Below are 144,179 nucleotides of genomic sequence, written 5' to 3'. Positions count from 1 at the left end.
GGCGTTTATCATTCCCACATTAGTAAACTTACATATAGGAAATAAGGTTCTTCAACCTATTACTCCCATTTATCTTTTGCAATGTCTTTCAGACCTTAACACTCAGGCTCAAGCCTAGGACAACTCCGAAAAGGGATCTCAAACCCCTTGCTCCCTCTCGACCGGCATCAATGGCAAGTCCATTATTGTCAATTGTCAACTGCATGAGCGGTTCTAAAACCTCCGATGTTCATGCCCACACTATTACTGGTAGACTCTCCACTAGTCTTAAGCTTAAGAGTGGTTCTAAGACCACTCCCTCTTCTATCGCAACTGGGTCTTTTAAAGTCGTTGCTTCACCAGGTAACCTTAGAGTCACCCTAGCTCCACTCCACACAGGCACTGCTCATCTTGGTATGATGCCCCACACACTTCATACTGGCGGATCGATCACCAGACCATCTAACTCAAACGGCTCCAAAGTTGTTCAACACACCCTCACGCACATCACTACGAATGGCTTAGTCATTGTAGTGATAAATCAGGGCAAGCAAAAGCTACCGCCGACCACCTCTCTTGCTTCGGGTCTCTTGGGACTCGGATCCATTAGGATCCATTAAAAGTGGTTCTCAAGTCACTCGCACTGCATTGCATACTACTCAACTAGCTCGGGCAGCTCAAATGTGGCACCCCAAAGAGCACACAAACCGCAACTCAGTCATAGGTCCCAAACGAATATGCACATGCTTGCAAACTAAAGTGGTCTTAAGACCACTCCAACTGCAAAGGTCCGCTTTCCATAAGTCGGACCTCTCGCTTCACTAAGGGTTGGCTCCCGAGATGCCCCCAACACTTCTATGGATCACACACACACATGTAAGTCCAATACTGTCTCTGACTTCAAGGGGAAGGGCCAGCAATGCATGCCCTCTTCTACCCCAAAAGCCATGACATCATGGTACTAAAAAAATTTCCCTTCGAGTACACGCTTGTCTACCCCTTCTACATCCCATGTGCGAGCCAACCCTCGAAGTTGGACTCCCAGCAAAATCACGCCCTTGAGGCAGATGGAACAACCCCTCCCTTCTTCGAACAAAATTAAACTATCAAGGACGATCCCGAGCTCCTTACTCCCCGGGGCACCATGCCTTACCTGAATCAATTGACTTTGTTGTAGTTTCCTTGAGATAAGCCAATCAGGCAAGATGCCACACCCAATTCCAGTTCTAGGAGCAGCAAAAAGGCATTAAAGTGCCGCTCATAAGAAAGAAGTCAGAGACTTCAACCTCAGAATACTTATTGAAGAAAAATTTGTTTTACCCATTGCAAACTACAGTGGAACCTGAAATGAGAGGCACTATGCAATGCTCAGTTGTGAAAATTCGAGAAGATGAGCCCAGCCAGTCTGAATTACAGCCCCAAGGCCGTCTTGAGCCGCAACATAAGGAAATATGGCCCCAAGGCCGTCGCGATCCTATTCGAATCAAACCATGGCCCCAAGGTTGTCTAGCACCATATTTGCTTGGGCCAAAACCTGAAACCCATCAAGAGCTAGTGATCACCTAATCTTCAAGGGAATCCCAGATCCAATCGGGGCAATCTGAACCCCTATCGCTTGAGTTTCCAGATCGGGGCACAAAGTGAACCAGAACTACTCCTACCCTGAGTCACTCAACTCTGAAGAACAAGTTGATGTGATGGTAGTTAGTCAAGACGGTAATGGTCCTGAAGACCCGATGGCACGCTTTAATGAAACCCTGAACCATATTTTGGACATGCTTAAAGGGTTAGAAAGTGCTCGACCAATAGGGGCATCTTCGCATCATGGAGCAAATTCCCCCCCTTGAGCCTCAGTTTGAAGAAGAAGAGCGAAGACCTCCACCTCCTCCCATAGCTCAATCTTCACGCCCTCCGATCCACCCAGTCTTTCGTGACGGCCAACCCAATGTAGCCTCTCAAGCTATTTCCCCAGTGGTTACCCAGGAAGACATTCAAAACATGATCAATCAAAGCATTCAGGGCTTACAAGTCTCAAAGACTCATGAAAATGCCCATTACAAGAAGCCTTATCTGCCCTTCATTGATCAAGTCCCTTTTTCCCCCAGGCTACCAAAAAGGGAGATTGCCTATCTTTGACGGCACCGACTCACCTCAACAACATGTAGCACACTTTGTGTCAGCATTCCAAGAGTTCGCTTTTGATCCCAAACTGCTTCTTCGATAGTATATGGAGAAACTAACCAGACCTCCTTTCAAATGGTATGCACGTTTGACCCCGAATTCTGTCCACTCCTGGGAAGAGATGGAACAATTGTTCTATAAATGCTTTTATGAAGTCAAGCGAGAAGTTCAAGTCATAGAACTTCGCACTATAACTCAAGAGGTAAACAAACAAGTGAATGAATACATCCAGAGGTGGAGAGAGCTTGCAATATACCCAGAGCAACCGCATGCTCAAGATCGATGTCGTGCAAACATGCATTAGGAACATGAAGAAGGAAATCTCCCTTCATGTCGAAGCTTCTAATCCTACCAATTTTTTGGATATGATCTCAAAGGCAGTAAAGATTGAAAGCCTACTTAAACACCATGGTGGGACTCAGGCTCAGACCTCCGAGGGAGGTCAAGGTCAGACCTTCACTAATAACAGATCTACCCTTGCACTAACCAACTGTCACATTCCAAGAATTTACAATACTGTTATTCCTGAGATGTGACGGACAAAACATATATACATCTATTGATAGGACAAATTTACAGTGGCGAGGTCTTACAAAGTAAATAAAGAAAGCTAGTACAACAACAGTATCTTCCAAGGTTGATCTTGACTATCACTCAAAATGAATCCGCAGTTATCCTGAAAAAATGTTTACCATAGTTTGATGAGTTTGGCTACTCAGTAAGTGATCATCATAATCTTAAAAATAATCATGATTGAAAGATATCAATATTTTCCAAAATGAGATCTATTAACAGAAATGCATCAACAGTTTCACTTTCAATAAATGCATAATTAAGTCTAATCCGAGTAGTTGAAATGCTTATAACACTTTTAACGGCAGTACATAATTCAAAGGATTTCACAAAATACCCTACTGACGTCCCAAGTAGGTCACCTATATACCCCATCAGCGTCCTGATGGGTCCACTTAATCCCTATCGGCGTCCCAGATAGGTCCACTTAATCCCTGCAGGTCCACTTATACCTCACCGGCGTACCGGATGAGTCCACTTAAACCCTACCGGCGTCCCAGATAGGTCCACTTATACGTCACCGACGAACCGGATGAGTCCACTTGCATACTTAAATTATTTCTAAATCTCTTTAAACATTCGAAAGCAGCAATATCATGTACTCAACATATCACTGAAACCATTAATATGAATTTCACTTAAACCATTAATAACAGTCACTCTCTATAACATTTCAAAAATAACCAATCAAATATTTTGGGCTCAAATTTAGAAAGGTAGCAGTTTGTAAAGCATTCTAGCATAATTGTCAATTTAATATGTATAGAAAAACTCTTATAAAAATTCAAGAATACGGAATTATCACAATTTATGGAATATCAATTCACAAATAAACATTTCACAACAATACTATAATCAATTGCAAAAATGTAAATTTTTAAATAATAAGGCAGTCATTTGCACATGAATTTTACAATGTCTAAATATTCAAAACAGTAGAAAGAAATATCACAATTTTACTAAAAGCAGAATATCACATTTATTTCTAACAATAGACAAGAAAAAATAAATAAATTTATTTTTCTAATTTACAGCATTCAAAATTTCTAACATAGATAAAATATCACAATTTTTATTAAAAAGATTATTTTTCAGGATAATGAGGTCACGTGCGCATAAAATTTATCGCGCCTAAAATTCATGATAATAAGCAGAAATAATTATTTCATTTTATTTTTAAAAAGAATGGATTATTTTTCGAGACAATGAGGTCACCTACACATAAAACTGATAAAATAAAGATCCTAGACGGAAATATCACTATTTATTAAAAATAGACTATTTTTCGGAAAGACGATGTCACTTACCCACAATTATTTGAGAGGGAGCTTCCGATAAAAAATTCGGTTCGAGAGAGAAGTTCACTGTGTTTCGATCAGAGAGAGAGATCTCAAAATTTTGTTTTAGGGTGGGAGTGCTCACATCCCCTATTTAAATTCTTATAACGTATTATTATATTATTTTCTTACGCTCTACCTCATACCTGAGGTGTCGCGTTAAAAGCAGACTTTTATCGTACGAAAACCACGTCCGCTAAAGGACGTTGCCAGCTGCAAGCAGCAGGAGGCAAAAGCAGGCAAGCAAAACAGGCAAGCAAAAGTTAAACGAAGTAAAAGTTTTTGAAAATAGTGATGGTCCCCAAGGACCATCATATTCAAACAGACCATCACCTATTTAAAAGCATCTTTTCTCCTTTTTTTTTTTTTTTTTTTGAAATTTTAGGATTGTTACACCAACAAAGAGATAAAGTCAATGCAGCGGCTAGCACCACACTGATTCTTCTCAAACCTCCTACTGCCAATGCACCTCTCAAGACATTGGATACCTCATGGGGAAGAACACAATTCAAGGGCCAAGGGGAACCCCAACAACGGCAACAAAAACCTCAAGCATATAATAGGGTGCCTCCACCACCAAACCTTTACCAGCCCAATTGCTTGGAACAGAGGCTGAACAAACCGTACAACTTTAACAAGGCTTGAGTACCAATCCTTTTGAAAATTATGTTAGAACAAGGTATGATTGTTCTTCCTTAGCCAAAGAGACCAGAACAGGTAGGGCTTACCAATAACAAGAATTATTGGGCTTATCATTGAATGTTGAGTCATCATGGTCAAGACTATTTCCATTATAATGACCACATCGAAGCCTTGATTCATAAAGGACAGATTCACTTGGACTGTCTTAGAAAAGCTTTCGAGACTGTAGAAGTGTCGCATGTGGTCACAATTGAAGAAGAATGAGTGCAAACCTTGCAACCAAAAGAAGTACCATCTGACCTTCTTCTAGATCTCTTCGCGATGATGGCGCTACAAGGGTTGATTACCCCAATCTCATCAAGACAACCCAGGCATTTAATTTGGGGAACTAAAAATCTCTGTTGCCCATTCCACTAAGTATGGGGCCATGAGATATCTTAGTGATCGAGTTTCAGGACATTCATACAAGAGTCCATAGTTGAGGGACAAATCATCACCAATGTACCTGTCCAGACTCGTGAATCACCCAATCCAGTAACCCCTGGAAATGCCACCAAGCCACCTACTACTTCTCACAGTGAAAAGGAAAGAGAGAAAGTTCAATCATGTGGGTCCAAAAACAAAGGGGAAACAATTGAGGCTTCGCATATGATTACAATTCAAGGGGAACAACCTCTGGGTGTCCCTATGGATCAAGTGTTCCCTAACATGTTTCCTATCATCTTTGATATGCTTGTTAGTAGGAGATGATTCGGCCTTGCTTGCTTAAGAAGATAAAACACCTGAAGAAAGAGTAGGATTTGTGGTGCCAATATCATCAGGTGAAGGGACATGACCTGTTTCATTGTTGGGGATTTCGAGCCATCTTAGATAAATTATAAGAAATTGTGAAGTGTTCATAGATAGCACACCACCCCCACGTCAAAAGATCACTCAAGAATTTGAAACGTTATTACATAAGCTGGTTGAGCAAGTTCGTGCTCTTAGTCGTGAAACCCCTGAAGCTCATGTTCTCTAAGCCCCTATAAAACTACCCGAGTCATGATAGGTGGTAAAATGAAAAACCTTAGGAGAGAAGCGATTCGACAAGCGTACATGGTACCTATGTCATAAACTCACAAGACCATACTTGTCAACAAAAAGAAGAAGAGTAAACGGCGTTCGAAAGCTCAACGCCGAAAAGCAAAACTACCACAATTGTCAGTTGAAGCAGCATTCCTTCCTCCTATTCCCCTCTTACCACCTTGTATGACTTCGTCCCAAGGAAATTCCTTTTTGCTGAGGGTAATTAAATATATAACAATGAAAGCACTTCAAAACCTGTCCAATATGGGTGAGGACATTGAAAACACCCCAGAACAGTCTAACAACAGTGAAGACTCTAAAAGCATCCCTTAATGGTCCATGCAGGGTAAAAACCTTAAAGACCCCATGCAATCTTCTAACAAGAGTTATGACATTAAAAGATCCTCAATTATATCCAATGAGAGTGAAGACGTTAAAAGCCTCTTTGAGTCCAACTCAGGTGATGACCCCAAAAGCTACCTAGTTCGGTCCAATTTAAGTGATGACCCTAAAGTCTTTGTCCCTTATTCTATCCCTGATTCTTCAAACCCTTCTTCTATCTCAATGCCTCTCTCTGAACTCACTCTGAAATCCCCGGACTTTGAGGCTCTTAATGAAGAACTCTGCAATACCAGTAAACGATATAGCAAGCAGTTAAGGACGATGGTCTCTCCAAAGGCCGGAGTCTTGAATGTTGGAGATGTTATGGCATTTGCCGCTAAAAAGGACAAGACTTGTCTTACTCCAGAAGAAGTATTCAAATGACTTCTAAACCCGAAGCTTAAGAAGAAATCTCAATGGCCGACAAAACTTGACTTGGGGGAATTATGGAAGAACTCGAAGGGAGAAAGTTCTTCAAATTATGAAGCATGCCACATGTCAGTTTTTCATGAGGGAAGCACAGTGGCTGCAGTAGACCAAATGCGGTTAAGGTCAGGAAAAAGACTCAAAACAATTCAAAGACCAACTCTACCTAAACTCCTGAAATACCCTAGAAGATCAGTGGTTCCATGTCATGACCCCGGCCCCTAACCCCTACCATACCAGCCGGAGGGCAATAGAGTGCGAGATCGCGACCTGAGGTAGCGAACGCCACGCAGGTAAGAGTGTGCTCAACACTTTTTAGAAGCAGAATAAAAGCCAACCACGAAAGAAAGCAAAAACCAAACACAAGGTACAGAGAACTGGATAAAATAAAACCAATTTATATATATACAGATTCCAAAATTTTAATTATAGTCATGTCCAAGGCACTACAAGCACCCAACCACAAAATACAATACTTTGAACAAAACAACTACATGGCCAATGCCAACAAACACTTACTATCTGGATAAGGCCTTCACGACAAGCTCAGATCTTCAACCGTCAGCCACGATATACCCAGCCGCCTGCTTTCAAAACCACAGGCTATCGCTCTACACAGAGAAAGTCAGAGGAATGAGCTATAAAGCTTTGTAAGCAGATCAAATAGCATGTATCCCTACTATACAATGTTATTCATAAACATCCCCTAAGATTCATGTAGGTGTCATAACATGCAATCATGTATCTCAATTCTTTCGTAGTGGTGGAAGAAGTGTAAAGCAGATATCAGAAAATCAAACATTACATGAACTAATGGTCACCCCATCTTTTCATCGAAATAACATATAAGAAATTTAGGCGAAGCACGTAGTACATACAGGCAAACATGTAGTGCATACAGGCAACCCTAGTACACCTACTCCCGAAGTAAAAGTTCCATTTATCAGGGCAAGCCAATCTTTTTACTTGAGATTTCTACCCTAACTCAGGAGGGAAGACAATGACAAGTGGGTGACCCCCTTCGTAATACCTTCACACACACACACAGTCCCCAGCGTGCTTTGGGACCTTTGATAGGGTGTGGCCTTACAAGACACAACCCTTTGATTATGCCCTTTCAGCGAGAGAGTGTTACACTACCAATGGGTGACCCAATGCGTAGTGCTCATAAAGATTTGGGGGCCACGACCCTCCCAACCATTCATATTCACCTCCGAACTCCTTTCCTATCATTGGGAGTCGGGAAAGATCTTAATTGCATGCATGAGTTTCTTATTATATCATAACAGATTACACTACCAACGGATGACCCGTTGGTAGTGCCTTACTCAATAGTCTCAGAATATCACGTCATAATACCAATGGATGTCCCATTGCGTAGTGTTTCATATCACAGTCTTATCATATCAGATCCCTACTACCAATGGATGTCTTATTGCGTAGTGGTTCATAGCACAGTCTTATCATATCAGATCCCCACTACCAATGGATGTCCCATTACGTAGTAGTTCATATCACAGTTTTATCATATCTGATTACAACTATGCACATGCATATCTCATAAGCATTCACTCATGCCCAAGCATGTCTTATTACAATTATTCAAGAGTTCATGAGAATTCACAATATCATAAGTATGCATATTCAATAATTCATAGTAGAACAAGATTTTCAATATGAAGGCCTCTTAGCAAATTTGGCCTAACTTCCATTCCATGGGGGTTTCAGTCATGGTTCCAAAATTGAAAATAACGCATCCACTTTGTACTTAGTAGTTCTTTAGCCTTAAACAGAGACATATTGGTCAGTGAACAGTCTTTCATAAAACCTATAGCACTTCTGAAAATTCGTTGCAACTTATAGCAGTGACATATGCATACAAACAGGGCATATTTCTTAAAACATTAGGAATTTAAACATGGTTCTAAAACCAATTTTGAAGTAGACACACCCATATTTCATTTTAAATTTTTTTGAAGTCATTTGGAAACTATTTGGTCAGCGAACAGTTAAATTCAAATTAAGCAACAGTTCTAGAAATTCACTGGCAACCTATAACAATAACATATACATGCAAATATGGGCATATTTTTCAAACCATTTGGAATTTAAAAATGGTTCCATAACTAAATTTGAAGTAGACACACCTATATTTCATTTAAAACTAGTTTGAAGTCATTTGTATACCATTTTGTTAGTGAACAATTCAACACAAATTAAGCAACAGTTCTAGAAATTCACTGCCACCTATAACAGTGACATATGCATGCAAACAAGGGCATATTTCTCAAACGATTTGGAATTTAAACATGATCCCGTACCTAACTTTGAATTAGACAAGCCCATATTTCATTTAAAACTAGTTTGAAGTTATTTGGACACTATTTGGTCAGTGAACAATTCAATACAAATTAAGCAACAGTTCTGGAAATTCACTGCAACCTATAACAGTGACATATGCATGCAAACAGGGGCATAATTCTCAAACCATTTGGAATTTAAACATGGTTCCAAAACTAACTTTTAATTAGGCACACCATCTTTCATTGAAAACTAGTTTGAAGTTATTTGGACACTATTTGGTCAATCAAAGGTTCATTACAAAAACATGTAGGGTTCCTAGAAATTCACAGCAAAGTTTTGGCACACCTTATAGAATAATCAATAACTTCCAAACTAAAATGGTCATTAACACAAACTCCCAGGGTGTACAGCATAATGGGAGCGGTGAGCGTCTTCTAAAAGATCTCTCTTCACATCCTCATCATTCTGAACGTAGACCTGATCCTTGAATCTTAACAAGTCATCACCACTTACAAAGAAATCATCTTTTCCTCCCAGTTTTATCTCTTCCAGAATTTTCATGAGCTAGGGATCCTTAGTTCGGATCTATTGAAAGAGTCGGGGCTCCACCCTTATGCAAGCAGTCATACTTACCCCATCTCCAAGGGCCAGAGCTGAGTGTCATTCAACCGCATCCTCTAACAATCTCATCTCTCGAACCATTAGATGTACCACTGATACCATGAGCTTTCTGCTTAAAGCATCTACTACCACATTAGTTTTGCCTGGGTGGTAATTAATCATACAATCATAATCATTCAATAGATCTATCTATCTCTTTTGCCTCATGTTCAACTCCTTTTGGGAAACAGGTATTTGAGGCTCTTAAGGTCCGTAAATACCTTAAACTGTAGTGTCTCTAAATTTTCAAGGTGAATACTACAGCTCCAAGCTCCAAGTCATGAGTTGGGTAATTTTATTCATACGGCTTTAGCTGTCTTGAGGCATAAGCAATGATTTTCCCTCGCTGCATAAGCACATAGCCAAATCCTTTATGAGAGGTATCGGTGTATACCATGAAGTCCTCATTCACTTCGGGTAAGGCCAATATCGAGGCCGTAGTCAGTCTCTTCTTTAGTTCTTGAAAATTGATCTCACAATCATCTGACCACACAAATTTTACTTCCTTCTGGGTCAAATGAGTTAGGGAAAGTGCTATTTTTTATCCTTCTACAAAGTGTCTGTAGTAACCTGCTAATCCCAAAAAATTGTGGACCTCCATCATGCTTGTCGGTCTTCCCCACTTAAGTACGGCTTCAATCTGACAAGGGTCAACTGCGACCCCTTCCTTAGAAACAACGTGCCTAAGGAAAGCCACGCTAGGTAGCTAAAACTCACTCTTGCTCAACTTAGCATACAAATTTTATGACTTCAGAGTTTGAAGGACCATTCTTAGGTGCTACTCATGCTCTTCTAAGTTCTTCAAATACACCAAAATATCATTTATAAAGACTACCACAAAAGTATCTAGAAAGGGTCTGAAAATTCTATTCATTAGGTCCATGAAAACAACTGGGGCATTGGTCAACACAAACGGCATTACCAAAAACTCATAGTGACCATATCGGGTTCTGAATGCGATCTTGGGAACATCTCCCTCCTTGACCCGCAGTTGGTGATAACCCGACCGGAGATCAATCTTAGAGAATACTTGAGCCCCTTGAAGCTAGCCAAAGAGGTCGTCAATTCTAGACAAGGGTATTTGTTCTTTACTGTGACCCGAATCAACTGCCTATAGTCTATACAAAGTCTCATGGACTCATCTTTCTTCTTCACAAACAAAACAAGTGCACCCCAGGGGGATACGCTGGGTCGGATGAACCCCTTCTCCAACAATTCTTGCAATTGCTATTTCAGCTCCTTCAATTCTTCTAGGGGCCATCCTATAAGGGGCTTTGGATATGGGAGGAGTACCAGGGACCACATCTATTTCAAACTCTATCTCTGACTGGAGGCAAAGAGGTCAACTCCTCATGAAAAACTTATAGGTATTCTCTTACCACTGGTATCTCTTCTAACTTGGACTGGACATCCTAATTCTCTACCACATAGGCTAATACCCAATACATCTCTTAGCCAGAAGTCGGGAAGCCCGAAGGGCAAAGATAAGGTGTAGAGGGGGAGCATCTTTAATACCAACAAAGTGCAACTCAGGCTGGTTTGGGAGTCTAAATGTCACAGTTTTATCATAACAATTAACTGTAGAATGATGTGTGGGTAACTAGTCCATGCCCAAGATAACATCAAAATCCTGAATATCAAAAATTATCAAATCTATAGGTAGGACACAACCTACAAGCAAAACCCCACATCGTCTATATACTATATCGGTTTCTATATTATCCCCAATAGGTTACATGCTACCAATGTCCAGTCAAGAAGTGAAGGTCTAACATTTAATTGGCATGCAAAGTGTGGTGAAACAAAAGAATGAGAAGATCCAGGGTCAATCAAGATTTTAGCTTCCATACCACAGACAGAGAGAGTACCTCATATTACAGAGGTTGGTGCCTTGGCTTCCTACTCTGTGAGCGCAAACACCCGACCTTGAGTCCTTGGTCGGTTCTTTGGTCCCTTTACTGAATAGTCCTTGATCAGGTGGCTAGGCTTACCACATCGAAAACATGATTTCGCCTTCTTGTAGCACTCGGCCGCATAATGGTTTCTCAACCCACAGTAGGAGCCGGTCGGGCACTGATTATCCCTTACATCACTCGGAAAGGTCTTTTGGATCTTTATATTACCCTGATTGTTCCTTCCCTTGAAATCTCTCCTAGGATGTGGTTGAATCATCCTCTCAAGAGTCCCAAACAGTGCGGACCCCATCTCCCTTCTTTCCTTACCCAGGACTCTTCACAATCCCTTTTGATCTTCATGGCCAGGTCCACTAATGGGGAGAAGGTCTTGAGGTTGGCTGATATTACTCTCCCTCTTATATCTGACCTGAGGTCCCTCTCGAACTTGTTCGCCTTACGTGCTTCTATGTCGATGATGTGTGGCGTGTAACGGGAGATCTCTGCAAATTTTGTTGCATATTGTTCCACTGATAATTTCCCTTGCTATAGCTCAATGAACTCCACTTCTTTTCTCTCTCTGACTCAGTCAAGGAAGTATTTCTTGTTAAATGCCTCTAGAAAGTTTTCCCAGGTCGCCATGGTCCTTGACTCCTCCCAGGATTGCTTCATTGTACCCCACCAGTGCTCAGCATCCCCTTCTAGCATAAAAGTCCCCAGTCAAATCTTTTGTTCATCTGAACAGTGCAACACATCGAATATCTTCTCTACTTGTCTCCTCCACTGCTTAGATTTCTCCACTCCCCATGCCCCAAACACATCGACGGTGCTAGCCTCATAAACCTCTCAATTAGAATACTGTCAGCCTGGTCTTGAGCAGGGGTAGCTGCGGCCGGCATATGATCTTTCATCATCTGGGTCATGGCCCCTAAAGTCTTGAAGAACTCCCTGAGGGCCTCGATGTTTTCATTGCTAGAACTCGCATTGTTGACACGAGTCCTTGTCATCTTGACCTAAAACAGGAACACCCAGTTACTAGCCTATCCAAAAACCATTCTAAGACACTTATAAGACTCTCTAGGCCAAGAATCTTATCCTGGCTACTCTGATACCATAATTGTCACGACCCCGCCCCCTAACCCCTACCGTATCAGTCGGAAGGCAACAGAGTGCGGGACCGCAACCAAAGATAGCGAATGCCACTTAGGTGGGAGTGCGCTCAACGTTTTTTAGAAAGTGGAATCAAAGCAAACCACGAAAGAAAACAAAAACCAAACACAAGGTACAGATAACTTGATAAAATAAAACCAATTTATATATATATATATATATATATATATATATATATATATATATATATGTATATATTCCAAAATTTTAATTACAGTCATGTCCAAGGCACTACAGGCCCAATCACAAAATACAATACTTTGAACAAAACACCTCCTATCTGGATAAGGCCTTCAGAACATTCTCAAATCTTCAAATGTCAGCCATGATATACCCAGCTGCCCGCTTTCAAAACCACAGGTTATCGCTGTATATAGAGAAAGTCAGAGGAATGAGCTATAAAGCCCAGTAAACCAAGGAGGCGTCTTTCTTGAAGCCGACAAAGTCAAGTACGATGTGATTGGACTTTTGAGGAGACTCCCTACTCTCTTGAGTGTCTATGATGCTCTGATGTTATCAAATGACTTTCGTATGACGTTGATGCAAGCTCTCTCCCGGTCTGAAGTGTATGAGACTGAGATTGAGCGAATTGGGGTAGACCCTACAATCATTAATAGTTGCATGTTTATCAATTTCTCTGATGATGACCTTCAATTGGGTGAAAAGTTTCGCACCCAGCCTCTCTTTGTAACCAGTGAACTGCATGCTTGCCCAATCAAACGGATCATGTTGGATGGGGGATCCACAGTAAACCTAATGCCTAAGAGAATACTTACTCGGATCGAGATCGGTGTTGAGCAGCTTGAACCAACAAGCCTGATGGTTCAGGGATTCAATTAGTTGAGGGAGAAACCGACTGGTATCATCCGTCTCAAGCTCAAGATTGGGGAGTTGAATGATTCTGCTCTGTTTCATGTGATTGAGATAGATACCTCCTACAACATTCTTCTGGGTCATCCTTGGCTCCCAGCATGGGCAACCCACCATTGAAATACATGTCAAGGAGAGTGATTCCCCCTTCACCATGATCAAGGAGCCAGGTTTTGCTCTTAAAATACCAGGTCTGCAGGAGGGCCCTGTTGAGAAACTGTCATAGTGCCTGGTTGAGCACTGACAAGCTACAGCTAGAGCACATGATTCTAACTCCTTAGCATGCGATCGCAGAACGTCAAACGTCTACGTGCTGTATCCCCACATATATTGGTGCTCTCCTTCAAATCGAAGCCCATCAGATGCCCAATGAAGACCTTTTCTATCATTATTTTCCCTAAGATGGGAAGGTCTTCATTTGAATCGTAGTTCCTGTGAAGAGAATGATATATGGGTACACCATCGCCTTGTACCACAAGTTCACCATTTGCATCTTTATTAAGATAGAACCGAGCATCTTCACCTACATAGGTGACACTCAAGGGCCATTCCAATTTCTGAGTGATCTTAAGGACACCCAGAGATGTGGACCTTGTGAAGCAATAGCTTGTATAAGAATTAGTGCCCAATTTCCTAAGGTGCAGTAATTGATTCACCTCAAGAATTTTGACTTCAGAAGAAGCACAAAAGAAAGAGTGAGTAATGAGAAAACTTACAATTCAGTATGCCAGGGTTTTCAAGCGAAAGAAGAAGAGAAAGCATTAAGAATTTTTGCAAAATTTCAGCAGTATCTACCCTATATGCAGAAGGTTGACAAAAACGATGTTTGGCTAATTCAAAGCACACATGAGATTCTAAGAACTCACAAGTCCGTGGATCAAAAGCCCATCGCGAAAAGTGCCCTGAAGAGCACCCTTTTTTATTATAAAAATGCCTAAGAATGTATAAAGATGAATGACTACACATGGAAATGCATGACTATGCTAAAAAATGTATAACTATGCATGGAAGTTCTCAAAAGATACATTATTGTGCATAATTGTGCTTAACTATGCTCAACTACATTAGAAAATGCATGACAATGCGTGACAATTGTCACAACCCCGACCCCTGACCCCATAACGTACATATCGGAGGGCAGAAGAGTGTGGGACCGCGACAAGAGGTGGTGAACGCCACTCAGGTGGGAGTGGCTCAACGTATATAGAGATGGAATCAAGAGCAAACCACGAAATAAAACTAAAATCCATTCATCAAGGCAGTACTTAAATTCAAAGCAAAGTCATATCCATTTACACATTCATTTATCAAAATTCTTTACAATCGATTTAAGGCACTACTGGCCCACAAAAATTACAAAGTTACATGAAACATCATAGTGGCATAGCCACCAAATACATACTATGAAAAGCTTCTAAGAGCAACTCCACTGGACTTCAAGCTTCACCTGCCCAACACACAGATCAGTTGCTTGATCTTCAAGTCAAAGGCCATCACTCTATAATCATGGGAATGAAACGGAATGAGCTAACAGCCCCATAAACAGATCTACACCATTGCATTCCAAGTTTATAAATGGTAATAGCAGATAACAGTGCTCACTAATTTACAGAGATATCAAGAAAATTTCCTCTATTGTACCCTTCAGTTCTTTAACAGTATAAGAATAAATGCAGTTCAATTATCAGGAACATACAGTGCATAAGTAATAAATCATTTCATCTTAAACAGAATGGTAAAGCTGACATATCACAGTTTCACACAATAAAAGCTAGAGAAGCCTACTCCTGAAATAGAAGTTCCACCGATCAGGTTAAGCCAATCCTATAGCTTGGAACCTCTACCCTTGTTTAGGAGGGAGGACAATGACAAGTGGGTGTCCCACTTCGTAATGTCCTCACACACACACACGGCCACAGTGCGCTTTGGGGTTTTCGATAGGCAGTGGCCTTACAAGACACGACCATGTCCTTATGCCCTCCCGACGAAAGAGTATTACACTACCCTTGGGTGTCCCAACGCGTAGTTCCCATAATATTTTGGGGGGGAGCGACCCACCCTATTATCCAATTTCACCTCCTGACCCCAGTCCTATCATTGGGGTCAAGGTAAAGTCAATCAATTGTCGTCATCACAGTATCCAACTACCAATGGGTGCCTCATTGCGTAGTGGTCAGTGTCACAGTACAACACATTCTAAAGCAGTATCATAGTACCCACTACCAATGGGTGGCCCATTGGATAGTGGTCAGTATCAATATGGCATACAGTATTAGTATCACAGTGTAAAGCAGTATAACAGTACCCACTACTAATGGGTGGCCCATTGTATAGTGGTCAATGTCACAATTTAACAGTATCAAGATCATAGTATGACAGCATTAGTATCACAGTATGACAGTATCAGTATCACAATATGACAGTATCAGTATCACAGTATGACAATATCAGATCACAGTATGACAATATCAGTTTCACAATATGATAGTATCAATATCACAGTATGACGGTATCAGTATCACAATATGACAGTATCAGTACCACAATATGACAGTAGCAGTTTCACAGTATGGCATTTTTAGTTTCACAGTACCACATTTCAGTGTCACATTTCACATTTTCAGCAATTTCAGACAGTGATGTCCGATCATAAACGAGGTCATAACATTCAATCCAATGAGAATTCGGGGATGGTTCTAAAACCAATTTTACACTAGACACACATATCTATCAAATGGAGGTAGTTGGAAAGCGCTTGGACCCCCTTTGGTCCTTCAAATGCTCATTAGAAAGGAGACATTTCATCTAAAATCTGCTGCGCAGTTTAGACAGTGACATGTCCTACTTAGTATAGTCATAACTTTCAATTCATTAGGCATTTTAAAGTGATTTCAAAATAAAAATTCGAGTAAAAATATGTATCTTCCCAACAATGGTAGTTTGAAAGCATTTGGGCTCCATGTGGTCATTCAAATGACCGTGATAACAAAAGTGATGGTTCTGAATTTTAGTAAAATCTGTCCACAGTGACATGCCTTTATAAATAATTTCATAACTTTCAATTTAAGAGGAATTTCGAAATGATTCTATGTGCAACTTTAAGCCCAATCAGAGATCTTTCAAATGACGGTGGTTTGAAAAAAATTGGATTTCATTTGGTTAGTAAAAATCCATGGCAACAATAGTGACAATGATGAAACTCAGTGCAGTGTGTTAACAGTGGCATGTCTATACATATTAGGACATAAAGTTTCATTCATTAGGAATCTTAATTTGAGGTCATTCGGACCTCATTTGACTGCTCAAATGCTTGGTACAAAAACACGAATGTTTCTGGAAATTTCACAGTGGCACAAGACATGCTTCATAAACATACTTCATAGATTTCAATTCACAGTAGAAAATGTCACAAAATTTGTTCCATCTTGATTTAGACACACATAAATACTTTTCTAAAGATTTTTGTAAGCAATTGATTCATATTTAATACTAAGGTTCATCATGAAATGAGACATCAAAACTGTGAAAACAGTGTATATACAATCACTTCCCACTTTCAATTCATTCTTATCATTTTTTTTTAGTTTCATACTTCAGCAAAATTATGGAAGCAATAATGATTAGACGTACTTATCTGGTTCAACAGTGTCTTTTTCCAATAGAACTCCTTCTTACCGTCCTCTTTTTCCAACTCCTAGCAAAGGCTTCAAAGGTTCTAAGAGAGAGAGAGAGAGAGAGAGAGAGCTGAGTTGATATATGGGTAACGAGAAGGGGGGAGGTGAGGTGGCAACAAGCCACCTCCAAGTGACACAAGGAGAGGGGGTGAGGTGGCAACAAGCCACCTCCAAGTGGCACAAGGAGTACAAACATGTGTTTAAAGGGAAAAGACAAAACAAAAAAAGAAGAGGGAAAAAAAAAGGAAGTCCCTCATGGACTACCCTACTCCAATAGTCTTGGCGGTCTATTCTCACTCTATTTCTAACACTCGCGGTGGTAACACCATCTCATAGCTACGCGTACTCCTTCTCCATCAGACTTTTCCTGTCGCGCGCATCTTCCTGGCCAGGAAAAGCTCGGTCCTTAAATCATCCCCCCCTTAAAAGATTTTGTCCTCAAAATCATCAGTTAATCTAATAGATGGGGGTACTTATCCCGGATTTTATCCTCTCGTTCCCATGTTGATTCTTCTCACGAATGATACTGCCATAGAACCGGGACCAGGGGAATCTCTTTGTTGCGCAATACCTGAACCCTCCTGTTCAGTATCTCATTGGTTGTTCAATATAGGACAAATCTTCCCTGATAGGAATTGGTTCATACTTTAAGACATCGGACGCATCAGGCTGATACTTCCTCAATAGTGACACATGAAAAACATCATGAATATTGGCCAACTTGGACTGTAAGGCCAGTCGATATTCCATGGCTCCAACTCTAAGATTTCAAAGGGTCCAATAAATCGTGGACTCAGTTTTCTCTTTTTGCCAAATCTCAGAATGCCCTTAGTTGGCGACACTTCCAAAAAGACCCGATCACCCACTTCAAATTCGAGATATCTTCTCCAATCGTCGGCATAACTCTTATGCCGACTCTGAGCTGTTTTGAGCCTTTCCCAAACTAAAACAATATTTTCTAATATTATATGAACAATCTCTGACCCTAACAGTCTCCTTTCACCGACTTCATCCCAACATATGGGTGATCTACACCTCCTCCCATACAGTGCGTCGAAAGGTGTCATCTGGATACTGACTTGGAAACTATTATTATAAGTAAACTCTGTCATAGGCAGATGATTATCTCAGTTTCCTTTGAAATCTGCAATACAGGCCTTTAACATATCTTCCAAGGTCTGAATAGTCCTTTCCGACTATCTCAAAAAGTAGTACTAAAAGTGAGTTTGGTCCCCAAAGCCAACTACAGACTATTCCAAAACCTTGAAGTAAATCTAGAGTCCTTGCCGGACACAATGCTAATAGGTACTCCATGCAATCTCACTATCTCTTTGATATATAGTTGTGCCAGTTTATCCAGGGTATAAGTGGTGCGGATCGGTAAGAAATGAATAGCTTTAGTTAATCGGTCCACAATGACCCAAACACTGTCGTGCCCAATGCCTGATCTAGGCAGGCCAGATACAAAGTCCATGGTGATGTGTTCTCACTTCCACTCTGGCATGGGTAAAAGCTATAATAGACCGGCAGGTTTCTGATGTTCAGCCTTCATTTGCTGACATGTCAAACACTTAGAGACAAACTGTGCCACTTATTTCTTCATATTATTCCACCAGAAGACCTTTTTCAAGTCCTGATACAACTTTGTGCTTCCTGGGTGCACCTTATAACGGGAGTTGTGTGCTTCTTCCAGAATAGCCCTATTTATATTTATTCATTCATAACACATATCTGACCTTTAAATCTCAACAATTCATCCTGGCCCACAGTGAAATCCTCTTTTCTTTCCAGTTTCATTTCCTCGAGAATCTTCATGAGTCGAGGATCTCCTTTTTGTGCCACTTGGATCTACTAAAAGAGCTGGGGCTCTACCCTTATACATGAAATCATTCCTACCCCATCACTAAGGGGTAGAGTCGGGTGCTATTCTATTGCATTTTCCAATAATTTCATCTCTCGAACCATCATGTGAGCCAATGATACTACAGGCTTCCTACTCAAGGCATCTGCTACAACGTTTGTCTTTCCCTCGGGGGTAGTTGATGGTACAATCATAGTCATTTAACAAGTCCATCTATCTTTTTTACCGCATGTTCAACTCTTTCTGAGAAAACAAATACTTAAGGCTCTTATAGTCAGTGAACACTTTAAATTGGGTCCCATATAGATAATGCCTCCAAATTTTCAAGACAAAAACTACTGCCCCAAGCCCCAAATCATGAATGGGATAATTTTACTCATATGGCTGTAATTATCTGAAGGCATAGGCTATGACCTTGTCTCGCTGCATCAACACACATCCAAGCCCTTTGTGTGAGGCATCAGTATATACTACAAAATCTTCATTTCCTTTAGGGAAAGTCAGTATCAGGGTCGTGGTCAGTCTCTTCTTCAGCTCTTGAAAACTTTGCTCACAGGCATCTGACCACACAAACTTTACTTCTTTCTGGGGTAGGCAGGTCAGGGGAAGTGCTATTTTTGAGAAACCTTCCACAAATCATCTATAATAATACGCTAATCCCAAAAAGTTGCAGACTTCTAACACATTTGTTGGTCTTCCCCATTTAAGCACAGCCTCGATTTTGCAAGGGTCAACTGCAACCCCATCCTTGGAAATAATTTGCTAGAGGAAAGCCAAGCTCGGGAGCTTGAATTGACTCTTACTTAACTTGGCATATAACTTCTCAAACTTTAAGATCTAGAGGACCATTATTAGATGTTGTTCATGCTCAATCATATTCTTGAGTTCTATCCTTCTTCTTTTTTTGTTTTTTTTTTTTGGTGTTGGGGTGCATAGTTCTATCCCTATTATGGGTAAAAGACCCCTTCCCCATTGAACTATAAAAAAATATTTTTAAAAAAAGTGATTTATTAAAATTCCTATAAGATGTCAAGTCACTGTCTCTCAGATAATTTGACAAAGTATACAAAGAGAGCATTTATTTTTAGTTTAAGAAGGTCATAATCACTCATGTCCATCAAATTTCAAATTGGTTGGTTGTAAGTGTGTTTTGACTAGACTTCAAGTTCAATAAAAAAAAATTTGAATTTCATGACACTCCCCAAATTGTTTAATTTGAAATTTAATGGTTTGGAATAATTGTGACCTCTTATAACAAAGATAAATAGTCTAATAGTATTAATTCCTTATTTTTTATAGTACATAGAGGGTGTTTAATTGTAATTTGTTTTAAGGACTCAGTTTCTAGCCTGCATATGTAGAAATACGGGGCCTCTTAATAAATCTATTTTTGAGATGGATTTTACAATTTAATTTTTAAAGACATATAATATATAACATGGAGATCATGAATATGAATAAATAAATAATTTTTTAAAATTAAAAATAATAATTATAGTAAGAAGACATTTGGAGAGTTAGTTTCTATTGTTTTTAGATGAAAAATTTACTTAAAAGATGGATGCTTTACACCTTTTGGAGCGCATATCCCCTGTGAAATAATTTTCCGAACGAAGAAGTTCCATCCTAAATGTTTTGCTCCCGGGAGTACATGGACAAGGTAGTCCTACGGGACTATAGAATCTTTTCACTATATAAAGAAAAAACGTTACAGTGTATTTGTGTGTATTCATTTCAATTGGCTTCCTACGGGAGTATAGAATCCTTTCACTCAATGGTTTAAAAAACGGATCGGTGATCCGGATCTGGCTTCCAAAAAACCGATCCGGATCGGCGAATCGGCGATCCGGATCGGGAATCGGGTGAATCGGTCAGAATAAAGTTTAAAAAAAATTCGAAAAAATTATTAAAATTCATTATAAATATTGTTTTTTAGGAATTCAATAAAAAATGAGGGTACTCCATTAAGAATTTTCATGCTTTTGAATGAATATGCGAATATTGATATGTTCTTTCCCTGCATGAACTGCCATTCAGTATTTAATTTACAGTATTTCGTGCTCATCCCTACACTGTTGCTGTTGGGACTCGATATGTGAATAATATGGCTGGGATAGGGTGGCCTCAGAATCATCATCTCTCTCGTTTTCTCTTTGAATAATATGGATTAAAAAAAAAAAAAAAACAAATTTTCAAAAAAATCGATCATGGATTAAAAAAAAATCACAAATTTTCAAAAAATTCTATCATAGATTACAAAAAAAAATTCGATCATGGATTAAACAAAAAAAATCACAAATTTTCAAAAAATTCAATCATGGATTACATAAAATTCGATCATGGATTACATAAAATTCGATCATGGATTACATAAAATTCGATCATGGATTACAAAAAATAACAAACAAAAAAAACAGACAAAAAAAAACAAAAAATTCAATCGTGGATTACAAAAAAAGAAAAAAATAGTTCGATCATGGATTACAAAAAATTCAATCATGAATTACAAAAAACTCTATCATGGGTTACAAAAAAAGCAAAAAACAAAAAATTCAATCATGGATTACAAAAAAAAAAACAAACATTTCGATCATGAATTACAAAAAAAAAACAAACATTTCGATCATGTATTACAAAACATTCGATCATGGATTACAAAAAATTCTATCATGGGTTACAAAAAAAAAAAAAAAAACAAAAAAATCGATCATGGATTACAAGAAAAGAAAACAAACATTTCGATCATGGATTACAAAAAATTCTATTATGGGTTACAAAAAACCAAAAAATTCGATCATGGATTACAAAAAAACAAAAACAATTCGATCATGGATTACAAAAAAATCGATCAAGTATTACAAAAAAATCTATCATGGATTACAATACAAAAAAAAAAAAAAAAAAAAAAAAAAAAAAAATTCCGTACGGAACGGAATCGCCGATTCACTGTTTGGACTCGCCGATTCCGTACAGTGAATCGGCGATTTACTGTACAGAATCGTCCGATTCTCTCTAAAACCGGACGATTTTCGATTCTTTGGACGATTCGGTCCCTTTTCAAGATTTCCGAATCGAACAGGGCGAGTTTCACTGTATAATGAAAAACGTTACAGTGTATTTGTGTCTATTCATTTCAGTTGAGCCGTAGTTTTTTTGCCTTCCATTGTGCAGCCCCCTTCACAGTAATGGAAGAGAACCAAGGAGATGGAATTCAGAGGGAAAGGGAAATCCCATGAAAGCAAGAGAGATGATAAGAAAGATTGCAAGGATACAACTTACTGCAAGACCTAAAAAAAAACTTCTGAGCTTTGTGGAATTGAAGTAAATAAGCTATTGATATCTCATTACAGGTATTCTCCATTTCTGCAACTAAAGTGATCTTCTAATTTATTTAGAAACATGGGCTTAACAAAGTCCTTCTCTCTCTACAAAACCCATAACTTAATTTCCCTTCTCATCCCCCTTCCTCTGGCTTCTTCCCTTCAACAAATCTCGACAAAGACCCCTCCTCTTCCTCTCTCTAACCCATCTTCTCTCGCAAGTGATTCCGCAGCCTTAAACACTTCTTCCACCATAAATTATCTCATTGAATCGCTTGGTCTCTCTAAAGAAGCAGCTATTGCAACTTTTTCCATCTACCCCACCCTGAAAACATCTGGAAACCCTATCTCTGTAATAAAATTTCTCAGAAACTCTGGTTTCCTTGATACCCATATCGATGAAATTGTTAGTAGAGAACCCCAAATCCTTGCATCCGATGTCCAGAAAACACTCAAACCCAAATTGAGGTTATTCCAAGAGTTGGATCTTTCTGGCACTGAACTTAAGGACTTCATCACTGCAAACCCATCTCTTTTTCGTTATAGCGTTAATAAACGTCTTTACCCATCTGTCCTGTTTCTGAGAAACTATTTGACCAATGAAGAAATTTTAATGGCAATCAAGCGTTGTGGTTGGATCCTTTTCTTTGATCCTGATAAGATACTTCTACCCAACATAAATACTGTGCAAAAATTTGGAATTGTGGGTTCAGAGTTGGCAAAATTCTTGTCTAAATATCCTAGAATTTTTACGCAAGATCCCAAGAGGACTGAAGAAATTGCGGAGCGAGTTAAAGAACTTGGTTTCACTTCTCATTCAAATATGTTTTGCTATGCCATGATCGCATTGAGCTCCATTAGCAAAGAGACATTGCAGAGTAAAGTCACATTTTTCAAGAGTTGTGGGTGGTCGGAAGATGATATTTCTGCAGCTTTTAGGAGGATGCCTTACCTGTTATCTCTCTCTACAAAGAAGTTGAGGAAAGGTATGGAATATTTCACTAATGAAATGAAGTTTGATCAGTCTTTTTTGGTTGCTCATCCACAGCTTTTCTCTTATAGTTTAGAGGGAAGGGTGATTCCTAGGCATAAAGTGGTGGAAGCTTTGAGATTGAAGAATTTGTTGAAGAAGGATGTGTATTTTCTTGGAGTTTGTGGGAAGTTGGAGAAGGAATTTTTGGAGAAATATGTTTATTATTACGAGGATGAGGCAGTGTATTTGCTTAGAATCTATAAAGAGAGCAAAGAAAACACACTAAATGGTGCATAAGATTATGGTTTCTCAAAATTCACAATGAGAAATCCTGTGGCCTTTGTGGGAAGTTGGAGAAGGAATTTTTGCAGAAATATGTTTATTATTATGAGGATGAGGCGGAGTATTTGCTTAGAATCTATAAAGAAAGCAAAGAAAACCCACAAACTGGTGTTTAAGATTATGGTTTCTCAAAAGCCCCAATGAGAAATCAATAACTTTTTTGTTTTTCCCCTCTTTCTTTTGAACGGTAGAATTCTGTAACTTTTACATAAATTTTGTCAATTTCTGCAAAGGTGAATGATTTATAGTTTTCCTTATGAGATATTTATTTGGGGTTGGTGCTTAATTTTGATCTTTGGTCTCTTTTGATTCTTTAAACGTTAGCGCAGCTTAAGACACAGAAAGGCAGCTAACGTTTAAAATCTTAGATCCTATTTGGGAATTTGAGTTTCATGTATAAAGATTGTTTTGAATCTCTTTATTATCTGTGGCAATATATGTTTCAAACTTCTGTTTTTCTCATCGTCTAAAGTGGACTTGTTTAATTCATTTATTCCCCCTTATTACTGATAGAATTTGTTCACCTTTTTGGCCCAAGGAATCGGTGAGTGAGCAAGCTTTTTAATTTTGATAGTCAAACTTTTTCGGACATGTGGTTTTATGAATTACAATGTGATGCAGTAGTATTCAATATTCACTTATGTTGTGCACTGGTATGGTGTGATCTTGTGCTAGTTAAGAATACATTCTATTTTGACTTTTCGATTGATTTGTGGGGCTACGTTGGAATTTGAAATTTAACACTGTTCTTAACTCAAAAACATGCATATGGTTACCTCAATGTAGCTTGTAGTGTGCAATGCTAGTTGAACATATGGAAAAGTGAATCTAGAAATAATAAATTATAAAGATATGCTGAAGATGTCAGTTGAATGAAACGTATAATAACAAAAACAAAGAACATTGTTGTCGAGTAATCACAATAAATTACATGATAAGCTGTGGTCATCGTGAATGAATTTATGGAATTGAGGGTGTGTTAGTCTATCATGACAAAGTCAATTATAATTTACTATTTGGACATAAAGTGGTTATCACTTATTTTTATCGAAGCATGCATGAGCATTGTTGAGGAGCCTGCCTATATGTTCAAGATTTATGAAGGAAGAATGGAAGCCCTGGAATGGGTACTTATTGGACTTGAGCAATTAGAAATATTGCAACTGATGGCATCAACTTATGTAAATATTCACATAAACCTTCCTTGCTCTAGATTGAGGAAGTTGCTTAAGGATTTGTTTCTATTAGTGGCTTGTAGGGTCTCAGAAACTTTTTTCTGGCAGAGGTGTCTTGGGTTATTGGGGATGAGTCAGAAAATTGGTTCAAGATTTATCAAATAAGCAAAACCATAGGCATGGATTTGATCCTTAGCTTATGGGTCTATCACAGGCTTCTTAGTCAGCTTAGTCTAAAACCAAAAATTCAATTTTTGTTTGTGTTATGCTCCAATCCGTCTATGATATTGCTATTGCTCTTCTGTTCGTCCTCACTCTATCCATGATATTACACATTTGAAAATTTAAGAAAAGTGGTAACTTTCATATTGGATCTTGTTTGTCATGCTGTGTTAAATAGACTCGAATAATGTGTATATTGTGTAGATTCTAGGCATTGGTTCTATGTTGGTAACTTCCGATGGCATAAAACAATAGGGAAAATAAGATTTTGTTTCTAGTTGAAAATCCTGGACAACTGAACATCAACTTTTATTTTGATTCTTGAGCTGCTGCCTATTATAGGTCCTCTTAGTATCTCGTTGAAATTCAAGAATGATTGAATGTTTACTTCCATCTGGAGCCACCTACTTCGTTGATTCTCTCTATGTTATGACTTTTAGTGACGTGGGTATCGGTTTCGATTCGCTTGGTATATGGCACAAGAGATCAACAGACTCCAAATTTATATATTGCTTGGATTGGACCATGATTCCAAGCATAATCTGTTCATTGTAATGTATGGCCAGTGTGAACTTGGTATTTCTTGATTAATCTATACTGAACTTGCTTGCTTATTGGTCGGGCCTGATTTCTCGTCGTCCCGGTATGAGTGACCCGGTCAAAGGAATCCCGCGTGTGTGTGTGCATGTACGTGTAGTGCAGATAATAACCAATAAAGAGAGATTTTAATCGACAAAGAATGACTCGAGTACCTACCACGTCATTTGGGTTCAGGGGACGTGTCCGGACGATTCATCCTCTTAGATCATTTCGAAAACCCTCCAGCTGTTCTTGCAGCGCGGTTTGAATTCAGTTCCCTCGTTTTACTATACAATACTCAGATCTACACACTAAAAATGGCTTTCAAGGTATACCTTTTTGGGATATTCTCCTATTGGTAATTATATGGTAGATTGGGAAGTCTAGCCTACGCGTTAGAGTAATAAAGAAGAAGAAATAAAGATAGAGAAGAAAGATAAGAATAAGAGTGAATTGATGGGGAGTTTATTGTAGAGAGAAGAAGGAGAAGAAGAGAAAGAGGATGACCCGAGAATTGGGCCGCCTCTCGGCGTAACCTTTCTTAAGAAGCGTTACTGGAGACAAGGGAAAGTACAAGGCTCAAAGCCTTGGTACCCGGAGGTTTTGAAAAGTAGAGTTACATGACTAAGCCTATAACTATGCCACTAACCCAAAGAGCCCCTTAAAAGTGATCCAGTGAGAGAAGAGAAGAGAGCGAGAGCAAAAGAGATGAAAATCTCTCACAGCTCGAACACTGTATGACCTGGTGGTTAGAGTAGTATAAGGGTTAGAACTCTAAGAAAAGCTAGCTCAAGATGACCCCAACTCGAGTGATCAAGTGCAAGATAATCAATATCTCTTACGACTTAACTACACTGTACGAGCTGATGGTTAGAGTAGCAGTCCAAGAGTTAAAACCCTATGGCACTAACTCGAGAAGACCCCAAATTGAGTCTTCAAGGGTGAAAGAAGTGGTGAATAAGAGAGAGAATGAAGAATCAATGAAACAAAAACAAAGTAATATGAGTGAAAAGTCAAAATATGATTTAAAGAGAGGGGAAGTGTTTAAAATGAGAGAGAAATGAAATAAAGGGTGTAAAAGAAGATGGACCCGCCTATGGTGTGGGTCCAAGTATCTCAAGGTGTGTCAAGAAGGTAAGAAGGTAGAATGTAGAGGGGAAAGTGATGGACCCACTTTAGGTACGGGTCCGAGCTCAATAGGACAGGACGGGGTGAGGGAGGAGCGGGTCCAAGTATCTCAAGGTGTGTCAAGAAGGTAGAATGTAGAGGGGAAAGCGATGGACCCACTTTAGGTACGGGTTCGAGCTCAGTAGGACAGGACGGGGTGAGGGAGGATGAGAATATAAAAGATGGAGGGTTGGACCCGACTGTGGTGCGGGTCTGGGCCTCGGGTGAGATATAAGAGTGAGAGATAATAGAAGAGAATGGGGGAGAGAGAACTGGACCCGCCTATGGTGCGGGTCCAAGCTTCGGGGTGAGATGAGAAAGTGATAGAGGAAGAGGGAGAAGAGAGGGAAGGCTGGACCCGCACCTACTTTTAGATGAGGTGGGGGAATGAGAGAAGGACAAGAGAGAGGAAAGAAAGAATTGGATCCACCTATGGTGCGGGTCTGGGCTTTGGACTAGGTAATAGAGTGAGAGAGAATGGAAATGAAGGGAAAGAGAGCTGGATCCACTCTATGGTGCGGGTCTTGGACTTTGGACAAGAGAGAGAGGGTGATAGAAGAAGGGAAAAGAAAGGAAAGAGAGCTAGACTCACTCTATGGTGCGGGTCCGAGACTTTGGACGGATAGGGAAGGTGCAAGAATAGGGGCGGATAAGGAAGGTACAGGAATACAGGCGGATAATGAAGGCACAAGAATAGGTGCGGATATGGAAGGTACATAAATAGGGGGCGGATAGGGAAGGTGTAGGAATAGGGGTGGATGGGGAAGGTGCAGGAATATGGGCGAATAAGGAAGGTGTAAGAATAGGGGCGGATAGAGAAGGTGCAGGGAGAGGGGCGGATAGGGAAGGTGCAGGAATAAGGGCGGATAGGGAAGGTGCAGGAAGAGGGGCGGATAGGAAAAATGCAGGAAGAGTGGCGAGTAGGGAAGGTGTAAGAAGAGGGGGAGAGAGATGAGAGAAAGAAAGAGGGAGGGAAGCCTGGTCCGCCCTAGGTGTGGATCCGGACTTGAGCGAGAGAGAGAGGCCGAGAGAGAGAGAGGAAGAAAGAGAGAAGAGAGAAAAAGGAGAGAAGGAAGAGAGATAAATAGAGAGAAGAGAAAAGAACAAAGAGAAAGAGAGAGAAGAGAGAAAGAAAGGGAGGGAGAAAAGAGAGAGTGGACCTAGAATGGGCTTGAATCTAGGTGCACCTTCTGTCCCTTTGCATGCACATGAGAGAGAAGTCTTGGTCTTTATTGGTCTAGGCTAGGGTTTAAAGTCTAGGTGTATGGCTTAGGTGGGTTGGGTTGAGGTATGGTATATAAAACTAGGGAAGGTGTAACAAGAGGGGTGGATAGGGAAGCTGCAGGAAGAGGGGCAGATAGGGAAGGTGCATGAAGAGGGTTAAATAGGGAAGGCTCATGAATAGTGGCGGATAGGGAATGCGCAGGAAGAGGGCCGGATAGGGAAGGCGCAAGAAGGGGGGCGGATAGGGAAGGTGCAAGAAGAGGGATGGATAGGGAAAGGGCAGGAAGAGGGACATTTGGGAATGTGCAGGAAGAGTGGGGAGAGAGATGAGAGAAACAGAGAGGGAGGGAAGCAGGGTCTGCCCTAGGTGCGGGTCCGGACTCGAGCGAGAGAGAGAGAGGGGGAGAGAGAGAGAGAGAGAGAGATAAAAAAGAGAGAAAAAGAGATAAGAGAAAAGAAGAGAGAAGAAAGAAGAGAAAGAAAGATAGAGGAGAGAGAGTGGACTTAGAATGGGCTTGAACCTAGGTGCACATTCATTCAGTCCCTTTGCATGCACATGAGAGAGAAGTCTTGGTCTTTATGGGTCCAGGCTAGGGTTTAAAGTCTAGGTGTATAGCTTAGGTGGGTTGGGTTGATGTATGGTATATAAAACTAGGGGTTAGGGTAAGGTATAAAATAACTAAAGGTTATGGAGTACTATAGTGTATGAGGTACTATGGTATATGGAGTAGGGTAAGGTGTAGGCTAGCTAACGTAGGGAGTATGGTGTATGGGAAGGTGAGGTATATGGGAAGGTAGGGTGTATAGAATAGGGTATGGAGTAGGAAAGCTAAGGTAGGGTGTATGGGAAGGTAGGGTGTAGGGTTCCTAGGGGTATTTTCTCTCTAGAAAAGGTTTCACTCTCTTCCCATCTTGAGTCTTGAATTTGGAAGCCAAGCAAAAGAAAGATTATAATTCTCAAGCTTTTCTCATTAATTTCCAAAAGATCAAGAGAGTGTATTACAAATAACTTGAGTTACTTATAGAAAGCAACCATAAAACAAGGGTAGATTGTTCAAAAACTACCAAAATTGTCAAAAAATACACATTTTATGAATTAAAATATTAATCCCCTCTTTGGATCAAATGACCCAATTACCCTTCGGCACTTTTCAACAAATGACAACACCATCCTTCCATGAGGGACTTCTTGTCATTGCTAGGCCTTGAGAGTTTTTCGGACACTTATGGTGGTAATTCAGGCAATCAATCATCATAGAATCGATGCTTGAACTATTACATATGTTTTGATACCCTTTGAACGTCTTGAAACGGTTTTTTAAGAAAGAGCCCAAAATCCGGCCAAGTTCTATAAACTTATTATTCTTCAACCACCAATCCGACACGATCTATGACGTTCCAAGCTTTCATTTTGATCACAAATTGAAGATGACACTATCACGAACATTTTATGATAAATTTCGTCCATTTTGGTATCTGTTTGAGCATGTTTCAATTTTGGGAAGTCGTCGGAAAATGGGATTTCGACGACCGAAACGGTATGTCATTTTCGGCCGCAAAATTCGTATCATGTGGCCTTCGATCATAGATAAAAATTATATTAATTGTAGCTCTTTGAAGCATGGTCACAACAGACCCACACTTGCGACGATCCGACATCGGGTTTTTGAGCCATGACCTGTCAAAGAATTAGATGTTTTTCTTTTTAAAATATGAACTTTCATGTTTTGAGCCTATCTTCTCTCTAGAAATTCTCTCGTTCCGGTCCACGCCATGATGTGCGCCATATGTCAAAATGAGTGGGTCGTCGAGATCTAGCTCGTGTCCGAATTTGACCTTAATTGGTATCAAAACGAGCAAGTTATGAGCATTTGAAAATCATCCCAAAATGAGAAAACACAGTTTTCGTAAATAAAAATTGGTTCACCAAGGCTGCGCCGCAATAGAGTTATAGTTATGGGGTCTATTTTGAAACTGCAATAGGTCTGATATTGTTTTGAAACCCAGAAAATAGGGCTATAGTTATAGGGTCTATTTTCAGCATGATAGAAATTGGATTTGAAAGCCAAGTTTCTTCGTGCTCAGATCAAAACTCGTTAGAACATGACGAAACTTTGTGGGTGTCCTTGGGTATCTAAACTTTGTGGGTGTCCTTTAGGTATCTAAAACTATCATCTCATGCAATTTGAGGCCATTCTAATACTTTTTCAGAGGTTTTTCAATTTTAGGCTTATTGCTACCTTGTTCTCGTGATCTGGTAGTGTCTTGGACACCGGCGGGACTATGTTACTACCGGCTCTCTCGTTATTCGCCCCGAGAATACAAGTACGTATAACACTTACACGCATTCTTCAAAAAGCTAAAAGAAACACAACAAAGTTGAAAAGTTGAGAAAATGAACTTATTAGATAAGCTGAATACATTCAGATACTGGGTTCCATAACTTGATTAAAATGAGATAGTAACTTCATTAAAATTGGATAGCAGAAGGAAGGCAATTTAGTGGATCGTTGAGATTGTAACTTGATTAAAATGGAACTCGCGGAGAGAGGAGTTCAGAAAAATTTCTTGCGCGGTTATGAGAGACTTTGGGTTGTAACTTCTAACTTGTATTAAGTGTTGAAATTAACTGGTGTTAATTTCTAGACTTAGATTGTTACTTCCAGAGTTTATAATTTCCAAAAGGAAATGAAATTGTTTTTAATTTTGAGTATGGCTGTAAGTCTATTGACTCTTGAACTCTGGATCAAAGAGATAAAAACGTCCCCTGTAATTCATAAAGGGGAAAGTTTATATAGAGCCCGGCTTTAAACAATCAAATTTGAGCCTATCTCAAAAATTTCACTAGAAGATGTTGTTTTCATGCTCAAATATCCTCAAATTGATCGTCTCGACATCAAAATGTATAGACATGAAAAAAAATAGATTTCAAATTTTGGAAATAGGATATTTTGTAATGCATTTTTGGATCGTCAGTTTTCAAGATTTTCAAGTTTTCATAGATCTATCTATCTACACTATTTTTGAAGCTTTAAAATTCATAAATAAAGACAAAAATATATTTTAAGGCTATCACAAAGATTTTCATTATTAAAACCACATTTCTCAACACTATTTGAAGGTAAGCTCTAATTTGATGGTTTAGAGCCTAGGCTCTATACAAACTGCACCCATTTATAAAAGCTCCAAACTCTGTTGTAAGTCATATGAACACCGAGGAGTATGGAGATATAAGTTAAGCTTGGTGAAACTTTGTGTAAAATTTAGAGAAATTTATGATAATATCCACAAAATAAGCGTTATTACATAACCCCCCTCAAATCATTGGGATGATGATGACATAAGCCCCCTCATTTTTGGTATTTTACGTGTGTTTTCTTTTTCTCTCTTTTTTTTTCTAATTTTCAAATTGTTATCGGATTTTAAGCGATAAAGGTACGTCATGACTTTGGATATTGAATATCTGAAATCATATTCTTATATACAAAATCAAATGTGATTAAGGATATTTATCCCGAAATCATATTTGATTTTGTATACGAGGACTTGACTTTGGATATTCAAGATCCAAATCTGAACTTACTTTTGATCGGTCTCGAAATTAAAGTTAGTTGCAAGGCTAAAGAGAACATATCATTAAAAGTTTTGATCCTCGAAATACTCCTATACCGAGATTTACTTGTGGGAATAAGTGTATTGTATGCTACCTAGGGACCATAAAATCATCTCAGGGTAGTTCACATCATAAAGCACTTGGATTTTTTCTTTTTCTCAATAAACATACACTGAAAAATGGGTCCGTCCTTCAATTTTGGACCATTAATCTATTTTTAATTCAGAAAATAATATATTTTTACTTTAAATTTTCCTAATTTAATGTCCTTCCCCCTCGTCTCTTCTTATAATTGGAAATTTTCCAGCCCTTAATTGGAAAGAATAGATACAATGAGATATGAAAATGAGAAGATCATATTTATGGCCATACTTCTATACTGGAGACCTAATAATTACTTAGGGTTTGGTCCAAAAATTGGTGTAGAAATAGAGAACCAACTAAAAAAATGGGTATATCTGCGTACTTGTGAACCGAGGGGAGGGCCTGGACCATAAAGTGTGGCACGAGGGCAGGGCAGGCTAGGGCCACTAGGCCCTGAGTGCGGGGCATGGCTAGGGCAACGACATCCCCGGCCTAGCTCAGCCTTCTTTTCTTTTTTTTTTTCTTTTTCCTTGAGTTCTTTTCTTTTTATCTAAGCTGGCCTGGCCTTGATAGGGCTAGGGCTGAGCCAGGCTCAAACCCACCTTATGGGGACTAAGGCCTAACTAGGGCTAAGTCAGCCCAGCTAAGGCCTGGCTTGTTGCTAGCCCTTATTTCATACAATATATTTATAATATATTTATAGTAATATAATGAAACAGACTTTGAAAAATCATGTTAGGGCGCTTGGTTTGACAGCAATTTTTTTTAAGACTCTTTTCATTTAGATGAACAATTTCGAAAAAAGAATTTTGAAACACACTTTAAAAGGTCATTTTCAAGTCAATTAACATAGGTCTTTCGGGGATGATTGGAACTAACCTTAGAAGGATTTTTTACTGGATTTTAGAAACACTGAATCAAGTTTTCACTAGAGTTACCAGACTGCCCATTCAATTGGTTGAAGAGTCTAGATTAATTCAAAGTAATATGATTATTAGTCGACTCTATTTAACTGAATTATAAAAATAATAAGAAAAAATATAAATAGAAGATTAAATATATTTAATAATTAGTTACCCATTTTGGTTAGTCGAATTGGTTAAAACTAGCTAATCAATCTCACAAAATTGGTTAAATATTAGTTTTAGTTGAATATCATTCAAACTTAGTTTTTACTCTAAACTAGAACAAGCAAGACAGTAATGATTTGACGACCACCACCTTGGTTCTGGTTTTAATAAGGAAAATGGTTTGATAGGACCCTATCAAAAAACATAAAAGCTTATCTCATAACTCATCAAAAATTGTAATTCAAGCATCAGAAAACCTTTACAACAATCATTTCGGTTTGAACATTATGGTTGTGAAAAAAATAAAGATTTCCAACTCTAAAAATAGTGTATATTGCAACAAATTATCTAGACTGCCCATTTCATCATAAAATAAATATTCGTAAATCTGTATTATTTTTTGAGTTTCAAAAAAAATTTTGGTGTTGAAAATTGATTTTAGATCTAGATATTTTTAGTGTTGAAACCAAAGTTCGCAAAACCGGCCGGTCTGAACCGGAACCCACTGGTTAGATCGGTACTAGAAAGGTACCGATTCCGATTAAGACAGGTTTTAGGGTACTAGTAAAAAGTTGAGAATGTCTAAAAAAGGTGACTACCAAAACTGGCCGGTTCGACGGTGAATCGGCGGTTTTAAGTCAAAATCTGCCGGTTTCCTCTAACCAGTCCAGTTTACTATTATAACAGGCGACATAATCGTCATAACGGTATCCTATTAAATAACGACTGTTATTTGACTCATAGGCCGTTATTTTAAATAGAGCATGTGATTCTCGTGTTGCAACCTTTTTTTTATTCAATTTTCTGGTTGTTTTTTATTTCTTTTGATGAATTATTACACTTATGCAATTGAAATTTTCTATAAATAATTGTTTATTGAATAAAAAATCAATGAAGAACGGTTTTTGGTGGATTGAAATGGCAGATTTCTGAAACTGCGAAATTTCAGCCATTTTGTCAATCAGAGCTTCAATACCCCATAAATATGCATGGAAACGTAGGGCTTTGATTCATTACTGAAGCCTTAAACTTTTTCCTATTTTGATTTGTTGAAAACGATGAATTTTGGAGGTTGATTTCGGCCGAAAATGTTGCTGCTCCAAGAATTGTATCCGATGAAAAACAATTTGATTTTTGATCGACGTATTGATCGTTTTTTATTGAATTGATTAGTTAATTTTGATCATCAAGGCTTCATAAATCGAATACGTCAGATATGTTGATTTATCATTGAGTACATTTATTTATATGGATTTTTTTGTTGCATTTTTTTGTTGAAAATTGTGTGAAATGAAATATCCACCATTTTTTGAAGAACGATCTCAATAGTGAATTGATCTTCATAATATTTGGGGCATTTTAATTGTGATTGAAGTATCTATCATATCTCCATGTCAATTTTTTCAAAAAATGAATAATTTGGGGCTGATTTTGACTCTAAAGAATCGGTTTCTTTGGCTCGATTTTAGGGTTCTTAAAAAAAATTTGTTTCTTAATAAAATTACGATTTTTTTATAAAAATATGTTATTTGTGATGAATATGAGAAAAAAATAAATTCTTTGTTTTTTAATTTTATATATTTTTGATGAGCTTGTTGGATTGTTTTTAATGTTATATATATTTTTTGTACAAAAATATGTTTTTTTGTGATGAATATGAGAAAAACATTTCTTCCTTTTTAATGTTATATATTTTTTGTGAGCTTGTTGAATTGTTTTTAATGTTATATTTTTTTACAAAAGTATGTTTTTTTTTTTTTATGAATATGAAAAAAAATATTTCTTTCTTTGAAATGTTATATATTTTTGGTGAGCTTGTTGGATTGTTTTTAATGTTATATATATATTTTTTTACAAAAATATTTTTTATTTATGAATATGAGAAAAATGTATTTCTTTCTTTTTAATGTTATATATTTTTGGTGAGCTTATTGGATTGTTTTTAATGTTAAATATGTTTTTTTTTACACAAATATGTTTTTTTTGGGATGAATATGTGAAAAAAATATTTATTTCCTTTTCATGTTATAAAACAGCAGGTACATTGGTTAACCCAAACGGTATCACCAGAAATTCGTAACGGCCATACCGAGTCTTGAATGTGATTTTGGAAACATCCCCTTTCTTAACCCGCAATTGATTATAGCCAGACCGGAGGTCAATCTTAGAAAATACTTGGGCCCCTTGAAGTTGATCAAATAAGTCATCAATTCTAGGCAAGGGGTCCTTATTCTTCACCGTCACCTGACTCAGTTGTCTATAATCGTTACATAGCCTCAAAGACCCATCCTTCTTCTTTACAAACAGGACTGGTGCACCTCATGGTGATACACTAGGTCGGATGAACCCCTTATCCAATAGTTCCCGCAATTTCTCTTTTAGTTTTTTTAATCGGCTGGGGTCATCCTATAAAGGGCATTAGAAATGAGAGCAGTACCAGGGGCTACCTCTACTTCAAACTCTATCTCCCTTACTGGGGGTAGAGAGGCTAACTCTTCAGGGAAGACCTCTGGATATTCTTTCACCACCGGTATCTCTTCGAACTTGGAGTGGACATTCTGATTTTCTACTACATAAGCCAAGTATCCTGTACATCTTTTGGCCAACAGGCGAGAAGCCCAAAGGGCTGAGATGATGTGTAGAGGGGAAACATCATTGATACCTATAAATCTATGTTCAGGTTGGTTCGGGCATTTAAAAGTTACAGTCTTATCATGGCAGTTCATAGCATGGTGTGTGGATAACCAGTCCATGCCCAAAATGATATCAAAATCTTGAATGTCTAGGAGTATTAAGTCTATAGGTAACATATGCCTCTAAAGCACAACCCCATAATGTTTATACACTATGTTAGTTTCTATAGATTCCCCCATAGGTGAGCATACTGCCAAGATCCAGTCAAGTTGTGCAGATTTAACATTCAAGTGGCAAAAGAATGGGAAGATCCAGGGTCAATTAAACTTCTTGCTTCAATTTCGCAAACAGAAAGCGTACTTCGAATAACAGAGGTCGGTGCCTTAGCCTCTTGCTCTGTCAGGGTGAAAACCCGACCTTGAGTCCTTGGCCGGTCCTCTAGTCCCTTCATCAGGCAATCCTTTACTAAATGGCCTGGCTTGTCGCATAAAAAAAAAGCCTTGGTCTTCCTGAAGCATTCAGTTGTTGTATGGTTACTCAAGCTACAATGAGGGCAAACTAAGTGCCGATTGCCCCTTATATCACCTTGAAAAGTCCTCTGAATCTTGATACCGCCTTGATTCTTCCTGATCTTAAATTCTCCCCTTGGGGAGGTTGGGCTTTCCTCTTAAAATTCCTGGGCTACGTGGCTCCCAATCTCCCTTCCTTCCTCAAATGAAAATCTTCACAATCTCTTTCTATTTTCAGGGCAAGATCCACCAGTGGGGAGAAGGTCTTGAGGTTTGTCGAAATTACCCTTCCTTGTGTATCGGTTCGAAGGCCCCTCTCAAATTTACTTGCTTTTCACGCCTCAATATCAATAATATGCGGCGTGAATCTTGAGAGCTCAGCAAATTTTGCTGCGTACTGCTCCACAAACATATTTCCTTGCTGCAGCTCTATGAATTCCACCTCTTTCCTTCTCTTACCAAGTCAGGAAAATATTTCTCATAAAATGCTTCTAGAAAATTCTCCCAAGTGGTTAAAGTTTCTGTCCTATCCTGAGACTGCTTCAACAAGCTCCACCAATGCTTAGCTTCTCCTTCAAGCATGAAGGTACCCAACCTCACTTTCTGTTCATCTGTACAGTTTAGGACTTCAAAGATATTTTCTACGTGCCTTCTCCATCTCTCAACTTTCTCTACTCCCCCATCCCCCACAAAGGTTGGAGGTGCCAGCCTCCTGAATCTTTCTATCAACCCACTAACATTTTGCTCTGGGGCAAGGGTGGATGGGGCCGGCATCGATTCCCTCATCATTTGTGTCATGGTGCTTAGAGTCCTGAAGAATTCACTGAAGGCTTCGGTGTTCTCGTTGATGAAACTCACATTGTTGGCACGAGTCCTCGTCATCTTCGACCTAAAACACAAGCACCCAGTTACTAGCCTATCAAAGGACTATACTAAAGACACTTTCAAAACTTCCTAGGCCAAAAGTCCTATCCTAGTTGCTCTGATACCATAAATTGTCATGACCCCGCCCCCTGACCCCATACCATACATGTCAGAAGGCAGCAAAGTGTAGGACCGTGACATGAGGTGGCGAACGTGGGAGGGGCTCAACGCATATAGAGAGGCAATCAAGAGCAAACCATGAAATAAAGCTAAAATCCATTCATCAAGATAGTAGTTAAATTCAAAGCAAAGTCATATCCATTTACACATTCATTCACCAAAATTCTTTACAATCGATTTAAGGCACTATTGGCCCACAAAAATTACAGAGTTACGTGAAACATCATAGTGGAATAGCCACCAAATACATACTATAAAAAGCTTCTAAGAGCAACTCCACTGGGCTTCAAGCTTCACCCGCCCAACATACAGATCAACTGCTCGGTCTTCAGGTCAAAGGCTATAACTCTACAATCATGGGACTGAAACGGAATGAGCTAACAACTCAGTAAGCAGATCTACACCATTGCATTCCAACTTTACAAACGGTGATAGCAGATAACAGTGCTCACTAATTTACAGAGATACTAAGAAGATTTCCTCTATTGTGCCCTTCAGTACTTTAATAGTATAAGAATAAATGCAGTTCAATTATCAGGAACATACAGTGTGTAAGTCAGAAATCATTTCATCTTAAACAGAACAATAAAGTTGACTGATTATAGTTTCACACAGTAAAAGCTAGAAAAGCCTACTCCTGAAATAGAAGTTCTACTGATCAGGTTAAGCCAATCCTGTAGCTTGGAACCTCTACCCTTGTTCAGGAGGGAGGACAATGACAAGCGAGTGTCCCACTTTGTAATGTCCTCACATACACGCACACATGGCCCCAGCGCACTTTGGGGTTTTCGATAGGCAGTGGCTTTGCAAGACACTACCCTCTCCTTATGCCCTTCGACCAGAGAGCGTTAGACTACCATTGGGTGTCTCAATGCATAGTGTCCATGAAATTTGGGAGGGAGCAACCCACTCTATTATCTAATTTCACCTCCCGATCCCAAGCCTATCATTGGGGTCGAAGTAAAGTCAATCAATTGTTGGTATAACAGTCTCCAACTACCAATGTGTGTCCCATTGCGTAGTGGTCAATGTCACAGTATAACACATTATAAAGCAGTATCACAATACCCACTACTAATGGGTGGCCCATTGTGTAGTGGTCAGCATCAGTATGGCTTACAGTATCAGTAACACAGTACAAAGCAGTATAACAGTACCCACTATCAATGGGTGGCCCATTGCGTAGTGGTCAGTGTCACAGTTTAACAGTATCAGTATCACAGTACTACAGTATCAGTATCATAGTATGACAGTATCAGCATCACAATATGACAGTATCAGTATCACAGTATGATAGCATCAGTATCACAGTATAGCATTTTCAGTATCACAGTACCACATTTCAGTATCACAATTTACATTTCCTGCAATTTCAGATAGTGATGTCCGATAAAAAACGGGGTCGTAACTTTCGATCCATTAGGAATTAGGTGATGGTTCTAAAACACCTATCAAATGGAGGTGGTTGGAAAGCATTTGGACCTCTTTTGGCCCTTCAAAAGCTCATTAGAATAAAGACATTCCATCTGAAATATGTTGTGCAATTGAGATAGTGACATATCCTACTTAGCATAGTCATAACTTTCAATTCATGAGGCATTTTAAAGTGAATTCAAGACCAAAATTTGAGTAACAACACGTATCTTCCCAACAATAATAGTTTGGAAGAATTTGGGCTCCATTTGGTTATTTAAATGTTTGTGACATCCAAAGTGAAGGTTCTAAATTTTAGTAAAATCTGTCTACAGTGACATGCTTCACAAATAATTTCATAACTTTCAATCTAAAAGAAATTTCGAAATGATTTCTGCATGAAACTTTAAGCCTACTCAGATATCTTTCAAATGACGATCATTTGAGAAAAATTGGATTTCATTTGGTTGGTAAAAACCCATGGCAACGGTAGTGACAATGATGAAACTCAGTGCAGTTTGTTAACAGTGACATGTCTATACATATTAGGACATAACGTTTCATTCATTAGGAATATTAATACGGTTTAAACATGAAGATTGTAGTAGACTCATGCATATTTCTAATGACAATGATTTGAGGTCATTTGGACCTCATTTGTCTGCTCAAATGCTTGGTACAAGAAATGAATGTTTCAGGAAATTTCAAAGTGGCACAAGCATGCTTCATAAACATACTTCATAGCTTTCAATTCACAGTAGAAAATGTCACAAAATTTGTTTCATCTTGATTTAGACACATATAAACACTTTTCTACATATTTTTGTAAGCAATTGATTCATGTTTAATACTAAGGTTCGACATGAATGAGACATCAAAACTATGAAAATAGTGTATATACAGTCACTTTCCACTTTCAATTCATTCTTATCATTCCTTTTTAGTTTCATACTTCAACAAAATTATGGAAGCAATGGTGATTAGACCTACTTACCTGGTTCAACAGGGCTTTCTTCCAACAGAACTTCTCCTTACAGTCCTCTTTCTCCAATTCCTAGCAAAGGCTTCAAAGGCTAAGAGAGAGAGAGAGAGAGCTGGGTTGATATATAGGTAAGGATAAAGGTTGGCAACAAGCCACCTCCAAGTGGTACAAGGAGGGGGGATGAGGTAGCAACAAGCCACCTCCAAGTGACACAAGGAGTACAGCCATGTGTTTAAAGGGCAAAGACAAAACAAAAAAAGAAGAGGGAACAGAAAAGGAAGTCCCTCATGGACTACCCTACTCCAATAATCCCGGCGGTCTATTCTCACTGTATTTCTAACACTCGCGGCGGTAACACCATCTCATAGCCGTGCGTACTCCTTCTCTATCGAACTTTTCTTGCTGTACGTGCCTTCTTAGCCGAAAAAAGCTCGGTCCTTACAACAATGCTTAGAAGTGCTCAACGGAGTCAAAGGATGAATAACTATGCAGTGAAGGTGTTGAAAATATCAAGGCAAGATGCAAAGATGCATTAAGAATACAAGGGGTATATGAACGAAACAAAAATGCATTGGATGCTAAGGCATGCATGAAAGTAATAATATGGGAAATGAAGGGTTACACGAGGATATGAAGGGTCCCATAAAGAAATGCTTCAAGAGGATCATGGTGTTTAAGAAAAATATTCGTGATGTTCTAAACATCCATGATGCTCAAGAAATATATTAGAATGCTCAAGGAAGTATTCATGGTGCTCGAAAATATTGGTGATGTTCAAAGAACATATTCATGACACTCAAGAATATGCTGGTGATGTTCAGAAAAACTTCATGAGGATTCAACGTAATATTCGTGATGCCTAAACATGATCGCGATGCTCAAGAAGACATTTGTGAGGTTCAAAAGTGCTTATGGTGGTCAATGTAATAGTTGCAGTGCTCAAAAAGACATTTGTGAAGCTCAAACATGCTCATGGTGTTCAAAGCAATGATCGTGAAGCTCCAAAATACTCATGGTACTCAAAAGCAATGCTTATGGTTCGTGATGCTATAAGGAAATATTTGTGATGCTCAGTAATATGTTCGTGAGGTTTAAAGTGATATTCATGAAGCCCAAAAAATTTCGTGGTGCTCATAAGATTGTTCATGATGATCACTAAGAGCTAAGGGTGCTCAATATATGCTAAGCATGCTTCAGGAAGGCTTAAAAGTGCTCATGGATGATCAATTTATCAAGACTATGCTCAAAGAAGGGTATTCATGCATAAAAACAAACATGGAGTATGCAAATAAGAAGCAAGAAATGATAAGGGAGTATCAAAATTATAAAGGAAAGAAGTGGTTAGCTGGGGTCTCATCTTAACCCCCCTTTACAACTCACTTTCCCACTCTAAGAGAATGGTCTCTCTTACTTTCTCTCTCTGAAAATGAGAAGGAATGAAGAAAATGGAGCCCCCTTTGCCCTTATATAGGCCTTGTACAACCCATTTCCCCATGTACCCTTACAACTCCTTTATTCCACAGCAGTCCACAAGGAAAGAAAGTGTCATTTTAAGGAAGATGGAGGGCCTAGAGGTCAAAGAAAAAGGAAAAATGATCGCCCCTGCCCTTGACTACCCTTTTGATTAAAAAAATCCCCCAAGGGAAAAAGGAAAAATTCTCCAAATGATGTCAAAATGGGGCGAACCTGGCTTGTTGTGAAGCTCTAGCGCAGCCCAATTCAAAGGTCCCCATTACGGGCCATAAATGGGGCTCTGGCCTGGGCCGCTGGGCTCACAAAGGCCTGGCCTCTCTCTCCTCTCAGTCAAAGCTCCCGAGCCCGCACCTAGGTGCCAGACCATCTCTCCTTCGGTCACTCTTTCTTCTTTCGCTCTCTCTCTCTCACGATAAAACACACGGACCCGTGCCTAGGACGGGTTCGTCACTCCTTCCCCTCACCTTCTATCTTCTCTCACCGTCAAACACATTGACCCATGCCGAGGACAGGTCTGTCACTCTCTCCCCCTACTGTCTTTTTCGTCTCTCCCTCTCACAATCAACTACATGGACTCGCACCTAGGGGAGCCCCATCATCCTCTCTCTCCCATGTTTTCTTGTCTCTTTCTCTCTCTCTCGTGCACCATTAACAACACGGAGCTGCGCCAAAGGCGGGTCCGACATCTCTCCTCACCCTAATCATCCTCGTTTTTCGTTCTCACTTTCTCTCATTTGTCACTAAGTCACAGGAGCCCACGACTCAGCCGTGAGCTCAACACACTCTGGTGCACAGTGACACAAGTGATAAAAGGGTTTAAACCCTTTGAATTCACTTACACACACTAACCCCTCAATGGGTAACCCATTCAAGCTATATGCAGCCCAAAAACTCTGAGCTCATTAGCCCCTATTTTTCAAAGCTTCTAGGTTTAAACCATGAACCTATTAACCCAGTGGAACCCTGCGTTCAGCTTATAAAAGTTATAATGGGTCCATATTACGCATTCAAGACCCACTTCCAAAACCCACTTCAAAACGGTCTAGACATTTATAAAAATGATGCACCTCACCTAGGTCATTTTCATTGATAAAGATGCGTCTATCCTTAATACACTTGATCCCCAATGGAGATACACTGAGCATTTTTGTAAGGATATCCTTGTCCCTAATATGCTCAAGCACTAGTAGAGATACGCCTTTGTATAAGCTCCAAAAATGCAGTCAAGCCTAGCAATCGACGGATGCATAACTTCCACCATAAATTCTCTCACAAAAACCATGGGAATCCTAATCACCCCATTGTCTTGACTTATCAACCCCATGAGTTAGGTAAAACACCATCTCTTTATCAAAGAAATTACCTCTTCCATTGAAATTTCATAAACCCTCCTAGAAACCCCTTCACTTGGGCTTCGCTTAAGCACTCATTATCCCCATGGAGCCATACCAAAAATACCCTACTCATCTGAGCCTTCATAAGACCCCATGAGTAATACCTGACCTGAAGAGTCATATGGACCCTCAGTAGTCTATTATCCCCAGTGGTCCATCACCCGTAGTGGTCCATCACTTTAGTGATCCATGATTCCTAGTGGGTCGTCATCCCCAGTGGTGCAGTTATGCTTCACTCTCCTAATAAAAGCCTCACACATGGTATCCATTACCCAAGTGAGCCTACAGTTATAACCTCTCTATCCTATTCCTCATCCAGGAGGATACCTCTTTTATAAAGACGGACACAGTTATCAAGCTGTGGGTAAAATCGTCCCAAAAAAAAGAAGCCAAGCATAATGAATATCCAATGAGAATCATCATAGTAAAAGTGAGAGCTTCAGGAGGACATAGCCATGAAGCTATGGGTAAAATTGCCATAAATAAAATTGGGTATGGTGAATAGGGTTGAGGTCGTGGTGGTAGCACTACTTGAGCCTTAGCTTTCGGTCTAAGTTTCCATTCCCACTGACACATTCGAAAACTGCTAATTACTTCTACAAATGTGTACGGGCTTGTATTCCTCACTGATCTACCCAAAAAAATAAAAATAAAACCTAAAAGGGCACTATGAGTAAAAATGAAAGACATGCGTGGCTATGAAGCCACGAGTAAAAGCGTTTTAAAATAGAAAATCATGCATGATGAAACCTTGAAAGGGCATCATCAGTAAAAATAGAAATAACAAGGTGGACGTGACCTCAAAGTCACATGTAAAAGAGCTTCAATAAAAGAATAAGTTTTTTGAAAGCCGTTCTGCAGCACCACTTCTATCCAGTTCATGTGAAAACCTCAAAGGGCGTTTGGACTAATAAATATTGTTGTTGCAACGCTCACCCTCATAGGCGGCTTCAACCAATTCAAAGGCAGCAAAAGCTCAGTGGTTTAGGAATCAATACCCCTCATAGGGTACCTTACCACTTAGACCAAAAAGAGCTTAAGAAAATCCAATGACTCGGCGTAGCCCTCAAAGGATTATTGAAGATCAGAAGAATCATCAAGATGGCAAGTCAGGTCAGCCATTTATTGAAGAGATTTTCCAATTCAAGATGTCAACCAAAAATAGGAAGAGCATGTTGACAATTCGAGATAGAAGTTCTTATAAGGCAATTGATTGCCTAGCCTAGATCGATACGTCGGTTCCAAGTGTAACTGCCTGATTAAGGCTCCCATCTACTGGATGATTTAGACTTTCGAGATGGCCACTAAAAAGCCCTCGATTAAGCTCCAGTATGATTGGGGTTCAAGCCTGAAAGAGACCGTCTTACTAAGGCCTCAGTTACAAACAGGTTTAGACTTTCAAGATGGCCACCAAAAAAGCCCCTAACTAAGCCCGATATATTGGGTGTAAACCCCCAAAGAGACACCCCCTGTGACATCAGTCCAAATCCTAGTGAAGCAGTACATATGCCCCATTAGGGCCTCTTCTTGATTGTCTATATAAAGCAAAATAGATAAATTGAACGCTCAATGTAAAATGAGAAGGAAGCCCTTAAGTAAGGTCCCCATCGCTAGTCTTTCAAGAAAAATCTTACGAACTGGGAAGGAAGTCTCCAAGCAAGACCCTGATTGCCAGTTACACATAGATTCTGATAATACTGAGTCCTAAGCCCTTAAACAAGGCCCCCAGTTGTTAGATCCAAAAATGCTACAAGATTGGGATTCAAGCTCCAAAGGCACCCACCAGTTGGCTCACTAGGAAGCACTAATAAGTTGGGAAGGAAGCCCTTAAGCAAGGCCCCCAGTCAACATGTTCCCCCCAGAAAAGGGATTTTAGCAGGGTTTATCGATCCCTTAAACAAGGGCCCCCAATCATTAGAATCCAATTTGGTCATCCCTTGGGAAGAAGCTTGGCAGGGTCTCCCCATCAAGGATCGTGTTGATGCTGGTGATCAAGAAGAAAAAGATTGTTGAGAGACAATAAAAGTGCCTCAGTGAGGATTTGAAAGGTGAACTCTGATGAAGTTTTGTTTTGAATGACACAGTTCTCGCTTCTCTTGAAGAGTAGCATTCGGTGGAGAAAGTTGTTATACATCATTTTTAACATGCTTGTATCATTGGGATGCATAAGGAGAGTGTCAGTAGTAACCTGATCCCACAGGTGCCCAAGACACCGCCAGACCACGGGAACACTGTAACATTAAGCCTGATATTGGGTGACCATTAAAGAAGTGTTAGAATGGCCTCAAATTGAATGAGATAATATTTTTATATGCCTAAGGACACCCGTAAAGTTTCTCCGCATTCTGACAAGTTTTGAGCCGATCAAGATGAAACTCAATTTTCAAATCCAGTTCCTTTCTTGCTGAAAATAGACCCTATAACTACAATCTTATTTTTTGGGTCTCAAAAAAGTATCAGACTACTACCATTAGATTCGAAACGTTGAAAAACCCCCAGGTACCAAATTTCGACTCTATCAGACCTTCTGGGACCATTCTAGGCTAACTTACCAAAAAAAGGTGGTTTTTACACTATTGCAATGCAGTCTCGGTGAACCAGTTTCCATTTATGGGAACTATGTTTTCTCATTTTAGGATAAATTTCAAATGTTCATAACCTGTTCATTTTGGGTCCAATTAAGCTCAAATTCAGACACGAGCTAAATCCCGATGATACACTCGTTTTGACATATGGCACGCATCATGGCATGGCCCGAAATGAAAGAATTGTTAGAGAGAAGATGGGCTCAAAACATGAAAATTTATATTTTTAAAAGAGGAACATCTCATTCTTTAAGGGCTATAGCTCAAGATCCCGTTGTCGGATCCTCACAAGTGTGGGTCTGTTGAGACCGTTCTTCGAAGAGCTTAAATTTGATATAATTTTTTATTATGATTGGAGGACAGATGACACCAAATTTTGAGGTTGAAGAATGCACATTTTCCAGTCACTGGAATCCCATTTTTTGACAACCTCCCAAATTTGGAACGCGCTTAAACAGAGACCAAAATGGATGAAATTTATCACAAAATGATCATGATAGTATCCCTTTCAATTTTTTATGAAAATGAAATGTCGAAACATTACGGATCATGCCAAATCGATGGTTGAAGAATCACAAAGTTTATGGACTTGGCTGGATTTTGGGTTCTTCCTTAAAACACCATTTCAAGATGATCAATAGGTATCAAAATGTGCATAACAATCCAACCATCGATTTTACGACGTTTGATCATTCAAATTGCCACTGTAAATGTCTGAAAAAGCTTTCGAGGCCACACAATTTCAAAAGGTTCATCATGGAGGGATGGTTTTGTCATTTGATAAAAAGTGCCTAGGGGTATTTTAGTAATAATTTCAAAAGCGGGATTAATATTTTTATTCATTAAATATATAATTTTCAACAATTCTAGAGGTTTTTGAGTATCCACCCATGTTTTGGGGTTACTTTATATAATCAAATTGTAGTCATTTGTATTGAGACTTCTGAGAGTTTTAGAAATTAATGAGAAGAGCTTGAGGATTCTAAGATCTTAGGCTTCTTCTTTTTCTTTTATTCCAAACCCAAAACTCAAGGAGAGAGTAGAGAGAAACAATTCCTAGAGAGAGAGAAAACACCTCTAACAACCCTTCACTCCAAAAAACCCTAAAATTCCAACTTCCCTTGGATTCTCAACTCCCAATCCTACCCCACACATTCTAGCTCCCATACATCCTAGAACTCCTAGCTCCCAATCCTACACACCATACACCCTACATCTTATCTTAGCCTTCCTACACACCTCATACATCTTAGCTGTCATATACCCTACCCTACAACATACACCTTATTTACGTCAATACACCATAGCACCTATACACCCTAAACCTTCCATGCATATCAACCTAATCCATAGACCATAATTTCTATACAATTTACCTTAACTCAACCCACTTAAGCCATACACCTAAACCTTAGACCCTAGCCTTGACCCACAAGGACCAAGACTTCTATCTCAAGTACATACAAATGGACTCTTGAAGGCATACCTAGGTTCCAGCCTATTCTAGGTCCACTCTCTCTCCTCTCTCTTCTCTTTTTCTTTCTCTCTTTTTCTTCTCTTTATTTCTCTCTCCTCTCTCTTCTCTCTTCTCTCTGTATCTCTCTTGTCTCAGTTTCTCTCTTCTCTTTCTCTTTCTCTTTCTCTCTTTCTCCTTCTCTTTCTTTTTTTATCTCTCCTCTCTTCTTTGCTCTCTTTTTCTTTCTTCTCTTTCTCTTTCTCTCTTCTCCTTCTCTTTCTCTCTCTTCCCTCATTCTCTTTCTCTCTCTCTCATGTCTAAAATCGTACGGGCCTGCACCTAGGACGGGCCCAGCTCCTCCCTCTCTTATTCTTTTCCTTTTTCTCTCTTTCTATCTCTCTCTTTCTCTCTCTCTCTCTCTCTCTCTCTCTCTCCTATCCAAAGTCATGGACTCGTACATAAGGCGGGTCCTTCATCTCCCTCCCTCTCTTACTCCCTTGTGTTCTCTCTTTCACTCAAAGCTCGGACCTGCACCTAAGGCGGGTCCAACTCTCTCTCTCTCTCTCTCTCTTAATGCTCTTATCCCCTCTCACTCGCTCATCTCACCCAAAGCCCGGACCCACACCTAAGGCGAGTCCAACTCTCTCTCCCTATTATCTTATCTCCTCTCACCCTCTCTTACCATACCGAGCTCGGACCGCAACTAAGGCGGGTTCATCTTTCTCCCTATATATCCTACCCTCTCTCACTTCTCTAACCTCCCAGGACACCCGGATCTGCACCATAGGTGGGTCCATATTCTTTTAAGCCTCTTTTAACTCGTTTATCTGTCACTCTAATACGTCCCTCTCTCTAACTCCTAGTTTCATCTCTTATTCACTCATTTTAATTTATCTTTGTGTCATAACTTCTTCATTCTCTCTCTACTCATCTCTTCTCTCACCCTTGAGCACTCGAGTAGAGGTCTTCTTGAGATAGTCCCTTAGGGTTCTAACTCTCAAACTTCCACTCTAACCATCAGTTCACATAGTGTTGTTGAGTAGTAAGAGACACTGATTCTCTTGAGCTCAATCATTCGGGTTGGGGTCAGCTTGAGATAGCTTTTCTTATAGTTTTAACCCTTACACTACTCTAATCACTGGGTCATACAATGTTCGAGCTGTGAGAGATTTTCTATCTCTTCACTCTCTTCTCTTCTCTCCCTTGATCACTTCTTAGGAGTTTCTTTGGGTTAGTGACATAGTTACGGGCCAAGACCCGTAACTCCACTTTCCAAATCCTCAGAGTACCAAGGCTTTGAGCTTGGTGCTTTTCCTTGTCTCTAGTAATACCTCTTAAGAGAGGTTACGTCGAGAGGCTGCCCAATTTTCGGGTCATCCCTTAACTTCCTTTAACTCATTTTCATCTTTTTCTTCTTCTTCTTCTTATTTCTAAACCAAGCTCTCATCAACTTACTCTTGTTATTTTCTTTATTACCTATTTTCCTATCACTCTACTCCCAAACACTATAATTCCTAACCCACAAGTGCATTAATTTATTATAAGTAGATTTTTATTAGCAATTTTTTTGTGAGAGTTCGAGTGAGGTGTTGATTTCAGAGGGGGTCGAATTCAAACCACGCTGCTAGACAGCCAGAGGGCTTTCGTAATTGATCTAAGAGGGCTATGGCTTGGGTATATCCCACGAACTCATTCGCGGTGAGGTAGGTGTTCGAGTCTACCTCTTTATCACTTTAAAATCCTCTCACCAATGAAAATACCTATCCGTATGTGGTACGCGAAGTAAACATGCATGCACGAGTGAAGCAGTTGTCCGAGAGGGGGTTCATTGAGCCCAGGTCCCTAAGGGAGCCCAAGCGAGGTAAATCCTGGCCCGACTAGTACCGACTTTACTTACTCCAATAATTCGTCTTTTAATAAAAAAATGTCTAAGTTGGATAGATGTTTACTTTCGCAGGGATGGGATGCGGCTTCCCCTAAAGTTTTGGTGAAGGTTATACCTTAGTTGGCGTTGGACCATGTCTCTATTCTCCTAAACACGGACCTGGACACCTCTAGTCCCCTTACTTTTAGGTTCGAATTGATGTGGCTTGAGGACAAATCTCCGGCCCAAGTTGTGGGGGGGTCCTGTTAAAAGTTGGCCGAGTTTTGTGCTTTTTCAAAAGCTCAAATTTCTCAAGGGCAAACTTAGATATTGGGGTAGAAGTAGATTTTGTGATCTAGATCACAAAATTAATTCCTTGGTTCAAGAGATTGACTCTAATAATGGTATGGAACAAAATGGTGGTGGTCTCCCTCTGGATCTTAAAGTGGAGAGAGAAATGAAGAAGGGGGCTTTGGAAGATCTTCTTCATTTGGAGGAAATCTTTTGGTTCAGATCAAATTTGGTCAAGGAGGGGGACAATAATACGAAGTATTTCCATTTTATTGCAAATTTGAAGGCCAAATGTAACAGTTTGAGTGGGATTCAGATCCCAGGTGTTGATTGTGCTAATCTGCAGGCTCTAGGGGATGTTATTATTAACCATTTTTATTATGCTTTCTCCTCAAAACCCAAACTTCCTTTTGACATGGAAAATATTCCTTTTAAAACCTTGAAATAGGAAGTTGTTTTGGGTTTAGAGACAAAATTCACTCTGGAGGAGGTCAAGAAAGCAGCTTTTTATCTCCCCAGGGATAAAGCTCTTGGCTTAGCTTTCTTTTTCCATGAATTTTGGGATGTTATTAAAGTTGATCTATCTGTTGGATTAACCAGTTCTATTAGGATGGCATTGTCTGTAATGCAATTAATTCTACGTTTATATCCATCATTCCTAAGAAGACGTCCGTTATGTCTCTCCAAGATACCAGACCTATTATCTTGCTATCAAGATGCTATAAGATTCTAGCTAAAACTCTCGCTAATCATCTAAGGTTAGTGATCCACGAGGTTGTTGAGAGACCCCAGACTGCTTTTATAATAAATAGATACATTATATATGGTATTATCTTGGCTCAGGAAACTATTTATACCATGTCTAATATTGGATCCAAAGGTCATTTACTCAAGCTAGACTTTGAAAAGGCTTAAGATAAAGTTGAGTGAAATTTTTTGGATAAAGTTATGGAACTTATGGGTTTTGGGAGTAAATGGCGACGTTTGATCGTGGGTTGTTTGTCTTCAACCCATTCTCTATCCTAGTCAAAGGCAAAGTTACTAGATATTTTAAAGCATCTAGAGGACTTTGTCAAGGAGACCCTCTCTCCCCTTTTCTTTTTAGCCTTGTTGTTGAGACTTTCAATAAAATGTTGCAAGTTGTGGTGGACTCCAGTATGATCAAAGGCTTACATGCTTGGCCCAATGGTCTGATTCTGAGACACTTCTAGTATGCTAATGGCATGCTCTGCTTTTAGAAGGGTCACAAGAGAATATTCAAAATGTTTGGCTTTTCTTGAAACTCCATAAACTTATGTCAGGAGCTCGTTTAAATATGGCCAAGTCCAAGATAATTGGAATTAATTGCAATTTTGAGGATATCTCAAAATGGGTCCACTGGTTGTATTGTGAGGTTGAATGTTTCCAACCAAATATATGTGGCTGCCTCTTATTAATGGCAGGGCTCCTAAATCTCTTTGGGATCCCCTCAGAGGGCAGAACATAAATTGGATGGTTGGAAAGGGAAATTTTTGTCCTTTGTGGGTAGAACAACTCTCGTAAAAGCCACACTTTCTAACACGTCTATTTATTATATCTCTCTTTTTCAGGCTCATGCAGTGATCATCAATGAGCTCGAGCAACTAATGTTCAACTTCCTCTGATTTGGCAAGCAGTAGAAAAAGAAATTCCACTTTGTTAAATGGGAGGCTGCCGGTCTTCCTAGAAAGGATGGTGGGCTGGGGATCCACCGATTGAAAGCTGTTAATGAAGCCCTACTGACCAAATGGTGGTCGCGCCTTTCGAACTACCGTTCTCAATTATAGGCTCCGGCCCTTATCGGCAAATATGGAATGGATCCTGATGGGGAGATGAGGACTCGTCGCAATACATTGGTTAACCTGTCCCCAGTCTGAAGGGGCATCAATGCAATGCGACCATTGTTCTTGGGGTATTCTAGAATGCTTCTAGGTGATGGAAGGCGGACTAGATTTTAGCATAATAAGTGGCTTGGGGATATCCCTTAAAGGCAATGTTTCCTGATGTATATAAAAGATCGACTCAAAAGCAAGAAGTGGTAGCAAATTTGATATCCCTTGGCAACAATAGATCATGGTGGAACATCATTTTGGATGTCAGAAGGGTGGATCATCAGATGGCATATCAAATGGCCTATTTGCTTTCTGCCTTATACGGTTTCTGTTTCTTTCCTAGGAAAGAAGATAGACTGATTTGGTCTCTAGAGGCCAATAGTTCTTTCTCATCTCAATCTTTATATCAAATACTTTTCAAAGATAGGTACATTGCCTATGGGTCTCATTTAATTAAATACTAGGACTGTAAGACCCCCTCTAGGGTAAAATCTTTCCTTTGGTTGTTGGGTTCCCATCGACTGCTTATCATCGATCAACTATGAAGGCGGGGTATGATTTTAACTAATATGTATTATGTGTAAGCAGGATAAGAGACCATCGACCATATATTCATTCGTTGTATGGTGGCTGATCAAATGTGGAAAGGGCTGGGTTCTGTTCCCCAGTGGAGCTTCCCACACCCGGAACACATCTTTGATCTGTTGCACCAAGTGCAGTTAGTATCAAACTCTGGAGGATTGCTCTTCCTTATGAAACTTGTGGAAAGAAAGAAACCTTAGAACCTTTAAGAGCCGAAGTAGGGATTTACAAGCTCTCTGTGCAATCATCAAGAGATTCATTATCACATGGGCCTATGCCTTCCTCCCTCTCAAGGCGGTTTCTGAAGATTTGCTCTTTACCCATTTTAGAGAGCTCTTGTTCATTAAGAAGCGCCAGCCTCATTGTGTTTACTCTTGGGTCGGGGCTCCGGAGGACTGGGTTAAGCTTAATTTTGATGGTCATGTTCGCTCGAATACAAGGGCCTATTGGGGACTGCTCAGGAATGACAGTGGGGATATCCTCTAGTCCTACTTTGGATCCTTGTCCTCCTGTGAGATCAACGAAGCTGAATTATGGGCCTTGTTTCATGGTCTGCAAATGCTTGATTTAGTGCATAACAAGGTCCTGACAAAGGGCGACTCAGCTAACGTCATTAATTGGTGTTGCAACCCAGATTCCACGTCCTAAAACCTTATGGATGTCCTTATTCTTTCGTTAGGGTCATGTGAGGGGTCCTTTTGCCATGTTCGTCGGGGATTCAATTTGGATGTGGATGCCCTTGCTAGCAGTGCTACGCACCCACCTTAATCTCTAACCCTTTCTCTCTCTCCCTTTTTCTTTCTTCTTTTCTCCTTTTCCTCTCGCTTTCTTTTCCTATTTTATTTGTTCTTTTGCTTTGTAACGCCTTCGTTACCTTAACGAAATCTTGGTAACATTTAAACAAAAAAAAAACAATTGTCTATGAATCAATGTCTTAAAGGAAATTTATTACCTAATTTTTTGACTACTTAATACGTATTTTCAACTATTTCAACTCATAGTCATGTATATTTTATAATATTTTTAAAATTAAGTAAAAAATATGAGTAAAGTATTGAGCAATAATATTAAATAAATTATCACTTAACTATTTTTTTTATAAATTTTTACATTTAAAAATTGAACTCGTGGACGAAAGTGGTCACTATCTAAAGTGAGCTGGATAGACCCATTTAGTCCGACTCACAATTCTCTTGTGGCTTTTTGTACTCGAAAGAAAAAATTGTTGGAAACTGGGTGATTCTATGGGTCTTTTGACCGTGGAGCCTCCACCCCGCAGTGCACTGGCGGTTTCAACAGAACCGTAACACGCTGTAGACATCGTTAGATGTAGCATGACAACCATCCATTGGCCTTCAAAGTTTCCGGTTTCCTCACCATTTCGTCGTTTGAAGAAGAGAACCCTCTCTTTGAAGCTTTACGGCAAATGGATCGTGGAAACCTAGCAACCCAAGGTTTGTCAATGTCCATGTCCATTTCCACTCCTACAGTGAAATATCCGCCATTAAAGATGCCTTTTCTGTATATGTATTTCAGGTGAGATAGCTAGGATATTGGTCGAGTTCTTGGAAGTTTCCATTACTTCAGTGGTCTTTCTTCGCGGCATTTATCCTCCTGGTACGTTTGATCTTCTTCCTATCCATTTTAATTGAAGTAAAAGGAAAAGGGGTTTTTGAGGGGTTTGAATGGGGACTTTTTTTTCCTATTTCTTTTTTTTCCATTTTCCTTTGATGATCTGAATTTCAGTTTCATTTTTATGTTTTTCCTTTTTCCTTTGGTGTGAAGCTTTTCATTCCATGTTTGTTTGTTACCGTGCAGAAGCATTTGAGAGGCGGCGTTATATGAATATCGCCGTGCAGAGGGCCCGCAATCCGCAGCTCAGAAACTACATACATTCAGCTGTTGCAGGCCTCTACCATTTCATCCAAAAGGTACCCTCTCTCTCTCTCTCTCTGTGGTGCTCTTTTTCTCCAAATGTGCCTCTTCTTTTCTGTTCTTTTTTCTGTATTTTGGGTATGGTCAATTGATGGGAGATTCTAGTGGATTAATTCTCTAAAGTTTGTTTACATGTCCTTTGTTATAAAATATTGTTTAGCATAAGCTTGGATGGGAGTGAATACAGTGTATAGTGCAAGTTATTGTATTACACTACATGAGGAGAAACCGTGGTGAGGTTGGTTGGATTAAGCAGGTCCAGTTCAAACCAAGGACAACCTTTGGTTAGTTCAAACTATGGACCTCCATGGAAATTTCAGTCTTCTTAGTTGTTAATAGAGGGAATAACATTCGTGGTACTATTGGATTTGTTCATGGTAGAGAGAAAGGAAAGGGAATCCTATGTTTTATAAATTTTCAATTGGGATAAAATTGGCTAGAGGGAATATTATAACTCCTCTTTTGGACAGGATTCCCTCATGAGACATTTGGAATTAGAACTCTTCTAAAGAGTCACATGCTTCTCAAAAGGGAGTATCTCTCTACACACTAATATTCCTCGCTACTAGTATTTTCTCTCTAGAAGCCCTAGAATAAGAAACTCATATTAGTGATTCAAGAACTCTCGGGCCTTTCATCAAGGCTCGGGATTTATGTCGTGTATAACTGTATACTGTACTTTTAATTCTTGTACTTAAAAGTCGGCCTAAGAATGCTCGAATTGGAGGAACCATACACGAAAAGGAAGGGAAAGCTCAAAACCAACCACAAGAGAGAAAACGGAGTAAAAAAAGGTATATAATATCTAATTGATCCTTTTATTTTTATGTATCCGCTGCATGGGAATTGCCTGAGGATTCCAAGACTTAATGTAATATATTGATGAATACATGTCTTGTGAAATTGGACAAAACTATGCATGATATTGCCTCACGATCGTTAAAATCCAATGAGTTTCTTCCCCAAATTGCCTATTGACTTTGCGGCATGAGCATTCAGTGAAGGGAGAAATGTTAGGGGTAGGAAGCTGCTTCAGGCTTTGCTGTTACTGAATACACCATGGTCTACCCACCTCTTTGACCCAATTTTTTACGTAGCCAAAAAACTTAAAATGCTTTAGCCAAAAAAGGACTGTTGACATTAGAAGGCTTTAAGGGAGAAGAAATGGATCCACATCTGATTTATACGGGCTTTAATCTTCAACTCTTTAGAGACATGTTTATTGCAATTTAGGAGTGTAGTGGCAGGATTTAAGAATCCTCTTGGATGTAGAAACAGAGCCTCAAAAGTTGGATCCCACTTGGATCGTGTACTTAACTGGCTAGAAACAAATATGCAAGAATATGAATATAATGCAAGAAATAAAGCATAAAAGTACAAGAACATAAGGATTTACTTGGTTTTCTCCAAAGGGGATGTATCCAAAGGTGTAGCAAACTGAAATCCATTGCACTGATAAGAGTTACATTATAGATTTTGGGACACAATTACTTCTCTAACCCTTGACAAAACCAAGTCAAGCAACCCTTTTAGACTAGTTCTCACCGACATCACCCCTTGATCTCCGATTTTTATTCCTCAAATAAACCACTATCTAGAACGAGAACCTTGAGAGCAACTGAGCCTCTCTCTTACTAAAAGGACAAATCACCCAAAATTTTCATGAGAGCCGCTTTTCTACGAGAAATCAACTTCTCACTTTGTAGGAGGCACTATAGTATTGTTTCTCTCTATAGGGAGCTTGCTTCTCTGTTTATAAATGCCTTGCATCTCAATACAGGAAGCCCTTATTTCTCTCTCTTGACGAAGCCACCTTTCCCATAATGATGATCCAATGAGGGCTCTCCTTTCTATGGGGTGATGATTTTGCCTATTACTTTCTCTAACATTGCAGTTTCTTGCTTTGAATGGCTTACAAACCCTCTTTTTTTTTTGATAGTTGTTAACAATTGTATTGATTTAAAAGGATAGATACAAGAGAAGAAGGTTCATCCAAGAGTACCTAAAAGCTGATACTTCTGGTAAAAAAGAATAGGTCGTTGGACCCTATACAAAATGGGGTTAAAAATTATCCCCTTACACTGTAATCAGAACATGTATAAGAGAGAAAACAAAAAGGAACGAATGAGTAGAACAAAAAAGGACCCCTTCTAAGAGGAGATCGAGTAAAGTGCGTGCTTCGTGCCTGACCCAAAAAGAGCTGTGGAAATGTCTATTCATCTGCGTCGGCCATGGCTCCGTCCTTGGCTAGCTGATCGGCGAGCCCATTCGATGTCCTCGAGATATGCGCCCATAAGATTGGCATATCCTTGCAAAGGTCCTCAATCTCATAAAAAATAGGCACTAGATACTAAGGGGGGGGCGCAGTCCTAGAAGCCCAAGAGATAATGTTTCTAGCGTCTCCTTCCACAAGGAGAGACCGTCCTCATGACGGATCAAAACTCTGTATCCCTCTAAGGAGAGCCATAGATTCAGCAAACTGTGAATCTTGGGTGACGAGATATTCGGAGTAGGAAAAGATAACATTTTGAAGGTGGTCTCTAAAAACCCCTCCTGCCCCTGCGTGGCCTGGGTTGCCTAAAGAGCAGCCGTCAAAATTTAATTTGATTGCTCCTTGGGGGGGAGGTTTCGATGCAGATTTCCATGCAGATTTAATTTGATTTGATTGCTCCTTGGGGGGGAGGTTTCCATGCAGGTTTCCATGCAGATTTAATTGTGGGGTAGAATATGCTCTCAATTCGAGAGGAAGGAGTTCCTAGGGATACCGTTGAACCAGAGATGGTTTGATGCCCAAAAGGGTACTAATGATGTAACCTTAAAGTAGAGCGAAGGGCCAGGAAAAGCCTGTCCCTGAAACTTCTGGCGTTCCTTTCTTTCCAAATGGTCCAAATTGTTGCAGCCACTGTTGCTTTCCATAGGATTTTACCCGCCTTCGGCCAGTGCGCAACCAAGTTCAAAGCGAAGAGGTCTTTAACTGTTGGAGGTAGAACCCATTGCACCTCGAACAGTTGTAGAAGTTGACTCCATAAACTATGGGCCGCATTACAATACAGGAACAGATGGTTATTTGATTCCTCTTGGCACAAGCACATGATACACCTATTAGGAATAGGGATCCCTTTCCTTTGTAGGTGATCCACAGTGAGAGCCTTGCTTGAACCTGCGATCCCATTGAAAGTTTGGACCTTTGGAGGCGCAATAATCTGCCCCACCTGAGAAAGGATCGATGTAGGATTGAGAGGGAAAGTAGGGGGTTGGGTGAGCTTTTTATAGAATGAAGCCACCGTAAAATCCCCTGAGGGAGCAAGGGACCACGCCAACCTGTCCCTTCGCTGAATAGGAATAAAGGTTTTGTACCACAGTGACGAGAGAGAGGAATTGATTGGATTCCCCCTTTGAAGGGTTCCTTCGAAAAGAGGGATGCCATCGTCTTCTTCCTTCTTCCAATCTAAACTCATCCTCAACAGTAGTCTCTCTATTCACCGCGATTGAGAATAGAGATGGATAGCATTCCCTTAAAGGGGTATGACTGTCGGTCGACTCGGTCTAGAATCGCACTCTAGAACCTAATCTTGGGCAAAATCTAATATTTTTCTTGAAAAGCTCAAGTGTGGCTGTTAAGGACCTCCACACCCCTGAAGCATTAGACCAAGGTTTGGTCTCTAGGATCTAAGAGTGTACTGGAATTTTGTACTTGTTCCGTAGTACTTGAGCCCAAAGGGATTCCGACTGGGTGGCCAAACACCACCACCATTTCCCTAAGAGGGCGAGGTTATGTTTTCTCAAGTTTCTAATGCCCAATCCCCCTTGGTTTTTGGGTAACAAAACCTTGTCCCAGGAGATAAGATGAAACTTAGTTTTATCTGCTTGTCCCGACCAAAGGAAGTTCCTCATGAGTTGATCAATTCGATTAGCCACCGAGGCCGGAATTTGAAAGAGACACATCAAATAAACTGGTGCATTGGTTAGGGTGGCTTTGATAAGAGTGGTTCTACCTGCTTGTGACAGGTATGTTCCTTTCCAACCTGGCAGCCGTCTGTTCACCTTATCAATGACATGGGACCAGTGTCTCTTTTTAGGTTTTCCGAGGCTTAGAGGGAGGCAAGCCTAGAAAAAGGCAAGCCTAGAGGGAGGCCCAAGTATGAAGTTGGTAGGTCCTCCACTTGACATTCCCACTCTGTAATGAGGTCTCTAATAAGGTTGGTAGTGATGGAAACACCCATCATTTTTTATTTCACCATATTTACTTTGAAACTAGTAGCCATTTGAAAACATTTAAGGTAAATTCTGAGGTTTTCCACCTCGGAGGGGGAGGCATCGAGGAAAATCAACGTATCGTTTGCATATTGTAGATGCGACACTATGGATCCTCTTCTTGAGGAGATAAAGCTAGAGAAAGTTAGCTTGGTAAAGCCGAGCTAGGGAATGGCTAAAGACCTCAGTCGAGATAGTGAAAAGGACAGGGGACAGAGGGTCCCCTTGTTGCTGGCCTCTCGAAGACTGGAAGTACCTTTTGGGAGTACAGTTGATAAGGATAGAGAAGCAGGGGTGAGAGAAGCACCCCCTCATCCATTTACGCCACCAGTCTCGAAAGCCCATACAAACCATATTCTCATTCAGAACTGACCAGTTAACATGATCATAGGCCTTTTCCCAGTCAATTTTGAAAATGAGACCTGGTTTTTTGGCTAGGTGTCTCGAGTGAATGCATTCGTTAGCTATCAAAGCCCCATCAAGGATCAATCTACTTTTAATGAAGGCTGACTGCGAGGGGAGATGACTGAAGGAAGAACCTGTTGGAGTCTAGAGGCCAGAACCGTAGAGAGGATTTTATAAGTAGAGTTGAGCAAGCTTATGGGACGGAAGTCCTTAAGTTCCTCTGCCCCTTCGACCTTAGGAACCAGAGCGATGAACGTAGCATTGATGGATTTGTTAAGAATACCCCACTGAAAAAACTCAACGAAGAAACTTAAGAAATCCAAGCGAAAAGTTTCCCAAAAGGTCTTAAAAGGGGCGACAGGAAACCCATCAGGCCCAGGAGCTTTGTCTTTAGCAAGGTTGTCCAAAGCTTTAAGGATTTCATCTTCGAGGACGTTCTAACCAGATTGCCTGTTCTTACGAAAGAGTCAAGAAATCTAAGTCAGTCATGCAAGGTCTAGGTCCGGAAGGGGCAGTGCAAAGGTTCTGGAAGAAGTTGATGATTGCTGATTCGATCTCTGCTGGTTGTTTTAAAATACAGTTGTTTACTCTAATGGTTGAGATTGTATTGTCTCTCCTGCGACAATTAGCAATCCTGTGGAAGAACCGGGTATTGTGGTCCCCTGTTTTTAGCCAGTTGACCCTTGACCTTTGATACCCCAAAATCTCTTCTTTTTTCAGAGTGGAGAGATAATTAAGTTTTGTTTGGGTTCTGAGATCAGCTTCAGAAGAGGACAGGGGATCTGACTTGATAAGAGAAATGTTCCCTGAAATAGTCGATCTCCAGGATTTAAGCGAGGCTTTGAGTAATTGAATTTTCCATTGAAGTCTGAAACCTGCTCCATCGTTGACTTGGGTAGAGAAGGAATTTCACTAGATAGGTATCAGAGAGGAAAGGGACTTCTCTTCCAGCCAAGCCAATTCGAATCTAAAAGGTTTAGGACCCCTGTTAATTACTAAGGTAGATGAGAGGATGGGACAATGGTCAGAGACAGGTTTAGGCAGGGCCACAGAGTGAGAACCTGGGAACTGTTCTTCCCAGTCAATGGAAAACAAAAACCTATCCAATTTGGAGAGTGACGGTTGAGAAGAGTGACTGGATCAGGTAAATCTGTTGCCTTGGAGAGGGATGTCTAACAGGTTGTTCCTGGTTATAAAGTTAGAAAACTCAACCATACCCTGAGAGATTTGGGAGGTGGAGTTTCGTCCGTGGGACCACCGTGTGATATTAAAATCCCCACCTAGGCACCATATAAGATGAGGGAGAGAAGCGACAAAGTCCAACTCGAACCACAGTCGCGGTCTACAGGCCGAAGAACAGGGTCCGTAAATGGCCGAGAATTTCCATTCCAGGCCGTCAGAGACTCTGGACAGAAGAAGGGTGACAGAGAAATCCCCGACATGCGAAGAATTAAGGATATACTCGGTAGGTTCCCAGATAACCCAGATTCCCCTTGAAACACCTTCCGCTGGTAGAGCTACCCACTGGCTAGGTCGCCTAACCCAAACCTGACGAACTTGGAGTAGGGAGGGTTCTGGGCTCTTTGTTTCAGTGATGGCTAGGATGGAAGGACAATGTTTGGAGGACAGGTCCTTGATGGCCTTCCTTTTCAAAGGATGACCTAGGCCTCTGATATTCCAAGAGGCTATCTTCATGAAGAAGAGTGGAGAAGAGATGCTATTTTGGGTGAACGCCTCACAGATCAGTCTTGTGGGGGAGGATGGGACCCTTCAATAGAGGAGGGACCTTGGTCAGCTAAGGAAGAAAAGAGGTTCAGAAGCTCCCTCTTTCCCTTGAAACCCACCTCCATGCGGCTCTGGGGGTCGGCTAGCATGAAACGGTGTGCTGGACCTTCAGGGCCGTCGTACTGGAACCCCATCACACGGTACAGGTCCTTCATTCTTTCCAAGTCTCAATCTGGCTCATCCCAGTCGACCCCCTTGTGAGCAGAGACCATCGGGGGGGGGAGAGAGGGGCGTTGTGGGTGCATCTTCTGGTGTGAAGGGCCCATCACCGTCGATCCCCCCATCTATGGCCGAAGACAAGGGAGGAGAGATGGGCTCCTCTTGTTGAGCAACATTCTGGTCATCCTCCTGCAAAAGAGTGAGGGGGGGGGGGGGGGAGAGACGGGTAAAGATCAGAAGGAAGAGGAGGGAGCACATTAAAGGGCAGGGGGGGGAGAGGGATTACGGAAAGAAGAGGAAGAGAGGACGAGGGGGACGGAGGGTGAGGAGAGAGAAGGAGAGGGACCAGAGGCAGATGGGGGATGGCCGACAGTGGAAGAGACCCAGAAGGGGAGGGAAGCCAAGAGAAGGGGGAAGGGGGGGGGAGAGAGGAGAGGGATCAGGGGGAGTGAGTAGGGCAGGGGGAGGACATAAGGCTAGGAAGTGAGAGACCGAAACGGAGTGGTAAGAAAGGCAAAAGCGCCCAAGACAGTGATGGGGGGAGTGCACCCTTTGAACCTTAACAACGTGGGGAACAAGACCTAGGGAGTTATAGAAGTCCAGAGAGGGATGAGTAAGCTCCAAGTCCCAGTTGGGGGGAGAGGAATCCATAGAGGACAAGAGGAGAGAGCGGGTAGGGTCACAAAGTAGAGGCAGAGGAGGGAGGGGGAGGAGGAGGTATGGGGAGGAACGCAGGTGAAAAGGGGAGGAAAGCAGGCAGACCTAGAAGGAAACCAGAGGGAGGAACAACCAGAGGAGGGGATAGAGAAAGGAGAAAAGGTCGAAAGGAGATAAGAAGGCATCCGGCCGCCACCCTAAGGGAGCCACGCGACACTCCAAAGAAGAGAGGGTGAAAGATTGGGAGACGAGGCCAGAGATGGCGTCTCGCAACGGCGGCGGAGGTAGAGAAGAGACAAGGTGCTCAAAAGCAGGAGGATGCCAGATGGCAGTACAACAGGTACACCTGGAACCGTAGAAGGCGGCGTGGCAGTCACCAAAGTAGGCTTGGCAAGAGGCGCTGAAGAGAGAGAAAGGCGAGAGCCGCAAGAAGTCGAAAGGGTAACAGTAGTGGAGGGACACGTGTGAAAGGCCAGAGAAGACAAAGAGGCGGTGGATGAGGCTGGGCCACGTACAAGGGAGAGGCCCGGCATCGAAGGCAGAAGAGGAGAGAGAGACTGCGCTGCCGAGCATAGATCAATGTTAAGAAAAACATGATCATGGCCCGACACCAACAAGGGGATAGGGAACAAACGGTGGGGAGAGGGAGGGATCAACGACGGGGGCCGTAAGCACGTCCTTAGAGGGGAGGGAGGACGAAAGCGAAGTAGGTAAAGAAGGGACGGTGGGGGCAGGAGAGGGTGACAAGTGGAGAGCATTAGGAGGAAGGGGTAGGGGTAGGTGGGTTGGAGGTAGCCGTTGATCACTGAGAGTCGGAGAAGGGAACCAAAAAGAGGGGGAATGCGGTGCCAACAGAGAGTCAGGAGATGTCAGTGGGCTGGAGGACGCCATAGCCGAGACGTGGTCAGAAGGAGCAGGAGATGGCGACCGTTGTGCAGAAGGGAAAGCAGGAGGGGGGGCACGTGTAAGGCGAGAGAGGGTGGACAGGCAGAGAAGGAGGGAAATTTGAAAAAGATGGGCCCGGGTCCGAGGAAGGGCCCAAGAAGGGCGGAGTCACGCTCTGGGTCCCCTTACCTGGTCGACGGCTGAAGGAGGGGGGAGCTTCAGTAACCGGGGCAAGCGAGGCCCGCTCAGGGCACGACTGGGTCTCCTTACTGGGTCGACGGCTAAAGGAGGGGGGAGCAGCGGTAGCCGGGGCAAGCCAGGCCAGCTCAGGGCACGATTGGTTGGGAGGGCGCAGCGGAGGCGAAAGGAGGGGGGCTTGGAGTTGGGGTGGCAACCTTTGACTAAGACCAGATCAGGAGGCCGTCGACGCCTTCTGCGCAGACGGGCTTTCGTAGCGACCAGGGTCCAGGGAACAAGCTGGGCTACGAAGCAACAACTGGGGCCTCATTATGAAGGAAATGAGGGGAAGGGGGGGAAGCCGGTTTCCAAGAGATCGAAACGGGGTAGTAAAGGTTACCCACCTCAAGCCACATAACTTTGGGAAGGAGGCTGGGGTCCAATAATTCCATCAGAACTTGTATTGAACCCAGGGGGAGGAATTCAATCGAAATCCAGTGAATCGAGATGAGAGACCCGCACCCGGAAGCAAGACGCCGGAAAGTATCACGAGACCACGTATGAAGAGGGATGTGGTTAAAGATAAGCCACACCCTTTGTTTCTTGAAAGACCCTTTAGAAGGTGACCAGGCCCGAAGAGAGCGCCGTGCTCCATGGAAGGAGAAAGTGTTCGTACCCTGAAGCTCGAGTAGAGCACTTTTTGAGGAGGGGAAAGAGAAAAGGATGTCACCACTGGAGATGCGTCTACAACTGAGATTAGGCTCCCCCCAGTGTTTCTGAGCGGCCTTTTCAATGCCTCTGATGTCTTGGCGAGCAGGACGGAAGCTTCCTATTAACGACGCTTGAAGCTTAGGCTTAGTCTTCTCCACTTCATCAAGAGGGACAGAGACGCAAAAAGAAGGAAGGGAGATCTGACTGCCAGACTAGGAACCTTGGGCGGATGCGGGGGGAGGTTTAGAGGGGGGGTGGAGACAGGCTTAAGAGTGGCTGCGACTTGAGAGTAAGAAGCCCTGGAATGAGAAAGGGGGGTTGCGAGAGGTGGGGCTGCCGCTGACCTAGGTGGAGGAGGAGGCGGTTTGGGGTAAAGGTCATAGATATCATTCCAGCAGGGAGGAATGTGGGGAAGAGGGGGATGACATTGATGAATAGATATCATTCCAGCAGGGAGGAATGTGGGGAAGAGGGGGATGACATTGATGAGGAGGCAGATGCGGGAGACGATGAAGAGGGAGAGTCATGGAGCAGCTGTATCCTTATTTTTCATTTTTTGAAGGCTTACAAACCCTTGATTGCTTATATATTCTACAAAACAAAGTTATGCTGCTTGTCATCATTTGAATGTGACTGAGATGCTAAAAGAAGCAATTTAACTGGAGTTGGAATCAAAGGAGACAATTTGACTCTCAATTCTTTAGGGGAGTTGGTGTAAAATGTGTGCATGATAGGTACTATGTCAACTGCTGGTCAAATAGGAATGAGTTAAAAACCTGTCGTTCATGTTGCAACTTAGATTTATGTCCTCAACTAACCAATGTAATGTTGCATGACTTCTACAGAAAGTACAAAGGCGGACTATAACTGAGAATAGGGGTTTCTACATGAGTGGCATGTATAGTATTAAAATAAAGGAAAAGGTATTTATCATGAACATGATGTAAGAATCTTGCAAATTTGGTTAAAAACTAGTATGATTAGGCCAATCAATCGATATATGACTTTGTAGGCATTTGTGTGCTGCATGCATGTGCGTGCATGGATACATCAAAATGAGTGTGTAGCTGTGTAGGATGATATTGAAAAAATTTATATATATGTCGAAAGCATGTTTTTGTGTTGGATGATATTGAAAAGATTTGTATATATGTTGAAAACATGTTTTTGTTTACTGTGTTAGTAGTTGTATATGTGCATCATAGCTCCAAACATCTGAATATACACAAACACATTCTGTTATGGAATTTAGTTGAACTTCTTTAACCACTAGTCATTCACAAAAGCAACTATAGATCAGCCCAAATTTTAAGACCTATTCTTATCTGGGAGCAAATTCTCAGGTGTGGTCCTATTCTTAGATCACGTATTGAGATGCCATTTCTATTCAAGAAACCAATGTATCCTTGGTGATTCATTGACAATGCCTGTTGGGAAGTTATCTCCATGTCTACTTCACACAGATTTGAGTTGGCATTAGTCTTTGACAATACAAGAAAAAGGTACAAATAGAGGAATGAAGGGTGTCGTGAGTGATGATGATTGAGAACTCCAATTTAAAACCCTAAATGGACAACAAAGTTGTCATTAGACAAAGAATGGAAGTTATCAAATGCTATCCGTGCTATATGCTCTATTATCATTTTGGGTGTGGTACTGCATTGATACACTTACAATAATTGTGAGTTCCATTGATTCTTCATCTTTAAGAGAGAATGAACGTGTTCTTTGGAGAAATAATGATAGTATATATTATCGTCGTAGGTTATCTTGCTGTTGTCCATATGACCATACCATGTGCGCAAAAGAGAACCCTTCTTATAGGTTGTTTTCAAATGGTACTTATGGTAAGGGGAAATTGAGATTCTCCTTTCACATGCATAAATTACAAAAAATCACCTATTTGGCAGCTATGAAATGTTTTCCTTCAAAAGGGATAGGAGACTCCTGACTCTAATGGCTGGGCCAGTTAAATGAATCAACTAAGTCTGGCCGTGTCTTTAGCTGACTTGCACAGAATTGGAACCGAAACCAAATTATAGCAGTAATTTTATGTAGAAACCAAATTATAGTAGTCTGTGACTTGAGTTCTTACTTAATCTTCTCATGTTGCAAGCTATGCCATTATTTTATATTTTTCAAACTCCAATCTTGTTATTCCATTGTCAAATAAAAGTCAATTTCTATGCGGATTCTTTAAGTTAATACCAGACAACCTCATGATGATTATTTTCATTGTATAACATCTACCCATCATAAATTTACAAACATTTATAAATCTTATTTGGTCCTCTTTCCATAAGACTAAAATCTTGGAGTACTTCCGTTCAATTTTCTACCATTAATAATAGTGATATCAATTTACTGCAAAGGGCTTGGTGATGCTCATCTAGAAAATTAGAAATTTACTGATATTGAGAGCACATGCTATGCTGTTTCTTTATATACGTCATTTGTTACTTGTAGACTTGTTTCTGTATTGCCACCTCTTAGTTGGCAAATTTTCTAAACACAAATGCATGTATGATATACAACAAAAGCTTTTTTGTTATTCTTTTCTGATTTTTAGGATTCAGTGACATGGTATCCACATAATTTGATAGTAAACTGAGAAGTTGACATTCATATTCAATGAATATTCAGATTATCTAGAAAATGATGGATTCGTCATCATGATTAATGGATACATGACTATCTAGAGAAACAGAAAAAAATAACATTCACAGTTGCAATCTTCTCTTCATGTTTTATCATGGAGAATCCAATCCTACCTAGCAAATTAAATTCCTGATTTTGTCTGACTTTTATGCTCTGCCTTTGCAACTTCCGTTGACTCTTACCTGCAGCTGCTTTTTAATTGGTAGTGTTAATGCATCATCTAAGTCACTTGCTTCAAAATCCAAAGCATTACAAAACATATGCTGACCATTACAAACAGATATCCCATGTACTCCTTTGTCAGCTGATACAATTGCCAACAATTTAGAAAGGAAAAAAAAAAAAAGGAAATTCTGAACTCTACTTGAGGTTTTGCCTGGTCCCAGGAAATGATGGCAAGACTTAGCTGTGTTTTGGAAAATGTTTCCAAAATAGTGTAATTCTTGGAAAGAGTTGGGTGAGTCTTTAAACTTTGCCGATGCTCGTGTTGACTCAGGCAAGTCATGTGCTCATTACTCTTAAACAATTATTGGCAATCAACCACACATATTAGCACATAGAAATAGAGGTATATTCAATGTTTCAAAAAGCGTTAGGCAGGTCCTAGGTGACCAGGGGAAGTCCAGGCCTCCCAGTGCCTAGGCGGCCCGGTAGAATCCAAAAAGGATGCCCATTTGAATAAAAAAAAGATATATAGTATAAAAAATAAAAATTAGGTATTTAGGGCACTTACTTTGAGTTTGATTGCTCAATCTTCAAACTTTCACCTCAAAGATGCTTTTAAGAACTCAAAATCTTTTAAAAAACCCCCAATAGATTTATAAACTATCAAAAATTAAATCTAATATCAATGGGTGATGTTTTGATCAATTTTTGTGAACTTTGAGACCCTTCGATCTTAAAGAAATCACCAAAAACTAGTTTTTTGGAGGTTTTCTCTCTCTAAAATAAGCTCCAATAAGTTTTAGGTTTCAAATGAACTTAAAACCATTTTTCTAACCCTTTATATTTTTTATAAAAATCAATACAACCAAAAAAAAAAAATTTCCGTATTGCCTAGGCGGGGCGTAGGCCTTGGGCGGCCGCCCTGAGCTGGGCTGGGCGCCCGCCTAGGCAGGTTCCATATCGCCTAGGTGGCCGCTCAGGGACTGCCACCCAGATTGGCCGTCTACGCCTGGGCAACGCGTCCAGGCCTTTTTGACCACCTAGGCCTAGGCACTGGGCGGTCTGCTTTTTGAATCACTGAGTATATTCCTTCTCTACGCTGTTGCTTCTCTTCTTCTTTGCAAAGATAACTTATATGATCATCCATTAAGCTTTCCAGCAACTAGCAATGAACTCCAGACTGCTTGATCAAAAAAAAAAAAAATGGACCGTAATGTCTCCGGACATGCTAGGGAACTTGGTGACTGTTGATAGGCATTTAAGAGAAGAAATAAAGGTGATCAATCAGAGGGTAGGAACTCCTTTTGAGCTGCAAGGGTATGGGAATAATTTTTTTGAGAAGCTATAATTGATCTGTTTGATCAAAACTGTGTTTCAGTAGGTACCATGTAATTCATCTGCTATAGAGGTATATAACTCAAACACTATGGATACTTGACATATACCTCATCTCATGACACAAAACAACAACCCTTTTCTCCAAAAAAACGTTTTGGTGGTCCAGTATCTTCTCATAAATTATGACAATGTGACACTGGCAATGAGTTTTAATATCTTGAAACAGAACATTTGTGGATAAAACAAGTAAATGGCACATCATACGAAGACAAGCTTTGACTTTCGAGTTGTTTTAGTGGGACCTTTTTAAGTCTTGTGACTTATTGACATGGAGCATGTACTTGATACATCTGGCTATCAAACAGAGGAGTTCTATAAAAGACAAGCAGTTTTAACTCTTAGTTCACAAGGATCTTACATGTTATTTGTAGGGATATCAACCTTCCTTAAAACTGCATCTAGCCCTTATGTGCCATGGAATATGTTTGTCACAAATAGTTAGCCTTTTGTTTTAGCATAATTGAAGAAATACGAATTAAACACGAAAGTTGAGTTCAGGGCGATGTATATCTAAGTCATATGATGGGTGTAGGTTTTTTATTTTTTATTTTTATTTATTTATTTATTTTTTTATCTTTTTCTTTTTCTTACATTGTTTTTCTAACATTTCTTCTCAAAAGGAAGCTGCTTTTGATAGCAAATTGAATACATAGTTCTCAGTGGCTATCTTTATAGATGCTTTCCCTACATAACAGAGGGTTATTCCCCCAGTCAAACTTGCTGATTCCATGCATGCAATCTTATGTTTCATAATAGGGCTGTTAGCTGCACTCTGGTCCATATATTATGTAAGTAGCAGATAATAGGGCCATGGTTCAAATCTTATGTTTCATAAGAGGGCTGTTAGCTGATCACTAGTCCATATATATGTTAGTAGCAGGTAATAGGGCCATGGTTCTGATGCATATTTATCATCTTAGTAATGAATCTTATGACAAGGGGCGGGGGGGCTTGTTTTCATCTTCTGAATCGGAATAATAACAAGCAACGGAACCCGCATAAGCAGCACAATCAACAGGAACAGGTGTAGGAGCTGCCTTGTTAGGAACCTGCGAGCGTAGCTATAACTGGAATGCGAAGCGATGTTCTGTGAGGAAAATTCAGTCCTTTTTCTTGTTTATTAACTTATTCTTGCATAGACATGATCCCACCCTCATTGAGTGATATTGAAGTTGAGCAGCTCCGAATAGGTGGAGTGTGATCCGACCTTGGGGGTGATCCCAATTCAATAATAGTTGGTCAGCAGGTTAGGACAAAGAAAAAAAAGCAATAAATGCATATCAATTTAAAAAAGAAAGCTATAAATGATGCATCCATAAAACAAAGGAAAGCCCTAATGATCCAATTTCATTTCCCCTTAACTTTTAGAAGGAATCGAGATTCATAAATAGGATCGATCATAGAGTGTCCGAATTCGATGCTCCCAAAATCACATTTAATGCAGGGGATGGTGGGACCAACATTTTTCATGGTTATTGTTTGGGGTGGCAATGGGTCGGTTTGGGTTGGGTCCGGGTCAACTTGGACCCGAACTTGACCTAGACCTAGACCCAACTCGGGTCTAGGGTTTTCGACCTGAACTCAATCCATCAGGTTCGAGACTAAAACCCAACAAAAACATTTTGAAAAACTATCCAAAAAAATTTCTAATACACACATCATACATATATGTAGGCAAATTTATCAAAATATTATATATTTCAATATATGTGTGCGTGTGTGTGTAAATATGTTTGGATTAGGATTAGGTCCTGGTCGGGTTGACATCGAATCAGACCCGACCCGGATATGATATGGGCTAAGGTTTTGGACCGGGACCAGACCAACGGTTCCAAAGCTTGGACTTGGACCCAGGTCATATCGAAATTGCCACCCTAGTTATCGTATTTTAAAGGAAAAAATTTATATAAGGTTGCAACTTTAAAATGTAGAATTGAAAGGTTGTTTGGATGTTGAAAAACCCTATAATTGATCTTGACATCGAGATGTATGAATATAAAAAAAGAAAAAGATTTCGAGTACAAGAAATAGTGTATCTTATCACACATTATCTGGACCGTACATTTTCAAGATTTTCATATATTTATAGATATATATGATTCGAACCATTTTTAGAGTTAAAATTTTATTATTAGAGATGAAAATAGATTCTCAAACTATCCTAATAATTTTTTATATCAAAATTACATTTATGATAAAATTTAGAGATGCACCTTAATTGGATTGTTTAAGGTTGCAACCTTGTGCAAACCAAACCCTTTAACCAATCATCTTGTAAAGTGTCACCAATCTCCATCTCCTGTCTCTATGCCTCTCTATATATTTCTATATTTATTTGCTCGATCCATTATGTGGGAAAGGGGGATTGATTTATCAAACTACACTAACCATTGAATCGTGGTTATTTTATCAAACTACACTGAACTTTGAACTATTTCATGTTTTGCCCATATCTTTTGATCTAATTTCAAACAGCCCATCCTTTTTTTTTTTTTTTAACGTTTAAGTGTCAGTAGTGGGTGGGCACTTTTTTAATATTCTTTTTTGAATCCGGATAGCATTTGAACCTTAATGCTCATATGTAACAAAATCAAATGAATAATTTACTACCATGTTTGATCCTTTAGAAGATGCTTCTGTTAAATATATTATTTTATATAAGATTATATTTTATAAAATATATTAAAAATTTCCATGTTTTAAACTGGAGTTTAAAAAATTGCTGAGCCAATTAGGGCCTAGGCGTGCACCAGGCTGTTTCTCAACCGGTACCCACTTTTTATCTTGAAAAGTGAGGGAAAAAAAAAAGCTTTATATTTTTTGGGCTTTTGTTTATGGAAAATTGTTTCATACGGGCTGGACCACATTTCTGCAATATGAGTCCCATGGTATAGCATCCATCTTAAAGATGGATACAAATCAGTGGTCTGTCTAAAACAATTGAATCTAATGGTCCAAATGTTTTTTTTAATAGAATTATTATTTTTAATTTTCAAAATTCATTTATTTTTTCATATTCATGATCTCCATGTTAGAGATTACATGTCCTTAAAAATTAAGTCCAAAAATCCATCTCAAATATAGATTTTAATAGGTGACTTATTTCTACATGGACTCATAGAAATTCTGTCCTTTGTTTATTCTTCAACTAATAATCCGAACATAACTTTGATTGATTTGGATATAAATCGGTCTCTCTTAACCCCAAAAAGTCATTCATTTGATCAAGATTTATAATTGGGTGGGATCATTGTTCCAAAAGGCAGACAACCCAGCACCTAGGTGGCCTCGTAGGCGGTCTAGAGGGCGGCTTGTCCCTCTGCTGCCGCCTAGGTGTTGGGGCATCTCCTAGGGTCCTGTGCCGTGCCCAGGAGGCATTTTTGGGTTCTTATAGAGAAATAGGAGGTGAGATTTTTGTGATTTCTATGTGATCAAAGGGTTTCTCAAAGTTACGAGAAATTGAGGGCGGCTTGTTCCTTTGCGGCCGCCTAGGTGCTAGGGATCTCCTTAGGTCCTATGCCCTGCCTAGGGGCGGAAATGCCCTCTTGAGGCATTTTTGGGTTCTTATAGATAAATAAGAGCTTCCATATGATCAAAGGGTTTCTCTAAGTTACGAGAAATTGATATAAACATCAATCATATCATTGAGATTAGATTTAGTTTTGGAGGTTTTATAGGGCCTGGTAGAGGTTTTTTTAAGAAAATTTTGTTATTAGATCTACTGGGCCGTCGAGATTCTTGCCACTAGGCAGCCTAGAACCCTGGCTGCCTAGGCGCCGCCCATTTTTTGAAACATTGGGTGGGATATTAGATAACAATTGAGATTTTTTATTTAAATCTCATCATTTTTTAGCCCTAAAACGTAATCTATCTTGCAAAATCGTTCTCATTTCTCAATCAACTCATCTACAATTGGGTTGAGATTTTTTGTATTGGAACCATCTAACAAAACCCCATGACAATTTGTTAAATTAAAAATCAAAGGAGAATAGACTCAAGTCATATGTGGTCAGGTTAGTGGATGCCACAATAGGATGTCTTGAGTTCCTCTTTTTTTTGACAGTGTTATAACTTTTATTGAGAAGGTGATGTAATAGCATCAAATTACAAAGTAGAAATTAAAGTATAAAAAATTAACAAAGAAGATAAAGTGACGCCAAATTTTGCATGTTCATCTACTATCCCGTTGGCCTCCCGATAGACATGAGTAAAAGAAAAGTGGAGGCTCGGAAAAGGAGCAAATGTCAAGAATCTTCAGCCCAAAGACATGGAGAGACCAAGGAATTCTTTGCTCTTGCTTACACCATTTGATGACGTTGAGGGAATCACCTTCTATAAGAATAGGACCGGAGAGACCTTTGCTGACGATAATTTCTAGCCCTTGTAACAGGGCTGAAATTTCAGCCTGGTTGGCTGTGGTGTTGTCGCAAGGACCAGCAAAAGAGAAAATGATAGAACCATCATGGTTTCTAAGTAAGCCACCAATGCCAACAGGGCTAGGGTTTCTTAAGGAACTGCCATCGAAATTAAGCTTGGCATCCCCACAGAAGGTTCTCTCCAAAAAGTGCTAGGCTGAGGGCTAGGAATATAGGAGAAAACGAGATTCCTTAGATTGATGAAGATATCAGTTCGAGAAACACCGTGACCTTCTGGGGAGGAGGACCAGTCCCAAAGGGATTGTAAAATACGGTCTTTAATACAATCAGCAGAGAGAGATACCCCATCAAAATTTTTCCTATTGTACTTGTTATACGTCATTTTTGACGTACTTGTAACCCCGAGGCGAATAAGGAGAGAGCCAGTAGTAACTTGGTTCGTTGGTACCCAAAACATCGCCAGACCACGGTAACACTGCGACAATAAGCCTAAAACTGGGTGACCTCTAAAGAAGTGTCAGAAAGCCTCAAATTGCATGAGAGGGTAGTTTGGGATACCCTAAGGACACTTATAAAGTTTCGTCGTGTTCTGATACGTTTTGATATGATTAGGAAGAAATTTGGTTTTCAAATCCAGTTCCTATTGTGCTAAAAATGGACCCCACAACTACAGCCCTAGTTTCTGGGTATCAAAACAGTATTAGACCTCCGCCATTAGATCCGAAACGTCAAAAAACCTCAGGTGTCAAATTTCGGCTCAATCGGCCTCCGAGACAATTATGGGCCTAACTTACCATAAAAGGGTGGGTTTTACACTATTGCGATGCAACCTCAATGAACCAGTTTTCATTTATTGAAACTGTGTTTTCTCATTTCGGGATGATTTTCAAATGATCATAACTTGCTCGTCCTGAGTCCAATTAAGCTCAAATTTGGACACGAGCTAGATCTTGACGACCCGATCGTTTTGACATAAGTCTGGCGTCATGGCGTGGCTCGAAACAAGAGAATTTCTAGAGAGAAGATGGGCTCAGAAACATGAAAATTCAGATCTTATACAAGAGAACATCCGATTCTTAGAGAGGCCTTGCTAAGATCCCGGTACTGGATCGTTGCAAGTACGGGTCCGTTGCGACTGTGCTTCGAAGAGCTACAGTTTGGTACAATTTTTACGTATGATTGGAGGCCAGATGACACAAAATTTGAGGTTGAAAATGACATACTTCTGTGGTTGTCGAAATCCCATTTTTCAGCAACTTCCCCAATTTGGAATATGCTCAAATGGAGACCAAAACAGACGAAAATTACTGCAAAATGATTGTGACAGTGTCCTCTTTGATTTGTGATAAGAATGAGACTTGGAACGTCATAGATCATATCACACTGATGGTTGAAGAGTTGCAAAGTTTATGGACTTGGTCGGATTTTAAGTTCTTCCTAAAAACTCCGTTTCAAGACGATCAAAGGGTATCAAAACGTTCACAAAAGTTCAAGCACCGATTCTACGACGATTGATCGCCCGAATTACCATTATAGATGTTCGAAAAAACTCCCGAAGAGTAGCCCTCATGGAGGGATGGTTTTGTCATTTGTTAAAAAGTGTTTATGGGTATTTTGATCATTTGGTCCAAATACGGGATTATTATTTTAAATCATTAATTGTGTGTTTTTGACAATTGTGGTTGCTTTTGAGCATTCCACCCTTTGTTTAGTGCTTGCTTTATATAAGGAACTTAAGTGATTTGTAAACCTAAGTTTGGAAGCATAATAAAAATGGGGTTTTTGTACCTTCGAGCCTTTGCTTGTCCATAGCTTCTAACTTCAAAGGAGAGGAGAGAGAAAACTTTACCACCTTGGGTAATTGTCCTTGGACTTTCCACTTCCTAGAACCCTAAGGTTCCAACCACCTTAGGATTTTCAAACCCCAGTTCCATACAGCCTAGAAGTCCTAGCTTCTACACACCCTTAAAACCCTCTAACTCCCAGTCCTAACCCATACATCCTATTCCCCACTTTAGCGTGCCTACACCCCAGTCTACACCATACATCCGACATCATACATCCTACATCCTACATCATACACCATAGTACCCCATGAACCTTAGCCTACCCTATACACCTTAGTTCCTATGCCATACACCTTGGACCTAGACTCTAATCTTGACCCACCAAACCTAAGCCCCTTTTTGTCTCATTTGCATGCAAAGAGGCCAATGAAGGCGCACCAAACCCGAGCCCCCTAGGTCCACTCTCTCTCCTCTCCCTGCCTCCCGACTCATTCTCCCCTCCTAAATTCTCTTCTCTCACACGTAAACTCTCTCTCCTCTTCCGTGTCCACGCCAATCTCTCCATCACCCTGTACAACTCAATCTCTCTCCCTAGATTTTCTCGCCGCTGTCTCACACGTAAACTCTCTCCCCTCTTCCCTGCCTGCGCTAATCTCTCCATCTCCCCAACCAACTCATTCTGCCCCCCTAAATTCTCTCACATCTCTCTTACACAAACTCTCTCTCCTGTTCCCTACCCGTTCCAATCTCTCCATCACCCCGTACAACTCAATCTCTCTCCCTAAATTCTCTCACCTCTCTCTCACACATAAACTCTCTCTCCTCTTCCCTACCTGTGCTAATCTCTCCATCACCCCGTACAACTTAATCTCTCTCCCTAAATTCATCACCTCTCTCTCACATGTGAACTCTCTCTCCTCTTCCCTGGCCGTGCCAAGCTCGCCATCACCCCCAACCATTCTCTCTTTCTCTTAGTTGTCCATCCTCTCTCTCCTCATGCAACCCTTTCTTATCTCTCTTATTTTACCACCTTATCTCTCTCCTATATGCAATTACTTTCTCTCTCTCTTACCTTGTTCACACTCTATCTCTCCCTTACATGCCATTTTTTTTCTCCCCCCTCTCATTCTCTCCAAATCTTGTTCACTCTCTCTCCAAGTCTCATATGCATCTCCCTTCCTCTCTCCCCCATGCCATTATTTTTTCTCTCCTATTTTGTTCGCTCATCTTCCCTCTCTCCTCCATGTCATTATTCTCTCTCACCTATTTTGTTCAATCTCTCTTCCTCTCTCCCCCATGCCACTATTTTTTTTCTCTCCTATTTTGTTCACTCATCTTCCCTTTCTCCTCCATGCCATTATTCTCTATCTTTTTATTTTGTTTAATCTCTCTCTTTCTCTCCCCTACGCCACAATTTTCTCTCTCCTATTTTATTCACTCATCTTCCCTCTCTCCTCCATACCACTATTTTCTCTCCCCCTCATTATCCCACGCACCACAAATCTCTCAACTCTCCCAGCCGTCTCTATCTCCCTCAAGTCTCTCAGCAAACCATCTCTATCTCTTTTAGCTCTCTCATCTCACGTATCTCTTTCTCTCTCTCCCCTCCATGCAACTTTTCTCTCCACACTCTTTGTCTCCATGACACTTCTCTCCCTCTCTCGCATGCCTTCTTTCTCTCCTCTCTCTCAAATCTCCTCTCTTTTCCCCACGTGCCTCTCTCACCTACAATCTTTATCACTCCCCAAATTGTCACTCTCTCTTACACGTAAATCACACACTCTCACACTCACACTCACACACACTCACACTCACATCACACACTCTCTATCTTACATGTAAGTCCCACTCACACTCACATCACACACTCACTCTCTTACATGTAAGTTCCACTCATGCTCACACTCACACTCACACTCACACGCTCTCTCTCTACCACACACTCCTATCTCGCCCACTCTTACGCATCCCTTTGACACTTCCATCCGCGCTATTACACCCACACCTCTACCCGCGCCCTTCACGCTTAGCACTTCACCCATCCACACCTTCACCTTTATGGGCGTGTGGAATGATAAGGGCATGCACGAGTTAATGAAGATATAGGGGCGTGCAGGGGTGACAGGTGATAGGGGCGTGTTCGAGACGATGTAGTTGCGGATGGGTGAAGTGCTAAGCGTGAAGGGCGCGGGCAGAGGTGTGGGTGTAATAACGCAGATGGAAGTGTGTGAAAGAAGTGTGTAAGAGTGGGAGAGATAGGAATAGGTGGTCGAGAGAGAGCGTGTGATGTGAGTGTGAGCGGAACTTACATGTAAGAGAATGTGTGATGTGAGTGTGAGCGGAACTTACATGTAAGAGAGTGTGTGATGTGAATGTGAGTGGAACTTACATGTAAGAGAGAGGGTGTGTGATGTGAGTGGGACTTACATGTAAGAGAGAGAGTGTGATTTATGTGTAAGAGAGTGAAAATTTGGGGAGTGATAAAGATTGTAGGTGAGAGAGGCACGTGGGGAAAAGAGAGATGAGATTTGAGAGAGAAAGGTGGCGTGCTAGAGAGGGAGGGACGTGTGTGATGGAGAGAGTGTGGAGAGAAAAGTTACGTGGAGGGGAGAGAGAAAGAGATACATGAGATGAGAGAGCTGAAAGAGATGGAGATGGTTTTGTTGGGAGAGTTGAGAGAGAGATGGTTGGGAGATTTGTGGTGTGTGGTATAATGAGGGGGAGAGAAATAGTGGCGTGGAGGAGAGGGGGAAGATGAGTGAACAAAATAGGAGAGAGAAAATAGTGGTGTGGGGGAGAGAGGGAGAGAGATTGAACAAAATAAGAAAGAGAATAATGGCATGGAGGAGAGGGAAGATTAGTGAAAAAATAGGAGAGAGAAAATATGGTGTAGGGGAGAGGGATTGAACAAAATAGGAGAGAGAATAATGACATGGAGGAGAAAGGGAAGATAAGTAAACAAAATAGGAGAGAGAACATAGTGGCATGGGAGAGAGAAGCAGATGAGATTTGGAGAGAGAGAGAGCAAGATTTGGAGAGGGGGAGAAAAAAAGTGGCATGTCAGGGAGGGAGAATGAACAAGGTAAGAGAGAGAAAGTAATTGCGTATAGGAGAGAGATAAGGTGGTAAAATAAGAGAAGAGAGGGTTGCATGAGGAGAGAGAGGATGGACAACTAAGAGAGAGAATGGTTGGGGGTGATGGCGAGCTTGGCACAGGCAGGGAAGAGGAGAGAGAGTTCACATGTGAGAGAGGTGAGAGAATTTAGGGAGAGAGATTGAGTTGTACGGGGTGATGGAGAGATTGGTAGAGAAGAGGAGAGAGTTTATGTGTGAGAATTTAGGGAGAGAGATTGAGTTGTACAGGGTGATGAAGAGATTGGCGCGGGTAGGGAAGAGGAGAGAGAGTTTACATGTAAGAGAGAGGTGAGAGAATTTAGGGGGGAGATTGAGTTGGTTGGGGAGATGGAGAGATTGGCACGGGCAGGGAAGAGGGGAGAAAGTTTACGTGTGAGAGAGAGGTGAGAGAATCTAGGGAGAGAGAGATTGAGTTGTATGGGGTGATGGAGAGATTAGCGTAGGCACGAAAGAGGAGAGAGAGGTGAGAGAATTTAGGGGGGGAGATTGAGTTGGGAGGAAGCGGTTACGGGCCCGCGGTGAGGAAGAGGGGAGAATTTACGAGTGAGGGAGAGGTGAGAGAATTTAGGGAGTAGAGATGTTGAGAGGGGAGGTAGAAGTTACAGGCCCTCAGTGAGGAAGAGAGGAGAGAATTTACAGGTGAGGGAGAGGTGAGAAAATTTAGGAAGTAGAGAAGTTGAGAGGGGTGGCAGCGGTCACGAGCCTGTGGTGAGTCCGTGCATAATGGGAAGAGAGGAGAAATGAGGGGAAAGAGGGAGGGCTTGGACCTGAATCCAAGTAGTGGAGAGAGAGAGAAAAGGAGAGAGAAAGATAGAGAAAGAAAGGAGAGAGAGTGGACCTAGGCAGCTTAGGTTTGGTGTACTTTCATCAGCCTCTTTGCATGCATATGAGAGAGAAAGGGGCTTAGGCTTGGTGGGTCAAGATTAGAGTCTACGGCCAAGGCGTATGGCTTAGGTTGGTTAGGTTAGGGTATGGTGCATAGGAACTAAGGTGTATAGGGTAGGCTAAGGTTCATGGGGTATTGTGGTGTATGATGTAGGATGTATGGTGTAGACTAGGGTGTAGGCAAGCTAAAGTGGGGAGGAGGATGTATGGGTTAGGATTGGGAGTTAGGGGGGTTCAAAGGGTGTATGGAAGCTAGGAGTTCTAGGATGTATGGAATTGGGGGTTGGAAATCCTAAGGTGCTTGGAACCTTAGGGTTCTAGGAAGTGGGGGGTCCTCCAAGGGTAATTACCTAAGGTGGTAAATTTCTCTTTCATCTCCTTTGAAGTTAGAAGCTATGGACAAGCAAAGGCTCGAAAGGGCAAACACCCCGTTTTTATTATGCTTCTAAACTTAGGTTTACAAGTGACTTAAGTTCTTTAAATAGAGCGACCACTAAACAAGGGTGATCTCGTATTTGGACCAAATGACCAAATACCCCTAAGCACTTTTTAACAAATGACAAAACCATCCCTCCATGATGGGCCTCTTGCCATTTAAGACCTTTGTTAAATAGATTTCTTTCAATCTAAGATACCTTTGTTAAATAGATTTCTTTCAATCTAAGATACTCATGCAGATTGTTAAGCAACACCTGTTTGTTCCTTAAAAGGTCATCTGACATAGCATGGTTATCTTCGATTAAATTTTCAAGCAATTCTAAATCCATAATGGTGGTCTCAATCTTGCCTTTGATTTGATATTGAGTTTCTTTTTTCCAAGCAATGATTTTATGTTTTAAAGAAATCAATTTTTTGTGAAGTTGAAACCCAGCACTACAAAAAACATAACTAACCCAGGTCCGTTTTACCAAATCAACAACTTCAGGTTCATTCAACCAACCAATATCAAGTCGAAAAAGTCTAGGACCAGGAATCATATCCTTAGTGATCAAGCAAACAGGCAAATGGCCATAATGAATTCATTAAACAAAAAGCATATGCGAGCTCATACGAGAGGTTGAAGAGATTTAATCAGGGTGACGAATCTGGTTAAAGTCCCCACCAATGCACATAGGAAACCCAATAGAGACAATAATATCCTTAACATCATCCAAAAAAGCTGATTTCAAAGCAGGAGAGTTTGGCCCATAGACATTAATGAGCACCCAACGGAAGTTTCAAATAGGACCTTTAAAGATGATGGCTAAAAACCTGTCAGATTTCAAAACTTGGCAGCAGAGGAGAGCCGTAGGGTCCCAGAGATCCCATAAGCCACCAGAACTACCAATAGCATCGATACCTTCAAAACATAAAGATCCATTACCCCAAATAAGAACCTCTTTTCTTCGGCGCTCCTCACTGAGTCCTCTGACTTCCCAGCTAATAATCTTCATGGAGGGAGGAGGTTTCACTTGGATTGTCAGAGCCACCATCTTCAGTAGGTCCAGAATACATCAAGGAGGAGCTGCTGGAGCTGCTAGAGAAGTCGAGAGGCTCAGAAGAGGATGGGCCCGAATGGATGACCAGACCTCCGCCTGAGGGCTGAAGAGGGGTTCCACAAGCAGCAATTCTCGCAGAGGATCCCCTAGATAAAGAATGTCTAGGCTTTCCTTTGGCCTTCGCGGTGTTAGTGGCCACAAGCAAAGCAACGTCTTCAGTCTTTGGCAGCAAAGGCAAAGCAACATCTTCAGTCTTCGGCAGCAAAGGCAAAGCAACATCTTCAGTCACCATCAGCAAAGGCATAGAGACAGGAGAAGTCTCGGCAGCAACATCAGGTACCGCTACTTCGGCAATCGCACGACCCCCCTGATTAATAGAAGAGGGAGTGACTAGGGGTGATCGAAGGAGCAAGGTGTTTACTAAAATGATTGCATCCATAGCATCCAGTATTTGGCTCTGAGGGACCCGAAAAGAAGCGCTCTGGTCATCAAACATATCTAAGTAAGCGGAATGGTTATCAGAGAGAACTGCCAGAGGCGAAGGTTCATGAGACAAAGGCTCGGAACCAACAGGCGTAGGGAAAGGATCAACATCCAAGGGATTCTACAACTCATAAGCGATAGATTCGAAAGGTTCAAACTCCTCAGGCTCGGACTCCTCAAGAGTACCAGGACCAAATGCCGCTGAGTGCTCAGCAACATTATCAACATAGCTGGTAGGGGTAGGGAAAGGATCAGCATCCAAATGATTCTTCAACTCATCCGCAACAGATTCGAAAGGTTCGAACTCCTCAAGAGAACCGGGAACTAGTGCCACTGAGTGCTCAGGTTCCAAAGATACAGCCGCAAGGGAGAGCGTCTGCAAATCATCAACAACAGGTACGAGCTCCTTCAGAGAACCAGGAGCTAAATCTGTTAACAGCTCAGGGTCCACAGCTGCAACGGCATGAGAAACAGAGAGGGGAACGACCTGCAATTGGCTTGCATTTCTAACAGCTGAGAAGTCCTCGCTCGTGTGAAGATCATTGGAATCAGACTCAGCATCCCAAACTACTGCAGAATGCCAAAAGGCAAAGGGCAGCAGCCTGCGACAATGACGAGCTTTCTTGGCAGCGAGACAAAAGGGCAGCAGCCTGCGATGAATCATGGTGTGAAGAAGAAGAAAGAAAGATAGGGAGCTCTCCCTAGCCAGCAGGGAACAAAGGAGAAGAGGGTCAAGAGGCCCAGGAGGAAATGCTACAGGTGAAGAATTCAGCAAGCATTCTTGGGCATCTCGTGTGGTAGGAGGAGACTTATAGGATACTCACCGAATTTTCAAAGGCAGGGCAGGGTAGGCAAGAAAAAGGTAAGTCTTCCAAAAAACCAGCAGCATCAGCAGAATTCCCAAGGAACCAAATGAACCAATGTCTGAGGGGGAAGCAAGAGGCAAGATGGAGCTAACAGGAAGGCAAGAAGAGGATTCACCAGCACAAAAGGTAGACTTCCTGTTACTAGGATGAACCCCAGTAAAGGAACGTGAGCTGGAAGAATTCTTAAAAGCAACATAATCCCCCAGAGAAATAGAATTAGGCAAGAAAGAACAGGCTTCAGGGGGGTTACTAGAAAGGGCAGTAGCAGAAAAGGAAGGGGCTAGAGTGGCGGGCTGCTTGCCAAAAGATTTAGAATACTCCGAAAAGTCAGGTTGAAAGTAACGGCCAATGGGGATCCAGCATTTTTTCAGGGAAGATAACAGCTTAGAATTTGAAATGCCAAGAGAAGATGAACGGTTGGATGACTGTCCACGTGTCCTCCCATACCCCCATACCTGGGAGCAGGAACTTTCGAAGCCAGGGAAGGAAGAGCCCAAGCAGGGGGAGCAGGAAGGCTAGAAGGAGAAAGCTTGCGAGGTTTTGGCTTCTTCAGAACATCAACACAAGAATCCAACGGAGCAACCGGCAAAGAGGGAGGTCTAAGAAACAGTTGAGTTGGGATCTGAGTAGTAGGGGGCTTAAGAATTTTAAACAAAGGAAAGATCCGGGCCCACAACAGAGTCCCAGTGACCTCACAGAATACCCCACAAAGATTGGCAAGGCTTTGGAAAACCTCTAGATTCTAGGCATGTAACGAAACCCCACTAAAACGAACCCAACAAGAAGAATGAGAAGACAAGGAGGAATGGTCACTGGGTTTCCATTTGTCTAGAGTAAGAAGCTTACCCCGGACCATGCAATGCCTACAAAGAATAACCTTGCGAGCCTCATCAGCAGAAGACAAAAAGAAAGCAATCCTATTACAGCCAAAGGAACGGACAACCGGGGCATAGGATCGGCCCCAAGCCCGTTTAGCCCAGTCGCTCAAACCCCAAGTCTCCAAAGAGGGGGGGGGGAGAAAGACCCAATGACAAGAAGAGAGGTAGCCCTGCAGGTATCAGAGAGAGAATCAACATTAAGAGAAACGATTGGAGTTGCAGAAGCCATAGTCTAGGAAGGGAAGAGGGGATAGGCCATTAAGAGAAAGGATTGAGTTCCATTTATATCGTGGGTGGAGGACTTCTTCCCTGCTGATTTGCCTAAGAAAAAAGAATCAAGAATACAAATTCTGGGGTTTTTTTGAACCCGGAATCGAAAATCTTCTAATTCTTTCCCATTTTTTAACCAAATTTAGTTGGATTTATCACAAAATGTTCCTAACATATTGACTACAAGAGGCCTAAAATTTTTTTTTTAATCAAAACGAAAAATCTCGAAGATTGATATTTTGGTTTTCCTTTTTGCTTTCTTTATGCCATTTTCTCATTAAGATATTTTTTATTTGCTTTTGATTTTTATGTCCTATATATGAAGTCGAATATGTTTTCAATCTTTCATTTTATACGTTTTTACTTTATCTTTTTGCCTTTTCTCTATTTTTTTTTTAAATAATTGGCCAAGTCAATTGATCTGACTTGGCAACTTGGCCTATTTGACTTGAAGTGGGTGACCGATACGGCCCATTGGTCCAATTTTGAAAACATTGTTCTAAACACTAGCCAGAGAGTGGTAGAGCTTACCATTCCTCTTCAATAAGTCCTGAATTGGAACTTCAGAGATGGCTACACTAAAAGATAACTTGTCAGGGCGGCACAAAGTAGAAGTGCAATTTTCTTAACGTTCAAAAAAAAAAAAGGTGCAAGTTTCTTTTTGTGCCTTCTGTATACAAGAATAAGGGTGTTTATGATCTTCAATATATTGTGGCAAAGTGTTTTATATTATTGTAAGTTCTGTCTTTCATAAATATGTATGTCATTTAATTATGATGCTTAAGTGCTAACTATTTAACTTTTGGAGGGATGTGCCATGAATGTAATAGATTCCTTTTGACTTCACTTTGTCAGGGATTAGTGGAGAGAGTGGCAGTTATCTTCTATGGTGAAGATCATGTTCCCTCTGAGAAATTTGTTTTTAAGCTAGACGTGAATCAGTCGTATCATTTGAATTCAGAAGAAAGCGATTTCCAATATGCTTTGAGGTCTTTCCTGATAAAACTTTCTGTAGCTCAACCTCTCACCACGATTCTTCCAACAGGTATTGTTACTTCCTTGCATTGCATGTCTATTTTGCTGCCATTATTGCATGCTTTCGATATGGGAGATATGGTGCAATGCATCCAGATGAAAAATAGTAGTATTAGATTCACAAAGACTCCACCATTTTAGAACCACACCTATATATATATATATATATATATATATATATGAGTAATGATCCTATGAGACCCTCCAACACCCATGTGAGTAGGACTTCAAATGATCACCATCAAATTTTGCACAGATCTATAGAAAAGTCAAGTCCCACACCCATGTGATAATTTTTCTAGAGATATGTGTCAAATTTAATGGTGATCCTTATGAGTCCTACTCACATGGGTGTGGGAGGGTCTCATAGTGTCATTTCTCTCTCTCTCTATATATATATAGGGAAAGTATAGAATGAGATCATTTACTTTTGCTACGAAGTGAGACATTAATCTTGACCATTGGATATATATATATATATATATATATTGTTAATTATATATTACACAATATATGAAATAAAATCTGTATGTATTATCTCTCTAGGAGAGTTTGACTTTGTCAGATCGGATCTGTTTTGGGTTCGACCCAAACCTAGCCCTCCCACGCTGCGGGGGTTGGGAAGAGTTTTGGATAAACAATGTTTCCGCTGCATAATGGAAAACCAAAAGGTAAACGGTTTTTTAGGGGTAAGGCATGGAAACATACAAACAACAAAGATAGACGATTTCCTTATTGGTAATCTTTATCCAGAGATCCAACCTCTAGAAGTTCGCCTACCCCCATCTTGGTGACAGGCTAAACTTTTTAGGGCTTTATTTTGCACATATACTCATGGTTCTTGTTGTTTTAAAAATTGTCGATCCGGATCAAAATTGGATATTATTAGAGCTAATTGTTAGAGTCTCCACCTAAACCAGCCAGTTCATTAACAAAACCCAACAATTCCATTGGGGAACCGGCTAACAACCGGGGAACCATTACCACTTTGAAATTATTATTTTTGCTATCCACTCATTTATCTCTTACTTTTCTTTTTCCCCAAAAAGGACCCAAGCCCAAGTCATTATCTATGACGCCTTCCGTGTGGTGTTGCCTCAAGCAACTTATAGCCCATGCCTCCCTTCCTATCTCTTGATATGTCCGGTGCGGGACAAATTGGTGGAAAGTTGTAAGCCGTCAACTATTTGCTTTTTAAATGCGTGATGATCATGTGAGTCCCTTACACATGGGAATCTCATAGGACCCCTCTTCTCTATCGTTAGATCTACAGCCAATCTTGATATATATGTTGGGTCACCTGATGAACTGGTCAACCACCACCACCACCCCCCCCCCCCCCCCCCCCGCCCTCCCCCCCCCCCCCCCCCCCCGGGGCTGTTTCTAATGGCCTGACAGCATGGACCGAGCAAGAGAAGAGAGAGAAAGGCCTCAGAACTTGAAAGACCAAGAAAAACCCATAAAAATGACTCTCTCCTCTGTCTTATCCATTCCAAACATCACAAAACATAAGCTTTTTCACGAGGCTGGAATTTGATAGTATTTATCATTTATCTCTCTATCTTTTTGAGGTAAATCATTTCTCTTTTTGCCATTAACCATTATTGACAAGAAGCACCAATCTATGACAAGAAAATGATAATATAATGATAAATATTGAGACACAAAATACTCTTCAGGCACTTGCCTCCTAGAATCAATGGAATAATGCAAAGTCACATATGAAATTTCCAAATGGATGATCACAAATTACAATTTAACGTGTTGAATGTACACAAAATCTATCTCAACAGTCGGTTTAATTGATGGAACTTGTCATCTTATTCCGTAATTCAAGTTTTATCAATGGAATTTGTCGTTATATTTTTTAAAAAATTGATGGTAGAAATTGCAAGTTCACATCTCAGCTTCAATTATCCAGAATCATAGTCCTACAGTGAAGGACGACTAGTAAGAGTCAATAGAACACTACATGAAATGTAAGGTCACGCATCCCATAAGAGAGCAACTCTTTAGAGGTTAAAAATTTAACAACCCAAAATCCCTCACCTCTTTCATATACCTATGAGTTCATCTAGGGAAAGAGGAGAATAAAAAAGAAGAGAGAGAGAGAGGCATTTTTCAGTGGCCCTTCTTTCTAGATGGGTAGCCTTCGATGAATCCGGCTTTGCCCTAGTTGGCTCAAGCAATTTTTACAAACAGCGGCAGTTTGGGAGGGAGCGGTGGAAATCTTGAGGGAACCTTCGCATTTGAATCCGGAATGGGACATTGAACAAGGCCTTTATTTCCTTCACTTTTTTTCTCCTAGGTTTTCTCCTTTATTTTTGAATCCAGGCCCTTTTTCTCACTTCTTGGTTCTCTCTCAGTCAAGCAGGTTGACGTTAGAAAATAAAGAGAGAGAAATGGACTTCTGGGTCATTCCATGGGGTAACTTTATTGATGTAAATAAAAAAAAAAAACAAACATAACAAAAAAAAGATATTGGATTGTTTTTTCTTGTTCACATCTCTCTATCTTTGATTGGGTTAATCTTTTTCACTCACTCATACGCATGGACACCTTTTTTTTGGATTGGGTTAATCTTTTTCATTCTTTCTTTTTTTTCGGATTGGATCGGACACTCATACGCATGGACACACTAGATTGGATTTTCTTTTCACTCTCACACACACATTGGCGCACTTGGATTGCGTTTTTCTTTTTTTGCTCACACTCACTTGGATTGGGTTCTTTTTTCACTCTCGCGTCCTCTCTCTTTTCGAAATATTGGACTGGGTTTTTCTCTCTCATGGATTGCATTCTCTCCCTCTCTCTCCCCCGCCCCTCACCTCAATTGGGCACATGATTGTGCACCAACTTTAGGCACTAATTCAAATATGACAACTCTAGAGTCACAAATAATATATTAAAAATTAAATATATATATATATATATATATATATATATATATATATATATATATATATATATATATATATATATATATATATATATATATATATATATATATATATATATATATATATATATATAGTAAAAGTCTTCCTAACGTTTATAGGCGAAAATGAATAGTGATTTCGTCTACTTTCATCACCATTCAAGTTTCATCGTGCAATCACGATTGTCCGGTAGTGTTTTATTTTTTATTTTTTTTTATAAATCGAAAGACTTGAAATTTGGAGGCCATATACATTTTACTTAGGTGCATCTATTAAAAATATAAAAAAAAATTATCCGTAAAAAAACTATTGCCCAAAATACCCTTGAAACCTTTCAGGGGTATTTTAGTCAATGTTTTCATGTAAAATGTTTTTTTTTATATTTTTCGAAGATTCTCCTATTTTTTATAAATACACGTTCCAAATTTTAGGTCATTCCGATTTGTAAAAAAAAAAATGAAAAATGAAACACTACCGGATAATCATAATCACGGGATGAACTTTGGACGGTGGTAGGGGCAGGCGAAATCACTGTTCATTTTCGCTTATAAGCGTTGCATAGTATTTTTCATATATATATATATATATATATAGCAGTGATTTCATGCAACGTTTGTATAATAATATAATGCAACAGTCTTCGAAACCCATGTTAAGCCCATGTGCTTTACCCAAATTTTAAAATATGCACTATTTTCATTTTAACGAACAAAAAAGAAAAATTTGAAAACACAACCTAGAAAGGTTTTTTTAGCCCAATTAACATAAGCCGTCCATTTTGATAAGATGCTTAGATTTAGGCTTAGAAGGATTTTTTTTTTTTTCTATGTTTTTTATATGGCTTTATTATCGTTAGCTTAACAATGTTAAAAAAAAATTGAACTCGAGTTTGTGAAGACTAAGATCTTCAAATTCACCAAATGAATGATCTAGATTCGTTGTTGGAGGGGATTCATTTTGATCATATCTAGGGTTCAAATTGAGCTCTTTTATTTTTTACGATTGATTATTGAGACGAAGGGAGTGTGCAAAATTTTGAGTTATACAAATACCACAAATATGATTTTTTAGAAGTGTGGTTGCATTATATTATGATACAATCGTTGCATTAGATCATTACCTATATATATATATATATATATATATATATATATATATATATGAATGAAAATGAACCATTAAGTTAATTTTCATGAAAAGGGAAAAAATATGAAATGAGTAGACAAAGCTTGCCATTTTTTACATGTAGCAATGAAGATTATAAAAATAAATAATGAGTTAGGGATATTCATTTTTATAGCAATTGATTGTATTTTAAAATCATTTTTTACTTTAAAATGATATTAATAGACAACAAACATTCAAACCGCCTCTCCATATTTATTATTTTTACTAAAATAATGAAAAACTACAATGTAATACCTTTTTTTTTTAATTTTAAAAAGTTAGATTTTTAAGAAATTTTAGTAGCTTTTTTAATTTTTTTTGAAACCGGCCGATTTAGCTAATTCTCCAATTTAGATGGCTGACTTTTTATGAAATTTGGTTCTTGCAAATGCCCTAATGAAACAAATTAATAGAAGCCCTTCAAAAGGGGTTTTTAATTGTCTATTTTGGTGCTTATTAGATATATGGTTAGATGTGCTTAAAGTCAATTTATTTATTTACTTAAAAGGTGGAGTTGAAATCAATTTATCAACACTCGTGATTTCTTGAGATTGTTAACACATTTTGGTTTTGTTCAAAAGATTGCAGATGGGAGATTACGGCATACTTTCGCAGCCTGCCAAAAGAAAATAGCAAGGAAGCAGAACTTTGGATTCCTACAGATACAAAGCAATGGCAGCATCCACCGTTTATTACTCCAATCAAGTCGATGAGCAGTGAACCTCTCTCTGTACAGTTATATGTTGAACACCCCCACCCATCACAGCAACCTTCTGATCCATGAATCACTGGACTGTAAATAATTACACTTCAAAAATTTAGAATGTAATTCAATTGCTCATTTCAAGATGTCTTTGCATGGTGAAATGCATAGTTTGCATGAACTTCCCTTGGTGAGAAAGCAAGGGGTCCAAGAAATAGCATTGAGTATTACATTCCTGCTAATATTCATGATTGATTACTTAGTCCTTGGCAAAATTACAGTGTGAATTACAGCCCATTGATAAACTTGCACATAAGTTACAAGCCAATAAACTACAAAAACGCTGCCATAAGCAACATGCGCATTATGTTCCTTTGCTCGCCCAACCTAGGAAACTGTCCTGTGAACCCGACGGTAAATCCTGCAAGGAAAGAGAAACATCACACAATCATCAAGTCAAATCACCGCACTGATCAAAAAGAAGAGATCCATACACACACAGGGAGGCTCACAAGTTGGCTTAATCGAAAATCCGGGGGCGTATCAAGCTGGCTTAGTCGAAGATCAGACGGTGGTGTGTCAAGCTGGCTCAGGTGAAAGTCAAGGGGTGTATCAAGCTGGTTCAATCGCAATCCTGGTTGATCAAATTCAATCTTTGGAAGTTCCGATTGACTCAAATTTTGACAACTTTCAAGATCCTTCTTAAGATGGGCAGCACCAATATTAGTGTATTCTGATAGGCAAGGAACCACCTTTTTGGACCTGTCATCCTCACGTAGTGATTGGCCTTGAAGGATCTCATCACATAGATATAAGCCATCCAAAAGTTGTTGAGAGTCCAATAAGAACTGTGATTCCCCTTCCCACCATTTTGAGTCTCCAACAGAGTTTATCTCTTGATCCTCAACATTTTCATCCCAGTGAGGCTGTGAGCTTGCACAATTTTCTCCAGTTGTGTCTGGATCTATCACCTACATGCAGAATCATCTAAACCTAAGCAATTCACCCAAAATCAAGAACACAGGAGTATTTGGATTAAAAAGAAAGAAGAGTAAGCTGATAGAAAGTTTTAAGCCTTTTTGAAGGTTTCAAGTATAATTGTTTTGGAAATGATCAACAAGCAAAAGTCAAATATTTATAAAGGAAAATATCTTTTGGACCCCTTAAAATTCCATTGATTTCATTGTAGCCCCTCCCTAGTTTTTTCTCTCAAGCAGCATTGAAAATTTAAAAACTGTATCATTCCACCCCCAGCTCATGTCCTCTTCTCATTTCATTCCTTTTCTTGAATATTGCCCCCAAACAGATTCCCTATTCATACTACTCCTTTCTTTATCTTATTCTTTGTTTCTCCAGACCTACTCCGCTTCTCTGTTACTCTTCCCTCACCCAAAACCCTCGTCTCCCTCCTCTGCAAACCCCATCTCTCTCTCTCTCTCTCCCACCCAAATTGAAACCCTTGTCCCTTTCCTCTGCAAATCTCTCTCACCATTCCCATTTTCTTCTCTCTCTTGCCCAAATCCAAAACTCTCCTCTCCCCTCTGTAAACCCAACTGTCTTCTGTTTGCCTAGTACTCTTTATAGTTCATCCAAAAGTTCCGTTTGTTTAACCTTGACATAAGCCCATGAGAAGTTCTTGCTTCATTGGCATTGAAATGTTAGAAAATTCAGTAAGATATATAACAAATTTACTTTGGGTACAGAAGTGACTCAACTAACCAAGCATGTTCGTGCAATGAGGAATTCTTAGACAGCCAGAAGATGGTATTGGTCTAGTATTTAGTGGTAAAGTTTCAGTCAAGCATCTCCTCTATTCATTGGTAGAGTTTCAGTCTGTTTGGGATTATTTTGTTGATATTTAAAAATTGCTTACAGGGAAGTAGACAGAATCTTTCATAAGAGACTTTTTTAAGGCTTCTTCAAGATTACTAAAACATGTGGGGCAAGGGAGAAATTCTAATCAAGATCAAGGAGCAATCTTTGGTGGTTCATTCCTTGAATGTTTATCCAAAATATGAGGTTTAATGAGAGATGGAAATCAATCGTTCAGATCCTCACAAGGTGCACCAATTCTTATACTTCATGAAACTGGTAAAACGTTAGCAGAGCGAGGAGGCTTAGTTCTTAATCTTCAAGAAACTGGTAAAACGATAGAAGAGAGGATGTTTTTAATTTGGGATTGGGAAGAGAGAGAGAAGAATGAGATTGTAGCGAGAGGAGCATTTTGGATTCGGACAACAAAGAATGAGAGTGAGAGAGAGAGAGAGATGGGATTGTGGGGAGAGTAGCATCTTGGATTTGGGCAACAGAATTACGAGAGAGAGAGACATGGATTGTTGAGAGAGAATTCTGGAAACAGAGCACGACAAGAGAGAGAGAGACAGAGAGAGAGAGGTGGTTTGCAAAGGAGGGCTTGGGGTGATGGGGAGAGAGAGAGAGAAGGGACAGAAAGGGGTATGCGAGAGGAAAAGGGTAAAAAGGGATAGGCTAGGAGAATTAAGGAATAAAAGAGAGTGGATTTGTTCTAGGGGGAATAAATGGGAAAATAAGGAGGGGTTACCATGAAATTAATAGGATTTTAAGGGTCCGTGGGAGATTTTCCCTAGTTATATAATAAGGGAAAGTATAGACCATTTACTTTCAATACAAGGTCACAATCACTTTTGTCTATCAGATTTCAAATCGGATGGTTGTAAGTGTATCATTGACTAGACTCTCAAGTTAAAATAAAAAAAATTCACAAACATTACACTCCCTAAGCCATCCAATTTGACATCTAGTGGCAAGTACCATTTGTGACCTCCTTATACCAAAAATAAATGGTCTCATAGTATACAAATCCCATATGACGAAGATATTACACTTTCCAACAAAGAACCTTTTGGGAAAGATAATGGCAATAATCTGGCAACGCACATCTGCAGTTGCCATTAAATTTATCTGTCAATGATTAATTGTACTCGTAAGACAGGGATAGGAACACTCTTAACATGAGCCATCTGATTGAAGAATCTAGACTTATATTATTTATGTTGCAAACAAGTAAATTATTAATAATGTGGGTTTAGGAAGGCTACCTTAGGTTGCATGCTGCCCAGGAACCAAATATAGAAGGGTACAAAAGTGACCAGAAATACTGATTCCTATTTTGGGGGTGGGGGTGTGCTGTGCAAACATAGAGTCCTTTTTCACATCCACATATAAACTCTAATGCACGCATTCAGCCAAAAAATAAATAAAAGGCTCTTGTGTGCACGTGTGCGTGCGTGTGTGTGTTAATAGCACAAGTTTTTGTGGGGGGTTTCTCAAAATGAGTTGCAAAAAATTCTCCAACAACCAAAGCTATTAATGTTATATAATAAACAAATGGTACCTGAGCTGAAGATTCCTCACATACTGATTTAGGCTCTTGAAGTGAATCTATATCTGGCTGTTGCTTGCTGGGACGAAAGGGTCCAGGCACCATGGCCACAGGGGTGACAGGGTCAACTGGGTCAACTGAGGTTGGTGCTGTTTCCTCAGGCATATCTTGATCATTCTTTTCACATGGTTTCAATTGTTGCTGGTACAACACTTTAGATACAACAAAGTCTCCATCCTTCTCATCGTCCTCAGTCCCAAGATGGTATTGGTGCATCACCCAGTTCGTTTTCTCGGGCTTCCCACCCTTGCCAGTGCTCATATACAAAACCATGATCTTTTTACACCCCCTATGTACCCCATCCACTATCACTTGTCTGGTCTTGCCTGTCTTATGCCAACGAACATCCCCACTACATGGGTTAAGATGATTCAGTATCTTTCGGCGTTTACGTGTCCCAGAGTTATAGGCCTTCACAGTTCTGTGAAAGAAATGGCACACACTTCCATCTTGCTTAACACCTGTGTTATTACTAAGCACAATAAGCAATTAGAAGCTTCTTTTTATTTATTTATCTATTTAACTGACTCTCTGTCAATCTATCTATTTATCTATGCATCCATCTTTGGCATATGATAAGGTGAATGTAAAGAAGGATGGATGCTTGACCTGGTAATTTTTGAGGATGAGTGTAACAGATTCCATCCTCTTCATAAAGAGTCATGATGAACTCATCAATGAAAGGGTGTAGTTTAGCACCATCAACACCAACCTTTGCAGCCAAGTGCCCTAGCAGCTCTTGATCAGATGGATCAAATTTCACACCTCTTGGTAAACCCGGCCAGTCCTGGGTAACCTGAAAAAGTAATAGGCATCTCATGTTCATTCTATATGAATCATCTTGGTTTTTAAAAGCCAACCATCATGTGAAAGGCCTATTATTTCCAAATATGTGGGATCACACCTACATTAATTTAAAGGATGATTTATTTTGGAATTAGAGAATGATTTATTTCAATAACGGGAAAAATACAAGATCTGCATGCAGTGGGAATTAATGGAGGCAGACGTAGATAGAAAAGGTTGGTGAGTGCGAGAGAGAGATGTGCGAAACCCCCTTGCAATATATAAAATGACTTAAGAGTATACTCAAATTAAGTACATATCCTTAACATGCCACTCAAATTGTACATTGTCTTTGAACATGTACAATTTATCGTTAGAAAGTAATGCCTTTCACTTGTGCATCCCTTGGTGAAGATATCAGCAATTTGAGTCTCATCAATATCCATCCGCACCCGTGTAAGACGAGAAGGAGCACAAAAACTGTGGTACATCTAAGTTGTCTGTTGCTCTATCTTCTCATGCACAAAATGACAATCAATTTCAATGTGCTTAGTGTGATAATCTCTTCATAGAGTGGTAAGCCCCCGATTTGGTTCTCCCTCTTCCTTCATTTCATGAGAGTGTTCCTCAGAGTGAGAAAGATAGAAGAAAAGTGTGAGAATTAAGAGAGAGAAAGTAAGGTTGAAGCTCCATTAAAGCTTCATCTCAAGCTTGGAGGTGAAACCCAGCTCCAAGGTGATTTAATTTGGGGGAATTCTTCATCAAAGCCATGCATCCTTGAAGCTTCTTGTAGCTATAATCTTCCATTTACAGAAAGGTCTATTAGTCTCTTGCCTCCTTGATTCACGAGTATTTGAGTTGAGATTGATCTTTTGAGTACAATCCATTGAAATCTAGGTATTTAAGTTTAATTTTGGATAAATTTTGATTAAGAATTCTTGAGATTTAATTGATTGATTTTTCTGCAACTTTTTAATCCAAATCAGTCAATGAAATCACACTGGTGATTTAATTCAGTGAAACATTAAGCGAAAACTATGCCAGAGTTTTCCCACGCTCCTACTTCAGTGTGATTTGAGCTCCTTTTCTCCCATGGTTTTTCCACATTATGGACCCATATTATTGAGCCTCTCTTGTGTTGATACGTGCCACACATAGTGTAGTCTATATGATGCTTAATTGCTTCCCATTGAGATGATGTAAAATTGGCCTAGATCCTGGTGTCATTCAAGTAGTCCTTCCATGGTATGTAGCTAAGGCCTTGGCGATAAATCAGGCACATAGAACTCACTTATTTGGCTTCCTATGATCAAATCTAATGTGCACTTGTAAGTGTTTGCTTTGGTGAAGGAGGAGATTGCATTTCAGTTGTTTGATGTTGTTAAGATTGGGAGAGAAAAGAGAATAAATACAAGCACAAGATAAAGAAAATATGGATGTATCTTTCCCTGTAAACAAATCTTGGGACAATATGCTCTATTACATGGCTAATACATGGCTATTACAACCCAATATGCAAGAGTGTTCATGGCTATAAATGCGATAATAAACTCCAAGTGATGGGAGCATGGTGCATGCATCAATTGACTTCCCACACTTACAGCATATGTAATGTCCAATCGTGTAATAGTCAAATAAATAAGTCTACCCACTAATCTTTGATATACACCAGGGTTATTCAAAGGCTCTAAGTATTGATCATATAATTTGTGGTTAACCTCAATAGGAGATTCTGCTAGTTTGGCTCCAACATTCCTGTGTCATTGAAAAGATCAAGATTATACTTTCTTCGATACAAAAAATTTCCTTGTTTAGACCCAGTCACCTCTATTCCAAGGATGTATTTCAATGGACCAAGATCCTTAATGTAAAAAAAAAGCCCCAAGAAATCTTTATACTTTTTGAATCTCAGGATCATTATTTCCTGTGAGAACTGTATCATGCACATACACTATCAATACTATGGTAGAATAAGAATCTCTTTTAACAAATACCAAATAATCTAAAACACTTCTCTGAAATCCGAACTAACATACAGCCATACTGAATTTTTTGAACCAAGCTCGAGGTGACTGTTTCAGTCTATACACAGCTTTCTCCCCCTGAGTATAAAACCTAGGTGGTAATGTCATATACACTTCCTCTTGCAAATCTCTATGAAGAACAATTTATGTAGTTCACCCCAAAAAGGCTACATCCACGGGCACGGCAAACTGAAATCTACTATATCAATGAAAGTTACATCATAGATTTTGAGACTTAGAGTTACCTCTTTAACCCTGGTACAACCAATCTACCAACTTTTTTAGAACTACTCTCCCAATCGGTCTCACCCGCCGATCTCCCATCTCTATTCTACAGCTAAACCACTGTCAAGGAAGAGACCCATCTCTATTCCCAACTAAACCACTATTGAGGAAGAAAACCTTGAGAGCAACCAAGACTTTCTCTCATAAAGACGGGAAACCATCCAAAATATCCATAGGAAGCGCTTCTCTACAAGAAACGAGTATCTCACTCTGCAGGAGGCACATCGCAGTGTTTCGCTCTATTGGAAGCTCTCTTCTCTCTGAAGGAAGGCCATGTCTTATGCACAAGAGGCTCCCGCCTCTTTCTCTTTAGAGAACGCCACCTTTCTCATATAGTGACCCAAATAGGGCACACATATTCTTTCCTCTTTCATCCCATAGATATAAGGTTAGGAATCTATACTAAATAGAAAACTTCCCATAGATGTTACATATATCTCAAAACCCAAGAGATATATCAAATAATCTTAATCTTTTTGAATTTCTATTTTCTTTAAGAAACTTATCAATATCAATCTTAATCCCAGACAATATGGGGATTTTCTTATGTTGGGTGATTTTGGATATCACCATATCCAACAATCTCTACCTTGATATATAAAATCACCTACTCACCATGCCAACATCCATTAGATAGCTTATGAATTCATCTTTTGCCAAATAAATTCCTTCATCACTGTTGCTGGAAATATTGTGTTTACCATCATATTTCTCCTCCTCAAATAAAACATTTGCATACTTTGTCATGTGTTTTTCTTCCACCGAATGCACAAACGCTGCCTTGTACTGAACCATGCACTTTGATACTACTTGTTGTGATGTAATAGCCCTCTTAGATGCGGAAATAGGAATCCCAGAAGTTGGATCTCACCAAGATCATGTATTTATCCACCTAGAAAGAAAATAGGCGAGAGTATGTGCCAGAATATGAAAAATAAAGCATAAAACACACACAACACAAGGGCACAAAGATTTATGTGGTTCACCCCAAAAGGGCTACATCCACAGACACGACAAACTAAAGATCCACTATATCAATGAAAATTATATCATAGATTTTGAGACATAGAGTTACCTCTTTAACCCTCGACATAACCCAGTCTACCAACCTTTTGAAAAACGCTCTCCAAATTGACACCACCCGCCGATATACCATCTCTATTCCATAGCGAAACCACTGTCAAGGAAAAGACCGATCTCTATTCCATAGCTAAAAGAGCAACGAAGATTTTCTCTCACTAAAAGGGGAAGCGATCCAAAATCTCCATAAGAACCGCTACTCTACAAAAAACCAGTCTCACTCTACAGGAGGCACATCGTAGTGTTTCTCTCTATAGGAAGCTCTGTTTGAAGGAAGGTCATGCCTCTCATGAACAAGAGGCTCCTGCCCCTCTCTCTAAAGGAAGCCACATTTCCCATATAATGACCTAAATAGGGCACATATATTCTTTCATCTTTCATACCATATTATATAAGATTAGGAATCCATACTACATAGAAAACTTCTCATAGATGTTACATATTTCTAAAAAACCAAGAGATATATCCAATAGTCCTAATCTTTTTGGATTTCTATTTCTTTTAAGAAACTTATCAATATCAATCCCAATCCAACATAATATGGGATTTCCTTATGTTGGGTGATTTTGAATCACCATATTCAACATTTTGAGAACATTCAATTGGTATGTGAGACCTTATGTAAGATATATGAACTTAATTTGTAGCACTTGAATACTTGTCTTGTATATTCACAATCTTCTTTGAGTATATTGTGTTTGGACTTTGTCAAGGGACCTAATAGAGTTGTAAATTTCTTTTAAGTGTATTTGAAGCCAAGTTTGGTAGCTGGAAATAGTATGTAAATGTCATATGTTGATGTAAGATTCATGTAATTTGGAGCATTTTGTATTGTAATGAGAAAAGTTTTGAAGTGTTATAACTTGGACTTGACTTTATACACTATGAATGAGTAGTGAAAACGCAAAACAACTCTCACAAAAAGAAATAGATTACCAGTTGTAAATGATGTTATTCCATAGTAACAGTGAAATAACATATCTGAATATAAATGAAAAAGTAAAGAATCACAAAATAAAAGAGCAACTTATGCTAATATCCCCCAAAATTAGCATTATTAAATAAATCCCCCCCTTTTTTTTTTTTTTTATGTGTACCCCTTTTTCTCTCAAATTTTTATTCCCAAATTGCCATGTCAAGTGATGAAGCCATTTTATGACTTCGGATCTTGAAGAGTCGAAGTCAAGCCCCATATCCAAAGTCAAATGTGACTTGGGATTTTCAAAATCCAAAATCACATTAGTCACATTTAACTTTGTATATGAGGAGCTGACTCGTCAAGTCATAAAATAACTTTCACTTTGGATCTTAAAGATCCGAAGTGGTGGCAATTTAAGAATATAAAAAAAAGAGAAAAAAGGGATACATGAATAAAATAGAAAAATTAGGGAGGTACTCCTTTATAACTCTAATTTGGAGGATATTATCATAAATGTCTAAAGAACCATAAACAAGTAAATAAATTCTAAATAGCAGGAAAAAGGAAAGGCTAACTAGCATAAAATGGTAATACACTATTTCATTTCTTCATACATTTTTTTTCTCTCAAACCAACCCTCCTTGACTAAATATGCTTCAGGAGGATTGCGCTTTAGACCTTGACATTTTCTTTGGCTTGAAGGGTGCATGTTTTCATCCCACATCCCCCCACTTTCCTAAGAGAGCAGAATCACTACCTATAGTAGAGGCTTTCCAAGATACTAATAATACTCATAATAACATTTCCCTAGACATAGGAATGACCTAAAATCGGGGCTCTTCTTAACAAATTTTAATACAATCAAGACAATTTTGTATGTGATGTCACACTTCATCTATTGTTAGGTCTCATGCTTCTAACAAATTTTCTGTTTTTCTCTTTAATCAGACTCTAGGTCTTTTTCTTATCTTGATCCCTAACTATTTTAATAAGTTTAAAATAAGAGAAGAAGAGAAGAGATTAGAAGCATTTTAATAGAATCACAAAAGAATCTGGTTGGCATGTATCTTTAATCAAACGGTTCTCACTCTAGCGCCCATGCGTATCAATATAGCATTTTAAAACCATTCATCACAATTATCTACACTTTCCACAAATACAGAAACCTATAGATGAGATACCAAAACCAGTTCTTTCATACAATTTAAAGTCCAAGGGAGCATAACAGAAATGATAAACACCAAGAGAGTATAACAGAAATGATAAAAAAAAAGTGGCGAAAAGGAATTATACATCACTGTTGTCAATAATATGGTTACAGTTTGGACAAGCCCTTGTCGGATTACTTTCCCATTTGATCCTCAGGGGATCACAAGGTTGAGATGCGCTCTTGATCTTTGTTGCTATCCTACTGCTGTCAATCAACCATGCTGCCCTGTAAAATTTAGAGCACAACATGCAAATGCTCCTAGTGATTATCTTAAAGAAATCCAGAAAGAACATAAAACTGAAGCCAATCTGAACTACAAGAGCTAAAGCATTACAAATAAAGATACATGATCCACGTAGAACATCAACTCTTCAAGGAATTAATAGTTGAAAACGTTACAGCTCTAAGGCCTGACAGACTACGAACAACCCATGGTTCATAAAATAATTAGTAATTCTAACAATAACAATAACATTTTTCTCCCTTTGAATCAATTGGCTCAAGTAACAAAGATCGTTAGAGGACCCTGCTGAACACCCAATCTACCCTGGGATGCATCAAACAGGTGAGGAATCAAGATCCCAAGGAGGCTCAAGGAAAGATACGCACAGCCAAGGATTTGGAGAAGTCGCATGTCTCTCTTGGTCACATGATTTCTCATGTTAATATATTATAAAGTGTAAAAGTACAACAATTTCCTTCATGCACTATAAAATTACAAAGTTATCCATTGGCCATACTTGCGTTTACTAAATGAAAATAAGAAGATAAAGTACAACAATAAATTCTATTTTTTCACTTCCCAATCTGACACTTTTCTTTATACTCTCCTAAAACTGATGTCGGTGATTAACAAGCGTCACTTTGTGCCAAAGGAGACTATGGTGCTTGCTAGGCATGGCTTTAATGAAGATATCTGCCACTTAGTCAACATAATGAATATATGGAAGAGTTTGTTCACCCTTTCCATCAGAGTGGAGAAGGAGCAGTAAGTAAGTTGGATTGCCTTATCACTAGGAAGCCATCTAGCACCACATTACTGGTGACATAGCTCTATAATCTGATTCAGATGTGAACTTGCAAACAGTATATTGCTTCCAAAATTTCCATGTGATATGTGAAGAACCTAGGAATAAACAGTATCCTGTAAGAGAGTGACAAGTGTCAAGACATCCAACACAGTCAGCATCATTGAAGACTACTAGCTCATGTGGAGAGTCAAGAGAATAGAAAAGATATCTATCTTGAGTCCCACATAGATAGTAAATGATTCAACATAGTATTTAAGTGTCAACAATGGTGATCTGAGATAAATTGACTAACAACATGAACAGCATGGGCAATATCTTGTCAAGTCATCATGAGCAATACATTACTCCAAACAAAGCGTCGATAGATAGAAGGAACAAAGATTCTATCACCATCATTTGTGGAATCAGTGTTTTAAAAAGCGTTAGGCAGGTCCTAGGCGACCTGGGGGGTCCAGGCCGCCTAGCGCCTAGGCGGGTGCCCAGAACTTGGGCGGCCCAGTAAAAAGAAAAATGTCTCTTTAGTCTCTAACAGTATAAGTATAACTGTATAAAACATAAGAATTAAGGATTTGGGGAACATCAAAATTCAAAAGCATACTACAGAACACATAGGAGCACACACTCTATAAGACCATAACCACAAGTTCAAATCCAATTATGAATTAACCATAGTTTGATTGATAGTCCATACTCTACAATCTACATTCCACGCATAGTTAAAACTTGAAACTTGCCAACCAAATTACCAAAGTTATCAAAGACCAAACCAGTGGAACTACAAATCCACTATCCAAAATACACAACCAAGAGGAGGAAAACAAAAATGAAAGAAATACTTAAAGACTCAAAAGAATCTTCAATCATCATTCATCATCAAAAAAAGTAAGATTAGCTGCATTTGCATCATATGTATCGGAGTCGATGCCACCACCATGCAACGGATCAGCTCCAAACTTCCACCTCTAAGATGTTTCGAAGGACTCAAAATCTACTAAAAAACCCTCTAACAGATTTATAAACATCCAAAATTAAATCTAATATCAATGGGTGATGTTTTAATCAAATTCTCATAACTTTGAGAAACCCTTTGATCATATGGAAATCACCAAAAATTAGTTTTTTGGGTTTTTTCTCTCTCTAAAATAGGCTCTAATGGGTTTTAGGTTTCAAATGAACCTAAAACCCACAATTTTACCCCTTTAGTATTAAAAAAAATTGACAAAAAATGCCCTCAACGAGTGGTTTTTCAGCCTCTGGGCGGGGCGTAGGCCCTAACAGGCCGCCTAGGGATTTCTGCCTTTTTTGGCTGCCTTGGCCTGGGCAATGTGCCCAGACCTTCTGGACCGCCTAGGCGCTAGCGGTCCGCTTTTTAAATCACTACGTGAAATGCTTCACATTAACGTCTGATGGAGTATCCAGTCTTTAAATCTATGAGATGGTAAAGTTGTATAAGATCTTAGGTATAATTCTGCTGTTGAATCCCATAACCTCTGTTGTATGGTGAAATTCTAGCCCTGAAAATACTGAATTCATTTTAAAGGTATTAAAGAGAATATCCTTTAATGCCCAAACTCTAGCTGAATCATCTCAAGTTATGAGGAGATCATCAACATAAACCAAAAAGAACTATGCCAACACACATATGCCAAGGAAATAACGAATGGCCATTAGAGCTTTGCCTATGGCAGGTCCATGAATAATGCCTTCTAAATGGTTAAACCAGGCCCTGGGATGCCTTCCAAACTGCCCCCAAGGTATAATTCTACCAATTACACATTGTGGATTGGTAGAATTATACCTTGGGAGCAGTTTGGAAGGCATCCCACAGGTGACGTTTCATTCCCAATCACCATTTTTAAGCACCACTAGAGTTTAATAACAAAATAATCAAAGAAAAACCAGCACTAATAGAAATAGATCACCAGGAAATAAGTGTTAGACTGCCCATAAATTCTGATTCAGTAATCAGCGGCCCTAAAAATACTAGCAAAGGCAAAATCTAGAAACCAAACTCGCCCCAAAAACTGATTCAAGGTTAAAACTTGATCAAAGTTTTCAAAAAAGACCGCACTTTTGATACCTTGGGTTGAGACTAGGAAGTAGTTAAGATTGACGGCCAGGAAGTAGAAAAACAACCGCACTTTCGATATCTTGGGTTGATAATCCAAGAAAAAGGAGAGATTGAGGAAGATGTCGTACATAGAATTAGAGCTGGATAGGCGAAGTGGAGATGTACAAGTGGAATTTTATGTGATCGGCGCATACCAATGAAGCTGAAGAGTAAGTTCTATAAGACAATTTTGAGACCAGCTTTGCTTTATGGGGCAGAATGTTGGGCGGACAAAAAACAATATACCCATAAAATGAATGTAACAGAGATGAGGATGTTGAGATGGATAAGTGACAAGACAATAAGAGATAGAGTCTGAAATGAATCCATTCGAGAAAGTTTAGGCGTGGCACCAATAGGCGATAAGATGAGAGAGAGTAGACTTAGGTGAGTCGGTCATATGTGGCGTCGAACCAGTACAACACCCATTAGGAGGTACGAGTTAGTTCAAGCAGAATGATTAAAAAGGGCAAGGGATAGGCCCAAAAAGACGTGGTTGGAAATAGTCCAAAAATATATAGGGACTTATGGCCTTACTGAGGGTATAGTATTAAATAGAGCAGAATGGCAGACCAAGATTCGATAGTCGACCCCAATTAAATGGGAAAAGATTATGATGATGATGATGATGATGATGGAGATTACACATTGACCTGTTACCGGTAAATATTTGCTACCAACTAGATGGATGTTTCTATAGCAAAGATCAGGCATATCATTGTATTCATAAAGCGGTGGGGATTTGATGGTCATGAAAAATGCTTTTGTTTTTTTGTTTTCCCTCTCAATTCCAGTCAATGACTTTGTTTTCCATTTATTCCCTACAACTCTATTAAAGTTGAAGTGTTTTGTTCTTGATATAACTGAATTAAACGGCAGTGAGGTACTAGAAACTTTTCAACTGGGTATAAATTTATGTTTTTGGTGAGACTAGAGAAGCATTAAGGAAATGTTCCCAAAATGTTTTCTACCTATTGGGAATAGTGATACTCATACCCTGCATACATGATGATGGAAAAGAAAAAGCACTTTTGAGATACCTACAGAGTAAATAATACTGATTCCAAAGAACTTAAAGGTTGCATTTTGCCTAATGCTTTTATAGCTATGATCCATTATCACCTAATGAGAAACAATAGAAAAGAAAGGAAGTATAAATTAAAGATGACAGAGGAGAACCTAAACAGCAGAAGATTCATCAAGACATCATAATCAACGAACAAGTTTCTTCTGTAAACACGTGTGACTGATAAAAAGAAGTCACAAAAGTGATTAATTAATTATCACCAAGTATGTAACTGTCAAAATAAATAGTAAGCAGCATACCACTCTTCAAACCACCATTCTCACATAAACCTTAGAACATGCAATGCCCCTTGCTTAAAACAAGTGCACATCTTATGGGGTGTCCACAAAACCCACAATATTATTCCTACAATTACACTCAGGACAATGCATATTCTCAACATGTGAAACCTACAAACAGAAATTCATAAAGATGAAACATGTATAGAACAACCAATCACTGCCATTTGATTTCTGCTGGAAACCCTCACTCTTTCAAGACAGGAAAATGTTTCAATCCCAGCTTATCCATGAACCGCAAGAGGATCAAAATCGAGTAAACGAAAAAAGGGCAAAAAACTACAGTGGTCAAACGATCAGCCTCACATGGGCTTCAACTAAGTAACTCAATACAAGCAAATAGATCTCTCTCTCTCTCTCTCTCTCTCTCTCTCGCTAGATTAGTACCTGGCCATTCCCAGTGAATAAAATCCCAATCCAGTGAGCCAGAGACATATGCGGAGCAAGAAGTAGGCTGCTTTGTTTTGTAGCGCCTTGGACCCTCAAGAACAGCACAGGGTCCATTCACGTGATTATGCCGTATATATACATATGACGTTGGGCGTGGCATTTGAATCCAATGGGTTCACATGTTGACCCTTTTTTTCTTTTTTCTTTTCTTTTCCTCTTTTTTTTTTTTGTTTGTTTTTTTTTTTTTTTTTTGAAGTCGGAAGAGAGGACCCCTTCCAATAGTACGAATTAAAAGCACTAACTAATTAAACCCAAACAAATTGGTCAAGCACTAACTTATTAAACCCAAACTCTTTTTTCTTGACATATTGAGTTGACCATGGCCATCAACCATAAGATGAAAGATCCCATGACGGTCCTACTTAGCCTAAAAAAATAAAAAAATAAAAAGAGAATTTCTACAACCAATGCATTATATTGTGTATTTGCTCTCTTGGGTAGAACTTAAGGAAGAGCGCCCATGACCGTTCTACTTAGGGTTTTTCTTTTTTTTTTGACAAAAATATGGAGATGCAATCTGTAATAACCAACTTCAAAGAAAAAGAATTCCTTCAAAAAATTAACATTCTAAGATTGAACAACTGTCCAATTTTTGGAGGGCAGCAGTAAGTGTTCAAGACCTCAGAATCTAATTCTTTTCATGAAAATAATAGGGATATTTAGATAAATTCTTTCTTTATATATATAACAAAAACTCTTCCAAGTAAATCATATGCTCGAGGGTAAGTATGTAGTATTGCCTCTATGGGAGCATATGAAGGGACATCCCTTTAAAAATGCAACAGTGCTAATTACTGGCTTTATTTTTTGGAAAAAACTATATAAGATTACGACCTTAAAATGTAGAATTAAGGTATGCACCACAAATATCCATTGGAAATGGTTGTTTTAATGTTGAAAACCCCCCCTAATTGATCGTCAAGATCTATGAATATGAAAAAAAAAAAAAAAAAGATTTCAAGCCCCAAAGATATTGCATCTTGGGACATATTATCAAGACCGTCCATTGTCAACATTTTCATATGGTTAGAAATCTCTTTGATTTGAACTATTTTTGGTGCTTAAAATTTTATAATTAGATAAAAATAGATTTTCAAGCCATCCTAAAAAAAAATTTAAAAAAAAATACATGTTATAATGAAATTTGTAGGTGTTTAAAATTGCAACATTATGCAAATCGCATGTACAAAATTCATTCCTTACATGGAGAACCTTTGCTAAAATCTATACACACAATAAATCACATTGAGCTACAAGTATCTTTCACCAGCTCTTAAACCTCACTCGCCCTCCGAAGTCCAAACACACAATGTCATTTCTTCCAACACCACTACCCAGTCCATCTGCTTGTTGTTTCTTTCCCCTGTGAACATAGTTATATGTAACATTTCCTCTCTCCAAATCTTTGATTTCATCTAAAATTTGTCCGCAGTGACCTTGCATAACCATTGCACCAAAATATGAAATTATGAGAATCCCCCTGGACAACAACCTTTCGATAGTCCCTCAATAAACATCTCATTCCCTGCAAAAGTGAATGGATGATAAATAGAGGATCAGCCCATGTAGTTTGCTCCCACAGGAGTGCACTAGGTGCTTACTCCTGCAGGTAAAAGACTTGGTGGTATTTTCTCAATTTGTATAGACCCCACTTAACCAAAATAAGACAGGTCTTCAAATAGTGTCAAAGGATGTCGTTTTAGTACCAAAAATCTTTATGATAACCTAAAAATTCATTTTCATGTCTGATTATGAAATTTTAAACGTACAAAGTAGTATAGATCAAGCATATCTATGAACACTTGAAAATTGAAAATTGATGGTCTAGGTAATACTTTATAAGATGCACTATTTCCAAGTCTTGAATGGCAGTTTTTGGCATCCATGTATCTTAAGGTCGATTTGAGGTGTGTTTTAGTTTGATTGTTTAGGGCCTCAACCTTATATAAAAAAATTTTCATTTTCTCGATCTATCAATTTTCGGATCCACTTACTAATTCCCAAACAAAACAAATCTATTGTCATAGCTAATGCACTTATTTTACAAAATGCCCATGTTTACGGGACCATCACCATAAATCACCCCTAACGCGAGCTCCCGCAGGGGTACACGGCATGTTTACTCCCTCAATAAAGAACTCGATCCATGGATTAAATTTTGTGATCCACTCTAATCTCAAACATGAAAGAGTCTTTGGTCGTAGTATTCAGTGAAAGGCAGTTAGTTGACCTATCTTTCCCAAACAAAAAGCCAAGTTTATGAGACCCCTTCAAGATTAAGAGTGCATTGCCATAAATCACTAGACATATTACTTTAACAATGAGCGCGTTTGTGTAGTCCCACGAGCACACGTGTACTCCCTCAAATAAAACACTTATCTAAGAGTATTTTCTCCATCTAAAATTTTGTTATTTTTTATTCAATTTATTTTTGGGTTCCTGAACACTAAGAGCTCGTGTGGCAAAAATTCGAGCTATTGTTCATTGTTAAATGTTTTTTCGTACATGCATAGAAAGCCTACGAAATTTTCATATTTTGAGGTAGGTGATTAAGCTGTGGATGTCACATCCTTCAATATAAAGGTCCCAAAAATACTCCTAGATAGAGTTTTAACCTAGTGGCACATACCCAAAAGAGGATATAAATTTTAGATTAATTGTAAATGCAAATCTATGGATTTCAATAAAACAAAACATCTGAATGAAAAATACTTTTGATAATGTTATTTATACTCTCATACTAAAAAAAGGTAAGTGGTAGGTCCAAAAAGATATGGGGACTTATGGCATAACTGAGGTATGGGCCTTGATAGAGCAGAATGGCAGACCATAATTCATATAGCTGACCCCAAAGAGTTGGAAAAATGCTATGATAATGATGAATCTAGTTCGATTCTCACAAATAATCTCACCGATACACTTGTACGTACACAAGCATTTTCATGCAAACACAAATACTATCTCTCTCTTTCTCTAGGGTGGAGCCTGATACGAGATTGAAAGAGTTGATGTGCCCCACAAATGGATCGTCAAATACCAGAAGATCTCTAGTTAGGCTTGATGTTTGGAATCCAAGGTGAGGTTGGCATTCGGTATTTATGGTTGAGGATGTTGGTCCACCATTAGTCCCTTTGGGTTGCCAAGTGCCAACCCCATTTGCCTAGAAGAGCAACGTTTTGCTTTCTCAGATTTTTTATCCCAAGTCCTCCCAATTTTTTGTGGAGGCAAAGTTTCTCGCAAGCAATAAGATGGAATTTGTTGGAGGAAGCATCCCCATACCAAAAGAACGTTCTCATCAGCTATTCTATCCTAGCATTGATGGATACTAGCATATAAAGACATTTGGTAGACTGGTATGTGAGCAATGGTGGCTTTGATGAGAGTCAATCTACCTCCCAGTGACAGGAAGTGGCCTTTACACCCTACTAGTCTACGATCGACCTTGTCAACTATATGAGACGAAAGCCTCTTTTTAGGCTTGCCCAAACAGAGAGGCAACCCAAGGTATTTGGAAGAAAGGTTTTCGGACCCACACCCCCAATTGTCGGCAAAGCTGTTGACGAAGGTTTGGTCAACATTGATCCCATCATAGTTTACTTTAATTCTTGTGACAAACTCAAAACATTTGAGAAACAAGAAGAGGTTGTTAATGTCCTCAAGGTCGGCATTGCAAACAACAGGGTGTTGTCAGCATATTCTAGGTGCGTGACTGTTGGCCCATGATGACCCACAGTAAAACCATGCAAAAGCCCAACCGAATACATTCTGGTAATTGATTGATTGAAGACCTCAACTGAAATGGCGAAAAGAAAAGGGGAGAGAGGATCTTCTTGGCGAAGACCCCTAGTAGAAGGAAAGATCCCTTTGGAAAACCATTGGTAAGGATGGAGAAGTGGGGATGAGAGTAGCACGCTTTCATCCAATTTCTCCACCTAGCTCCAAATCCCATTCTAGGTGGGGTTTCTTTGAGGAGGTCTCAATCTACATGATCGTAAGCTTTCTCCCAATCAAGCTTAACGTAAATTCTTGGTTCTATAGTCAGGTGTATTAAGTGTATGCATTTGTGGGCCACCAGAGCACCATCAAGGATCTAGCGATCTTTAGATCTTTAAATGAATGCACTTTGAGGAGGGGAGATGACCAATGATAGGACTTCTTTAAGGCGTGAGGCCAAAACCTTGGCGATGATTTTGTTGGTGGAATTGACCAATCAGGGAAGCTCCTTCCACCTTGGGGATGAGGGTTATGAAATTGGCATTCAAGGCCTGATGGATGACCCCCCCCCCCCCCCCCCCGAAAAAGAATTCTTCAAAGATAGCTAGGAAATCCTCTCTAAAGACTGCCCAAAATCGTTTGAAAAGAGCAATAGGTATCCATCAGGCCCCGGAGCTCCATCAGTGTCTAGCTGAGATAAGGCCGAAAAGATTTATGGCTCGGAGTATGAACTTTCAAGCAACTGGATCTATTGACCAGTAAAACCAAGAAGGAAAGATCCCCCATGGAAGTTCTGGGCTCTGCCGGAGCGGAATAAAGATTTTTGAAATAAGAAAGGATGTGATGCTCGACCTCTTGTGGTTGATCTAAAAGATTATCCTCTCTAAATAAGTGTGAGATCTCTTCTCCTGCAATTTACAGTTCTATGGAAGAAGCCTATATTGAGGTCCCTGGCCTTCACCCATTTAATTTTGGATCACTGATACCATAATATTTCCTCTTGCTTCAGGTGGGATTGGTAAAGATTTTTAAGTTGAATTCTTTGAAGGAATTCTGATTCAAATAGGTTCCTTGTTTCCTCGATATTGTCCAGGGACTGGATGGCTTCAAGGGTGGCTCTCTTTTGGGGTCCGGGAACCCCAAAAAGCTTCAACTCCAAGTTTTGAGGCAAGCCTTGAGAAGTTGAAGTTTGCGTTGGATTTGAAAGTCGGCCCAGCCATGAATAGAGGAAGAAAGATCCTGCCACTAGAGTAGAAATTGAGAGGGAAAAGTGGGTTCTTCCAACCAAGCTAATTCAAACCTAAAAGGTTTGAATCCTCTTTGAGCATGATTAGTATCTGAGAGTAGAGGACATTGGTCAGAGGTGGGCTTAAGTAAGGCCAAGGAATAAGTCCCAAAGAAGATAGAATCCCAGTCAGTAGAGACCAAGAACTGATCGAGTCTGGAAAGGGATTGGTTGGTGGAGTGGTTGTGTCACACCCCAAGAATTTACAGTACTGTTATTCCTAAGATGTGACAGACAAAACATATATACATCTATTGATAGGACAAATTTACAGTGGTGAGGTCTTACAAAGTAAATAAAAAAAGTTTAAGCAAAACTACAATATCTTCCCAAAGTTGATCTTGATGATGACACAAATGAAACCGCAGTCATCCTGAAAAATGTTTACCATAGTTTGATGAGTTTGGCTACTCAGTAAGTAATCATCATAATCCTAAAAATAATCATGATTGAAAGATATCAATATTTTCAAAAAGGAGATTTATTAACAGAAATACTAAGTATAATCCGAGTAATTGAACTGCTTATAACACTTTTAACGGTAGTACATAATTCAAAGGATTTCACAAAATACCCTACTGGCGCCCCAAGTAGGTCACCTATATACCCCATCAGCGTCCTGATGGGTCCACTTAATCCCTATCGGCGTCCCAGATAGGTCCACTTAATCCCTGCAGGTCCACTTATACCTCACCGGCGTACCGGATGAGTCCACTTAATCCCTACCGGCGTCCCAGATAGGTCCACTTATACCTCACCGACGAACCGGATGAGTCCACTTGCATACTTAAATAATTTCTAAATCTCTTTAAACATTCGAAAGCAGCAATATCATGTACTCAACATATCACTGAAACCATTAATATGAATTTCACTTAAACCATTAATAACAGTCACTCTCTATAACATTTCAAAAATAACCAATCAAATATTTTGGGCTCAAATTTAGAAAGGTAGCAGTTTGTAAAGGCATTCTAGCATAATTGCCAATTTAATATGTATAGAAAAACTCTTATAAAAATTCAAGAATACGGAATTATCACAATTTATGGAATATCAATTCACAAATAAACATTTCACAACAATACTATAATCAATTGCAAAAATGTCAATTTTTAAATAATAAGGCAGTCATTTGCACATGAATTTTACAATGTCTAAATATTCAAAACAGTAGAAAGAAATATCACAATTTTACTAAAAGCAAAAATATCACATTTATTTCTAACAATAGACAAGAAAAATAAATAAATTTATTTTTCTAATTTACAGCATTCAAAATTTCTAACATAGATAAAATATCACAATTTTTATTAAAAAGATTATTTTTCAAGATAATGAGGTCACGTGCGCATAAAATTTATTGCGCCAAAAATTCATGATAATAAGCAGAAATAATTATTTCATTTTATTTTTAAAAAGAATGGATTATTTTTCGAGACAATGAGGTCACTTACACATAAAACTGATAAAATAAAGATCCTAGACGGAAATATCACTATTTATTAAAAATAGACTATTTTTCGGAAAGACGATGTCACTTACACATAAAACTTATAAAATAAAGATCCTGGACGGAAATATCACTATTTATTAAAAACAGACTATTTTTCAGAAAGACGATGTCACTTAAACATAAAACTTATAAAATAAAGATCCTGGACGGAAATATCACTATTTATTAAAAACAGACTATTTTTCAGAAAGACGATGTCACTTACACATAAAACTTATAAAATAAAGATCCTGGACGGAAATATCACTATTTATTAAAAACATACTATTTTTCAGAAAGACGATGTCACTTACACATAAAACTTATAAAATAAAGATCCTGGACGGAAATATCACTATTTATTAAAAACAGACTTTTTTCAGAAAGACGATGTCACTTACACATAAAACTTATAAAATAAAGATCCTGGACGGAAATATCACTATTTATTAAAAACAGACTATTTTTCAGAAAGACGATGTCACTTACACATAAAACTTATAAAATAAAGATCCTGGACGGAAATATCACTATTTATTAAAAACATACTATTTTTCAGAAAGACGATGTCACTTACACATAAAACTTATAAAATAAAGATCCTGGACGGAAATATCACTATTTATTAAAAACAGACTTTTTTCAGAAAGACGATGTCACTTACACATAAAACTTATAAAATAAAGATCCTGGACGGAAATATCACTATTTATTAAAAACAGACTATTTTTCAGAAAGACGATGTCACTTACACATAAAACTTATAAAATAAAGATCCTGGACGGAAATATCACTATTTATTAAAAACAGACTATTTTTCAGAAAGACGATGTCACTTAAACATAAAACTTATAAAATAAAGATCCTGGACGGAAATATCACTATTTATTAAAAACAGACTATTTTTCAGAAAGACGATGTCACTTACACATAAAACTTATAAAATAAAGATCCTGGACGGAAATATCACTATTTATTAAAAACATACTATTTTTCAGAAAGACGATGTCACTTACACATAAAACTTATAAAATAAAGATCCTGGACGGAAATATCACTATTTATTAAAAACAGACTTTTTTCAGAAAGACGATGTCACTTACACATAAAACTTATAAAATAAAGATCCTGGACGGAAATATCACTATTTATTAAAAACAGACTATTTTTCAGAAAGACGATGTCACTTACACATAAAACTTATAAAATAAAGATCCTGGACGGAAATATCACTATTTATTAAAAACAGACTATTTTTCAGAAAGACGATGTCACTTACACATAAAACTTATAAAATAAAGATCCTGGACGAAAATATCACTATTTATTAAAAACAGACTATTTTTCAGAAAGACAATGTCACTTACACATAAAACTTATAAAATAAAGATCCTGGACGGAAATATCACTATTTATTAAAAACAGACTATTTTTCAGAAAGACGATGCCACTTACCCACAATTATTTGAGAGTGAGCTTCCGATAAAAATTTCGGTTCGAGAGAGAAGTTCACTGTGTTTCGATCAGAAAGAGAGATCTCAAAATTTTGTTTTAGGGTGGGAGTGCTCATATCCCCTATTTAAATTCTTATAACGTATTATTATATTACTTTCTTACGCTCTACCTCATATCCCCTATTTAAATTCTTATAACGTATTATTATATTACTTTCTTACGCTCTACCTCATACCTGAAGTGTCGCGTTAAAAGCAGACTTTTATCGTACGAAAACCACGTCCGTTAAAGGACGCTGCCAGCTGCAAGCAGCCGGAGGCAAAAGCGGGCGAAGGAAAAAAAGTAAAGGCAAAGCAAAAGTTAATCCAAAGCAAAAGTTTTTGAAAACAGTGATGGTCTCCAAGGACCATCATACTCAAACAGAACATCACCTATTTATAAGCATATTTTCTCTTCTTTTTTTTTTTTTTTTTTTTTTTTTTTTTTTTTTTTTTTTTTTTTTTTTTTTTTTTTTTTTTTTTTTTTTTTTTTTTTTTTTTTTTTTTTTTTTTTTTTTTTTTTTTTTTTTTTTTTTTTTTTTGCAAAAGTTTAGGATTGTTACAGGTTGAACCACATAAATTGGGCTCCTTGAGTGGGTAGGTCAAGAAGTTTGTTAAAACCAACAAAGTCGGTGAAAGTTGCCATAGCCGGGGTGATCTCGGAGGAGGAATTCCTCTCGAATGACCATCTGGTGACATTAAAAACTCCCCCTAAGCACCAAGTAGGATGAGTGAGGGAGGCTACACTGTTAAGCTCATCCCAAAGTAGTTGCCTTAGTGAGCCAATATTGGGGCCGTACGCAACTGTAAATTTTCACAATAGGCCATTGGGTATCCTAGAGAGAAGTATGATGATTGAATACCTCGCTATATGAGAGGAAGTTAAGGTATGGGTTGTGGGATCCCATACCTCCTGACGGCCCTTCTGCAGGTAGAGAAACCCACTGACAGGGTCAGCGTCCCCACACCTAACTGACCTGGAATAAGGATGAGTGGGGTGACTTTATTCCAGTTAAAGCCAGAAACATCGGTTTGTATTTGAAATAAAGATCCCTCACAACCTGTTTTTTGTGGTCCAAGTCGAGACTACGAACATTCCACAAAAGAATCAACATGAGGGTGAGAGTGAAAGAGAAGAGTTCTGTAGGGAACGTCTCACCAAGAGGGCCAAAAGGGAGTTTGAGAAGTGAGTGGAAGAAGAAGAAGCTCTATCATAATTGATGTTGTAGGCCAGATTAGCAAGCTCACGACTTCCTTTCTTGCTTATTCGAAAGCGAGTCTGGATTCTGGCTGAGAAGAATTCGTGGAGAGGGCCATCAGGTCCAAAACGAGGGAAGCCCATGACTTGCATAACATCCAATATTTTTCCTTGACCGCGGTCAATGCCATTCACGAAATCTGAGTCCACCGACAGTGGTGAGGTAGGATCCCTCATGGTATCAGCTTCGATTGGGATGGGAATTGAGATTATGACGGGGTCTCAGCTGAGGGGGGTCAGCAAGATAGCTAATGATCATCAGAGGGGAAAGGAGGAAGTGAGCTAACCGGTTGCCTTCCATGTCTACCGGAACGATTTCCTCCCCCTGAGCTGAAGAAGAAGGATCTTTGATACCCTCGATAGTTGTTGTCATCTCATCCCCGAAGTCTATGATTAGAGGTGAGGGTGCGTGGGGGAGAAAGTCAAGGACCAACAAGAAAGGGGAAAGAAAAGGACCAGGAAGAGGACAGTGGGGTGTAGGTAGAGCAACGTCCAAGGAGGGCAAAAGACGAGGTCATGCTGGAGTGGGCTCCTCGAGGCTGAGCAATAAAGTTTTGCGTGGCACGTGTAGAGGAGTGTTAGGGACGACGGTGGGAAGGGTGAGATAGAGGGTTTGATGGCAGGGGAATACATATATAGAGAGAGAGAGAAGAACGGTTCCAATGGGGATGGGGGGAAGGGGAAGAAAAGGTTTAGAAGGACGAAATTCCTTGGGAAGACAAACGAGAGAAGAGGCACAAAATGGTGGGGGTAGGTGAAGACTGGTGACACGTGTCAAAAACTTCAAAAGGTGGGATGGTGGTCGAAGTGGGGGATGGTGACAAGGGCGAGGTATCTTTAAAGGACGAAAGGGCAGCGGTGTTAATGATCGAAGGCGGTTGAAGCAAGGGGGAAATTAATGAGTGGTCTGGACCAATTCGGCATGAGGTAGAAATAGGGTGTCGTGTGTCATCCTGGGTATTGTTGATCGAGGCAGGTGTGACGAGGGGCAAATGTTCTAGAGGAGGTGGAGGAGGCGGAGCTGGGCAGCATGCACTTGATGGAGGGTAGGGGTGCAGGTTTCCTATGAGAGATGGACGATGGAAATCACAGTTGACATGGCAGCCCCGTTCACGATCGAACCTTCTCCTGGACACATACTTCCATTGCTCCCGAATCTCGGTGGTCGACGAAAGACTAGGAGAATCTACCAGAGCAACAAAGCTGGGGGCAGGAGGGGAAGCAGTTGACCAGGAAAGGAAAAACTGGTGGTATGCTCCCGCTGCTTCAAGCCAGAGGAAAGGGGGGATTTGATGAGGCTCTAAAATGTCTATCATGGGCATAGAGTGCCAAGTGGAAAGTTCTTCATAGACTTCCAGCGGGTGGCCACGAAAGAGCCACGAGAGTTACCTATGGCCCTGAACGTTTCGAGGCACCATGCATAGAGAGAGATGGAGGAGGCCGTGAGCCAAATCTTCTAGTGGCGAAAGGCCCCCAAGTTAACAGACCATTTGGACAGCTAAAGGTAGGCTCCCCGAAAGCAAACATTATGAGTACTTGTAAGGGCATGAGCAACCCCTTCTTCTGAGGGGAAGGATTAAAAGTAAGGCCCAATGGAGAGTTGTCTGTACTACAGTGTTGGTTCCTTCCAGCTCTCTTAGGCCAGCTCTTGATACCTTTGCGATCATCTCTCTGAGGTTGGAAGACACCCACTAGAGAAGATTTGAAGAGGTGAGCAAGGTTGGAGGACTCCGATGGGACGGAGAACAAAGGAGTGGAGGGAGAGACTGAAGAAGGCTGGGGGAGCGAAGAGGAGAAGGGAGAGCCATTGATAGTCCTTGAAATTTCTGGTGAGCTATATACTTTCCCTAGAAAAATCGCATTTTCCCTCCAACTCTTGAATCGAAGAAGCCATGTAACTTTGTTAAAAGTACATATTCCAAATACATTACCACAATATAGAAAGGAGCATCTTATTGGAATAGCCAATCTGTCTAAGTAAATTTTACATTGTATGTAATTTCCCAATATTTGTTTTAAAATGTTTAATATTATATGAAGAGTAATGATTCTATGAGAACCTCCCACACCCATGTGTGTAGGATCTCAAATAATCACCATTAAATTTGACACAGATCTCTAGAATAGTTATCACATGAGTGTGGAACTTGACTTTTTTAGAGATATGTACCAAATTTAATGGTGATCCTTTGGGATTCTACATATATGGGTGTGGGAGGGTATCATAGGATCATTACTCTTATATAAAAGATAAAATTTTATAATTTAAATCATAATTAGAATAGTTCCATTTATTAGAATAATTTAACTCTTAAATTTAATTAATAAGTCTAATTTAAATTAATTTATAAATATAAATTTCTAATTATAAGCAATATCATTAATAAGAGACAAAACATAATTTAGATTTTAATTATTTTAATCATTAAGGGAGTACATTGGGTCGCTCAGGTACTTTAGGCAGTCAAATTGGTAGTCATGTCAGTATTGTCATCCATCTTCCCAAAATCAAAAGAAGTGTTGTGGACAAAAGTCCTCTTATTAGCAAAACGTTAAAACTTTAAACCTTTTAATTAACCATCCGTAATTATAATAGAAACGTAGAAATAGAATTGTAAAATACTAACTTTCAAGAGGTTTAATAAATATTTGTGCTTCACAATATATAATGATAATTAATATTTTAAATTTAATAAATTTTATAGTTAGTATTTTAGTTTAAAAACTGGGCATTACTATTAATTCAAACTTTTTCCTAATTAAATTTTCATATAGTAAACAAAATAGTCAAAACTTTATAAAAATTATAATTGGTCATTATTTCTGCAGCGGCTTTGAAAATAAAAATTTTAATCAAAGGCAAGATATATTAAATTTATTATTTTGTTATAATGAACTTTATAATTGCAGATTGAGTAAAAAATACATTTCTTAAATTTGTAGATGTAATTAATTTTAAAATTAAAATTAAAGTTTTTAAACCATTTCTAGCGTAGAAACTTGTGTGTTTTTAGTACACTTGTATACTATTATCCAGCGGGAGAAAATTGTACATTTCCGTTGGACAAAATGATACTTGGGAGGATTAATTTTTAATTGAAATTATTGGCTTCAATTTTTTGTTCTTACTTATAGGACGGTCTCTATTGAAACTTGAGACCTTTTTCCAGGATAAACTTTCTATATGCCGCTGGGCATAGGGAATTCATATTTGTCGTTCTCTCCTGACCATCTGATTTATATGAATGGCTGGGATAACTTTAGCCATAATGTCTCAAGTAAGCCTATGACAATTTAATCTTAGATTTGATGGCTCAAAGTATTTTGTTTTTAATTTTTCTATAGACCATATGATTATGAAATTTGATGTGTGTCACCATCCCAATGGAGCAACCCTATAAAATATTGTCAAAAAATAAAATGACCAAACCAACATTGTAATTTTTATGGGATATTTTGGTGATTTATTTTACCCAAAAAATTTTATTTATATATTTTCATAAGTGCAAAACTGTGAGATGATAGGATGTCTTAAATTGGGTGTCAATCGGTATAGGGAATTTATATATACCACCCTTTCCCAGCTAACTGGCATATCTAGGATTAGCTTCAACTGTATGTTACAAGTGAGCCTCTAAAAGTTCGATCTTAGATCTGATGGTTCAGATTATTTTAATTCTAATTTTTTTACAAATTATATGAACATGAAATTTGGTTCATGTCAGAATGTCAACGGGACACATCTAAAAACATATAAAAAAGTTTCAAAAATTAAAATGACCAAACCAACCCCTAAAACTTTTAAGGGTATTTTGGTTGTTTTAATTTATCATGAATATTTTTTATTTTTTAGATTTTCATAGATACAAAGTTATAAGAGGATGAGACACCCAAAATTTAGTGTCAATATGATTTAAAAAAAAAATTAAATATAAAATAGCATTTAAATGTGACATTATAATTGGGGCCAGATCAACCGTCCATTGAGATTGGATACTAGAATCAGATTGGATACTAGAAGAGTGACATACATGAATTTCCTATACCGAGTGGCGTATAGAAAGTTCTCCCATTGATAAATGGAAACCCATAGATAAAAGATGTAACAATTAAAAAAGGGTTCTATCCCAATGTAGTATTTATTAGAAAGAAAGGCTATAAAGTACACTCTTCCATAACTAATGCCTCTCTCTCTCTCTGCAAAAGAGAGCCACTCGATCTTTTTCGCTACTCTATGCACATACCTTCTGATCAGGGTTTTTATCTTTCTCGCTACTCTATGACCTCATTGTTTTGGAATCACGGTTTTGAGCTTTCCCTTGATCAGGTAAACCAGGAGAACCCAAGGTTTGGAACCTGTAGCTCTAGGATTTATGCCATATGAGCATCACTGCCAAAGCTAAGGGGTTTTAGAAGATGAGCTACAACTACAACCTCCTGAATTGGATCGGATCATGTTAGCATAACTCAACCCCTCTCTCTCTCTCTCTCTCTCTCTCGTTACTAATTTAAATGGAGAAACACAGAAGGAAAGCAATTGGACACTGGATAAAGCTTAAACAATTGATTTAACAAGCACTCTAACGCTAGCACACTTTGACATCAGATTTATGTTTGATGTTTTATCTTGGTGAACTGGAAAGGCTCGTCTCAGATAATAATACAGAAGGCCGACCGGGCAGCCTCGTCAATTCTAGGCTGCCCTGTAAAAGAGCCGCACACTGCGGATTGAAAATCAAGAGCTGCTGTGTGTCTTTGGGGAGCGTATTAAACACTGTTTTGAGATCCGACTTTAGTTTCTGGCATGCCCTTGCTGAATCTGTATCGCCCTTTCCCGCTTGCTGCACCTGAAATTTACGGCAGAAATTATTAAAACCATTTGAGCTAAGTGGGCACTAAGATATTCAAGACATACATAGAGGTTGCTAGAAGTATGGACCAATTACTTTCTACTTATGGTTTGTATCAATGTGCAGATCATAAGAAACGGTGTATTGACTAGTTCTCATGTTAGTCTTGATGCACAAATCCCACGCCATCCTGAAGTCCTGTACGATTCACATTTTAACATAGGATACATAATTTGTCTGCGTGAGTCATATCAAAGAAGAACGTTGAACTAGAATGCCACCTCCTCTGATAGTTCATAACAAGACTATTCATGAACCATTCTATCCATCACCAAATAACAAAGATTTTATTTGTACAATTATCCAAGTATATGAAACTGGGGCGACAGAAGGTTGAGAGAGGAGGGGATGGTTGGTGTCATCTCCATTCAGAAAAGACAGAAAGAGTATCCATCCAGGAAGTTGGGCAGATTTTCTTCTAGACAAGCAAACAATATTGCTGTTCATTCTCTCGAAGGAGGCATAAAATCGTCAAATTCTACGTATGCATGTTTATGGAACCTCAATGTATGTGTGCGTGCACACGCACTCATTATGCCCATCACTTCATGGTGTGCATTAGGTTATTTTCCTAATTTATAATTGTAAAGCAAAGCTACGTAGGCCACTAGCATAGATCTCTCACTAGATATATCGCTACTACTAACAATATCAAAGCTGGCATGGATACCTCTAAAGATCTTATTATGTTCTCTGTTGGGATGGCAATGGGCTGGCCCTGCCCTGGAATTCTTAGGCCTTGGCCCTGGCCCTGGCCCTTTAGCAGGGTCAGGCCGGCCCAGTCCAGCACAATAAGAAATAAGCCAGAAACACCTAACCTGGGGCCTGCCCTGGGGCCTGCCCTGGGGCCACATATAATGGCCCAGACCAGGGCTTTTGCTGGAATAATGGGCAGTCGCCACCCCTCTATTTCTCGCTTTTAAAGTAACCTGCCCAATCAAAATCCAAGCTGGGAAACCAAGAACTGATGAGGATACAACTGTTCTTAGCATCATCTAATGAGAAAGCTGCACATCCAAACACAGCAACAACATCCTGCAAATGGACGAAGTATTTGATGCACCAGGGGATGCAGTTGTTGGACAGCATTCCCCAACGCATCAAACGTCTGGTGGAGTCCTTACGAGGCAAAAATGGTGCTTCCATATAAAGATGAAATGAACAGTGCAAAGAGCTTTAAAAAAGAACACCACTTTTAGATTTCAAATTTTATTTTATTTTTTAAGATTCATAATCACCATGGTCGAGGTTATTACCCCTAAAAATTTGGATCCAAAACCATCTTTATATACATCGCAAACATGGATTTCAGAAGGGGGAAGCATATAAATAGATGAGTCGGCTGACTTAATAGAAACCGGATCCTTTACAAATTGGTCTTGAAATGCTGAAGATGATCGCCTACTTGAGTCTTAGCAAGCACAGCATTCATTTTCTTTTTTTCTTTTTGCAAACTTGAGTCTTAGCAAGCACAGCATTCCTTTCTTTTCCTTTTGCACGTACTGCTAAGGTAAAAAACTAACCAATCAAGTTAGCCAGCCACAACCTTGCACCCTAGGCAATGCATACGAAAAAAATTCTAGACGCCGGGCATCGCAACATATTACCAACTTTAAGAGCTCACTAAAAACCTACAGATAAGGCCTCACATCTCTACCAATATATCAGCCCTCTTGGAGAAACAAATGCACTAGACCGCAATAAGTCCCAAATTCTCTACCTCAGGATCCTATGATCACCTCAAAAGATAAGATGTCAGACAAGCCACCCCACTTTAACCTCTGAAGTATCCCTAACCAACACACCAACATAAGTGGCTATCTGCCGATCTGAGAACAGGTCCATAAGTGTGGCATCACCACACTAGACATGGCTACAGAACCAAAGTCTACAACGGACCCTACCCTTAAACCTAATGCTCTTCTTTTACTTTCTTGGGTAGAAAAACCTAATGCCCTCCCGAACCCCTACCCCAAAAATGCAATTCTCCATGAAGCTGAGTAAAACCATAATTACCCATGGCATGTGCATGTATCAATATCAGAAATAATGTTATATTATTTAAACACAATGATAATTTATGTTAATTCAAAGCCCAATACATATTTTGTAGCATCTGCATCTTATACCTCTGAATGAAGATTTACATAAAAATAGTAGTTCTTTGTATAATGCAGTAAACATTATAAACTTAGAGGTGTATGCGCAAACGTAATGGATTTCTAAAACAAATTACACTTGACTTACAAAATGTAACAAAAGTATTATCCCTACAATAAACAATGATTTAAATAAGGAAAAAGTTTATATAGAGCTCTAAACAATCACTTTTGAGCCTACCTCAAAATTTCACTAGAAGAGGTTGTTTTGATGCCCAAATATCCTCAAATTGATCATCTCAGCATCACGATGCATAGACATGAGTAAAAAATGGATTTCAAGTTTTGGAAATAGTATATTTTGTAACGCATTTTTGGACCGTCAATATTCAAGATTTTCAAGTTTTCATAGATCTATCTATCTACACTATTTTTTAAGCTTTAAACTTTATAAATAAAAATGAAAATATATTTTAAGGCTATCACAAAGATTTTCAGTATTGAAAACACATTTCTCGACACTATTTGAAGGTAGGCTCTAATTTGATTGTTTAGAGGCTAGGCTCTATACAAACCGCACCCTTTAAATAATAAACATATATTATATTTATTCAACCTAAAATTTCTTTAGTATTCAAGCCATCCCAGAATGAGTCCCAAATTCTTCACCAGATCCAATGGCACGAGAGAATTCATAATGCAATACCTGATCCACTGCATGGGCTGGTAGGCCGATTCACTTCATGGGGGGAACCAAACCGGCTCGACTAATACCCAATTTAGATCGGACGATTCCAATCCGGATCGACGATTTTTAAAACATTGGTAACAAGTATGGAAAGTGATATGTTAATTCCCAATCAATCACAAACTTTATATTATGGCCACGAAGACAAGTAGGGAGAAGCTATTTCTTCTATTCTAGATCCTTACCCTAGTTCTTACAAGTTATGGAAGCCACCTTGGAACATGTGTAGTACAAACATAAGCAATATGTATCCAACATATTTACTCCACAAGGACCATGACGTAAAAGAAATCATATGCAAACAGTCAAGAAATGTGAAGCATCAAACGGAAACAATGGGAAAGTGCATGTGAAAAATGCACGTGAACAGTAGTTTGAAGCGTAGTGAGGAAGAGGGGAAGAACTACTAGAGAGAGGCTAAGTTATGTACTTCTCGGGACTTCATATTGCTTTCAAATTCTTCTCTTCTTGCTTATCACCGACTTTTCGCTGCCACGACTTATATGTTATTTATGTCTTTACCTCACTCATGTTTTATCAAGGACGACGGTGGAAGTCTTATCAGTTGAGAGAGGGAGAGAGGACTCTACAGGTCTAAACGATCACGTCGAAAGTATGTCTAAAACACATCATGTGCCCGTTTTCCACATTGTTCTTTCCTCCATCTCACTCCTCTTGACATTCATTCTTTTTTGATTCTCTTCTGTCTAAATGACTATTCATTCATAATATTAAGGGGGCACGCACTTTCTTATGCTTTAAGAACATGAGCATCTCATCTACCTATTTGTTTGTACTTCACTCTTTCAGTTACGAATTCCGCATACAAGCAAGTATAATCATCATTCACAACTACATATGCATCATATCATATATGTACTGATAAGGAAGGAGGATTTGCAATGCGAGATAGAAAAACACATCTCTTCTTGGCGCTTGTGCATTCCACTCCATGGTTCGGGTCCTTAGTCGGTCTATTGATAGAGATAAATCATTTCTTCCCCCTCCTTTTTTTGAGTTACCAAGGAATGAGGAAGAGTGTATTGGAAAGAGAAAGTTATGTTCCTCTCCCCTTAAATTGAAGAAAGACAGCACTGAAACCTGGATCAAATCACAGAGAGAAGAATGAAAGCCAAACGGCAGGAGAAGAGGTGTCCAAAAAAGGCTAAATTCAATGGCTGGCTTGTGTAGCCAACAAGCCCCCTAGCAGAGCGAGTGCTTGCTTTGATGTGTAGCATCAAAGCAGTCGCGACTCTTGCTTTTGGGCTCATGTTAAAGGAGTATGCTTAGAAAGGAATGGTGTCAACCTCCTTCCCACAAATCTTGCAGAAAAAAGGAACACAGGGTGGAGACTTAAGACTCCAAACAAAGCAATCAAACATAGTCACCACAGTGGCCATTGAAAAAAATTATGTCAGTCAAGCCCTCATCTCGACTAGATGACTTCTTTTGCTTGAAAGAAAGAAGAGATAGGAAGTAGTAGCAGCAGTAGTCGAAGGAGCCTTCCCGCCTCACTTACTAAATACACTAGCTTCATTCCTTGCTACGCCATCAAGCTAAGGAAGGCGACTACGACCAACCAACTGACGTTTGGAGAAGACCTGCCTTGTTGCTCGCCCTTACTCCCCGAAAGTATAACACGCCGTCTAATACATCCAAACCAATACAACAGTCTTCCCAAAACTTCAGCAAAGAAGAAAATTAGTGTCTCCATACCTACCATCACCTTGAATCAAGGGAGGACCAGCTGCCTCGCTCCCTCTCCCAAGGAGGTGAGACTGAGTACCAAAGCTATCCGAAGGTAAAGGTACTGGATCATCTCCCATTAAAATCAATTACCTGAGGGCGTCATTCAGCCTCCTTTCAACGGAAGGGAGGCCTGAACTTGCCGCGCTCCCTCCCTCACTTGCCCCTGACAAGGAAGCGCGAATTGAATCAATTACTTGTTTCAGTCAACTTGCTCTCAAACTAGCCATACTCGAACTGACCTCATAGACACGAGGAAACTCGATTCCTTGTTTCCCTCCTCCCCACCAGCTTTCCTACTTCGCTGGCTCAAAAGCCTACATATGCACTAGCGCGCATGTAGTTTTCTTCGCAGCTAACGCGCCCTGTAATTTCCTTCATATCGTACGCTTCACCAACAAGGACTTTTTGCTCTTGCCAAAAGCGAGTGAAGAGTTCAGTCGTTAAGCTATGAACGAGTAATTAGAGGTAAGTTGCTGGTCGAATTGGAAAAAATGTTAGTTTGGATTCGCCCCATGGGATTTACTATTCGTGTTTCCCTGATGGTTCAGCATTCCAATGTGGGTAGGATAAGCTGACAGCCCGACAGCGGATAAGCGACCTGGGAGAGCCTTGGATGCAATTGGCCTAAGGGACCTTACCCTACCCCTTATATAAACCTCTTCCCCCTAAGTGGGCTTTTCCATAGTAAGGTCCATTGCATAATCCTTTCCAATGCGATAAAGTTACATAGTGTCTATTTTGATGAAGGGGTATTTCCATGGGTTTGCCTTGGTATCGTGTTCATATTGTTGTCTTGAATGATCCCGCTCGATTGCTTTCTGTTCCACTGAATGAAAGACTTGCCTTGTTTTGATTGATGGTTCACGGATCGGGCGAACAAACCAACGAATTCCAGGGGTGGCCCGCGGTCGAGAGCGAAAGCCCTCTCCTACTTATTCATTAGGGCGAGTGGTTGTCCCTCCCCCAAAGTATGAATCGGATAAGGGAATGTAAGACATTAGTTGGAAATGAATGCTGGGTAGCGAGAAAGAATGACTGGGGCGGTATCTCTTATCGCCCAAACGGCTTTTTGCATTTTTATCAAGGAGCCTAACTCATTCAGTCTATGAAAGGCTGGCCCCTAAGGTCCGAGATTGGTAAAGAGGAAAGGTCGGTCGTTCAAAACAAGAGGAGCACACCTGGTAGTAAGCGAGCCTACTAGGAAGAACCAAGCCCTAAAGAAAAACAAAGGTAGAATATTGAAAGGGCAAACAAAAGAGCTTCCATCAAAGAGGGAATAAGCAATGCCCTCCAAAACGAGGAAGGCTCTTGTCGGACTATCGGCCTCATCGACAAGAAACCTCCCAACTCGCGGCCAAAAGAACAGGATCAACTCAAGCCCCAACTCTTCTAACAAGAGAGAAAGAGCTACTCTCCATGGCCCTTAAACACAAGGCAGCACTCAAACACGTGCAAGCGGGGATATTGCAAATCAGCCTAGGTATCCCCTATCTTCTCTTTGTTCTGGCAGGGGTGTTTGATTGTACTGTAGGGGAAAGGAATAGAACATGAAACCGTGAGCTCCCAAGCAGTGGGAGGTGAATTTGATCTCTGACCGCATGCCTGTAGAAGAATGAGCCAGTGATTCATAAGCAATGGCTTGGTTAAGGGAACCACCAGAGACGTAGCAAAAGTAAGTCTTCATAGGGCAATTGTCATTGCTTATGGACCCAAACCTGGGTGATCTATCCATGGCCAGGATAAAGCTTGGGTGAAACTAAGTTATTAGTTATTCAGATTAGGTATTACTCCGACCACTCCGCTGTTGTCGCTCGTATTCCCATCACATGCAAGCTCCACCCCCCTTGCGGCTTATGAAGACTAGCAAGAAAGGTCTAACTGCGGATCCAGACCTTTCTGGCCTGGTGCATCTTTGTCTCATTAATGAAATAAAAAGAAGAAGGCACAAAGCTATCATAAATAAGAAAATCTATTCCTTTCATTCCTTCCTTACCCTTAAGCTTTTTCTTCCCACTAAAAGAGTTAGAAGCTTGACAAGCGCAGCACCTAAACCAAACTAGAAAAAAGTCGCGTCCGTAATCACGGCTTCTTGGGCATCCAACAAGCACATGTCATTATCTAGATCATAACAATCCGACCTCTCTCCGCGATCATGTACCTAATCCTAGGCCTATAGAATGAGTCCCGTCCACTTCTTCTTTCTTCCCCGTCGACAGCTCCTACCCAATCTAAAAAGTTCACGATCGGTGGAAGAAAGAGATATCGAAGAGCTAGGAAGGACAGATAAGTGGAAAGCCTAACAGAAATGTTGAGACAATAAAGAAGACTTCCTCGACGCTACATCTGAGAGAGATCTTCAATCCATTGGTTGATGTTCGAGATTTGGCCTGATTCCCCCAGAATAGTTATCCGTTCTGGATTGCTCAGTCATTCAGTAAGAATCCTTCGGGATCTTGAAAATCCTTCCTTCCCTACAACGTGGTGATAGTATCCTCGGGATAGCTGACGCAGGAACGGATTCAAGCTGGGGTGCTCTTCCCTTAACCAACAGACGTCGTGCATCACGAAACAAATAGTAGCACAAGATTGGATTGATGCCTTGAGGCAGTTGCTCATTCGTGTGTTGTTCTAACACCGCCTCGGAAGAAACGCTTCAACTTATTGAATCATGATCTTTAAAGAAAAATAAGTCGTCTTGGTATTGGCTTTGCTCTTCCATAGCTATGCTAGTCTACTCGATACCCCCAATTTAAATCTTTTTAGGTAACCCTTTCAACTTTGTATAGTACACTTTAAAGTCCCTATAGAATTGACTTTGGAGTCAATTGTTTTCAAAATCCACTTTGATTTCGACGAGTTTATCGAGCCCATACTCTTCCTCCAGCATTTCCGCAATCCATTGCAAGCGGTTGAGTGCCAAGATTAAGTTCAGAATTCGAGTCAAACATCGACTGTGAGGCAAGGAATTCAATCAAACGTTCGTTGTTATGTTATATAGGCTGCTCAAGAAAAGAAGTTGGACGAGCCTCTGACCTGGATTCTAGGGGAAGGCCAGAGCTTTCGCGCTAGCCGTTGCTTCTTGGCTTTTGAGCCGAAGACAAGCAAGAAAATGGATGTGCGTTAGCGCAATGGCTTTCGCGCTAGCCGTTACTTCTTAGCTTTAGCGCAACGGCTTTCGCGCTAGGTTAGTCGTTGCTTCTTGTAAGAAAACGGAAGTGTGTTAGCACAACGGCTTCACGCTAGGCTAGCCATTACTTCTTGTAAGAAAATAAATGCGTGTTGGCGCAACGGCTTTCGCACTGGTTCTATATTCATGGTTGACAAGCGTCTCAATGCCAAGAAGCGAAAAAGTCTTCCATTTTCAGCACAAATGCATAGTTATTCCATACATACAAACAAATAGAAGGTGGCAGCACTAGAACAAATAACACTAGCGAAGGTAAAGTTCAATGGTTTGCGAAGCCAGTAGTGGCAATCTTCGTTTTTGGTCATCTCTTTCCTACCTTCAAGCGTCCCACTGTCATTGGTTGGGTGAAATGGGACCTCTAACGCTACGTTGAGTGACTTCCTCGGTTCGTTCCCCGTCAGAAAGGACTTTTTTGGTTTAGCAAGCCAAATGCCCTATTGATTGCATGAATGGCCAGATGAGATGGTTACGTGGACCGCGGAGCAATTGGATGTGGAGCCTATGCATAACATAAAATCGCTCCTTACCATAGTAGCGAGTGCTTTGATGTGTCTATGCTACACATCAAATTGGGATTTGCAACATTCCTCACTAATCCTCGTAAGCAGCGGGCAGAAGGCGTTCCACTCTACACCTTGGCTGAAACGGGCCCTTGTCTTGCTATGAATTGATCTGTTGTCTGAAGCACCTTTGCACGATCAATGGCCGAACCAACAATAGTCAATAAGCTGACTCCTCTCTCATCCTCTATCATTCTTCACAAAAATCGGTGTTTTCATCCTGCCCCTCCACATGGCTAGTGAAACGGCGAGTACCGCTGGAGGTGTGGTCGCATGGGATCAAGTTACCCCTTGCGAACAGTTTGATGCACTCTCCCTTCAACCCTTTGAGCGAAATGGGCCAAAAGGAAGAAAAATACATGGACCGACCCCATCGTCTACACCCCATACGAACTATTAAATCACCCCAAGGACGTCTTTGGCATCCAGGGGTCACAAACCGACCATATACCCTGTTCAATAAGTGGAACGCATTAGCTGTCCACTCTCCGGTTGGGTAATAAGGGTTTCAGAAGGGCAATCACGCATTCTTAAAACCAGCATTCTTAAGACCAAATAGTCGGGCGGAAAACAAGGACAGCTCTCCATCCCTCAGCAACCAGACGGGCTTTGAATTTCTAAATAGAGCCATAAGCCTTGTACATTTTTTCTATACTAATCTACTAGCCATAATATGCTGCTTATCTGGAGGAGGGCTGGTCTCATTATTTTTATCAAGGGCTCTCTGCTTCAATCCAACCCTCGTAAGTGGCTGCTTCAGAATCCCGGGGATAACAACTGAAGAATGAGGAGTGTCCCTCTTGCTATTCTTCGGCTTCAAAAACGCTTTGTTCGATCCTTCGCTTCGCCACCACTAGCACTAGTGTAGTGACGCACGATTCCCTCCGTCACAAGAACCATTCATTAGTCCCACAGCAACAAGAAAGAAAGCAAGTCTTCCCATGGGATCAAGTTAGCCCTTGCAAACAAATTGATGCACTCTCCCTTCAACCCTTTGAGCGAAATGGGCCAAAAGGAAGAAAAATACATGGCCCGACCCATCGTCTACACCCCGTAGGAACTATTAGATCACCCCAAGGATGCCTTTGGCATCCAAGGGTCTAAGACCGACCATATACCCTGTTCAATAAGTGGAACGCATTAGCTGTCCACTCTCCGGTTGGGTAGTAAGGGTCGGAGAAGGGCAATCACTCATTCTTAAAACCAACATTCTTAAGACCAAACAGTCGAGCGAAAAAGGGGGAGAGCTCTCCATTTCTTGGCAACCACACAGGCTTTGAATTTCTAAATAGAGCCATCAGCCTTGTACGTTTTTTATATACTAATCTACTAGCCATAATATGCTACTTATCTGGAGGAGGGCTGGTCTCATTATTTATTTCAAGGGCTCTCTACTTCAATCCAACACTCGTGAGTGGCAACTTCAAAATCCCGGGGATAACAACTGAAGAATGAGTAATGGCCCTCTTGCTATTCTTCGGCTTCAAAACGCTTTGTTCGATCCTTCGTTTCGCCACCACTAACATTACTGTAGTGGCACAGGATTCCCTCCGTCACAAAAACCATTCATTAGTCCTACATCAACAAGAAAGAAAGCAAGTCTCCCCCCCCCCCCTCCCCTTTTAGAAGCGACTTCTCGCCTCCTTGATAGAAGCTAGTGAAGCTCACCCTTCTCGCTTCCGCGGCCGGCCTAACTAAGAAAGGAAGGAGGCCTTTTTTTATGGCGCGGAAGCTACCGCTTCTCAAATGAACAATCCAGAAATGTACGGAAACTGAGGAAGTACAAAAACCAATGATCCAAAAAATGCCGGGTGGTGCCTAGGCAGCCGAGGGGGCCCTGGTCCCCCAGTTCCTAGGCAGCCGCCCAGAACCTGGGTGGCCTCGAATCATAAGATAAATAAGAAAATAAAAGTGGATAAGAAGAAGAGTAGATAGTAGCGGGTCGATAATCCATATTTCTATACAATGATACAACCATACAAGAATGCACATAAGAGTAGATAAAAGAAACTAAAAAATAAGAGAAAGAAAACATACAATTTAAGATTCAATACCAAGAGTCAGATGTCTTCAGTCATCATCATTAAAAGGAGTAGGCTAAGCCTCATCATATGCATCAGATTCGAGGCCATCATCATCAGAGTCATCTACATCTTCAACATAACGCTCGTCCTCCTCTGTTTCTTCTGAATCTGCCTCTTCCTCCTTTTCTTCTACCCCCTTTTGTTTCTTCTAAATCTGCCTCTTCCTCCTTTTCTTCTACCCCCCTCTGTTTCTTTTGAATCTGCCTCTTTCTCATTATCTTCTACCCCCCTCTTACTCTGTACAAATGAGGCCCTAGGAGTCTTGGCTGCTCTACCTGGTGTCTCTTCACCCTTTTCCTACTTTTGTGTTTCAATGAACTCAAATATTGTTTAATCTCCTCCCTAGTAGCCTTAAGAACATTTTTACACAAGGCAACATCCCCCCTAATACTGGCAAGGTGTTTTTTGAACCAGTAAATACCTCCATTCGTATCCTTTCCACAATAATTACACTTTATACAATTTTCGTCATTCAGATTTGAGTTATGACCATACTTCCAACCCAGATCACCACTTCTAGAAGAACCTGGAGAAGATATTTCCATATAACAAGTCTCATTTTCTTCCTTTTCTGTTTTACTAAATTCAAATATTGTCTAATCTCATACCTAATAGCTTCAGAAACTTTTTTACAAGAAGCCACATTCCCTTTAATACTGGCCAGGTGTTGCTTGAATCTGTTAATACCTCATTAGTACCGTTTCACAAAAATTACGCCTTATACAATTTATATCGTTTGGTTTTGGCTTATAACCATACTTCCAACCCAGATCACCTCTCCTAGCAGAGCCAAAAATAGAATTATCCAATTGACAAGGATTTTGTTCCTGTTTGTATTTACTAAACTCATATATTGCTTAATCTACGCTCTTATAGCTTTAGGAACATTTTTACATGGGGCACATTCCCCCTAATACCAGCAAGATGTTTCATTAAATCGGTTTATGCCCCATTTTGCATCCTTTTCATAATAATTGCATCTTATGCAATTTTTATCCAAAAGACTTGGGTTATAGTTATATTTTCAACCCGGATCACCACTTCAACTAGATCTTGAAGAAAACATCTCAAAATAATGCAAGCAATCTAAAAAATAAAATTTTGCACTTACTTTGATTGCTCGATCTCCAAACTTCCAGTTCTGAGAAGTTTTCTAGTGCCAAAATCTTCTACAACACCCTTTAATAGACTTAAAAAAAACTTTAAAACTAAATCTAATCTCAATGGGTGATGTTTGGATTGATTTCTCATAACTTTGGAAACCCTTTGATCCTATGAAAATCACAAAAATCTAGTTTTTTGAGGTTCTCTCTCTATAAAATGGGCTCAAATGGGGTTTGGGTTTTAAATGAACCTAAAACCCACCTTTCAACCTTTTTTTTTCACAAAAAACCCAAAAATGCCCCTAAAAAATGGGCATTTCCGGCCCTAGGTGGGGTGCAGGCCCTGAGCGGCTGCCCAGGGCTAGGCGTTGGGCGCCCGCCTAGGCGATGCCCTACCACCTAGGCAACCGCCTAGGGGCAGACCGCTTATTTTGGCCACCTAGGCCCAGCAGGCCATCTAGACCGCCGAGGTGCTGGGCGGTCCGCCTATTGGAACAATGACAAAAATACATGTGAAGTTGAGAGGAACGCAATTGACACATGATGGAGATAAGAAGGAAACATGTAGAAGCGGCAATGGGAAATGCAAAACTTCAGAGGAATTCTAGCGTGTTGGCCACCATTTCTTATTCCGATAATCATGTTTGACAATAATTTTTGTAACTGGATTCTTCCTATTGTTCTAATGTGTTTCCCACCTGCTACAAGTTTCCATGAAACCATAGCATATAAAATGCACATTAAGCATAAAGGTAAGCATAAAATACAAATTCATATATATCAATTTATATCGATGTACAATATATGTAACACTTCAACGGATAGATGCCAAAACAACCAACACATCACAAATGTCACTAGAGCACACACAATGACACATATAAACAAATTATCTCCAAAATTATCTCAAGATCTATAGAAGAACACCAAAAGTAAATCAGGAATGCAATAGCGTTAGGTGACAAATATTGTAATGCGATTGGCTATGGCTGGCCTAAAAAATCATGCCAGCATAAATGAGTTTTCGGATGTATAGCATAGAGCTTTTTATCAAAACATTGCCCTAGAAAAGGGTAAGGTACATTTGGTGTTTTGAATCCCTTATGCTAATCTTCTAGCAAGACCAATATAAAGGAGAAACATAACCATCGTTTTAGGATGTAGAATGCATTCTTTTGTGGACATGAAGAAATTAGACAAATCTCTATGGTGTTTCAAGATTACCATATGATTTACACAGATCGTTTTTTCAATCATACAAGATCACAGCAGAAAAGTAAAACTATACAAGAAACTAGCACAACACTGGAAGAGCTGTCTACCTGTATCTCTCCAAGAATATGCCTTTCAATGAAGTGGAAACAATCAACAATCTCCAATTCACTCATTTTTGAGACGAACTGCTGAATGTCAGCCTTCATCCTAACCTGCCTCCACAGTCTATGCTGCTCTAGCTCAGCAATGGACCGCCTTCTTCGGAACCATGGCATAAAGTTGTGCCCAGTCAAGAAGCGCCTATTAATAGAATGACAAGTAAGAAAACAGACTCCAACATTACTAAATTGGGGAAGTAGCACTATACACCAATGATGTATAATGTATGGCATCCTTCCTCATGAAGATAAACAAAAGGAGCAAATCAGCAGCTGTCGCACATTTGGATTACCTATAAAGGTCCAGCCAGTTTGCTCTCATCCTTTTAGACATAAATTTTCCTGGACCTCTTGCAGATAGGCCATCCAAAAACTCACGAGCATCAAAGGCAGGAAGAGGTGGTGGATCACAGAAAGGTGATGTTCCTTCAGATGGTGTGATAGCCCTAAAGTAAGGCCCAAACGGAGCAAGGAAATTGGTCGTGAGCTCCAAGAAATGCCTTCGTAAGATCTCGTTATTCACAACTGACATGGACTCTTCGATTCTAGGTGACAACCCTGCATCCACAAGCCGGTTCAAGACACCAGTGTCCGGCTTTGTGGTCGCATTATACGAGCTCCAAACTGCTTCTTTATACTCAGTCATGAGAATAAGAGGCCCCTCTCTCCTCATTTTCACAGCATTCAACAAATTCGAGGGTGAGAACTTATTTAAAGATAACTGATTAGGATTTGATTTCTCTTGGGTATTGCTCCTTTCGTTCGAAACAAGGGCAAGCTTGCTTGAATTTGGAATAGGAGAACCAACTGAAACAACGTGAGGTATGATACGTAAAGCCTTCAAGAAAAAGAGATTTGTTACTCCAAGGATCATTGAAGGGAATCGATCTCCTTCTTTAAGTGAATTAAGAAGTGCAAAATCGGGGTCATGAATAGTGAAGTAAGGTCGAAAATCAATACTACAGAAAAGGGGAGCCACCAAACTGATAAGTCCTGCAACTGCTTCGCAACACTGTGAAGGTGTGGGAGAAAATATAAGCAATGGCTCCCCAATAATCAGGATCTCCCATAGCACCCACAGCTGCAATAAAATACCCCTAAATATCCCAAAAATATCAGTTTCATGAAAAATACCTTGCGGAACATATTGATTTGTGGGGGTAAAAGGAGCCATGCCTGAAAACGACTCTTGCTCTAAGCTCCCATCATCAGCAGGCAAGCAATGAGCAGGAGGAAGATAGACTTTCAGAGTAGCACTTCCTATAGGAAGTTCCATTAGCTTACCAAGTTGAGGAGTTGGCCATTTAGATACATAAAATGCAATGTGCTCAAGAGCTTTCTTACCAATATCGAAGCATAAATGCCCCAAGATCTGTAATAGAGGCTTAAAAACGCTAGAGTAGGGTCTATAAGATAAGATCACGACTGATTTCTGTTCTCCTCCACGCTTCAACCTTTCGTCCTGCCTCTGTCTATTGAAAACATAGCCATAGAGGTATTTAGGCCCTCCTTTAACTCTAGAACCATGATGGGAGCTTGACCTTTTGAGAATATGCAAGCTCTCTTTTGATGACAGCAAACCAGAAGAACCCAATTTTTTATTTTCGGGTGAATATATGCTCTTCAACCCATTGGAAATTTTGTTCGTGATGGCATTTGGAAGCAAATTATTAGCCCAACTGCCATTACCACTTCCAGCTCTCTCTCGAGAGACACCATTTCTCAGTGAAATCACATCTGAAATTTGTGAAGTAGACTGCTCTTCAACTACAATTTCTTCTGAATTTTCTGATAATTTATTAATTGGGGGTGTTCCCCTTCTCCTGAATCGAAAGAAGAACATACAGTCATGGATACTCGACCGATTCTGGTGCTGAGACATGGAGTCAGGGAATGAACTGAAAGCAATGTCGAGCTCCTCATCTTGACTGAACAAACCGGGTGGGTAACACTCCTCGATCACTTGCCCCTGTTCGAGATCAAACCTAATTATGCAGAACCCAACAACCCATTGTTTCAGAGCGTTCAAATCAGGCCTAGAATTGGGATCGAGCTTTGGGGAGAGCGATGAAGCTCGGCTCATCACGTCAGATCATCAAATCAATGGCTCGAGTCTCGACAACCACCCACCATTTTCCAACCAGATTTCCATGAAACACCGTTCCCCCATTGTGTGCAGAACCAGAGCTCCATGAATTGAAGAAACCCTAATTTGACCTAGATTCTTGGATTGGGGAATGGTTCTAATCTGCTTATTTTCCATTTTTCCACTTCCACTTCCTTATTGCCCAAATCCATTTAAATGAATGATGGGGTATCCCGAGCTCAGAAGCGTTGTTAAAGGTCGAAACTTTGGAAATAAGTGATGAATACGGAAATTGTTCTCAGAAAAGAAAGAAAGGGGAAGAGGATGAAGAAATGGTACCTTTTTCACCTCAGCAGGGAGTTTAATGGATCCACCAACTCATCACACAAATGGCGTAAGTGAGCAATTAAGGGAGAGAGAGAGAGAGAGAGAGAAAGATAGAGAGAGAGAGAGAATGTGTGCCTGTGGATGGAAGAGAGAGAGAGAATGTGTGCATGTGGATGAAAGAGGGAGAGAGAATGTGTGCCTGTGTCTTAATTTGAGTTTGGTTGGCAAGAGTTGCTATTCACAAAAGCTCTCAAAAAGGGGTTGACAGGAAAGATGGCCCGTTAATTAAATATTAATTTCTATTGTCTATCCCATCCCGCATTATTGCGCGCCATCCTACCCTATGCTACATTATTAAGCTAATTATTTACGACCCGGTTTCTGCGCGGCCAAGCTAGCATAGGTAGAAATGCGGGCTTATTAATAAATTTATTTTTGAGATTGATTTTTAAATTTAATTTTTAAAAAACATATAATCTCTAACATCGAGATTATGAATATTAAAAAATAAATTAATTTTAAAAATTAAAAATAATAATTCTAATAAAAAAAACATATAAACCATTAGTTTCTATTGTTTTTAAATAAAACGTCTACTTGCATCCATCTTTAATATAGATACTCTACTCTTTTTAAACCGCATATGTAGTCATGCGGTCCAGCCCACATGAAACAATTTTTCAAATTTTAAACCATCATATCCTATCCTACATTATTAAGCTATAATTAAAGGGTGAATCCATGTTGAAAAAATAAAGATTATGTTACTTTTCTTAAGGTTGCATCTCCATATAAAAAAAATAAAAAATTAAACTGTTGCATCTCTTTAGTGAAAGAAAGGTATTAACCCGTTGCACCTCCTTACTAACCTAGAGAGAAATAAAGATTCAACATATCTTTGCCCTTTAGAGATATAAAAAAGGCCTTTCCTCACAATGTTGCATCTCTTATTAACCTAGTGAAAGCCCTGGTTATCATTGTAGTATAGAGAAAGTCTTGGTCACCATTTTAGTACAATATGTATATATATCTATATTATCTATATCTATATCTATACTATATTATTAAGCTAGGGTTAAAGGGTGGATAAGTGTTGTGAAAATAAGAATAGGTCTTAATTCTATAGAGATTATAGGACATATTTCTATTTTTGAGAGATAGAGTACTAAATACCCCAACCCTCTTTAGTAACTGATAACAACGACCGGATACTTAATTTGATGTTATTGATCACTCTTTCTAAGCTAGAAACCACCTTTTCAAAGGTTCTCCTATTTCTTTCCAACCAGACTTCCCACATAATAGCTCCCCATAAAACTTTCTAAATTGGTCTCCAACTTTTGATAGAGGTACATCCATTTGACCAATCAGATCCAAAACATTTTGTGGTAATAATAACTTTATCCCCATCAATTGAAAAAACCACCACCAAATTCTCTTAAATATTGTTCTCCTATATTAAAATGAGTACATACGCTCTCTTTCCCTCCTAAAATAGTTTTCAAAACTGATGTTATGATTAATCTTTCGAATCTTTTTCAATTGGATGTGCTTAGAAATAGACCCTGTGTTAGATGGAAGACACTAAATCAGGGAGTCCTAAAGTTGAATTTTGATGGTAGCTCTTTAGGGAATCCAAGTCTAGTTGGTTTTGGTGGAGTAATCCAAGACTGCTAAGGGAATGTTTTACTTGCATATGCTGGACTTTGCGGTAGTTCAATAGCTAACCATGTTGAATTACTTGGAGTTTTGAATAGTTTGAAACTTATTGTGGACAAAAATTTTGGAGGTGATTTTATTATTGACGGGGATTCACTTAATGTTATTAGATGGTGCAAGAAAGAACAACGGCTTTCTTGGCAACTTAAATTGATCGGGCAGCAGATTTTCGCTTTTTTGTCTTTATTGTCTTTATCTCTAGAACATATGTATAGGGAGGCTAACGGTGTGGTTGATTCTTTGGCTAAGAGGGGAGTTCTCTTGGATTCATTGACAATCGCTGATACTGTGGATTTGTTGATGTAATCTGTACATTTTTTTGAATAAATTTTGAATTCTATCAAAAAAAACAATATTTAATAGAGATAGGAGAGAGAGGGGGAGAGAGAGAAATGGATTAGACTTGAGAGTTTGAGAGAGAGAATATGTGGGGTAGAATTGTGAGAGAGAGAGGAGTAAGAGAGAGAATCAAGGGATAGATAGCTTTCCATCTTAATGGGGAGAAAGAAACTTGAATAATTATCTTTAAAGGAGAGAGAGAAGTGGAGAGGAATGGAAAGTAAATCAAGGAGATAGATAGATTTAAGGGAGAGAAGTAAGTGTGAGAAATGGAGAGAAAATGAAGGACATAGATCATTGAAGATTTATCTAAGTGAAGATCTAAGGGTTCTTCTAATTTTAGATAAAGATAATATCTTGCTTTATCTTATGTATATAATTGAATATAGTGAACTACTAGATAAGAATACAAGAACAAATTTAAGGAAAATTTTCCTAAAATTTCCAATTGTGTCCTCAAGGAAATAAAAATTTTATTTTTTGATAATATATAAAACTTATGGGGTGAGTAGCTTTGCCTTTCATTATGTGTGAATTGTGGAGCATGAATGGAGATACAAACCCAAAAATTCTAGAGACATAGCGTCTCTCATCACCCATATATGTAGAGTAGATTTACATATGGTTTAACTATTGCCTTTAACATCTTCAATTGATATTTGCTATTTGTTTTATTATTTTATTATTTTATATTATCTGAATGTAGTTTCCTATAATTTTTGTATTAATTTTTTAATTTGTATTTTTTTAAATTAATTTTTATTGTTTTCTGTGTTCATATTTTTCTAATTATGTTACTTTGTGCAAGTATTCTCGCCAGTCTATGAAGCTCAACGATCATATTCATCTTTTTTAGATAAGTTATATTTTTCATTAAACTTTCAAATGGTACTCCTTCATTTCCATAGTAGAACAAGATTGAGAGTGAAATTGTACCAAAAAGGGATGTACTTATTTTATTGAATTTCACAATCACCTCACTATATACATTTTTTTTGGCTCACAATCATATTATTGAACTATTTTCTTCAAAGTACCTAATATGACAACTCATAATTGCTAATAAAATTTTATGTTCCAAAAATTTTATTTGTTGTGTGGTTTTTATTGGATGCTTAATGTTGTTATCACAAGTAAAACTCTTATAAGCTAATATAATTTTGAAGAAACTGTATAAATACTAATGTTTCATCAACAACGAGTGTAATTTGATAACCTTTTTTTTAATATAGTTATTTTTCATTTAATTATGAATTTCAAATTTTTCATGAAAATTTTATGTGTTTTTAACATTACTTTTGGGTTATTTTATGAAAACTAGCAAATACATAAAAATACCAAACCAGTTTCTAATATTTAAATTTTGAAATTTTAAATTTAAACTTTTTAATCTTTAAAATAATTTTTAATTCTTTATTTTTTTTTATTACCACTTAAATAACTACTAAAGCTTATGTTATATGAAATAAAAATATAAGAAGTAGAAAATAATAATAATAATATGATACTAATTTTATTCATTTTTGAAAAAAAATTTGAAATTCGAAAATTGAAGTATGTACTTTTATGCTTAAAAAATAGTTTATGGCTGAGTTTCTTACTTTTTTATATTTTCTATTTATGTTATACTTTTACTTTCCTATATTTTAAAACTTTTCTTTAAAATCATAAGTTTTAAAATAAAAAAAGTTAGTTTTAAAATCTTTCATATTTTTAATTTTGGAATTTTAAATGATTTCAATTTTCCATAACACATTAACATATTTTTTAAAGATTTTCTCAATACAAAATAGTACATTCTTGGAGAAGTTATTTTCCCCATAAGAGTAGTTTTTAACTATTTTTATCATATAGTTCTAAATTTGTAAAGTTTTATACAACCTATACAAGCCACATTTTTCTTTTTTATAAACAAAACAAAAATCAGTATCATATTAAAGTATTTTTTTAACACAAAAATAAAAAAGTTCTATGTCTGGTTTTAAAAAGTTTATAACAAATAATAGTTAAGAAAAGTAATTTTTATGCTTTTTAATATCTAACATCAAACTATTGCCTAATAGATCTCTTTGGTGATTAAATATTTGGTCACTCTTCTACCAAGCAATTTTACGTGCACGTAATTCGACTTAGTTATATTAATTTTAGAAAACATTTATAATCATATCGTATTTATAAATTTTTATATTACGAAACCTAATTTCAAAGCCTAGTGAAAGGGAGGTGAAAAAGAGATATTCATGAAGCATCGTAAAGTTGAAAAACTTCATAATAGAAAACATGTAACATAAAGTTTCCTCGGTACTTTCTCTAAATTAGTATATTTTTTTCTCTCTTTTTTCATCATTTTTTCTAATGTTTTTTTTTCCTTTTCTCTTTCTTTTTTTCTTTTAAGTTTAAGGGTAAGTTTGAAAGTGCCTTTTCCTTCATTTCATTATCCTCACATCTTTTTATCCTTTTGTCTGATAAAGTTGGTAAGAGGCGTTTTAATCCCTTTTTTTTCCTTTAACCTTCCGTAATACATTAAGTTAATAAGATTAGAATGAACGTTTGGACTTATGTAATCTAGCCGGTGTATTCTTTTTCTTTTTTTTTTCTTCTTCTCTTTTTCTTTTTCTTTTCCGACTTAAATCACTCAGAAGTAGTCCATTACAATATAATTGATATGAAAAGAAATAAAAAAAACAAATCTAGGATCTAAACTTGATGCCACTAAAACCTTTTTTTTATTAACCAAAGAAAATCACAATGCTATGCTTGGGAATAATAAAAGACATAAGAAATAAATATAACAAGAAACAAAAAAGAGAGTACCGAAGATTACATCAACCGAGCTTATTACACTCTACACCGAGTGAAATGAGAGATGTTAAGTACTTAGTTTTAATGGGTTTATTTTGCAGAGAGGAGAGAAAGGTAGTAACTGGGGTTTGTGTAGATGGATTTGTAAGAAGTTTGGCAAAAAGCCATACTGGCATTCTTGGGGCTGAGCATTGCGGACAGAGATATACCAATAACTCAAATGATCTGGAATATAAGAAAGAGGGCAATGAGGAAGTGATTTTGGTTCTTTGATATGAGAGAGGGAAGAGAAAAGACAAAGATGAAATATTTTTTGGGGAGAGAGAGATGAAATTGGGTATAGAGAGATTAACCAATTTGAGGTAACTTTAGACTAAAGGAGAGAGATGAAATTAGGTATAAGGAGATCAAAGAGATTAATTAATTTGGGGTACCTTGGAGCTGAATTCTATAAACATCCTCATATCCACCTTCCTCTGAGTCATTTACATCAAAAAATTCCCATGACGCCATTTTATATCCATTAGAGCACTTCTCTTATACTTTATTAGAGAGCTCCTCCATTGAAGTTACAGGTAAATGCTCATATGAGAGGGTCGAGAAGTGGGTTAGAGAGAGATGAGAGGTTTGTGGAGATATGGGTTTGTAGAAAGAGATGGGGTCCTCGTTTAGTGGGTTAGAAAGGAGGGGTGTGAGGTTTGCATAAGGTTTGGGTTTAGAGAGAGATATATGGGTTTTGGGTTTGGAGAGATGGAGAGACAAGGTTTTGAAAAGGAGCACGAGTGAAAATTAATGCTTGATATGGGATAGAAAAATATTAAAAAAGAAAGAAAAAACAACTAGTTGCCTCAACCAGTATAACCAATTGTTGTGGCACAAATCTCGATGAACTTATGTTATACATTCCCTTATTATTATAACAATCTCTTATTTTAGGACAACTCTCTCTACTACATCGTCTCTCTCTCTCTCTATATATACATAGAGAGAGAGAGAAAAAGAGTAAACCTTACAATAGCTGGGCAATTATAATGAATAGTAATATAGGAGAAATCACAACCGTCAGATCTTCATCATGTGGTTCAAAATATATATAACTATATAAATTTTAATAGTTTTTAGAAATCGGATCATAATAAAATTTTAGACATGTGTACAAAACATTAGGGCACACAATTAAAACATATATAAAAAATATTTTCCAAAATATAAAATGATGAAATACCCCTGAAAAATGAATGGTGTAATTTGGTCATTTTGAAGTCAATAATTTTTTTATATTTTTATATGGTGCCCAATAGTGTTACGTATATACACCCAAAATTTCATCTTAATCAAATTTGTAGAAAAAAATTAAATTTCATATGGTGATATGCATTCTGAACCACTCGATAAAAATCTGACGGCTAGGATTCTATCTATATTACTATTCATTATAGCTGCTTAGCTATTGTAAGGTTTATATATATATTGTAAGGTTTATATATATATATATATATAGTCAGATCTTCATCGAGTGGTTCTGAATGCATATCACCATATGAAATTCAATTTTTTTCTATAAATTTAATTAAGATGAAATTTTGGGTGCATATTCGCAACACCATTGCGCACCATATAAAAGTATAAAGGGAAAATATCTCCTTATTCCCTATTTTTGACTTGTATATCTCATGAGACTCAAAGATTGTAAATAATATATAGGCAGATCTTCATCGAGTGGTTCAGAATGCATATCACCATATGAAATTTATTTATTTTTCTACAAATTTGATTAAGATGAAATTTTGGGTGTATATACGTGACATTATTGGGCATCATAGAAAAGTATAAAGGGAAAATATCTCCTTATCTCTTATTTTTTACTTCTATATCTCATGAGACCCAAGGATTGAACATATTACTTGTAAGCAAAGGGTCTCCATCTTTTCTATCTTACAACCCCCTGGACCCTTTGACTATGAATTTTTGATCAAATGAAACACTAAAATGACACCCTCTCCAAACTTTTTCTTTTCTGTTAATGTCAATTTCTCGAAGCACCATCTCTCTCTCTAATCACCATCTCTATCTCTCTCAAAACTCCATCTCTCTCTAAAACCCAAAGTTACAGAGAAGTTCCCTTCGCTACTTTTTTCTCTTTCCTCTCTCTCTCTCTCTAAAAATTATCTAGGCCCTTTTGAACCCTAATATATCAAAAACTCTCTAAAAATATGCATTGATCTGAAGCCTTATTTTTCCCACTTAGCCACAAAACTCTCGCTCTTCGTTTCCAGCCACCAAAGCCCTCTTTCCCCTTACCTTGGAGTGCCTCTTATAGCAACAAACCAGGTAGCCTCTCTCCCTTTTCTTTGTATCTCTCTTTACCAACTCGTCTCTCTCTCTCTCTCTCTCTTCCCTCTTCTTTCCTACACGACCTTCCTCTCTATTCTTCTCTCACTCATCTTCTTCCTCATTGCTCCTAAAAAAGTGACTTATATGAGATCAAAAGCAAGGGCAGAGGATCTAAGGTCAAAAGCAGCTCAAAAACCCCAAGTCAGGAGGAATCAAAAGCGGCTCAAAAGCTGCATAAAAAATCTGTTCAAGCAAATCAAATATGCAATTTACGTTTTATTTTTATTTTTTTGCTTTTTTTTCCAGCATTCTTGATTTCCTTTGTTTAGCCCTCTATCTATCTCTCCCTCACACGATTTCTCTCTCTCAACTTCTAATCTTTTCTCAACTTCTAATCTTTTGGTATCGCCCCCTCTTAGAGGTTTTTTTACAGAGATTTTCTTGTTTAATGTTAACAATAATTTTTGTAAAAAGAGGTTTTTCTTGTAATAGAGGTTGTTCTCATACTTTTTCTCCCTAGGTTGGAACTTTAGGTTGATTTGTTTTCAAATTGAAATTTTTTGTAGCCAATAAAATCTGGAGCAAGAACATTTATAACAATGTTAATGAAATTTGTATTTCCTATATTCATAACAACATTAATCAGGATCCCTATATTCATAAAAATTTCACGTTTTTTTGGCATCACCTTAATCACACACTTCTGCCAATTTCAATAATTATTTCTTCATTTAATAATTATTGTATCTGTTTTTGGTGATTTGGCCTTGATTCTATTTACTCCTATTCAAAAGTACTTCAACTTTTGTTGATTAAGTGTCTGTAATTGGTAGAATTACCTTTTTTTGCTGATTAAGTATCTGAAATTGGCAGAATTACCTTGTATGACAGCTTTGTGCTCTGGATTCAATGTGGCATGCATTGTCTTTGATTTTTTCTGAAAACAAAATACAATGGGTTCTTAGGTTACATAAAGTTGTTTAAAAAATGATAGTATAGATATAGTTGTAAAGCTATGGATGATCAAGCTACATACCAGCATAGCAATGTACAAATCTATAAAACCATGGGTGTGCACAAACATAACTTTAAAACCATTGAATAAACAATATACATGTTACAAAAAAGTAGATGATAAAGTGACAAGTATATCATACCAAAAGCCTTTCTGCCTCAGTATGCTTCCCTTTCATACGTAGCTGCAATACCTTAGCAGCCCACTGGTTTGTACTCAATACTTGATTACTAACCAAAGATTCACCACTAGCACCATCATGCATGCTACATACTATTCTAGGTTTAGTAGTTTCATTTGCCTTGTCAACTCTATGAGATGGGTTGGCACAACCGTTAATATCTTTGCTTATGTGTTGATTAAATTGAGCCAAAAAACTACCATCATTGGCAAACCTATTAACACTAGAAGCAGTTGCGGAGACAAGCTTTGTATCTTCAGTGGACATATTTGGCCCCTCTCTCTTTCTCCATGATAAAGAATCATCAAATTTGGGTGCCAATTTCAACAATTATTTCAATAATGATTGTATGTGTTTCTGGTTATTTGGCCTTGATTATGTTTACTCCTATTCATAAGTACTTTAACTTTTGTAAAATTTAGTATCTTTGCTTTATCTTTTGCCTTTTCCATGTTTCTTTTCCTATTCTAATTGGCTAGTAATATTCTACTCAGCCCCACTTAACTTTTGATAATTTGTTGAAAGCCATGTCAAGTTGATATTTTGTTTAAAGTAATTATCTCTCTATATAATCTGTTATCGCCCATGTGATCGAATATTGTTAAAATTGCAAAGTCCTCATGGGAATGATAATTTTTGCACAGGTCCCTGCTGTATACATATTGTTATGGATATTGACAAAGATCAAAGTCATGCCCTCATCAATATTGTTATAAGTTATAATGGGAAGGATTCTTGAAACCTATAGCCCAACTTGAAGAATGGCTTTAGCAAGAAAACAATTCTATGTTGTTGTTGTAATTGGTTCTCAGCTTCACAATCTGGAAAGTTGAAGTTGAATCTGCCCTTGTTCTCATGAAATTTAGCATATCACAAAGAACTGAGGGATTTTGATGGAACTTAAACAATCTTTTGTACATGGATCCACATTTTTTGTTTTTTTACTTTGTTGGTTGTGCATTCTGCTCTAACTAGCACCATTTTTTGTATAGTGTTGCCTCAAGCACTATTTTTTGTTCAAGTGGTCCTTTTCTAAGGGGTATCAATTTTTGTATATAATGTTGCCTCAAGCACCATTTTTTGTATATGTGGCCCTTTTTCAAAGGGCTTCTAACAGTTGTAATTTTGGACAAATAGTAATACAATCCCTTTTAATACTCTAATAGTTGAAAAAGTTGTAATTTTGGACAAATATTAATACAATCCCCTTTAATACTCCAATAGTTCAAAATTCAAATTCTTTTGGTGTGAGTAGAAAAAATAGTGTGAAAGAATAAATGGGATGTCATTGTTGGTTCTTCAAAATTGTTAACATTTAATGTCATTGTTGTTAGCACTATCAAGAAGAAATGGAGCACTGTTATTGGTTACTACTATTGAATATTCTAGCACATTTCAATGGAGTTTTTAAGGTGGACCAAGTTCGAACTTTTTTCAAGATTTTATCTAGTGTCTATTAGAACTTGGCCCCTGCTCTAGCTAATACAGTTTGGAACATCAATTTTCTCATTTACTGATCTTATTTTAGTTTCTCTCATGTAAGAATTGCAGACATGAGATAGTCATGGTTAAGGCTAAACCTTTACAAAGCGGTTTAAGTACTTGAGAAGAAAATTCCAAATGCTAAATGCCTTTGTTGCAAACTGATTTTGTGCTCGCAGGTGGAAATATGTTTGCTCATAATAAAACAAGGAAGAATGGTAATCTAATGGATGATGTGTTAGATTGAAATGTTGGGAAGAATGAAGTAGAAGACGAGGGTGATATTCAAATGGGAAGCTGGTGATAAGCTGAAAAGATTGTTGGAGCAAATAATAGTCATGTGTGTGTGTGTATGTGTGTGTGAGAGAGAGAGAGATAATAGCCAAGTGAGCCTATTCAAGTAATTTGAAGCCAACCAAGTGATGGCTAAATGCATCCATTCGTAAATTTTGAGTGCTTAACTAACATTGTTTCAAAATAGAAAATCATCCACTAATCAAATTCTCATTCAATCATCAGTAAGTGAAAGATGAGATAGTGGATCAAATTGATAATTGATGATCTCCTAGCAAAATCTAATATCCATTTGGAACTCTCCAAGATGATGAATCAAAACAAACATCCAATTGATAATTGATTATCATCTCATAAAGTTTTACAGATTGACCATCGCTTCTATGTTCACGAAATGTCAATAAAAATTACACACTGAGAGGCTCCTCCATGTCTAGAAAGATGACATACAAAAGAGCACGCAAAACTTAATAACTCCCACTTTTTAGGTGATATTGCATCCTTTGGCTGACTCTCATCTCCACCTAAAGCATGTCTGAAGTTAAAAACCCCGATTAGGCCTCGTCCCTTCGCAACGGGCTCCAATTGAACTTAAGTGAAAAAATCAACAACATACATTTGTTTGCAACTGAAAATCAACACACACATTTGTTTTTAAATCTCCAAATCATAAGCAAGCATTTGTTTGTTACATAACATTACACATGAAAGAGATGAATGTGCATTACATATAGTAAACATAATTGAAATAAAAAACATACATTTGTTTGCTACTAAAATTCTACTGACCTCTCATTGAAGAGACACCTTGCATGTAGCTCTATTATGCAGATGCTGGCCACACCTACTACAGTGAAGAGGCCTCACTTCCACATCTTGTGACTCAATGTGTTTTTTCCTGGGACGCCCAGGAGGATGTTTCGTACATGGAGGTAGTATCTCTGGCTCATAAGAAGATGACTCTCCTTGTACTGGCCGTATCGGTTTGACATAACCTTTTTTGTACTTTGCAATTGCGAAGTAGCCATCACAATACTCATATAAATCTCTCTTAACCATCTGAAAGGCTTTACTTGCATGCTTACATGGCGGGCCGAATGCTTGCCAAGCACGACACTCACACTCTCGTGTGCTTATATTTACTGTGCATCTATTGTGGCCCACCAATTTTTTCGAACTCGTCATTTGAAACCCGTATCATACGCAATGAGAGAGAAGTCTTTACACTTGTTGCCAAATTCTTTTCCATAGAGGGTGTTAATGTGGTTGTCTGATTTTGAGCTTCCAAAAAGCGCTCTGCCATCAATTGGGTCATTTGCTTCCTGATTTTTTCAAGGCATTACAATATTGGGAGCTCTCAAGCTTCTAGAATCTAATTGTTGAAGGATTCTGCTACATTGGTTGTAACTTGTCCATACCACTTTCCCTTGAATATTGAAGTTGCTCAGCGCTCTGGAGTTGATGTAGCTACCCTCGTAAATGCTTCTTGAGAATAGTTTTGAATGTCTGTTATTCTTAGGTTGAAGTCCTCTCGTTGAAATGGACATGTGGCACCTTGGAACACTGATATAATGGCCTTTTTAACATTGCGGATATGTTTCATATCCTTCCTAAGGTTTTATGTCATGTGGCGCTCACAAAAATCATGATGGGAATTTCGAAACACATTTGATACATTGTCGACTAGCCCAACGTGTCTATCGAAAATAAATATGATTGATCGATCCATCCCAATAGCACTCTTCAAGTTTTCTAGAAACCAAAACCAATTGTCAGAATCCTTTGCATCAACAATAGAATATGCAAGTGGAAACATCTAATCCTCGGAGTCTATAGATGTACCGGCAAGCAGCGTACCAAGAAATCGAGCTTTCAAATGTGTTCCATCAAGGAAGATAGTTGGACGGTTCCCTATTTTAAAGCCATATATTGAAGCAACAAGTGATATGAAAACTCAACGAAATTTATTGTCTGACCTTTTTTGCATTGCCACATGACTTCCAAGATTTGTCTCTAATAGGCGATCGAGGTATGTTGGGAGCCGATTATAAGCATCTTCTTCAATACCATGCAACTCAATCATTGCTATCTCTTTCCCCCGCCATACCTTGAGATATGGAAGCTCTATCCCATAATCTCGAGCTATATCATTTACATCTCTTCGGGCTTGTATTGTGGGGAGTCGTCCAACTTGCTTTGCACAAGATTAGCGATAAATTGTTTTGAAGCTCTCTTATGGACATTGATGTTAGCCCCAACACCACATGAATGCTCTCTCCTCCATGTCCTAATTTTGAACATCGTCAAATGCCCAACTTTACAAGCATAAATCTCCCAATTGCAATTATTATTCTTGCTTTTCACCCTCACTCGGTAGTTCTCATTTTTATATAAACAGTCTCAAAGTGATGCGTCATTGCATACTTACAAAGTGCATCACGAAATTCAGATATATTGGGGAATTCTTGATCGATATCAGTTAATAAGTTCTCCCATGTGCAGAGCAAACCAGGCATAGTATTCTGTTCATTGTTGCCATCCTCAACATTTGAAGAAGAGGGCGGGGCTCGCAGAAAATCATTGTCCCTAACACATCAGAAGGAACAATAGGGAGATTAGTCAAAATCTATAGATTTCCAAAATATGACCAAATACATATGTTATCCATATTTTATATATAAAACAAAGGTTGATTAGACAAAATTTATTGGTCAGCATACCTTGTGTTACCATTGACCACAGAAACCCCACTCTTGTGTTTACATCCATCGAAAACATCGATTTCTAACTCAAGCATCGATTTGTAACTCATTGCAACCTTCATGTGCAAATAACATCTTTTCTTCACAATCATTAAATAAGGTAACAAGGCGTCTCTTGTTACTCGGGAAGATGTACTTAAGTGACACTCTAATTGACTCTATGGAGAATTGGTTTGCTACATCTTCCTTTATCTCATCCAACTTCATTTGTTGATGAACTGAAAAAGTATATGAATCGCCCCCAACATACTCCATGCTACCATCAGAGCTATTGTGAAGTTTACATCTATATATACATAAGAACATTTTTTTATCCATTTTTACTACTGCATAAAAGATGTACTTCAATCTAGATTATGACTACCAATCACTACTAATAATTTCCCAAATTATTCACTTTCTAGCCAATTAAAATATGAAAAGAACCATGGAAAAGGAAAAATACAAAGCAAAGATGTTAAATTTTACAAAAGTTGAAGTACTTCTAAATAGGAGTAAACAAATCAAGGCCAAATAACTAGAAGCACATACAATCATTATTAAATAAAGAAACAATTGTTTAAATTGGCAGAAGTGTCCGATTAAGGTGATGCCAACAAACCTGTTGAAATTTTTATGAATATAGGGATCCTAATTAGCCACAAAATAGATCTTAAGATAATTGCTTCCAATAATTGTATCTATGCATTTTCGCGCACTCTGTATCAATTCATTGTTACAACTACACAAAATAGTTGGATTGCGGTACAAATTTGTACTACAATCTCACTCGGATTGCAGTACAAATTTCATTAACATTGTTATAAACGTTTTTGCTCCAGATTTTATTGGCTACAAAAAAATTCAATTTGGAAACAAATCAACCTAAAGTTTCAACCTAGGGAGAAAGAATATGAGAACAACCTCTATTACAAGAAAAACCTTTTTTACAAAAATTATTATTAACAATAAACAAGAAAAACCTCTGTAAAAAGACCTCTAAGAGGGGGGGGGGGAATCCCAAAAGATTAGAAGTTGAGACAAAGAAACTGTGTGAGGGAGAGACAG

General features: G+C 39.1%; 4 protein-coding genes across 13 annotated transcripts; 2 read left to right on the top strand and 2 right to left on the bottom strand.

Annotated features, from left to right (window-relative positions):
• Positions 1-22,127: 22,127 nt before the first annotated feature.
• On the top strand, positions 22,128-23,936 carry LOC18423735 (transcription termination factor MTERF8, chloroplastic). 2 transcript variants are annotated; one of them, XM_088865195.1, is made up of 2 exons: positions 22,133-23,321; positions 23,398-23,936. In XM_088865195.1, exons 1-2 carry the CDS (start codon positions 22,415-22,417, stop codon positions 23,400-23,402), a joined length of 912 nt encoding a protein of 303 aa, XP_088721321.1. In that variant the 5' UTR covers positions 22,133-22,414; the 3' UTR covers positions 23,403-23,936. The 2 variants fall into 2 exon arrangements, with proteins under 2 accessions (XP_006828404.1, XP_088721321.1); XM_006828341.4 differs by having other exon boundaries at positions 22,128-23,936.
• Positions 23,937-52,244: 28,308 nt separating this feature from the next.
• On the top strand, positions 52,245-86,327 carry REV7 (DNA-binding HORMA family protein). The gene is made up of 5 exons (XM_011629635.3): positions 52,245-52,315; positions 52,398-52,478; positions 52,680-52,792; positions 81,064-81,253; positions 85,931-86,327. The coding sequence occupies exons 1-5, from the start codon at positions 52,288-52,290 to the stop codon at positions 86,131-86,133; spliced, it is 615 nt and encodes a 204-aa protein (XP_011627937.1). The 5' UTR covers positions 52,245-52,287; the 3' UTR covers positions 86,134-86,327.
• SOG1 (NAC (No Apical Meristem) domain transcriptional regulator superfamily protein) lies at positions 86,167-100,778 on the bottom strand. Of its 8 annotated transcripts, none has more exons than XM_020675498.2 (6): positions 100,475-100,778; positions 95,861-96,002; positions 90,083-90,269; positions 89,426-89,934; positions 86,553-87,023; positions 86,167-86,473 (listed from the first exon to the last, which is right to left on the bottom strand). In XM_020675498.2, the coding sequence occupies exons 1-6, from the start codon at positions 100,513-100,515 to the stop codon at positions 86,417-86,419; spliced, it is 1,407 nt and encodes a 468-aa protein (XP_020531157.1). In that variant the 5' UTR covers positions 100,516-100,778; the 3' UTR covers positions 86,167-86,416. The 8 variants fall into 8 exon arrangements, with proteins under 8 accessions (XP_020531157.1, XP_088721314.1, XP_011627944.1 ...); XM_088865188.1 differs by having other exon boundaries at positions 86,565-87,023; XM_011629642.3 differs by having other exon boundaries at positions 100,671-100,778.
• Positions 100,779-114,507: 13,729 nt separating this feature from the next.
• On the bottom strand, positions 114,508-130,390 carry LOC18423730 (polarity axis stabilization protein). Of its 2 annotated transcripts, XM_020675934.2 has the most exons (4): positions 129,136-130,390; positions 128,085-129,051; positions 127,741-127,933; positions 114,508-114,825 (listed from the first exon to the last, which is right to left on the bottom strand). In XM_020675934.2, the coding sequence occupies exons 1-4, from the start codon at positions 129,872-129,874 to the stop codon at positions 114,601-114,603; spliced, it is 2,124 nt and encodes a 707-aa protein (XP_020531593.1). In that variant the 5' UTR covers positions 129,875-130,390; the 3' UTR covers positions 114,508-114,600. The 2 variants fall into 2 exon arrangements, with proteins under 2 accessions (XP_020531593.1, XP_006828399.1); XM_006828336.4 differs by having other exon boundaries at positions 128,085-130,390.
• Between the last annotated feature and the right edge of the window lie 13,789 nt (positions 130,391-144,179).

The sequence above is a fragment of the Amborella trichopoda genome, chromosome 4 (genome assembly GCF_054954075.1).
Source record: "Amborella trichopoda isolate Santa Cruz 75 chromosome 4, AtrichopodaSantaCruz75HAP2 v2.0, whole genome shotgun sequence".
Classification (NCBI taxonomy): Eukaryota; Viridiplantae; Streptophyta; class Magnoliopsida; order Amborellales; family Amborellaceae; genus Amborella; species Amborella trichopoda.
Note: the sequence above shows the minus strand (reverse complement) of the source record. Positions and strands in the feature narration are given on the sequence as shown.

What these genes read in the sequence shown, in the direction of transcription:
- LOC18423735 (XM_006828341.4), top strand. Translation starts at nt 22,415, where the DNA reads ATGGGCTTAACAAAGTCCTTCTCTCTCTACAAAACCCATAACTTAATT.
- REV7 (XM_011629635.3), top strand. Translation starts at nt 52,288, where the DNA reads ATGGATCGTGGAAACCTAGCAACCCAAG. An exon ending in TGGAAACCTAGCAACCCAAG is followed by an intron (nt 52,316 to 52,397) that starts GTTTGTCAATGT and finishes TATGTATTTCAG; the next exon opens with GTGAGATAGCTAGGATATTG. An exon ending in CACCACGATTCTTCCAACAG is followed by an intron (nt 81,254 to 85,930) that starts GTATTGTTACTT and finishes TTTGTTCAAAAG; the next exon opens with ATTGCAGATGGGAGATTACG.
- SOG1 (XM_020675498.2), bottom strand. Translation starts at nt 100,515, where the DNA reads ATGGATAAGCTGGGATTGAAACATTTTCCTGTCTTGAAAGA. An exon ending in CATTTTCCTGTCTTGAAAGA is followed by an intron (nt 96,003 to 100,474) that starts GTGAGGGTTTCC and finishes TAAATTTTACAG; the next exon opens with GGCAGCATGGTTGATTGACA. An exon ending in GTGAGGAATCTTCAGCTCAG is followed by an intron (nt 87,024 to 89,425) that starts GTACCATTTGTT and finishes TTCTGCATGTAG; the next exon opens with GTGATAGATCCAGACACAAC.
- LOC18423730 (XM_006828336.4), bottom strand. Translation starts at nt 129,874, where the DNA reads ATGAGCCGAGCTTCATCGCTCTCCCCAAAGCTCGATCCCAATTCTAGG. An exon ending in AACTGGCTGGACCTTTATAG is followed by an intron (nt 127,934 to 128,084) that starts GTAATCCAAATG and finishes TTCTATTAATAG; the next exon opens with GCGCTTCTTGACTGGGCACA. An exon ending in ATATTCTTGGAGAGATACAG is followed by an intron (nt 114,826 to 127,740) that starts GTAGACAGCTCT and finishes CGTAAATTTCAG; the next exon opens with GTGCAGCAAGCGGGAAAGGG.